The sequence below is a fragment of the Hypanus sabinus genome, chromosome 7 (genome assembly GCF_030144855.1).
Source record: "Hypanus sabinus isolate sHypSab1 chromosome 7, sHypSab1.hap1, whole genome shotgun sequence".
NCBI classification, from domain to species: domain Eukaryota; kingdom Metazoa; phylum Chordata; class Chondrichthyes; order Myliobatiformes; family Dasyatidae; genus Hypanus; species Hypanus sabinus.
In genome coordinates, this window is record NC_082712.1 from 155,412,914 (window position 1) to 155,557,092 (window position 144,179).

Consider the following 144,179-nt stretch of genomic DNA (forward strand, 5'->3'; position numbering starts at 1 on the left):
TTCTTTTCCACTTCCTTCAGTATTTCATGTTGTGCTCTTGGTGTGATCTTTGCAAGATGCCCACTCCTAGGGAGGGTAGCAACAGTACTAAGTTTCCTACATTTGTAGACAATTTCACTTACTGTAGGTTGAGGAACACTTGTGTCTTTAGAAATGGTTTTGTAGTCTTTTCCAGCTTTGTGCATGTCTACAATTCTCCTTCTGAGGTCCTCTGAAAGTTCTTTTGATCAAGGCATGGCACACATAACACACATTCTTGAGAAGAGCAGGCTCTGTCTGTAATCTAACTTTGTGTGTCCTTTTTACAGGGCAGGGCACCTCTATAACCCACACCTCCAATTTCATCTCATTGATTGGAACACCTGATTCCAAATAGCTTTACCAGAAGGTATTACCCCAGAGGTTCACATAGTTTTTCCAACAAATACCATGTAATATTGAATCATTTTTTTCATTAAGTAAATGAATAAGTATAATGTTTTGAGTTATTTATTTAATTGCGTTCTCTTTATTTAGTTTTAGGACTTTCTTGAAGATCTGACCATATTTTAGTTTGTGTATATGCAGAAATAGAGAAATCTCTACATGGTTCATAAATTTCTAGCTCCACTGTAAATAAATAGCAATAAATAACAAGAGCATGAAAGAACAAGATAAATTGTCTTTAAAGTGAGACCACAATCTTAAAGTTGTGGGAACATCAGAAACAGAATGAGTGTAGTTATCTTTCCTTGTTGATGGGTAGTAACTGTTCCTGAACATGGTGATATAGGTCCTGAGGCACTTGTACCTTCTACCTGATGGTAACTGTGCGAAAAGACTATGGCCTGGGTGGTGAGGATCTTTGATGATGGATGCTGCTTTTCTATGACAACATTTCATGTACATGTGCTCAATGGTTGGAAGGGTTTTACCCATGATGTTCTTGACCAAATCCATTACCTTTTGTAGGATTTTCAAAAAAGCAATATTCGTTTTTGCACAAATGGACCCAATCTCTGAACACTGTGCAAAATATCTCAATCCACAGATGGGACAGTCATACTGACTGCAGGACTGTCCAATTCTTGTAGTCTTTTTGGGTTGCATTGGTATATGTATGCAGCAGAGTCTTTGGAGCCATCTGAGATGTTTAAATCCAGTTTTACATCAAACAAGCATGTTGTTAGTAATAAATCTAAAATTCTGGTTGAAGAATAAGACAAGGATGTCAAAATCTTTTTCATATGTCAAATATATAATTCAAATGAGGAAAAAAAAGGATGCCCATAAAAATGTGAGCATTATCCACTTGCATCAAATTATTTTGATCCATTTCATTAGTGTCCTAATGCATTGGAATGATTGGCACCTTTTTAAAAAGCTTTTAACAGCAACAAACAAATGAGTTATATGGATTCTATACTGAGATATTTGAAAACAATATTTATCATGCTTGAAGTGATTTATATAACATGTTACAATTCTATCACCACAGCAATGACCAACTCTTCAGTTTGTCTCAATAGGACTAAGCTATATCTAAAACTGTAGCAGTGCTTTAATAGTGATTGATTAAAAAGTTGAATCCTTTCATTGACTAATAATGTTCACTCATATATTACGCTCTTAATTTTATTATTTAAAAAAAAGACAGTATCCATTTTGCTAGGATTCCTGGCACCCAATGGTGGGTATTATCGCCAAACCTGCAACAAGAACGCATTTGACTCAACTAAACCAACATTAAAGGGATCAGGCTATTGTACCGTGAAAGCTGTTTTGTGGTATCCATACAAAGGAATTGAGAAAGCTTCATATCCCAGCATGCCACGAGGAACAAAGAGACTTTTATTAGCTTTTAAAACAAGCTGTGAGTTGAAGTTTAAGTGTCCTTCCTTCTCTAAACCTCTGTGACTCACTGTCCACAAGACTTCCAAACCTACAGGAAAACAGCAACCATGGTACCAACAAAACTTGACTTATTCCCACAAGACTCTGGGAATGTTAATATTTAAACTGCTACTGGAATGAAATCCATTCAGTGGGCTTTTAAAATGATGACAACGTATGAATCTTTCTCATCCAATCACAGTTATATGATAATAGTCAAAACATAAACAGGATGATCTTTTCTTTGAAGCATAATAGGCAACTTCACGGACAGAAGGGAGAATGGCTATTTCAAAGACTTCCAGCAGGGAAGATGTTACCATTAAACAAAATGTTTACACCTCTTGAATTATCATTGGTGTAATGTTTGTATTATAAAATCTGGAAGATTTGGGGCACATATCCACAACTTGCAACAGGATTGATCAGAGAGAAATACTCTCCTCTAAGTGATTGCAGTGATGAGAAATGAAGGAAATCATCCAGAGTTAAAGAAAACCATGCATGTGCATCTATTTAAACGATGGCTTCCTACACACATGGGTTGCAGCCTTTCAGGCATTTGTAACTTTGAGTCAGTTGGAGAGAAGCATGTGAGCTGAGGTTACAGTTGTGATTCAGAGTACGGTATTTCATCCTTCAGTAATTTCTTGTCATGTTTTAATATTTGTAGTGCTATTTACTCATCCTTGGCTTTTGCATGAACGTAAATGAAAGCCGCCTTAGGTCTACTCCCACATTCACTAAGATCATAGTGGATTTTTTAGTTCAGTGCTGCTCTGACTCCATATTGCAGCCCCCGCCCAATTCTCTTAATATCAGCTGCTTGGTAAGCCATGACTGGTTTTTAACTCAACTGAACAGGTTGAGGCCAATCCAGGATTGGTACAGAAGGCAATTACCTCCAGTGTCCAATATTTATCCCTTCTACATTCATTTAGGTTCCTTTCAGCCTGCATATTTCAGTCATATAGAACTCCAAATTCCAGGTATTACATGATTTAATCTGATATCCCAAATCATTGGATAGTTTTTTACATTTACTGTATAATTTAGACTCAGAGATACACCATGTGCCATACCAGCCCAACAAGCTGGCGTTGTCCAATTACACCCATGTGGCCAATTAATCTACTAACCCATACATCTTTGTGATGCATTTTTGTGAGGTTTGAAATTTGAAAATGTGTTTATAGGCATTTAATTTTAGGTCACTGAACTTTTCTTGTTGGACTGCATTCAGTCCTTGGGTCTTGGCTCCTGGCAGTGATTACCAAAATTATTTCCTCTCTTGTCCTGTGTACCTGGGCAGCCTCCTGGTCACATTCACTCCTAAACCAAGGCCTCCTGTTCAGCGTTAGAAAATTGTATGTCTTATTTTCCTTGATAGCCTGCTAAGAGAATCAGAATTATCTCCACGACAACCCCACAACCCCACAACCCCTAGTTCATATTACTGTTGCACCTCCCTTTTAAGAAGTAAAATCTAGCTTTGACAGATGATAGGTACCCAAGAGAGGCTTTTCTCCAGTTATTTGAAAGGACAGATATGTAACTTGATGGTGCAGAAAATATTCCATGCACCCAAGGTAATTCGGAATTTTCAAAGTTTGGATTTCCAGTTTCTATAGGTTCATGAATGTTCCTATCTCTGCCCAGTATCTAACACAGTACAGGCCCTATGGCCCATGACATTAGGCTCAACTATGTAAACCTACCCCACAATCAATTTAACTCTTCCCTCCTACACAGTGCATAAATCTCCATGTTTATTATATCCATGTGCCCATCTGAGTCTCTTGAGTGTATTAGCATTTACACTAACCTTGACAGTTGTTTCAGGCACCTACCACTGTGTAAAACAAAAATTCCTCTGATATTTCCCCTAAATTTTCCTCCACTTGTCTTTAATGGATATCCTCTGTTATTAGCCATTGCCACACTGAGAAAAAGGTGTTGGCTATCCACTGTAATAATCATAATCTAAGATGCTTTCGTTCTTCTTCGCTGCAAAGAGAGAAGTCCTAGCTTGCTCAATCTTTCCTCAAAGAGCATGCTCTCTAATCCAGACATCTTCCTGGTAAACAACACACACAAAATGCTGGTGGAACACAGTAGGCCAGGCAGCATCTATAAAGAGAAGCACTGTCGACGTCTCGGGCTGGGACCCTTCCTGACGAAGGGTCTTGGCCCGAAACATCGACAGTACTTCTCTTTATAGATGCTGCCTGGCCTGCTGCGTTCCACCAGCATTTTGTGTGTGTTGTTTGAATTTCCAGCATCTGCAGATTTCCTCGTGTTTGATCTTCCTGGTAAATCTTGTCTGCATCTTCTCTGAAGCTTCCACATCCTCCCTCTAATGAGGTGACCAGAAATGTACACAATTCTCTCAGTGAGGTTTAACCAGAGTTTTAAAAAGCTGCAATATTACCCCATGTCTCATGAACAAAATCCCTGACTAATGAAGGGCAGCACACTATATAACACCTTAACCACCCTATCAACCAGCACTTGGAGGGATCTATGGACTTAGATGCAAGATTTGTCTGTTTCTCCACACTGTACTCCACTTTCAAGTTCAATCACTGTCCTCTACACTGGACCTTTGTGGACTGAACTCCTGGTGCTACTGCTCCACCCAGATCTGCATTCTGTCTACATTACAATGTATCATTATGATGATACATCACTATCTACATCACTATGACGACTTTCAACACTATCCACAACACCATCAACCTTCATTTGTTAAATTGGCGATTGAATGACCCAGGGAACATCTAACTCCCTTTCACAGATTAATAATTGTTTTTACATTTCCTCTAAAGTACATGTTATTTAGGTGGGCTAGGCTCAGGGCCCCTCCCTTGATCACATCATAAATGAGGCTATGGTATCAATGTGTGTCCAACCTCCAAATTCAATGACCAGTCATCAGAATCAGATTTAATATCACTGACGTATATCGTGAAATTTGTTTTTTGAAGCAGCATTATGTTACAATACTTAATAATGAAAAATTATATATATATAAAATAAGTAGTGCAAAAACAGAGGGAAAATAATGAGGTAGTCTTCATGGGTTCATTGTCCATTCACTATCCAAGAAAGTATATTATATTTAACTCCAGAGTACAGCACAATTTTTATTTAAACTGGTATAAGACCTAATCAATCACAGATGGGAGAGAAGTGTTAGGTTTTATATCAAAGGATGCATCTTGAGCAATTGTTATTGTCAGAAATGTGAAATGGGAACAGTATCCATATCAGGGACCCCACTACCCAGGCTATGCTCTCTTCTCGCTGCTGCCATCGGGAAGAAGGTACAGGAACTTCAGGACTCACACCACCAAGTTCAGGAACAATTATTTGGCTCTTGAACTAAAGGGGATAATTTAACTTGTCCCATCAATTATTATTTTGTTTTGTATCTGCAGAGTTTGTTGTCTTTTGCACCCTCATTAAATGCCCAAGTGGGTGCTCTCTTTCATTGACCCTATTATTGTTATTATTCCATTACGGATTAATTTAGTATGCCTACAAGATAATGAATCTCACGGTTGTAAATGGTGACAAATGTGCTTTGATGATAAATTTACTTAGAACAGTTTAATTAAATATACGAAATAGATTTTTGTCTTAAGCCAAACTACTTTTAATTTAGTTCACTTGAAGAACTCAACCCTCACTCTCTCAATATCCGAGTTGGTGCCAATACTCAACCGTCTATGAATATAACATTATTTCGCCTCTCCCGCCTACTTGAAGAAGGAACTCGCATTCCGATACGCTGGTAAAAATGTCAATCCAAACAACTACACCGGCGGTTCTCTGTCAGGTTTAAATGTGACCAATTAGGAAGCCGGTTACGAGTCCTGTTAGCGACCAATTGGGTGCAGCCTTGTTTGGAGGGTGCGCGATAGAAATTTCAAATGCGTTTCAGTGCTAACGGTTCAGAAGAACGGTGAAAGGTTTTTCAATCGTCCCGGGGCGCTTGGCAGGTCGGTGGGACCGAGGTGGATGTGATTACGGGACATTCCTGCTAACTAGGTAGGCAGTGCGAGTTACCGGCCCTTGGCTGCGTGCCAGTGCATTATATAAGCCAGGCGGCCGTGGAGAAAGGAGAGCTCCATTTTCCCTCCCGGTGCAGCTGGTCGCCGGCTGTGAACACAATGAAGCCTAGACGGGTGGATCAGCTGCCACGGCTGCTGTTTGCCCGATTCAGCCCCTTCGGTCGGTATAACCCTTATCAAAGGCCTTCTTAAGAACTGGTTTCGTGGATTATGGTATTAATGTGCTATTTGCGCCCGCCGCCTAACGCACCTTTGGGCGGGGGTTGGGGGGGGGGCGAAGAGTAGGAGGAGGGGCTGATAAATGCGAGAAGGGGTTGGGTTTGGGGGTTGTTAAGATTGGAGGAGTGTGTAGGGAACCCATGTGGTGATACTCGCTGTTCATTACCTTCATCTCCAGAAGAAAAAACCTAGATATCATTGGGGGTGGGGTAGGGAGGAGTGCCGGATCCTGGAGGCCGAGGATGATGCTCTTCAATCGCTGAGCGTTGTGTCTTCTTCACTGCTGATGACTGGCACCGGCCCGGTTAGCCTTGGGCAACTCTGCAACGTTGGATCACCAAAGAATGGAAGGGCGGCATTGGTTGGAAAACGAGGCCTGTTGCAAAGCACCGCCGTGATATTTTGTTGGGTGGTATTGATGGTGTTACCCCGATTTTCATCTTCGCTAATGACGGCACTTTCCTTCTGTCAAAACCGAGGGTTCTTTCCCCTTCGCAGGCCGCGACCTGAGTGTGTTATTGTTTAAAAGGCTAAGATGAAATAACGTTGATGAATGCGGTGCTGTTGGCCTGCTCCTTGCTGGTAGTCACGAGTTTTAATTTTTTTGCATTAATTTGAATTCAACCGTCAGCAAAAAAATTGGAACTGGCTATTTCTTGCCACACCTTTCGTGTGAGCAATGAATTTGCACCTTTACACTGCCTATTAATAGTTCATTTGAAGGCTGGAAAGAATTATGATAAATGCAGAGAATTTTTTTTAAATAACCGCCCCCCCCCCACGTGATGATCTGATTTGTGTAATGTCATAAGTGTTTCTTAAATTTTAGATTGGGGGATGCTTTTAAGTGTACAATTAAATCGTGAGACATTAGCACATAGTGTTGGACAACAGGTAGTTTTCCTTTGGATCTTTTTGGGGCGGTTCCTTAATTTGACGAGTAGGGTGGGTGGACAAGGATATGGCAGATGCAAATTCTTTGATCCCAAATCGCAATTTTAAACTTGTGTTTAGGTAATGTTGATGTTTATTCCTATAAAAATAGTTGAAAGCCACTATGCAGGTGCAGTGAGCATTATATTTTGGCTTGCATTTGAGTGATATATTTTACAATTGCATTGGTGATGTCCAAAGTGTTACACTGTTTTTATCTGCTGTGAAATGAAGGGAAATGTAGAATGGATTCATTCACTTGTTTCAGGAATGGTGGATTTTCTGTTTTAGGTGAAATTGAGTAACCAAATACTTTCTGGAGCTTGATAAGAATTGAAGGAGATTTCATTAAAACTTGCAGATTTCAAATGGCTCAACAGGCTCGCTTAAGGAAGGTTTCATGTTTTGCTGCCTCAGAATAAGAGGACTGAGAATGAGAAGAAATTTCTTCCCACTGACCAATTAAGTGGTGTAGGTAATTCTCTGGGATCTGGAAACACATTTGGAACAGCTTAATTAATTTCTAGATTTGAGGGAATTGAAGGCGATGAGAATTGTGCAAAATATGTCATTGAGGTAAAATATAAGCCACAGTTTTGATGAATGTTAGAGCATCAGTGCTAAATGGGCTACTCATGTTTCTCTTAATGATGAATAAATTTATGATTGAAGCTTTCGTCCAACAATGCTTTTCTTTTGTAATGAGGAAATAGTTGTATTATGCACATTTTTGCAAAGAATGATTTTTAAAAAATTCAAGGTGTTGGAAAGTATTTTCATAAACTGCTCTGGACTTTCTTGGAATCTTAGAATTATGTACCATAAATGCAGATTAGAAAGCTGAAGTTGGTGTCAAATTGACTGGAGAAAGAAAGATTACAAAAATAAAATGTTATGTTCAAAAAAATATTCAACTGAATGCTGAATAAGTTAGACTCCCAATCTTCAATCTCTGCAAGATTGTTTGGCAGTAATTAATATGTTTAAAAAAAAAAGAATGAGCAAACCATGATGATTAGGCAGATTTAGCCCATATTCATTCATTTAAACATGGTAGTTTGTCAATCACATTTGGTGCATTGAACTAGTGTACTCAAACCAACCTCATCAATTTCATAAAATTTGCCTCTATCTACCACTCTGCCCTTAAATTCACTTGATCTGTTTCTTACACCTCCCTCTCCCTTCTTGATCTCTGTCTTCATCTCTGGAGGCAAACTTTTATAAAGCTACCAATTCCCCTGGTTATTTTGACTATACTTCCTCCCACCGTGTCTCTTGTAAAATGGCTATTCCCATTTCTTAGTTCCTTGTCTCAACTGCATCTGTTCTCAGGATGTGGCTTTTCTTTCCAGGACGTTAATTACAAATTTCATCCTTCAGAGAATGTTCCCCTTCCTCCACCATTGATGCTGCTCTCACTGCATCTCCTCCACGTCCCAAGCACCCACACTTATCCCATCTTCTCGTTGCCTTAACAGTGATAGAGTTCTTCTTCTCCACACCTACCACCCAATGAACGTCTGCATACAACACACCGTTCTTCGTAATTTCCTCCTCTTCAAAGGGATCCCACCACCGAACATGTCTTTACATTCCTCCCCCACCACTTTCTCCAGGGTTTTCCTCCCTCTGCAATTCCCTTGCCATTTGTCCCTCCACACTGATCTCACTCTGGCACTTGGCCCTGCGAGTGGCCAAAGTGCTACCAAGACCTGCTCATTTAGCTCCTCCCTCCCCTCCATTCAGGGCCCCAAACAGTCCTTCCAGGTGAGGTAGTACTTCACCTGTGAATCTGCTGGTGTTATCTATTATGTCCAGTGCTACACATTGGTGAGACCCATCATAAAATAGGGACAGCTTTGTCGAGCACTTCTCCATCCGCCATAAGCGGAACTTCCCAGTGGCCATTCCTCTTCCAAAATGTTGATTAAATGACCTCTTATGCCACGATGAGGTCACCCTCAGCGCAGAGGAGCAGCACCTTTTATTCAGTCTGGGTAGCTTCCAACCTGATGGTGTGAATATTGATTTCTCCTTCCAGTAAAAGACCACCCCCAACTCTGGCCCCTTACTACTTGCTTATCACCTCCCCTTGGGTCCCCACTCCTCCCCTTTCTTCTATGGACCACTCACCTCTCATGTCAGTTTCCTTCCTCACTAGCCCTTCAGCCCTTATCTTTCCTACCCACCTGGCTTCATTTAACATCTAGCTATCCTTACAACCCCCACCTTTTCATTCATTTGTCTTCCCCTTTCCTTTCCAGTCTCGAAGAAGAGTCTCGGCTTGAAATATCAATTGTTTATTCATTTCCGTGGATGCTGCCTGACCAGCTGAGTTTCTCCAGCACTTTGTGGGTTGTTTTGGTTATTTTTGTTTTCTTTTACATAGCTAACCTTTTTGAGAGCTGCTGTTCTCTCAGATGCTAGAACTAGTTGCAAAACACAAAATGCTGGTGGAACACAGCAGGCCAGGCAGCATCTGTAGGGAGAAGCACTGTTGACGTTTCGGGCTGAGACCCTTCGTCAGGACTAAGTGAAAGGAAAGATACTAAGATTTGAAAGCAGGAGGGGGAAATGCAAAATGATAAGAAGACTGGGAGGGTGGGATGAAGCCAAGAGCTGGAAAAATAATTGGCAAAAGTGATACGGAGAAGGGAAAGGATCATGGGCGGGGAGGCCTAGGGAGAAAGGAGGAGGGGAACACCAGAGGGAGATGGAGAGCAGGCAGTGATGGGCAGAGAGAGAGAAAACAAAACAAACAACTAAATATGTCAGGGAAGGGGTAAGAAGGGGAGGAGGGGCATTAACAGAAGTCAGAAGTCAGTGTTCATGCCATCAGGTTGGAGGCTACCCAGCTGGTATGTAAGATGTTATTTTTGCAAGATGCAGGGTGGGACGAGGAATGGGATAGCATTTTTGCAAGAGACCTCTTCCCACCCTGTCTGTTGCAAAAATGCTATCCCCTTCTCACAATTCCTCTGTCTCCACCGCATCTGCTCTCAGGATGAGGCTTTTCATTCCATGACGAAGGAGATGTCTTTTTTTTTAAAAAAGGGGCTTTCCTTCTTCCACCATCAACTCTGCTCTCAAACGTATCTCTCCCATTTCCCGCACAACTGCCCTCACCCCATCCGCACGCCACCCCACTCGGGATAGGGTTCCTCTTGTCCTCACCTACCACCCAACCAGCCTCCAGGTCCAACGTATAATTCTCCGTAACTTCCGCCACCTCCAACGGGATCCCACTGCCAAGCACATCTTTCCCTCCCCCCTTTCTGCTTTCAGCAGGGATCGCTCCCTACGCGACTCTCTTGTCTACTCATCTCTCCCCCCCCCATATCCCTTCCCACCGATCTCCCTCCTGGCACTTACCCTTGTAAGCGAAACAAATGCTACACCTGCCCTTACACTTCCTCTCTCACCACCATTCAGGACCCCAGACAATCCTTCCAGGTGAGGTGATACTTCACCTGTGAGTCAGCTGGTGTGGTATACTGCGTCCGGTGCTCCCAGTGTGGCCTTTTATATATTGGTGAGACTCGACGCAGACTGGGAGACCGTTTCGCTGAACACCTATGCTCTGTCCGCCAGAGAAAGCAGGATCTCCCAGTGGCCACACATTTTAATTCCACGTCCCATTCCCATTCCCATTCTGATGTGTCTATCCATGGCCTCCTCTACTGTCAAGATGAAGCCACACTCAGGTTGGAGGAACAACACCTTGTATACCGGCTGGGTAGCCTCCAGCCTGATGGCATAAACTTTGACTTCTCTGACTTCTGTTAATGCCCTTTCTCCCCTTCTTACCCCATCCCTGACATATTTAGTTGTTTGTTTTGTTTTCTCTCTCTGCCCATCACTCTGCCTGTTCTCCATCTCCCTCTGGTGTTCCCCTCCCCCTTTCTCCCTAGGCCTCCCCGCCCATGATCCTTTCCCTTCTCCAGCTCTGTGTCACTTTTGCCAATCATCTTTCCAGCTCTTGGCTTCATCCCACCCCCTCCTAGTCTTATCATTTCACATTTCCCCCTCCTGCTTTCAAATATTAGTATCTTTCCTTTCACTTAGTCCTGACGAAGGGTCTTAGCCCAAAACTTTGATAGTGCTTCTCCCTATAGATGCTGCCTGGCCTGCTGTGTTCCACCAGCATTTTATGTGTGTTGTCTGAATTTCCAGCATCTGCAGATTTCCTCATGTTTACTAGTTGCAAAATCTGTGTTGGATTTTGTATGGAAAATTAGGCTTGTTTTTATACTCTGTGAAACCTTTCAGTTTTAAGGTAGATTTTTTTACTTTAAACATCTTAAGCATTTGTTAGTAGGTGAGGTTAATGAACTGTTTATTAGACACTTTGAAATTTCCATCCTATTATGTTAAGCTTAACTTTTATCTTTGATCTAAGTGGGAAGCTATTGTGTATACCAGCTTTACTAAACAACACAAGGGATGTCTGTGTTAAAAATAAAGTTCCCAAGTTCACTACTTGCCATTTTGTTATAAATGGGGTGACTTTATAGTATCATGCCATTTTGTCCTCTTTCATCATTCTGTTAGATAAAAATGTTGCTAGTAGCCTATGAGTCATAAATATTAGCATATACAGTATATATGTAATTATTGAAAACAAAAAGGCAACAGTATGTCAGACAGAAACTGGAAAATATGTTTCGGGTCTGACTCTTTGGAGTGCAGTTGTTACTTACATGAAGGATTGCATAGTTCTTCAGCTTGATTGTTACTCTATTGGAAGTTGAAACAAAGTTATACTGATCCACTTATGAAAAACCATTTGGAAGATTTTGGTTAATGAACTGTCTATGGACAATTTTAAAGCAATTCTGTAGCTCTCTACTGAAACTGCATACCCGTAAAACCAATAACTAATGCAATCAATTTCAAGAAGCCGTTCAGAGAAGGTTCGCCAGGTTAATTCCAGAGATGAGGGGGTTAGACTTTGAAGAGAGACTGAGTAGCCTGTGACTGCGCTCGCTGGAATTCAGAAGGATGAGAGGAAATCCTATAGAAATATATATAAAAAAATAAAGGGATAGATACAATAGAGGCAGAAAAGTTGTTTCCATTAGTAGGTAAGACTAGAACTAGAGGACGCGGCCTCAAGATTCGGAGGAGTAGATTTAGGGTGGAAATGAGGAACTTTTCCCAGAGAGTGAATCTGGAATTCTATGCCCAATGAAGCAGTGGAGGCTACCTCAGTAAATATATTTAAGGTAAGGTTGGATAGATTTTTTTCACAGTATGAGAATTGAGGGTTATAGTGAAAAGGCAGGTAGGTGGAGATGAGTCCATGGTCAGATCAGCCATGATTTATTGAATGATGGAGCGGGCTTGATGAGCCAGGTGGCCTACTTCTGCTCCTATATATGTTCTTGTGAGAGATGTATTTGAGGAAATTACCTTTTTATTGTGGCTTAAATCTGGCTAGTATTTTAAATTTACTTGTAACTAAGCTTCATAAATAACTATCAATATACAGTATATAACAATGGTGGTTCCTTCAGTGGAGAAAGAAGGCAGTGCAACTTTGCTGACTCAAGACTCTTTTAGATGAATCAGCATGGTTGTTAAAATGTTTTGCTGCAGCTCACGCTCTATATAATGTGGATGGACAATCTCTCAAGGGTTCATTTTTTGCAATCTGCTTTTGAATGCAAGAATAATGAGGTTATGTCCTTGGTATCCTCTTACTATAGATATCCCTTGGAAACTTCAATCGCAAGAGCAGTTTCCGTTTGAACGCTGTTAACAAAATCTTAGTTCTATGCCATCAATTTTTGTGACTACTAGATGATGGGCAGTTTTTGTAGTCCTTGTTTAGTATTGAAAGTCGAAAGTGAAAGCTAATTCAGAAACTGCTTTGGCACTTGGTCTTTTGTGCATGGCTGTAGCCTATTCTCACAGATCAGATTGTTCTGCTGTTGAGTGTTTCAGAAACATTGCCAGTTGAAATTCACTGTTCTGGCTAGTGATTTCTTTTTGTTTCACCAGGCTTCTGTTGAGTGAGCACAGTACACAATAGCCATGGGTGATGAATCTGAGTGGATGAAATTGCCAATTGATCAGAAGTGTGAGCATAAGGTATGTGAAAAATTTTTTTTAGAATATATTTGAATAGATAAATTTGGATGTAGAATATCAGCAATTATTGTTTCCCTTGGGTTGGGTAATCATGCACAATTTTATTGAAAATGAATTTGTGTATTCTGGATTATGCATGTCATGCTTCAGGTGCAACAAGCTTTTGTAATTCATGGATCTTTTCATCAATAGGATTTTCAAGTTTCCACATTTGTTACCATTCCAAATATTGTGTACTGATAATAAGCTGACTTATAGAACATTGAAACATAGAACAGTAGAGCACAGGAACAGGCCCTTCTGCCCACAATGTTGTGCTGATCCGGCTAAAAATTATATTGAAATGCCCCCCAAAAAACAAATCCCTCCTATCTACACAATGTCCATATTCTTCCTTCCTTCCTCATTTTCATGTGCCTATCTAAATGTCTCTTAAAAGCCTCTAATGTATTTCCCTCCACCACCATACTAGGCAACACATTCCAGGCATCCACCACTGAGGTTTTTTTTTTAAAATACCCCTCACATCTCCTCTGAACTTACCCACTCTCATCTTTAATGTTTGCCTTCTAGTACTAGGCACTTCTACCCTGGGGAAAAAGATACTTCATCTACTCTGTCTTGCCTCTCATCATCTAATAACCTGTCTCAGATCTCCCCTCAGATTCTGCTGCTGTAGAGGAAAAAATACAGATGTCTATCTTCTAATGACAGCACATGCCCTCTAAACAAAGTAGCATCCTAGTAAACCTTTTATCCAAACTCTCCAAAGCCTCAGCATTTTTCCTATGGCGGAGCAACCACAACTGTATGCAATACTCCAGATGTGGCCAAACCAGAGTTCTATAAAGTTGCAATATAACCTCTTGGCTTTTGAACTCAGTGTGTCAACTAAAAAGCAACCTCAATCACCTTATCAACCTGTGTGGTCACTTTCAAGGAGCTATAAACTTGGACTCCAAAATTTCTCTTCTTAGCAACACTGTTAAGGGTTTTGCCCTTAACAGTGCACTGTCCCTTTGCATTTGACCTACCAAGGTGCAATACGTCACATTTATTTGGGTTAAGCTCCACCTGCCATTTCTCTGCCCATATCTGCAATGGATCTATATCGCGCTATTCTTTGTAGGAGACGCTTCTAATCATTTGGTATACATGGTGGTTAAATGGTCTCCTCGTGCCACGATGAAGTCACCATCAGGTGGAGGATCAGTTGGGTAATTGGAGTGATGAAAGAATGGCAATCGTTTTTGAGTGAAGGTGGCATGATTTGAAGATATTATTTCCTGCACCTTCTATCCTAATGGTTGAGCTTTTTGGCAATATTGAAGAAAATCTTTGAGATGCTGAAATCCATCTTATGGATAGTGTATCCTGCAGTCGTAACTTGCTAGCTGTGGTGGGAGGAACTGTTTAAAGTGGGCAGCTTTCCCCTAAATGATAAAGCTTTGGTGCTAATTTAGTGACTCTAAGTCTTGTAAGTGGCTAGGATTTGGGGATTTGAGAGGTGAGTCATTTCTTGTTAGGTACCTTGTTTTTGACCTGGTCTTGTAGTCAGTATTTATGTTCCTGAAACACTTTTCTGAGCTCTGGCATGGGAAGGGGTTACTTAACAGAGGAAAAGATTCAAAGATATAATCAAATCCTACTTGGGGAAAATGCACATATCCAGGATTCTTTGGGTAGCACCATAGATGGTGTTTGAAAACTTTGGCCATATGTCAGGTGTACCCACAAATCCTGCACAAGTTGTAGAAAGAGCAGCCCACCTCTATAACTATCCACCACTTTTTCCCATTAGTTGCTGAGCTGTGAAATTGTCTGGTTCCCACATTGGTCTTATTAGCCCTATTGCAAGCTGCAAAACTGTAAATGAAATAACTCATCTGAGATCCCAAGGATTGAAATAATGAGACACAGGACAGGTTGTTGGTGCAGCAATGTCTGATCTGTAGCCTCTAATGTTTGGTGGAGGACTTCATTATGGTGGTACCATTAAATATCAATGATGAAGTTTGTGGATATCATTGTTATCAGGCACTTGTGTGGTATAAATGTTGCTTGCAATTATCAGTCGCTATATTAATGTTTTTAGATTCTGAACATGGACATACTGATGTTTTAAGGAATGTCAAATGGAAATAAACATTAGAATGAATGCAAATCATCTGTATCCAGATGTTATTAATGATAGAAGCAGATTATTGGAATAGGGACATTACCCTAGACAGCTTGTATTGGAAAACAGTGTTTCTTGGATATGTTGATTGCTGCTCCCTCTGATGTTAAAATGAAAATGTAACTTTCATAAAGGCTTGCTTGTGTTGATACTGAAGTTTTCTTGTTACTGACTTGCCAACAACTGCAGTAATTTGCATTGCTATTCATCTCCTGTTTTATCTTTTGTGCAAAAGATCAAAGCACAGACATCTAGAGAGTTACAAGGTTGCAAAGAAAGACTGTAAGAATGGACTTGGCTGAGTTAGAAGAGGCAATAAGAAGGCCTAAATGAAAACCCCAAGGCATTCTGTGAATGTGTGAAGAACAGGAGGATGACTAGAATGAGGGTAGGACCTTTTAAAGATGGAAGAGGAAATGTTGCCTAGAGTCAGGAGGTAGGGAAGGTCCTTGTACAAACCCTATTTCCAGAAAGTTGGGATATTTTCCAAAATGCAATAAAAACAAAAATCTGTGATATGTTAATTCACGTGAACCCTAAAAGTACAAAGAAAAGATTTTCAATAGTTTTACTGACCAACTTAATTGTATTTTGTAAATATACACAAATTTAGAATATGTGACAAACAGGTCTCGGTGACTATGCTGCATGATACTGGTGCAAAACAGCCTTTTATCTGCTCTGATGCACTAGATTTTTCTGAGGGCATGTTTTGTGGATCATATGTCTTAGTGCAGGGAATTGAGGTGGGGGGTTTAGAAGTTCTACACACAATCCATTTGCAGTCAGGCCTAGTGGTTTCATCACAGTTGTCAGGACAAGACCTCCTCTACCAGCCAGAGCGGTCACCCTAGCCCTGGGCAATGACCTAATGACCTAGCTGGTGGGAAGGAGCTGCCATGCTAGAGGTGGCAGCTACACTCTTGGATCAACCCTGGAATGAGAAACTTGCTGGTGATTTCCTCTGTTTCCTGCCTGTGTGAAAACTTGTGCTCAGTCCCACAGATCTGAAGTTGCAGTGAATCTTTCCTACACCTTTTTTGTGTCACCTCAACCTGGCTCACTTGCAGTGGCTCTGGTAGTGCTGGACTGTGCTGTGAAGCATCTAAAGGAAATTCTATCTAGTGGGGTGCTTGAGTTGCCATCTACCTTCGGGCAGTTTATTGCAGCTCTGTGGGCAGTTCCTTCCCTTGCTTTGTGTTGGTCAGCGAAGGAAGGTGCTACAGACAGCAGCAAAAAGGGTGCTTGCTTTGAGGAAAATGGTTTGCTTATGTGTAAGTGGATGCCAGTTGTGTCTGATGGCTTCGGCTGCGATACCGTCTTTTAGATTGTGATACCGACAAATAACTGATGGCTTGTGCTGCAGTAAGTGCTTGACCAACCATTCGCAGGACACCTGGGTGTTACTAACACATATAACTGCATTTTAGCCCATTTCTCTTGGCCTGGAATGAAGTCTGCCATGGCTGACTATTGCCAAACCAGTCTGGTATTCCAGCATGTAGGTAAACCTAACCAGGTTATTCCCCCTATGCCTCTTCACTTGTTGGTGCAAGTGCTGGTGAATTGCATAGGGCCCTTGTCTAAAACTAAGTCGGGGGCCAGTTTTTTCTGATAATAATGTGTGTGGCCACCTGTTTTCCCTGCGCAGAATTACTGCCCCTGTTATAATTAAAGCCTTGATGCTGTTCTTCTCCACACTTGGCCTGCCAAGAGTTATACAGACTGACCGGAGTATGATTTTTTTTGTTCTGAGTGTTTGCACCTGTTATAAACACACTTCCAGTGATGTCCAGTGCACATCACCCTGAGTCATGGCACGTTAGTGATTTCATCAAATGCTAAGTGTATGTTGCATGTCTAATGTTTTGTACATGGCAGAGACCAGGACACGGGCATTCCTTTTGAAATATTTGCAGTGCGCAAAACCATACAGGAGTCCCTAGGATTCAGGCCTGCTGTGTTAGTCTTTGGGCATACTGTTCAAGGGCCCCTTTAAACTACTCAGAGCTTCTGCTAGGAGATTCCCTGAAATCCTCATCCAATGTGTTGGATTATGTTAGTGAATTCAGAGACGTGCACACACTAATGAGATGAAGATGCATTATGATAGAAAAGTTGTGCCTTGCTGCTTAAGTCCTGGGGATTTGGTTTTGGCATTTCTTCCCATATCTGGATCAGCACTCCAAACTCGCTTTATAGGACTTTGTGTGATCTGAAACCGACTCAATACCCTTCACTATAGGCAATAAACCCGCATGTACCACATCAATGTACTAAGGATGTTTTATGATTGGGAACAGCGAATAGGAGTTCTGCCTTTGAAAGTAGGTGCCGCTAGCTCCATTGCAGACGGTATCTCCATGCTAGCTGACAGCATGGATGAAGATGGCCTAGTGTTGTGGAATGCCCTGTAGCAGTGCACCAGATTGCAGAATTCTGCGTCATTGGAGCTCCCTGGTTGGTTGTCACATCTGGATCCCCTGCAACAGTCAGATGTGTTACAATTAATTCAGAATTATTCAGTTTTGTTTAACGATGCCCCTACTCAAACAAATATGTTGGAGCATGACATTGTTGTGAAGGTGCTTGGCCTATTAAGTAGTATGCGTACCTTGTAAACCCTACTAAAAGAGCGTTGAGGAGGTAAGCTACCTGTTCAATCATGGGCTAGCCCATCCTAGCTCTACTCCATAGAGATCTTCTGCATCTTGGTGCCAAAGAGTGATGGAGCTGTCCACTTATGCATAGAACATCAGAAAGTAACTGCTGTTTAAGGAGGATTGCATTGATAGTAGATTCATTAAGTTTGTCAATAAGCTTGACCTGTTAAAAGAATCCTGCTCACTCCTCATGCTGCTGAAATCTCTGCCTTAGTTACTCTGGAGCATTTCCTCCAGTACTCTTGATATTGCGTTTGGAATGTGTAACTTACCTGCAACATTCCAATGACTTGTGTCCCTAGTTTTAGGAGAAGTACCTCACTGCAAGGCTTATATAAATGACATGGTGTTCTATTCTGCTGACTAGCTGCCACACATGAGACTTTACAGCATGTATTCATGCGTTTAGGTGAGGCCTCATTGGCCCTTAATTTGGCTAAATGTGACTTTGCGAAAGCTTGGGTCAACTATCTGGGCAAAGTCGTCTGAGGTCAAGTGCGTCCATTTGACGCGAAGGTTGAGACAATGCATTCCTTCCCTGTGCCCGATGTGAAACTGCAGCTCCGGTGTTTCCTTGGTATGGCTGGTTATTATGGATGTTTCTGTCAAAATTTCTCTACAGTCATGTCCCCTCTTGCTAGCCTGCTGAGCTCTTCCCGTGAGTTTGCGTGGACCCCTGAGTGCCAGGTGTTGCTTGAGCTTCTGAAGATGCTGTTGTGTCACCCACCTGTTCTCACTGCACCTGATTGCAGCAATGCTGTTGTAGGAGGATGATTGGCCATCCTGTATGTTACTTTTCTAAGAAGTTTGACAAGCACCAAAGTAACTACTGCACCGTACTACAACCACTTGCATTACAACACTTCGAAGTTTATGTAGGTTCCAGCTCTCTCCCAGTAGTAGTATATACACAGACTACAATCCCATTGTCTTTCTCTCTCGTATGCAGAGCCAACGCCTTGTGCACTGACATAAAATTATAATACTGGTATTCATTATAAGGGAGCAACGCACTATCTCAGTCCAGAGTTAATGTTTTGTTGTAAAACTGAGAAGTTTCTTGTGGGTGGGGGTATTACATGCTTGTGTACTGTGTGCCTGTGTTCCCATTTTCCGCTCTTGCTTCCCAGATGCAGTCGTCTTTAAATTGCGCTCTCCAAATACTGATTGAAGCAGTCCTGACAAGGAGGCAGGTCCAACAGTGCTCTAAATGGAGACCAACAGCGAATTGACACACCTAAAGCAAGGAAAGCTGGGCGGGGGGAATTGTTAAAGAATCGTGCTTGTACCCTTCATGCTCTGACCTGTGTTTTCACATTATGAATTTTTGGCTTTTGGATTACTCTTTAGATTTGGCTGTCCTGGATCACTTCTGTAAGTGTACTGCACTTAGGACTGGTTGTGTCTGTCTTGTCTTTCTCACATTGCAAGCAACACAGCACTGAGGGTGGGCTTGTTTTTATGTTGCTTCCCTGACACCCCTAGACTACGGCCAACAGGGGGAACATAACAACTTAGAGCTCAAAGGCAAGTTTATTGTCATATGTACAAGTATGTGTATGCACAGGTACAGTGAAAAACTTTGTAACAGCAGCATCACAGGCACATAACATTTAAGCAAATGATAGACGTAATTAAGTATAAGTTACATATTCTTACAAGAAACCACAAGCAGAATAGACGAGTCTTTTTGAATGCTAAGTAACCATAGGGTTACTCAATTGTAGTGGTTAGGGGTTTGGTAGTTGATCCAACAGCCCAATGGTTGAAGTTAAGTGGCTGTACTTGAACCTGGTAGTGTAGGACTTCAGGCTGTGTACCTCCTGCCTGAGGGTGGTTGGGTAGCTGCAAGGAGATGGCATGCCCTGGGTGGTGAGGAATTTTGATGATAGATGCTACCTTTGTCAGGCAGCACCTCCTGTAGATACTTCCAGTGGTGAAGAGTGATGTGCTGTGCTATAACAAGTTGAGATGTGATAATAAAGACATGCACGTGCTTAAGATTGCATCTATATGCTAGGGCCAGGACAAATCATTCAATATGTTGAAACCCAGAAATTGAAAGCTTCTGACTTCCCAGCTTGAATTATATTGAGGAAATTTGATGCTATGCAGGACAAAGCATTCTATATCATTACTATCCAACTTTTTGTACTAAACATTTACCATTAATGTCAGTGCAAGACAGTGGCATGCAAAAGTTTGTGCACCCTGTTCAAAATTTCTGTTATTGTGAATAAGCGAGTAAAAAATGACCTGATTTCTAAAAGGCATAAAGTTAAAGAAGACACATTTGTTTAATATTTTAAGCAAGATTACTTTTTTATTTCCATATTTTGAAACTGTAAAAGAACAAAAATAACAAAAAAGCAAAAGTTTGGGCACCCTGCATGGTCAATACTTAGTAACACCCCCTTTGGCAAGTATCACAGCTTGCAAGTGCTTTCTGTAGCCAGCTAAGAGTCTTTCAATTTTTGTTTGGGGTATTTTTGCCCATTCTTCCTTGCAAAAGGCTTCTAGTTTTGTGAGATTCTTGGGTCATCTTGCATGCACTGCTCTTTTGAGGTCTATCCAGATTTTTGATGTTTAGATTGGGGGACTGTGAGGGCCATGGCAAAACCTTCAGCTAGCACCTCTTGAGGTGTGTTTAGGATCACTATCCTGTTGTAGAAGCCATCTTGTTTTCATCTTCAGCTTTTTTTTTTACAGATGATGTGATGTTTACTTTCAGAATTTGCTGGTATTTAATTGAATTCCTCCTTCCCTCTACCAGTGAAATATTTCCCATGCCACTGGCTGCAACACAAGCCCAAAGCATGATCGATCCACCCCCGTGCTTAACAATTGGAGTGGTGTTCTTTTCATGAAATTCTGAACCCGTTTCTCTCCAAACATACCTTTGCTCATTGCAGCCAAAAACTTCTATTTTAACTTCATCAGTCCACAGGTCTTGTTTCCAAAATGCATCAGGCTTATTTAGATGTTCCTTTGCAAACTTCTGATGCTGAATTTTGTGGTGAGGATGCAGGAAAGGTTTTCTTCTGATAATTCGTCCATGAAGGTCATGTTTGTGCAGGTGTCGCTGCACAGTAGAACAGTGTACCAACACTCCAGAGTCTGCTAAATCTTCCTGAAGGTCTTTTGCAGTCAAACAGGGGTTTTGATTTGCCTTTCTAGCAATCCTACGAGCAGTTCTCTTGGAAAGTTTTCTTGGTCTTCCAGATCTCAACTTGACCTCCACCGTTCCTGTTAACTGCCATTTCTTAAATACATTACGAACTGAGGAAACAGATACCTGAAAATGCTGTGTTATCTTCTTAGCCTTCTGCTTTGTGAGCATAATTTGAAGTGCTGGGCAGCTGCTCAGAGGGGCCCATGGTTGCTGATTGTTGGGACAAGGTTTGAGGAGTCAGGATATTTATAAAACTTTGAAATTTGCATCACCTGGCCTTTCCTAACAATGATTGTGAACAAGCCATAGCCCTAACAAGCTAATGAAGGTCTGAGACCTTGGTAAAAGTTATCTGAGAGCTCAAATCTCTTGGGGTGCCCAAACTTTTGCATGGGGCTCTTTTCCCTTTTTCCCCACTCTAAAATTGCACAAAACCAAAATAATTCACTAATCTTGCTTAAAATGTTGAAAAGAATGTGTCATCTTTAACTTTGACTTTTGGAGATCAGTTCATCTTCTCACTTAACTATTCATAGTAACAGAAACTTTGACCAAGGATGCCCAAACATTTGCATGCCACTGTATAGATGGATCTTGGGTTCTGTAGTTAGCCGCACAGCATAGTAATGAAGGTTTGCTGCACTTGTAGTCTTGCATTGAATTCTGGGTGCCCATTGTAGGAAGAATCTGGAGATTTTGGAGGGAATGCAGAATTGCTTCTTGGATTAGAGGGCATGTGCTATAAGGAGAGGTTGGACAAACTTTTTTTCTCTATGGTAGAGGGTGAAGGAAGATGGGGTGGAAGTTGATAGAATTGAGAGACATAGATGGTATAAACAGTTAGTATCTTCTGGAGTTGAAATATCTAATACAAGAATTCATGCATCTAAGGCAAGAGGGGATAAGTTCAAAGGAGATGTGCAAGGTAAGTTCTTCAGTTAAGGGTGGGTGTCTGGAATGTACTGCTTATGGTTGTTGAGGCAAATATGATTGAGCTTCTTGGGCATATTCAGGTGCAGAGGATTGAGGGAGATTCTTACATAAACTAGGATGTTACCTGGGTTTCAGCAATTAAGTTACAGAGAAAGGTTGAACAAGTTAGGTCTCTATTCATTGGAGCGTAGAAGGTTGAGGGGGGATTTGATCGAGGTATTTAAAATTTTGAGAGGGATAGATAGAGTTGACGTGAACAGGATGTTTCCATTGAGAGTAGGGGAGATTCAAACTAGAGGACATGATTTGAGAGTTAGGGGGCAGAAGTTTAAGGGAAACACGAGGGGGTGTTTCTTTACTCAAAGAGTGATATCTGTGTGGAATGAGCTTCCTGTAGAAGTAGTAGAGGCCAGTTCAGTTGTGTCATTTAAGGTAAAATTGGGTAGGTATATGGACAGGAAAGGAGTGAAGGGTTATGGGCTGAGTGCGGGTAGGTGGGACTAGGTGAGATTAAGGGTTCGGCACGGACTAGGAGGGCCAAGATGGCCTATTTCCGTGCTGTGATTGTTATATTGTTATATGGTTATAAGCAGAGGGGATTAGTTTAGTTTTGCATTTAATTACAATATTCAGCACAATATCATGGGCTAAGGGGCCTATTCCTATACTGTTCTGTATTCTTTCACCATTTATGCACGATAGCTGTAGCTGATATAAGGAATGAATGATTTATGATGTATGATTTCTGAAATGTACCTTGGTATTTTACCTAGGTCACTCTGACAGCTTATTCCTAGCTATAAACTTTGCTACAAAGTGGGACAAGGAAAGGGTGGCATATGGTAACACCACACCTAGAGGTTCCCCTTCAAATTTCACATTGTCCTCACATAGCTCCAAAGACAGTGGAGTTGTGGTGTTCTTAAATCCTGAAGTCCTCTTCCCAGTAGCTTTAAGGATAGTAGTTCACCACAATTGGGAATGAGCAATGAATGCCATCCTTATCTGTTATACCCTGATACCAAAAAAAGTTAAATAAAATGGAAATTGGTGCAAATAATTTCAGGAAAAACTTTGATGTTTATGATAACCTATCATTTTGAAGTTTATTGCCGTCTGACTATATATATATATATATATATATATATATATATATATATATATATATATATATATATATAAACATTGCACATAGTATTGTTTACTGTTTATTCAGTGTTCAGACAATGGTGATGCAAGTGCTGGGTTGAATTTCAGACTTAATATTTTCCATATCATTGTTGAAGCCTAGGAAGTTGCCATTCAGGTTTTCCAAGAACAATGTGGTCATGTTATTCAGCTCCTTCTCAAATATTAAATGGATTTCCTTTTTGAAAGTGCAAATTAAATCTGTTTCCACCATTATCTTGGGCAACGAACATAATCTTGCTATATGATACTTTTCCACATTGATCTGATCCTTGTATTTAAATTTAACCTTATATACTTTTCAATCTGTGCATTCAGTTACTCTTCAATCTCTTCTGGATGTGTGAAATCTTCAACACGTCTATCAAATTATCTATATAAACCGACCATCTTGTTGCACAAAAACAGTTAAAACATAACTCCATCCATTTTAATTAATCTCTCAATGCCCTGAATATTCTAAACTTATTCTGCATCATCTGACTTGGTTTTTGTAAGCTTTTTGAGCATTGTAACCAGAATTGGGTGCATGAATTTGGGTGTGGCAAAATTTGGATTTTGAAGAGGTACAACTTAAGTTTCATTTTTTTATTCTCCATCTTTCCTATAGGTAAGTTGTAATCCTTGCACTTTTAATGTTTCTTGACCTCTCTTGCCACATTGAAAGGTTTATGTCCCTGGTTTTCCCTGCAACCACTTTGAATTTCTACTTTTAAAATTGTTTCCTGTAAGAATGAAAGTGATATTTTATTAACTGCAATAACATATCTTCCATGTCTGCACTTGTTACTAGTCTCTTGGTCAGTTACCATTTTCTTCCATTTTTACTACATCTGTTTTGTCGTTTGCACATTTTGAGGATGGGTTTGCTGCATTCATGTTATTAATATTCTTCAAGAAAGATGTCTGCCATCCATTTTTTCCCTTCTGGTCAACTTTGTGAAATGGTGTGGCACCACCATCTCAGAATGAATAAATTTTTAAAAAATCTACTTGCTGATCCTTTATATACAATATGCTTTTCTGCAGCCTAAAGTATCACTATGATTCTTGTCCCTAAGCTAATTTGTACTCATACAACTACTGATTCCATTCCATGGTTTATTTTGTTGACAGACTGGCTTTTTGACTAGTGTCAACAACATTCTTATCTTCAGCCCTCTGTCTCATTACAAAAATCCAACTGTGTTGAGCACTATTTTCCGTACTTATTGTGTGCTTGCTAACTTTTGGATGGATGATTTAATTTTATCTCTGATTAATACTAGCCACTTTCCGAATACTATGTGATCAGTTCGGCATGTGGTAAATTTAGCTTGCGTTTGATGCTGTCCTACTGCTGAACGGGATGCCAGATTTTAATTCCTCAGGTTTCCTGGCACTTGTAACTTATGTTGGGCAAGAATAAAATACTGTAGCAGAGATGATCGTACAAAATTTGTGATGTTGTATATGGAGGCAAATATGGGTGAGTTACTGATCCATTATTAGAAGAATATTAAGCTAATAATGAGATTGTGGCTCTGGATTAGCAGGTACAATTAAATGAAATGCAAGGTGTTGTTAATATTGATGTAACATTATTAATGTTGATGGAAAACAAATCCATTACAGGTGTGGAAGGCTAGACTGAATGGCTATGAAGAGGCTGCAAAACTATTTCAGAAGATATCAGATGAAAAAAGCCCGGAATGGTCAAAATACCTAGGATTAATCAAAAAATTTGTAACTGATTCAAATGCAGTAGCTCAACTGAAAGGACTGGAAGCTGCACTTACTTACATAGCAAATGCTCATGTTGCTGGAAAGTAAGTTGTTTTTCTTTGAAACCAATTCCATTGATGTTCGTTCATTTTAATGTTTTAAATTCTGTTCCAAATGCACGAGCTGCATGTTGTACAAGTGTTGCATGTTTTGGGATCTTTGTAATTTTGTGAAATTGCAAGAATTAACTAATTATCCTGACTACATACTGACTTGTCTAATATGAGATCTCTTTCAGTATAGGTGGGACTAGGTGAGAGTAAGCGTTCGGCACAGACTGGAAGGGCCGAGATGGCCTGTTTTTGTGCTGTAATTGTTATATGGCTATATGGTATATAGAAATGGTTTGGAATAATCCAAGTTACCATGGGTGATAATTTATTGTTTTTTTTAAAATATTCAGGTTTCCCCCGCTATCCGAAGGTAGAACATTCCTATGAAACCGTTTGTAAGCCGAAATGTCGTAAAGCGAAGAAGCGATTACCGTTAATTTATATGGGAAAAATTTTTGAGCGTTCCCAGACCCAAAAAATACCTGCCAAATCATACCAAATAACACAAAACCTAAAGTGACAAGAACATATACTAAAAGCAGGAATGATATGATAAATATACAGCCTATATAAAGTAGAAATATTGTATGTATGGTGTAGTTTCACTCTTCAAAATCAGGAAGACAGCGAGGCAAAATCGATTTGGAGAAAAAAATCGGCGCGTATGCACGTACACGCATACGTACACAACTGCTTGCACAAGGCTTCATGGTCATGGTAGTCTTTCTTGGGGTAAACACACAAATAAAGTGGGCGTCTTTTTCATAAAAGCGAAAATCCTCTTTGGTTAGCGAAAACAAGTACTAATGTAGGTCTTTCGTAACAGCGAGCTGTCTTAAAGTGAACGTTTGAAAAACGGGACACCTGTATGTGCCTGTTCTGTATGTAGAAACTGTTCCATAATAGATCCACGAATTTCTTAATTTCTTTAACAGATGTTGAAGATGTATTTAAGTCCAAATATAGTTAGAATTAGTGATCAGATTCAAAACAACAGGTAAATGAACAGCTCTGATTAATGTCCAGCTCAAAAAAATAACAAAAAACAAAATAAAGTGTTACTTAAAATTTGAAGCAAGTCTTTGTTTTTAAATCATGGTCAGACTTGGTTAAAAAATTAGTTATTTATCTTGTTACTGATAGGTTACATGGATAAATTAACATGTTTTGAGAATCTTTTGAATGTTATCAACTTTTTTTCTTATTCACGTGCAAATGCAGAATAATACTTCTCTCGTGCTGATCTGGAGCAGAACTGTGGTATATTTTGGCCATGAAAGTGTTATATGGGTTGAACATCCCTGATCCAAAATACTTGCAGCTGGAAGTGTTTCAGATCTTGTAATAGTTGTGCTTGTATATTGAGATGCCTTTGGAATGGGACCCAAGTCTAAACACAAAATCCATTTGCATTACACATGCAGCTTATGTGCAGCTGGTGTGAAGCTCAGAGTAAACAGTCCACATTCTGACATAGGTCCTTCATGGACTGTTGGAGTTGAATGACCATCCCAGTCATGTCTGTTACTGGGTTCCAGTGCTGTGATGGGCTTCATATCTGCCATTGATTTCAAACACCAGTCTGTTCCACAACAACTGAGGGAAGGGGTTTAGTTAACAATTTTGTGCATGAAACAGTTGCGTTCAATTTTCAGTTCGTTGTGATAGGTCTTTGCTTATGTCATGATCAGCATACTGTTAAGCCTTATAAGTTAACTCTGCTGACTAATCCACTCTTTCAGTACATGAGCAAGATCTTCATTTTTCACTTAATGCAGTGTTTTTCTGGTCTTTACCCATGTGAGGCTACTTTTCAGAACTGTCTGTGGTGCGTAGAGACCTGTGTATTGCCTCTGAACTTTAACAGAGTCTTGTGGAATTTTCCATTTGTGATGTCATGTCAGTGCTCAAAAAAATTTATATTTCAGAGGTTTTAGTGTTTTGGATAAGAGCTGCTCAAACAGTACTCCTTTTTTGTAATGTATTTTAGTAATAATCACTGGAGTAATTATTACTAATCATTTCAGAACGACTGGAGAGGTAGTATCTGGAGTTGTAAATAAAGTCTTCAACCAACCGAAAGCCAGAGCCAAGGAGTTGGGAATGGAAATATGTCTTATGTATATAGAAATAGAGAAGACTGAACCTGTGCAAGAGGAACTACTGAAAGGGCTGGACAACAAAACCCCTAAGGTTGTTGTGGCTTGCATAGAAACTATAAGGAAGGCACTCAGGTAAATCTAGCATGTTATAATTTCTTGAAATTGTAGAAGTCATTGTCCCTTAGTTTTATAAAAATTAATTTTATAAAAGTAATCAAATGTTCAAGCTTTGTCTTCAGGTGACATCTGCACATTTAACTGTGAATAAAATGATTTGGGTGTGAAATATCTGGGAAAAGTGTAAAATTCCTTGGCAAACTAAGCCACATTTTAAAATGTATAATATTCACTGAAAATTAACATTATTTTTATAGTGAATTTGGTTCAAAAATAATACAACTCAAGCCAATTGTCAAGGTATTGCCAAAGTTGTTTGAATCTCGAGAAAAAGCAGTTCGAGATGAAGCTAAATTATTGGCTGTGGAAGTATACAAATGGATTCGTGATGCCTTACGACCACCGCTGCAAAATATTAATTCTGTGCAGGTATGGTACATTCATACATTAACTTTGTTGCATCACTTTTGCTGTATCAAATGCTAAGATAAATATTTGGATTTCTTCCAAACCATCACACAGTTGAAGGAACTCGAAGAAGAATGGGTTAAGTTGCCAACCACAGCCCCTAGACAATCCAGATTCTTGCGCTCTCAACAAGATCTCAAAACCAAATTTGAGCAGCAACAAGCAGTGGGTGATGATGAAGAAGGTCAGTAAAACACATTGATCACAAAAAGCACATGGAGTAAATTCATGCTATTTGATTTTTACTCGTCTCATTTTACTTGACTTTTCTAGATAGAGCATAGAAATAGAAGAAGGAAGAAGCTGTCTATTCTATATGATGTGTCCTTGTCCATTTATTTATTGCACTTGGAGCCTTAGTAGTCTTCTCATGACCCATACTTTCACCTGGCTTTTATAATTGTCAGACTGGCTTCTTTGTCCCAATTCGCCAATATTATTTTGTACAGCGAAGACTCCCGAAACCCTTTCAGAGCCCTTTCATTGTATACTTAAGTACTGCTTCCCACTTGTCTGGTCTGAGTTAGAACACCGAAAAGGTGCAGAAGTAGGTCCGCTCAAGCCTGTTGTGGTATTTGATATGATTGCAGCTGATCCACACTGGTGTCAACTTCTGTGCCATTGAATTCTTTTAACATTGTTAAATAAATCAGAATCAGATTTGATTTCACTGGTGTATATTGTGAGATTTGTTTTGCAGCATTAGTACAGTACAAAAACTAAATTACAATAAGTATATTTTTAAAAAAAAGTATTGCAAAACGAAAGTGAGATGGTGTAGATGGGGCCACTGTCCATTTAGAAGGGAAGAAGCTGTCCTGAAATGCTGTGTCTTCAGGCTCTTGTAGCACCCCAATAGTAGAAATGAGAAGAGGGTGTATATTGGGTAATGGGGGTACTTATGGATGAATGCTGCCTTTTAGAGGTATGGCCTTTTAAAGGTTCTTGATGCTGGGGAGGCGAGTGCCCATGATAGAGCTGGCTGAGTTTACAACTTTCTGCAGCTTTTTCCAGTACTGTACATAGCCACTCTATACTAGGTGGTGATGCAGCCAGCTCTCCACAGTACATCTGCAGAAATTTGCAAGAGTCTTTGGTGACATGCCAAGTCTCTTCAAGCTCATAATGAAATATAGTCACTATTGTTCCACCTTTGTTATCGTATCAGTACACTTGGCCCAGGATAGATTTTCAGAGATGTTGACACCCAAGAACCTGAAACTGCTTACACTTTCCACTGTTGATCCCTCAATGAGCACTGGTGTGTATTTCCTCGACCCCCCCCCCCCCCCCTTAAAGTCCACAATCATTTCCTTGGTCTTGCTGATGTTGAGTGTAAGTTTGTTGTTGCATCATGACTCAACCAGCTGATCTATCTCACTCCTGTATGCTTCCTCATCACCATCTGAAATTAATAGTTGTGTCATTGATAAATTTATGGACACAGTTTGAATTGTGTCTAGCCATGTAGTCATAGGTATGAGCAGAGAGTTAAGCATGCATTCTTGACGTGCCCCAGCAAAATGATGTAATTTCCAATGTGTTGAATGCTGAGCTGTAATATATAAACAGCAGCTTGTTGTAGGGATTGCTCTTGTTCATGTGATCTGAGTAGAGAGCCAATGAGAGCTTCTCTAGACCTATTGTGATGATAAGCAAATTGCAACAGATGGAGGTCATGGACAGGATTGATTCTGGCCATGACCAAATTAAAGAAACTTAATTAACTATAATACCGCAAGTGATCTAGTGTACATAAACCTCTGAAGAATTGTAGAGGTTCACCCTCTGAAAAGTTAAATTCTATATAGCTCTGTTTTAAATGACTAGTTCTGTATCTTGTAACTGTATTGTCTTGTTTGAGTCTTATTAGTGAAAATTAGGTTCTTGTTAAGACAAAATTTTCCTTATATAAAATCTGATCAATTCTATTATTATCTCCCAGGTGCTTTACTGCCATTTTGTTGTTAGCAAATGCCAATGATTTCTACGGACGGAAATTTTGGAAATAATGTTAGTAGATAAAAATTCATTTGGAAATTTAGTTCGGAAGTGTCTGCATTTGTGAAGAGGGAAATGAAGTTACAAAAGAAATATTAATCCCCAGGAACCTTTGCAGTAATTTGGGAAGAAAACTTGGTGTGATTAAATGAAAATCACTTGTACAATTGGAAGGGAAATAGGACTATGCAGAATTGGTTGATCTTGAATTGCAGCTCTGCTGCCAAATTTGTATATGTTCAAGGCAAAGAAAATTAAAGTTGTCTTTATCTTGCAGATGAGGAGGAAGCTGAAGCCCCTGTTGTGGATGCTTATGAACTTTTAGAACCTGTTGAAATTCTTTTAAAGCTTCCAAAAGATTTCTATGATAAAATTGTAAGTACTTAAACTACTGTGTGGTCTTTTATTAGGAAACGCGTTTTGTTTGAAAATAAGTGAAGGAATTCTGTTCCCTTCTACTTCATTTTCTCTTTTGTGTTAGTCTCATTTATTCAATTCACTGTTTTTAATAACTTGGTTAAGTTGAGTGCACCATCTTTGAAATGCCTTGTATATTGAGATCAATAGTAAACTAATTTGGAAACTGAAATACTCAATTTTTTTTTTATTCCTTTACAAAATGATTTTTTAATGTAGCCATTATTGCCTTTGTGAAATTCAAATGTAATATACTACTGGTTTTATGATTTTTAAATTGGGATGTCAACATCTTTCATTTTCACATTTTGAAAATTTAGTAATTTTCATTGTACTTGAAGTAAGGCAAACTACTTCAAACTAAATCGTGTAGCTTTACAAAGAAGTGAAACATTCAGACTATATTGTGCAGTTGGAATTGGTGGTGCAGCAGAATAAGGGGCTGCATCCTTACATGTGGACATTGTGAACAACTTTGTAATAGATCTGCTGTAATAGATCTTTGTAATAGATCGATGTCTATCATGTTTGGCAATGTATTAGTACTTCTCATTGATGTCTGTTTGAAGATACTTTATCAAAAAGAAATGTTTCTTAACTAAATGACACTTAAGTCCTTGTTACTGTTCAAACAGGAATTTGATTCAACGATATGCTAAAGGGTACTCTAGTTGCCAGTAGATCTAATTTACATACTAAGCAAGCCTTTTTTTTTCCCTTTTTAAAATAGGAGGCCAAAAAGTGGCAGGAGCGAAAAGAAGCTCTGGAAGTTCTTGAGGCACTTGTAAAAAATCCCAAACTGGAATCAGGAGATTATTTAGATGTTGTGAGAGCACTTAAAAAGGTGAAGTCTGACTAGTGTGTACTGCATTTTAAATAGCTTAATTAAAGAATATTGTTCTACTGTTACATGTTGACTTTCTCACTCATGTTAGGTTTTCAGAGGAGGAAATATCTGCCTAGATTTTAGAATTTTGAATTCTGATTTTGAAACAAAATTGCATGATGTACCTCAATATCATAAGATTAAAATCAAATATGGTGTAGAAAGTGGTTGTCATGTGTATTTCTGCTTTCTTAAAACAGTGCTGTCTCTTATTATCATGCAAACATTTCTTTGGCAAATCTTTTGTTTTTGGCCAAGTACTTATTTTTGTTATTGTTAATGTGAATCTTAAAGGTCAATCATTTTTTGTGCTTTATTTCATACCGGGCTTTTGACTTGCTCTTGAAAAATAATTGGAGTTGCAAAATCGGAGACTGATTACCTGGTCCTTAACAAACTTGCACAAACAGTAATATGGTCACCCAATAATCTGTGTAGTAATATGGAATAAATATTGGATGCTGTGCAATAATAATTTTTTTTTTAAAAATAGTGCTGTGGAATCTTTCAAATCATTTTCTGCTTTTGAGTCAGTATGTCTTATTGTTTAATGTTGCATCTGACAAGTGGTATTTTCCCTGAGTCTTGTTGTGTAGCTCTTGGTCACAATTGCATTGAGCCACCAGCCTAGATTTCTAAAACGACACTAGGCAATAAATACGGTAGAATCAAGCTGAATGCTTTTCATATTAAGACAAAGCAAACTTTGAGCAAATTGGCAACACTGCTGGCTGCAGCATTACTGTGTATTTGTTTGGTGTGCAGATTCTAGTTGATTGCTAATGTTAGAATTGTTTGTGATCAGTGAGGGTCTGTATTCGGTATAATCCTTTAAGAATTCCTTGTCCAGTTAACCATTAAAAGGTTGCCTAAGAGGGTCTATAGTTGCTTTTCAATATCTCCTGCATTATTGTTATTTTGTATCTAAATATTGAAATAATCTTTCTGAACTTTCTGCTCTAGGTCATTGGAAAAGATTCCAATGTATTGCTTGTAGCACTGGGTGCAAAGTGTCTTGCTGGTCTAGCTGCTGGTCTCAGAAAAAGGTTCCAAACCTATGCTTCACATGTAAGTTTCATATAACATCTGACTTTTCAATAGTTTTTAGGATTGTTGTGAATAAATGAAGAAAACTGAAGTTCCTTTGGGAATGTTTCCAAAATAAAAGTTACTTTAAGGATGACTGATTTGAAATGTTTTCACTGAATTATTTTAGTATTGATTGGGATCCAAGAAGATTACTCTTCATAATCCATGGATAACTTTAATATTTTTCTGTGTGTGTATTTTTCAATCAGGTTGGGATTAGGACCTTATTTTAATCCACAAAAACAGTTTTTTAATAGTACTTGTTAATGTCATGTCTGATTCTGTTGTGAATTTACTTTTTAATTGTAATGATGCTATGAATCTGTAGTGTCTTTGTTCAAATACTCATCAGAGTTGTAAATTAATGTGTTTATTCAATGTTTTAGGTGGTGCCAACTCTGCTGGAAAAGTTTAAAGAGAAGAAACCTCAAGTAGTTCAGGCTTTGCAAGAAGCCATTGATGCAGTTTTTCTTACAGTAAGTTCAGTATTGATACTGTGAAGCATATGTGCTGAAATGTTAACATTGTTGCATTCAGATATCCTGTACAATGTGGCACATCCCTTTATTGCTGTTTTAGTTCTGCACAGATTGTTGTTTTCTTTTGTTGATTTCTTGTCAGTGTATCTGACAATGATAGCTGATTATGTTGTAATTTTTAATATTTCATGTGTATTCGTCCTTTTGCAACTATGGCAATTTTGAGCTTCTCACTTGCCAGTATTTTTAATATCTTCCCCTCCTTGAGCAAAATATAACAATATTCAGATTTCCGTATTGCATTTCTATTCTGCTTTCAGATGCTGTTCTATATCATCTCAGAAATGTCCATATTGTGGTGTTTTTTTTTACAATCTGGTATTACAAAGCACTCTGACAGTTACTGGAAGTTTGTAATTACAATCAAATGTTTCTAGCTATCTTTAGGTACTGAGCATAGCTATTGACTTGATTGAGTATTTGAGAGAACTCACCTAGTATTTAAAATTTAGCTCCATGGATTTGTCATATTTTTTTCTCTTGGTCTCAAGTATCTTGAGTGGGACTCAAATTTAATGGTCTTTTTACCTTGGCTTCATTTAACTTTACTGGATTTGTTTGAGAAATGTTCCTGTATGAGACTTGAATTCTCATGAAGCCCTCATACTGAAATGACTTCATTTTTTAGGCTCATTATTCCTTAAAAAGACTTAACTGTTGGCTTGTCAGGTGAATCTGCAGTCCTCTCCATAGTCATACAGTTGTCCACATAGTAGCATGTACTATTTACATGTTAATATAGCTTGCATATTACGGTTAAGACACTGAGTTAAAACAGTATCACCAATCAATCAATAATGCCAGAACAATAACAATTTTAAAAGTTTAATAAGTAAGTTATTAATAGGCTCAGTTATTGAGCTTTCACTGATTGATGCTGGGACCTTCTAGGGTCAAATGCATTCTGAAATTCTTTGGAAGTGATAAGCAAATTACAAAATTTGAAAATGTTTTCTCACATGCCTCATAAAGTAAAACATTATAATTGTCCAGGTGGGTATCATTGCAAAATTAATTGGCTAACCAAAATATGCCATTTATGTTCCTTATTGACAATGCCCATATTTTTAAAAAGCAAATCTGTATAGGAAATTGGAGCTGGCCTAAATTAGAAAGAAATGAATTGCAACAGCATGGTATCCAAGGTTCATGTCACAAAAGTGTAAAGGAGAACAAAATAATTGTTACTCTGCTCTGGAGCACAAAAGAGACAAAATAAGATAAAAACACTAATTTAAAAAAAAACCCTCAATAAATATAAATACCCAAGATAACTCAACATGCATTGTATGTCTATAGAGTGATGCAAGGCACAGGTTTGTCTATATAAACTCGCACTAACAATATGGTAGTTGGGGGTGTGAAGGGGTGGATTATTGGGTTGAGATGTTGGTTATCCTTACAGCTTGGGGAAAGTAACTTTTTTGAATCTGGTGATTCATAAGTTCCAGTTTAACGTGAAGAATAACAATGTGGAAAAAGATGACTACAGGGAGGGTGCTTACTTTGAATTGGATCAAGATGCATTTAGATATTTTTTCATGTTCCTGGTGATCTTCAAATGTTTACTGCATGATGGCACATAGTAAATGGGCCCTGCCTCTTCCCACAGATTTAATCTCAACGTCTAATTTTGGCTTTTTGTTTTTTTGGCTTCTTCAGTGACGTTGGTGTTAACCAATTCAAAAATTGCTGAAGTAATTTGATAAGTGTCTGCAGATTATTTGACTTGTCTAGTAAAAGTGCTTGCAGTTCTACCATCATAATTTTCATAGTAATTACCTAATTTTAGAACTTATTGGAGTGGAACATTTAAAACTGAACTTTGTGCTACTGACATGATAGAAACATTAAAGTTTTCCATGAGCAGAGTATGCTGTCAAAATGTTCTTGAGATGCGGCAATATGTGCCAATTTTAATTACCTGTGTCGATTCAGACCACATTACAGAATGTAAGTGAAGATGTTTTGGCTGTAATGGATAACAAAAATCCATCAATCAAGCAGCAAGCATCACTCTTCTTGGCAAGAAGTTTCCGTTACTGCACTCCAACCACGTTGCCAAAAAGCCTTTTAAAACCACTTTGTGCTGCACTGCTTAAGGTATGTAACAGAGTTGTAATGCAAATCTTATGTTTTATTTAAAAATCTTGCTATTTGCTTCATTAATGAAATAACTGTTTTAAGATAATTGATACAATTAGTGACCCTATAAAACTAATATAATCCAATTCTGTACAGCAAATCAATGATTCTGCACTTGAAGTCAGAGATGCTGCTTTTGAAGCGCTAGGTACTGCTCTGAAAGTTGTTGGTGAGAGAGCAATGAATCCTTTTCTTGTTGATGTTGATAAATTGAAGCTCGACAAGGTGAGTCACAACAATGAATTTTTCACTAATTAACATTTTAAAGTTTTAATGTTCCACAATTAAACTTGTAAATTAGGTGTCGTTTATTTTTCTTAGTTTGTTCCTTACTGTGAAATTTAGTGAGCTTTTTGTCATGAGACATTAGACTTAGCACAATGCATTAGGGCTTCTGAGACTGGGACTACCCATTAGAAGGAATCTCAAGACACTGGAATGATACCTTCTCTGCAAGATCCTCCACCTGGACTGGAACAATAAATAAAACATCTGTTTTGTGGTCAGGCCAGCATTGCCCATATCAAGTGATCACAAATGTGGGGAAGTCTACAGATGCTCTGTCCAAATCAACGCGCGCACACACACATGTGCACACCCCCATGTGCACACCCCCCCATTCCAGGTAGAATCTATGGAAAGGAGTAAACAGTCAGGCCGTGTTAGAATGCTCCAAAGCATTTGATAGAAAGATTACCCTTGAAAACTTCAACCCCTTAAAGAAGCATCTATCATTTTATATTTTGCTGACATCTACAGTTGGAGTAAATGACATTTACTCAAAACTTAAATGTGAGGAATGACACATCCATTCCCTTGTCCGTTCATCCTTCCCTGCACTTATCCTTGCAAGTGGCCAAAGTGCTACACCTGCCCACTTAGCTCCTCCCAAGCCTCCCTTGAGAGCTCCAAATTGTCCTTCCAGTTGAGGAAACAATTCACCTGTGAATCTGCTGAGGTTATCTATTGTGTCCAGCGCTCTCAATGCGGCTCTTCTACATTGGTGAGACCAGAAAAAGTTGGGAGACCGCTTTGTTGAGTTCCTCCACTCCATCTGCTTAAAACTGAACTTTCCAGTGGCCAGACATTTTAATTTCCATTCTTGTTCCAACATGTCAGTCCATGGCTGCCTCTTGTACCAAGATGAGGGTACTCTCAGGGTGGAGGAGCAACACCTTGTATTCATCTCGGTAGTCTCTAAACTGATGGCGTGAATATCAATTTCACCTTCTGGTTTAAAAGAAATCCCTCCTCCTTTTCTATTCCCCACTCTAGCCTTTTATCTCATTTCACCTGCTTATTACTTGGGTCCCCTCTTCCTCATGGTTCACTCTACTCTCCTATTAGATTCCTATTTCTCCAGTCCTTTACCTTTCCCACCCATCTGGATTCACTTATCACCTTCTAGTCCTCCCCCTCATTTCTCTTCTTCCCCCCACCTTTTTATTCTGGTGTCTTTCTCCTTCCAGTCTCGATGAAGGATCTCAGCTGAAACATCGACTGTTTACCCTTTTCCATAGATGCTCCCTGGCCTGCTAAATTCCTCCAGCAGAGTGCTATCCAAATGCTAAGTGTAAAGTCTGTTAATTCTGGAAAAGTAATGGCCACTTTGGTTGCAGTTAAAATAGATTAATGTAGAATTCTTGCTACATATGGGACATTTGAAACTGAAGAAAAAGGTATTTGGATATCTCTGCAGAAGTTGATGAAATGCTATTGTTTGAGGGTGAAGTATGGTAGTGGTCGGGGTAAAATTACAATGCTAATCTAATGTTGGCTTTGTTCGTGTAAGTTTAAATTTTTGAAAGCATACTTAATCATAGCACTTTAGTGGGTGTGTTTTGAGTACGAATGTAAGTATGAAACCTAATTAGTTTTGTGGTAATTATGAACTTTATTCTGGGTAAACAGGTTTGAGGTATGTAGATGCCATAAGTCAGAAGCAGAAGAGATGAAAGGTTTAGTGATTTACCTTGTGTTAAGCTGTTTTGAGGTGGTATAAGATCAGGTCTGGTACCACATTGTACCTTTAAATGTTTTTTCTAATTGCAGCATGTTTGTTGCCATTTTAGATTAAAGAATCTTCAGATAAAGTAGAACTTGTTCATGGGAAAAAAGGCAATGCATCGAAAGAAGTAAAGACTGGAGCATCAGGAAAAGTTAGTTCATCTTCAAGCAGCGGAGACAAAGTTGATGCCTCTACAAGCAAAACTGCTGGGCAGTCAAAGAAACCTGCTAGCAAGGTAGATTTAAAGATTGAATCTACTTTTTCCCCTTGTTGTAAGTAATGAATTTGTAAAGTTTTAAATTTATTTTTAACATCCTTAATATGTATTTACTTTCGGTACTATAGATTTGCCATCTGTTGGATATAATGCTAATCTTAGTGTTTATGCTGGAAGTGATATTTTTCAAAAATTGAAAATGCTTCTGTTACAATGATGTTTCCAAGCTGGTGTAATCATTAAGTATTTATACGATAAAGCATCAAAGCAGAATTGGGCCATTTGGCCCATTGAATCTACTCCACCATTCCTTCATGGCCGACTTATCCCTCTCAACTGCATTCTGGTGTCTTCTTCCCGTAACCTTTCATGTCCTGACTAATCAAGAAGCTTTCAATTTCTGCTTTAAATATACTCAATGACTTGGCCTCTGCACCCACTAATGACAATGAATTCCGCAGATTCATGACCCTCTTGCAAAAGAAATTCGTCCTCATCTTTGTTCTAAATTGACGTCACTCTACTCGGAGGCTGTGCCCTCTGATCCTAGATTCTTACACTACAGGAAACCTCTTCCCCACGTCCACTCTTTCCAGATCTTTCAACATTTGATAGGTTTCAATGAGATTCTCCCTCCCCCTCCCCACCCCTTCTAATCTCCAGTGAGTACAGATCCAGAGCCATCAAATGTTCATCATATGTTAATGTTTTCATTCTTGGAATCATTCTCATGAACATCCTCTGGACTGTCTCCATGCCAGCACATCTTGGATAAGGGGCTCCGAACTGCACACAATACAGCCAAGTGTTGTCTGACCAGTGCCTTACAAAGTCTCAGCATTATATTCTTGCACTTGTATTCTAGTGCTCTCAAAATTAACTCTAACGACGCATTTACCTTCCTCACCACAAACTCAACCTGCAGGTTAACCTGTGGGGAATCCTGCACAGGGACTCCCAATTCCCTTTCCACCTCCTGAATTGTGAATTTTCTCCCCGTTGAGAAAATAGCCTGCGCCTTTATTCTTTCTACCAAAGTGCATGATCGTGTATCTACTTGTTGACAGTATTCCATTTGCCTCTTAGTTGCCCATTCTCCCAATCTGTCCAAGTCCTTCTGCAGACTCCCTGATTTCTCAGCACTACCTTTCCCTCCACCTACCTTTGTATTGTCTGCAAACTTGCCCATAAAGCCATCAATTCAGTCAACAAAGTCATTGACATATAATGTGACAAGAAGTCCCAGCTCCAACCTCTGTAGAGCACCACTCACCACCATCAGACAAGCAGAAGGCCCGCTTTATTCCCACACTTTCCCTCATTTGCCAGTTATCCATGCTATTATCTTGCCTGTCATGCCATGGGCTCTTGTTAAGGAGTCCAATGTGCGGCACCTAGTCAAAGGCCACCTGGAAATCCGAGTAGACAATATATGCTGACTTTCCATTGTCTATCCTGCCTGTTAATTTCTCAAAGAATTCCAGTTGATAAAAAGCTTACTGTCTTTGGCCTATTTTACCATGTGCCTTGAAGTACCCCAAAAATTTATCCTTAATAATAGACTCTGTCTTCTCAACTAATGATGTCAGACTAACTGGCCTATAATTTCCTTTCTATTGTCTCCCTTCTTCCTTAAAAGTGGAATGACATTTTCAGTTTTCCATTCCTTTAGAAGCATGCCGCAATCTAGTGATTCTTGAAAGATAAATAGGACCTTATGGAAATTCCTGGCAATTCTGGAAAATATTTCTCGCCCTCTGCGTGCCACCTTGGCTGAACAGAGGAGCACTTTTAGTGGATGAAGACTCCAAAGAGCACTATCCAAGGTCATTCTTGTCCTCAGCCATTAGGCTGTATAGTGATTCAATCTATAGCCAGGAAAGTGATGCCGCCCCCCCCACCCCGATAGACTGTTTGTGTTAATTTAGTTTTTATTCTTTCTACTTCTAATATTTGTATCTTGGCACTTGGGATGCTACTGTGATAGTGTAATTTCCTTTGTGATCAATAAAGTATCTATTTATCTAGTACTTCCACAATCTTTTCAGCTACTTTCAGAACTCTGTGTACTCCATCTGGTCCCAGTGGCTTATCTACCTTCAGTTGCCCAAGTTCTCCCAAATAATAGAAACAACACTTAATCCTGCCCCTGACACTCTAATTTTTGGCATTCAGCTTGTCTTCCATTGTGAAGACTGATGCAAAGTACTTACTCATTTCGCCCACCAGTTCTTTGTGTCCCCCTCCATTACGACCTCTCCAGTATAATTTTCCAGTTGTCTGATAACCACTCTTGACTCTTTTTCTCTTAATGTATCTGAAAAAAGTTTTAGTATCTTTTGTTATTATTGGTTCGTTTACCTTTATTTCATCATTTCTCTGCATCGATTTTTAATTGTTGGGTTTTAAAAGCTTCCCAATCGTAACTTCCCAGGAATTTTTGCTATCTTATATTCCCTCTTTTGCTAAAGACTAATGTTTAAGAATTGTGTTCTTTTGGTATTTTGCAGTCTGTTGGGCCATCCAAAAAAGTGAAAGCAGTCATATCTCCTTCAGGTCCAAGTGGGAAAGGGAAAAAAGGAACAGAGGCTAAAGAGGTGGAACCAGAGCTTGCTGTAAGTGGTAACCTTTAAAAACCAGTGGACCAGTCTGCCTATTGACTTTCTCAAATTTCTTTTAAAATTGTTCAAACAGAAATATCATACTTTGTAATCTGATACTAAACCAATTATTGTCTTGTGCTGATACATTGCTTCCATTGTATTGTTTAGGACTTTAAGTTTTGTTGCAGATACCATGGATTCCTGTTAATTGGGGCAGCTCCTTATTTGAGTCAACTGTACTTGGGTAGCGTGCATTTTTTGTGGTTGTTAGACACCTGCTTAAAGTGAACAGTTTTTAAATAAAGCCATTTGTGTGTTTTCAAAAAGCAGCTTTTTTTTGGTCACTGATAGCTGGTAAGAATTAAGCAGGAAGACAATTCAGAATTGTTCTGTTCACTGCCATTTCAAGTATTTGGGTTTGGAGATGCCAGAAATGGCCAGGAGTGAACATTAAATTATTTCTCTACTTCAAGTTAGGAACTATGAAGAATTTGAAGGTATTACCGATCATTGAATGTTATAATGAAAATTTGGACGCAGTCTGAATAATGCTGTGATGATTTTGTTCATTTACAGTCAATTAAAAGAACATGTCAGCGTAAATTGGATGAATTCCTCTATTAATAGCTAATAGTCTTATAGTACTGTAGTAATATTGATGTTCTAACTTATTGTCTTTCATTTAAATACACAATTCGTTAAATGGTACGAGGTAACACCCCCTAACGTCTTCACCTTCATTTTGGGGGATTTTAACCAGGCCAGTCTGAAACAATCACTAAGCAATTACCATCAACAGATCATTTACAATACTAGTGGAAACAACACACTGGACCAGTGGAGACATCACCATCAAGAATGCCTACTGTGTAATTCCACGCCCTCACTTCAAGAAGTCTGATCACCTGGCTGTAAGTTCTGCTGTGAGTAGAGGCGAAGTCTGAAGGTTTCAGCACCAGTACTGAGGACAAAGAAGGTATGAACAAGGGAAGCACAGGAGTGCTTACAGGCCTGCTTTGAATCTGTAGACTGAACTGTATTCAGGGACTCGTATTTGAAGCTGGATGAGTATGCTGCAGTTGTTAGTCACGTCATTAAGACCTGTGTGGATGAATGTGTGCCCACAGAGTCCCAAATCAAAAGCTGAGGATGAACCAGGAGGTACATTGTCTGCTGAAGGCTAGATCTGTGGCATTCAAGGCTGATGACTCAGGTTTGTACCAGAAAACCAGGTATGACTTGCGGAGGGCTATTTCAAGGGTGATTTTACTTCCTACAAAGCATGAATGGCAGCGATGCTACACTACCAGATGCACTCAATCCCTTCTAAGCCTGCTTTTAGAGGGTGAATATAACTACAGCTGTGAAGAGCCCTGCTGCATCCAGTGACCCTGTGATCTGTCTTGAAGCATGATGTTGGGCTGTCTTTAAAGAGGGTGACCCTTGCAAGGCAGTAGGCCCCGGCAGAGTACTTGATAAGGCTCTGAAGACTTGTGCCACCCAACTGGCAGGGAGTATTCAAGGACATTTTCAGCCTCTCACTGCTGTGGGCAGAAGTTCCCATTTGTTTCAAAAAGGCAACAATTTTACCAATGTCTAAGAACAGTAATGTGAGCTGCCTTATTGACTATCGCCCAGTAGCACTCACATCTACAGTGATGAAATGCTTTGAAAGGTTGGTCATGACTAGACTGAACTCCAGCCTGAGCAAGGACCTGGACCCATTGCGATTTGTCTGTCACCACAATAGGTCAACAGCAGGTGCAATCTCAACGGCTCTTCACATAGGTGATTGTATTGTCCAGGTGATCTAAGGCTATCGACTACAACTCAGCATTTAACACCATCATTCCCACAGTCCTGATTGAGAAATTACAGAACCTGGGCCCCTGTACCTCCCTCTGCAATTGGATCCTCTACTTCCTAACCAGAAGATCATAATCTGTGTGAATTGGTGATAATATCTCTTGCTGACAATTGACATTGGTGCACCTTGGGTGTGCTTAGCCCACTGCTTTACTCTCTCTATTCCCATGACTGTGTGGCTAGGCATAGCTCAGATATCATCTATGAATTTGCTGCTGATACAATCATTGTTGGTAGAAATTTGGATGGAGATGCGAGGGTGTACAGGAGGGAGATATGCCAACTATTGGAATGCTGTCACAGCAACAACCTTGCGCTCAACGTCAGTAAGACAAAAGAGCTGATTATCGACTTCAAGAAGGGTAAGCTGAAGGAACACATATACCAATCCTCATAGAGGGATCAGAAGTGGAGAGAGTGAGCAGCTTCAAGTCAGGAACTCTGAGGATCTAACCTGGTCCCAACATATCGATGTTGTAAAGAAGGCAAGACAGCAGCTTCATTAGAAGTTTGAAGAGATTTGGCATGTCAACAAATACACTCAAAAACATATATAGATGCACCGTGGAGAGCATTCTGACAGGCTGCATTACTGCCTAGTGGTGGGGGAGCTATTGCATAGGTCCGAAAGAAGCTGCAGAAGGTCGTAAATTTAGTCAGCTTCATCTTGGGTACTGGCGTACAAAGTAGCCAGGACATCTTCGAGGAGTGCTGTCTCAGAAAGACTGTGTCCATTATTAAGGACCTCCAGCACCTAGGCATGCCCTTTTCTCAATGTTAGTATCAGGTAGGAGGTACAGAAGCCTGAAGGCACACACTCAGCAATTCAGGAAAAGCTTCTTCCCCTCTGCCGATTCCTATATGGACATTGATTCCATGAACATTACTTCACTTTTTTTAATATATTTCTGTTTTGCATAATTTTTAATCATTATACATATGCTGTTATTTATTTTCATCAATATTATGTATCACATTGAACTGCTTCTGCTAAGTTAACAAATTTAACAGCACATGCCAGTGATAATAAACCTGATTCTGGTAGCTGGTGCTTTTTTAATACCTTTTTAACTATTTCCAGGAAACTTCATCTAATTGGTGCAGCCACTTGTGTAAACAAAAATGTATTGTTCCCCGATGTGTCCCAATTAACTCTAATCCATACTATTTTCATATTTTCTGATGCGCTTAAAGCTCTTTTTTCTTTTTCTTAACAAGATTGAAGTTTGTGAAGAGAAAGCTGCAGCTGTATTACCGGCCTCGTGCTTGCAACAGCTTGATAGTAGCAATTGGAAGGAAAGGTTAGCCAGTATGGAAGAGTTCCAGAAGGTATCACCTGCAGATTTTCTCACGTTTGTGAGGCTTGGATTGTTTTGTGCAAAACAAAGGGGTTAAATGGGGTAGTATTTGGAACAAATGTATCACTTTGAAAATCAAGCTATAATGTTGACTTTCATGTTCTCTGTTTCTGTAGGAATTGTAGTGCATACAGCTATTTGATTCTTTGTTATAAGGCCATTGTCAACTTTAAACATATTTCAAAAGATGCCAGAACTATTTTATTAGAAGCAATAAAATACATACATCAATATTGGTATGGTTATACAGGTGACCACTGGTTTATGAATGTTCGCTTTACGCCACTTTGCTTTTACAAAAGACCTACATTAGTAACCTGCTTTCGCATTACAAAGAGGAATTTTGCTTTTACGAAAATTTTCCCCATATAAATTAATAATTCTTCACTTTACACTATTTCGGCTTAAGAAAGGTTTCATAGGAACACTCTACCTTTGTAAGGGGGGGGGGGGGGAGGAAACACCTGTATTCCTCTTTTAAGCTGCTAAGTATGTAAACAGCTTCCATACTGAAGTCCTTAATATAGCAAAGTCCTCTAGTGTTTTTTTTTATATAGCTGTATCATGAACCAAAACAAAATGATACAGGACCGCATATCAGGGCCCCATTGAAAGCTTGATCAGACATTTCAAAGCATCTTGAGAGTCAGAGGCTTTGGAAGGGAATTGTACATCTAAGCAGCAGTAAATACCATTATTTTTCAATATTTTTTCACTCAACAGTTGAAGGCATTTAAATTTGAGGTGGAGTAATTTGTATTAACCCAAATTATGTTCACATTTTTTTAGTACACTGAAGTGTGGAAAAGTGTTGAAATAGTGGGATAAGATTTTTGAAGGATTTCAATGTGTATTAAAAATAAAAAGTTTAAGGACCAGTTTAAAGACGTCTTCTGCCTGGGAATCAGTTGGAGGGAGCAAGATGGGAATGATACAAATGGAAATTTAGATTCCATTCTATAACTCTTGAGTTTAGAGACTTAAATCCTCATCAAGTGTATGAAGGATTTAAGTAATAACGTCAATTCAATTGTCAATATGAAAGCTACACCTAACTTCAGTAATGTTCATTACTTATGACATTTTCCACCCAGTTTCCATTATGCTTTCAGGAGTTTGATTATTGCAAGCTTAAAGTACATTTAAATACTATAATGTGTTTTTTTTTCCTAGGTTGGCAATTTTTAGGGTTGTTTATAGAAATCTTTACCAGTGTTAACAACCAACAACAATCCACACTCAATCCCTCTTAAGTTTTCAAATTTTTATTTGTATGATCATGTAAAATCAGTGAAGGAATTGATTATTGCATCGCATTACAAACGATACTAAATTTCTGAAATTAAATTTTATCAGCGCAAGTTTCCCAGTTTTGTGCTCTATATACAATTTGTATCTGCCTTTGTTCTAATTAAGATATGAAGGAAATAGCTGTTCTTCCTGAATAACTATGCTTTTCATTAAATTAGTTAAAGTCTGTCCCGAGCCTTCAGGCTCATCAGGCCGGTGCTTATGCCGGTTTCTGTGGCGTGAAGCCCACCCTCAGTATAGGATGCCAGTCTATCGCAAGGTTAACCCCCAGCAGTTTGCTGCTACCCATTTTCAGCTGGCTGGACTGGAGCAATGTGTGGTTAAGTGCCTTGCTCAAGGACACATTCATTAAATTAAGCATGATTAAATTGAAGTAAATATGAGCATATTTAAGTATATACAATTCCTGTTTTTTTTTACCCTGCACCCCTCTCCATCCCAATATGCCTAATTGAAAATTTAGCTTGTAAATGTTCATGTTTTATCGACCATATTTGCCTTGGTATTTTGTTGATGTGGTTAATCTTTCTAAAAGTATCAGATACAGATTGCATCCATACAACAAAACGAACTTGAATAATTTTAGCTTGGATTGGTTCAGAATACTGCAACTGTGTGTCTTAGAAGATGGAGCTTTTGAAGTGGTATCAGCTGGTCAAATTAACTTTTATCCTGGCCCTTTCATCTACTACAGGGAGTAGAAGTCACTGAGAAGAAAGCACTGCCCTGTCAGGCCCTTGTGCGGATGCTTTCTAAAAAGCCAGGCTGGAAGGAAACTAATTTTCAGGTATGATTATTTAAATGGGTAGCTTTTGGGTTCTGGGTCTGTTCCTTCAGAAATATTTCACCAAAATATTTTGATTTGGAGTTTGCTAATTGGCGTAGTTCAGTCATAATCAGGGGATTAAAGTGAGATTTATCACACTTTCCTCTTGACATCTCCCATCACTTGTACATTGGGATAATTTAGATAGTGTGAGAGTACTGATCATTGCTATGAAACTTAATGTGGTTATTAATGTTTATGATTTCAGTTAACAAAATGCAATTTCTTGCCCTGCAGGTGATGCAAATGAAGTTGTACATTGTTGCACTCATTGCCCAAAAAGGGAGCTTTTCTAGAACGTCTGCTGAAGTTGTGTTGGATGGGCTGGTTGATAAAATAGGAGATATAAAATGTGGGCCAAAAGCCAAAGAAGCACTCACTGCAATTGCAGGCGCATGTTCCCTTCCCTGGACTGCTGAACAGGTTCGTAAAGTCTGCCATTCTAATTGGCTCCTGTAACATCTATTTAATTGGAAGCAAGATTTACACAGAGTAGGTGTGAAGTGAGGTAAAGTGACATCAAATTCATGGACCTTCTATAGATTAGAGGAGGGGTTTGCTACCCCAAGGCAAATCAAGGTGAATAAATCCCCAACGCCTGATAAGTTGTTCCCTCGGACCATACAGGAGGCAAGAACAGAAATTGCTGGGGCCTAGCAGAGATACTTAAAACATTCTTAGTGACAGGAGAAGTACCAGAAAATTAGAGGATAGTCAGTGTTGTTCCACTGTTTAAAAAAAGGCTGTAAACAGAAACCAGGAATTTATCGGCCTGAGAGTCTGACATAAGTTGTGGGTTAAGTTGTTGGAAAGTATTCTGAGGGACTGGATGTATAAGTATTTGGATAAGCATAGACTGATTTAAGGATAGTCAGCTTGGTTTTGTGCATAGTAGGTTGTGTGTAATCAATTTTGAAGAAGTTACCAGGAAGGTGGATGTCTATGTGGACTTTAGTAAGGCATTTGACACGAGGTCCTGCATTGGAGGATCATTAAGAAGATTCAGTTGCTCGGCATTTAGGATGAGGTAGTAAATTGGATTAGACGTGAGCTTTGTGGGAGAAGCCAGAGAGTGATCATAGAGGGTTGCCTCTCTAACTGGAGCCCTGTGACTAGTGGTGCGCCACAGTGATTGGTGCTGTTTGTTTTTTTTTGTTCCTCATCTATATCAGTGATCTGGATGATAATGTGGTTAACTGGATCAGCAAGATTGGGGATGTAGTGGGCAGTGAGAAAGGCTATTATGGTTTACTGGGGGATCTGCATCACCTGGAAAATGGCAAATAGAAACTAATGTAGAAAAATGTGAGGTTTTGCACTTCAGTAGGACCAGCCAGGGTAAATCTTACACAGTGAATGGTTGGCAGTAGTAGAACAAAGGGATCTGGAAAACAGGTCCGTAAATCTTTATAAGTGAGGTTGTAAAGAAAGCTTTTGGCACATTGCCCTCATAAATCAATGTATTCAGTACAGAAGATGGGATGTTATATTGACATTGGTGAAACCTAATTTGGAGTATTGTGTACAATTTTGGTCATCTGCCATAGGAAAGATGTAAATAAGGTTGAAAGAGTGCAGATAAAAATTTACAAGGATGTAGCCAGGTATGGAGGATCAGTGTTATAAGGAAAGATTGAATAGGTTAGGACTGTATTCTTTAGAACATAGATGATTGAGAGTAATTTGATTAGAGGTGTACAGAATTATGAGTATAGATGGGGTAAATGCAGGTTTTTTCCACTGAAGTGTGGAATTATAACCAGATGTCATGGGTTAAGAGTGAGAAGTTTAAGGGGCATATGAGAGGAAGCTTCTTCACTCAGAGGGTCATGAAGGTGGAATGAGTTCCCCGCACAGGTGGTGCATGTGAGCATAATTTCAAAGTTCAAAAGAAAATTTCAATAGCTTCTGGTCTGTGGAATTGGCTGGGAATGAGCAATGGCCAAATACACAGCTGGGGAAAAAACTATTTGGAAAAGTGAGGAAAAGCTCGGAGATTAACAAAGCTTTGTTAAAGAGACAATTAATTTATTTTCTTGACACTCACTGGGCATTCCTGAAAAAAATACCACTCCATTTGAACACTAGGACTGAAGTAAAGGTCTGTGGATATTGGAGAATATAACCAATATTGGAATCAATTGCTTGTTCTCTGATCCTAAACATCAAAAAAAAAATTAGGGCCAGGAAACAAGTAATTTGGGTAGTGTTGGGTCAGAATAAATTTGTATAGCACATTTTGCTTCTAATCGCACCAAAATGTCTGCATTTGTTTTCACTTAATCTAACTCAGAGCCAAGTAGCCCTCTTGTGTAGTTAAAATCCTTGTTGCTTTCAATGGTATTATGTTTTAGTCATGCAGTGTTGAAGTCCTTGAGTTTCAAGAGAAGTAATTTGTAACTGTTGAATATTTTCAATAAAACATTATTCCATTTTTTAAAAGATTGAGTAATGAAATCAATGGTGAGCTAAGCCAGAGTTGAAAGATAAGATCCTAATGAATCCTGTCGGGGTGAATGTGGAACAGATATTTAAAATGAGCAAGGGAGAGCAAAATTCTGTGCATTTGCGTCTTTGGAATTCTACCTGAGTGGAGGAAGAATGGTTATTTTTAAGGTTAAGCTGAGTATGAGTGGCTCTGGAGATATTTGAAAACACAGAATTGAGGTTGCATTTGGCTTGACCATAATCTTATCAAGTGATAGAGCAGGTATGGGATGGATAAGTATTTTCCTTCTAATCTCTATGTTCATATGGTATACCAGTGATGCCCATTTTCATTTTAAGATACTTGGGTGATCTCTAATTTCAGTAATTGTTTGGAAATTCTGTTTAAGTTGTACAGCACACAATCGTAGATTGGATGGGGAAATCTTAGCGTTGTAGTTCAGCAAAAGAGATAATGTCCGGCTTTATGAATGAAAATAGTTTGTGGTAGATGACCATTTAAAATCTTGTTATTAATGTAGAAGATTCGTGTTTATTGATTTTTTTTTTCAAGAAATAGACTAAAGATTGGTTAGTCTTCAAACATCTGTAAATGATATAATGTTCAGAACTGAAAGCAAATGTTTTGACAGTTTTATGTAAATTGCAGGTTGTTGCCATGGCTTTTGCACAGAAAAATCCCAAAAACCAGTCTGAAATTCTAAACTGGTTAGCAACTGCCATCAAGGAGTTTGGATTTGCTGGGTATGCTTACTTTAATTTTTCAGCTCTTTAGATTCATAATTTTGTGTTTTATCTGCTTGGATTGTATTTGAGTTCGTTACCAAATTGTAGAATATAGTAAAAAACTATTTTGATCAATAATTTAACAAAACAAAATTGAGCAGAGTTTGAGCATTAAGTATTGTTGGAATTAAAATTCATTAGCAAATACATTACAAATGTTTCAATCTGAAATAAAATAATTGTGAACTTTTGAGTCTAGCTAAATATTGTCTTTTGCAGGCTTAATGTTAAAGCTTTCATCAGTCATGTGAAAACTGCTTTGGCTGCAACAAATCCTGTGAGTAAAACTATGTTCATGATCTGTTTGTGTATGTTGAAGTACTTTCTAAATTTTGTTTTTGATCTATTTCTGCAGGCTGTACGAACATCAGCAATCACTTTGTTGGGTGTAATGTATTTGTATATGGGTGCTCCTTTACGAATGTTTTTTGAAGATGAAAAACCCGCATTGTTATCTCAAATTGATGCAGAGTTTGAGAAGGTAAAATGAAAATCACAGTTCTTAATTCACTGTACTGCTGTGCCTTGTGAACTTCCTAAAGCTAGTCAATAATTGCAGTGTACCAAGTTATCATCACGTTACTAACAGTAAGATTAGGCAGTTTTATTTGGATAATTAAGCTAGCTGTTGTTTAGCAGTAGTATTTTAGCTACAAAAAGGATCATTTTTCAATCAAATCTGAATGAGAATATAAATCCTGTTTTTACAGATGCAAGGACAAACTCCTCCTGCTCCCATTAGAAGAATGGGTAAGGAGGATGATGATGAAGAGGAAGCAACTGAAGAACAAGATGATGAGGAGAATGGAAATGTGCAAGATCTCTTACCAAGAACAGACATAGGGTGAGTTCCCCAATTGTAAATTTAGTCATACTGCATTGTCTTCCCAAGGCAAAATTATCGTATGTCAAGTATATTGAACAATGGGGAGAATTAGTAAGACTACAGATTAATAAATAGGGTTAAATCTTCAATGTATTTTAGTCTAAGTGCACTTGTATATTGTGTAGTAAAAGCCAGAGTGTGTACTTTTATTAAGGTGCCCACAATCTAAAAGGCATTTTTGTTGTGATAATGGATTTTGAGAGGATGATGATATGATGGCATTATAATTGAACTTCTGTAATATATAGGGACAAGATTACTTCAGACCTTGTGTCTAAATTGGGAGATAAAAACTGGAAAGTGAGAAAAGAAGGACTGGATGAATTGAGTACAATTCTAAATGAGGCTAAACTTATACAACCCAACATTGGAGAACTTCCTGGGGTATTGAAAGGACGGCTTAATGACTCAAATAAAATTCTGGTAAGTGGTTCACCAGTGGTGCAAATTTTATCTTGCCTGTTTATATAAGTGTATCTGATTTGAAATCTCAAAATTGCTGCTTTGACTCTTGCATTGAGATTTTTGAATTAATCATATTTTAATTTTCTGAAGGTTCAACAAACACTTACAATCTTACAACAGATGGCTACGGCTATGGGGCCAAATATTAGGCAGCATGTAAAAATACTGGGCATACCGATTATTTCTGTTCTTGGTGATAGCAGGGTAAGAATTTTAAGCATTTTAAGAATATGTACTAGTGATTCCTATTTAAAACTATGATTTTTAGATTTAATTGTTAGATGTTCAAGATGAATTAAGTCCATCATTTCAGATGAGGGTCTTGGCCTGAAACGTCGGCTGTTTACTTTTTTCCGTAGATGCTGCCTGGCCTGCTGAATTATTCCAGCATTTTCTGTGTGTTGCATCATTTCAGAATAGGGTATGCATCATTTTTGGTTCTGACGGGCAAAACTCTCCATTGTTTTATTTTTCTTGTCCTTCAAAGTTCATTCTTTCTTGGACACTTCTATCCCGTTATACAGATATATTTTTAGATTAATTTGAACTTTGTTACAGAAATTTTGGACCAAAGCTTGCTTACAATAAATTTAATGAATGGATATTTGCATTTGTATCCTCACAATCTCAATCCATCTAGCTTTTGAAATGAGTCAATTTACTTGAGTTTAGTGAATGATTTCTCATCTGTACTAAGTATTTGCCTTTCTCCCTTGCAAGTAACGACACCTTGTATTGATACAAAAATAGACAGTTGAGCATCAGTGTACTTTTTCTCAAAATGTAGACAGATTGTTTGAAGTGTATGTTTTGTGGAAGAGAAATTTAGCTATGCAGTTTGGTACTTTAAATTGAAGAGCTGTTTATTTCATCTAGAATAATAATCGAGCAGCAGCTCTTGCAACTTTGAATTTGTGGGTTGAGAAGACTGGTATGAAAGAATGGCTGGATGGTGAAGACCTCTCGGAAGAGTTGAAGAAGGAAAATCCTTATCTTAGACAGGAGGCAAGTCCAGTCCAGCTGCAGCTTTTGAAAATATTTTATTTGATCTGAATGCTGAAGTTTTGTTTACTGTTTAGTTGCTAGGTTGGCTGGCTGAGAAATTGCCCACACTGCGATCTGTACCCTCGGACCTCATGCTTTGTTTACCTCATCTGTACTCTTGCTTAGAAGACAGAAATGGAGATGTACGAAAGAAAGCCCAAGATGCACTGCCAACTTTCATGATGCATCTTGGCTATGAAAAGATGTATAAAGCTGCTGGCAAATTGAAGGTAATGCTCAATATTGTAGAATGTAAATCACCATCAGTGATTGGAAGGTTTACCCAGAAAATTTAATCCAAATACTGAAATACCTGCCAACATTTGTCGAACTGATAATTATCTTTTCTATTGCTCAAAGCAGACAACACATAGATATCATCATCCAGCAGAATGTATATTGATGGTGTCACCACCTGTCAGGTTTCTAAGTGACATTTTCTTAAAGAATAAAAACATTATGCACAAATAAGCTTGTGCTTTATTTCTTTAAATGCAGAAATTATCCACCATTGTGGTATGGAGCCCATAGTCTTTGAAGCAAAATGAGCCATCCCTGTTTCATTAGTTGGTAAAACTAATGCTTTTTTATCCACATCCCTCCCCAAATGCATGAATACAAAGATTGTAGGCATTCATCATTCTGCAGTTGGCACAAGTTTGATGCTATCTTGTTTAAGCATTAAGTAAATCATTAATGATTTAATTTAAAAAATACACCAAATGCTGAACTAGCAAAACACCTTTTGTTGAGATTTGTATACAAGAAGTTAGTGCCTACATTTACTAAGCTCTGATCTAGAAAATCAAGTTATGCTAAAGTGACTAAAAGGCCATAAGCCATAAGAACAGAATTAGGCCATTTGGCCCATTGAATCTGCTCTGCAGGGGAGACAAGAGGATGCAGATCTGGAATCTGCATGAAAAGATTCGTGTTGACTTAAAATGTCAACTGTCCATTTCCCTTTGTAGTTGTTGTCTGACCTGCTGTATTCCTCTAGCAATTTCTTTTGCTTGAAGTAATTTATCATGTATAAATTACTTTTGGAACCATTGAATAGAAGCTTGTAGAAGATTGGTGATATATGCCGACAATATTGCATTGGGTATCATGGCACCAGTTGAGCATTATTTGTGAGATAGTTATTTCATTTTTCTAGTTTGAGAAAGTAGCCTCATAAGAAGCCTGTCACAGCATTTCTCAGCTAAGTACAGGCGTCCCCCACATTCTGGAAGTGGGGGTGGTGGGGTTGGAGAGGGGAGAAATAGGGTGGGGTTGGTTTGCCTTTCCATATCACAATCTCTTGTAATGGAAGCCACTCAACCTTTGCATGTGTCAAGAAATGTGGGTTGTCTTTAAAAAAAAGTTTGCTTTTTCACCAATTCCATGAGAGCATTGTTTATTCTGTAGCTTTTTGGTTTGACTTATTCTCTGAAGGTGAATAGGTTATTACCTCTAATTGCCTAAAATGTGCAGAAATCTCTCTATTGATACAAAAGCTACCAAATGCCAAGAGTTGACAGCAAATAGTAAGCATTGGTGAATGTGGTGTTCTGTTTAATTTCTCCTAATGTTTCACAGATTACTTAAAACTTAATGGTTGTATAGGATTGATTAATTAAACTATGGTGATAGAACTTGAATTGGTCAATTAAGTCATGCAACTGAGATTCTGGGAGTGTGTGCTCTTTGTAATAATTATAGCTATGTATACTTTTTGCTTTTTACATTAGCCTGCCTCAAAAGACCAAGTGGTGACAGCTCTTGAGAAGGCACAAGCCATTGTACCATCTAAGCCAGCAGCACCAGCTAAAATGTCTTCAAAATCAAATGCAGCTGCAGCCAGGCCACCAAGTGCAGGTAACATAATCCTTCCATTAAACATGTGTTCTAAATTTAATCTACATTTCTATTTTTGAAGTTTAAAAGGGTCCTTTGTAGATTTTATGCCCCATTCCACCACCAAACACATCTTTCCCTCCCTCCACTCTCCCCCCCCCCCCCCCCCCACCCCAAAACTTTCTGCAGGGATCCCTTGTCCATTCCCACTGATCTCCCTCCTGGCACTTATAAGCAGAACAAGTAATTCACCTCCCCCACTACCTTTCTGAGCCACAAGTAGTTCTTCCAGGTGAGACGACACTTCACCTTTATGTCTGTTGGGGTCATCTTCTGTATCCAGTGCTTCTAGTGTGGTCTCCTGTATATCGGTGACACCTGACATAGTTTGGGAGACAGTTTCACCAACCACCTACGCTCTATCCGCCAGAAAAACTGGGATCTCGCAGTGGCCATCCATTTTAATTCCAATTCCCATTCTCTTTCCATCGATGCTGCCTGGCCTGCTGAGTTTCTCTAGCATTTTGAGTGTGTTGCTCAGACTTCCAGCTTCTGCAGATTTTCTCTTGTTATTTGTTATGATAACTGGGGTCTATCAGCATTTCAATGTCTTGTGATTTTTATAGCAAGTAAGTGTAATATTCCATTGTTCAGAGTCCACTTACTTTGCAGTGCTTAACTTGTAAGGTGTTTCATTCGTTAAGTGCCATGTTGTATGACATTGGGTGATCATGACTATGATTGTTCTTGGCAAATGAGAGAAGCGGTTTGTTATTGCCTTCTGGACAGTGTTTTTACAAGATGGTTGATTCTAGCCATTATCGATACTTAGAGATTGTCTACTTGCTGTCATTGATCGCATAACTCAGACTTGAGATATGTACCACCTGCTCATATGATAATCTAGCACCTGCTCTAGATCCTGATCTGGGTGGGTGGGGGAGAGTAAGCAGGTGCTACACCTTGCCCAAGGGTGACCTGTAGGTTAGTGAAACGAACAAGCGCCCTGCACCTAGTTAGAGATATATTTTACCCCACCACCCAGGATGGAGATTTCTAATTTTTAATTTTTTTTTTGCTTGTCTCATTTGTATTCGGAAGCACTCATAACTCATCTGACTTTTATAAGTAATTCATCCTGAAGTATTGTGATGTTTAATCTTTAGCTTCATTATCTCCTTGGGTCAGCAGCATGGCTCTTAACTATTTAGCAAACTCATCATCAATATTGTGTTCTTTAAATTATTTCTTTACCTGATTATTTGGCTTAAGTACTAAGCTAGCCTATTAAAATGTTTGTTACAAATTCTATTTTTTTTTTTGTTAGCTTCAGCACGTGTGAACAGCGCCAGTACAAATGATGAGACCGATGCATTCAAATCTGATACTAAGAAAAGCAAAGCAGTTGGAGTTGCTTCCAAAGTCAAGGTATAAATCATTGGTTGGTGAAATTTGTGCATTTATGGTTGCCCACCCATAAAAAGCATGTCATTAAAGTGTAGAGAAGGTTGACAAGGATATTAGTAGATCCAGAGGGTTTGAGTTACTTGGATAGGCCAGCACTTCTTTTCAGGCAGCATATGAACCTGTGGAAGGGATATAGAATCACGAGACCGGTGCTAATGCGGATTTTGATCTTTTCCCAAGCTCAGGATGACTAAAACTAAAGGACATGAATTTAACATGGGAGGGGAAGGATTTAGAAGGGACTGGAGGGTGCAGGTACAGTGCCTATCAAAAGTATTCTTCCCCCTGCCCCCAAGGAAGTTACCATGTTTTATTGTTTTACAACATTAATACGTTGATAACAGAGGGTTTAATTTGTCTTTTTTGATAATGATCAACAGAAAGAGACTCCTGTGTCCAAGTGAAAACAGATCTCTACAAAGTGATCTAAATTAATTACAAATATAAAACACAATTAATTGTATAAGTATTCCCCTTCCTTAATATGGCACACGGAATTATCATTAGTGCAGCCAATAGATTTTAGAAGTCACATAATTAAATGGAGATCTGTTTTTGGAGACTGTGTGCAGTAAAGGTGTTTCAATTGATTGTAGTATAAATACCCCTGTATCTAGAAGGTCCAACTGCTGGTGAGTCTGTCCTGGTGAAAGCTATGCTATGAAGGCAAAGGAACACTCCAAGGAACTCCACAAAAAGGTTATTGAAAAGCACAAGTCAGGAGCTAGGTACAAGTCAATTTCCAAGTCACTGAATATCCCTTGGAGTATAGTTCAGTCAGTCATCAAGAAATGGAAAGAATATGACACACTATAAATCTGCCTAGAGCAGGCTGTCCTCAAGAATTAAGCGACCATGCTAAAAGGGGACTAGCGAGGGAGGCCACCAAGAGACCTATGACAACTCTGGAGGAGTTACAAGCTTCAGTGGCTGAGAAAGGAGAGAGTGCGCATACAACTGTTGCTTGGATGCTTCGCCAGTTGCAGCTTAATGGGAGTGGCAGAGAAAAAGCTACTGTTGGGGGGGAGAGAAAAGCTCACATGAAATCTCCACCAAGACAAATAACCCCAGGCATAAAACCAAAGCTAAACAGAAGTGGCTTAAAAACAACAAAGTTAATATCCTGTGTCCAAGTCAGAGTCCAGATCTCAATCCATTTGAGAATTTGTGGCCCAACTTGAAAAGGGCTATGTGCATACAATGCATTCTGACAGAGCCTCTGAGCAGTTTTGTGAAGAAGAATGAGGAGAAATTGCTGTGCCGAGCTGTGCAAAGCTGATAGACCTGTCTACACAGACTCAAGGCTGTAATTGCTGCCAAAGATGCATTCATTAAATACTGACTTGAAGGGGTGAGTAATTATGCAATAAATTATTTTGTTTTATATTTGTAATTTAATTTAGATCACTTTGTAGAGATCTGTTTTCACTTTGACATGAGTCTTTTATTGTTGATCAGTGTCAAAGAAACCAAATTAAATCCACTGTGATTCAATGTTGTAAAACAAAATATGAGACATCCAAGAGGGGTGAGCACCTTTTTATAGTACTGTAAGTTGATTATATTCCTAGAGAAAGCTGTAGAGTGGGTACAGGTACAGTGCTTCAAAGACGTGGGGTGGGGGAGATTTACTGGTTTAAGGATAGGCAAGATTTTAGACTGAGACCTGGTGTAGTCTTGTTGGTTTCAAAAATCTTTTTACTATTTTGAGAAAGATACGTTTATCCAAAATATTGAAGTTGTTGAGTGGGCTGGTGCACTGCCTAACTCCATAACATTGATAGGTGCTTCTATTTTTGAGTGAGTGGGATATATTTTATTGATTTTTACTTTTTCAGTCTGCACCCAATAAGAAAGTGCCGAGTAAGCCAAACCTTAAAGATGATGATGATAAGTCTGGTCCTATTTTCATAATTGTTCCAAATGCAAAAGAGCAAAGAGTAAAGGATGAAAGGGCTTTAAAGGTAAGAGCTTTGATTTGATTACTGAGTTGAATTGTCTGTTTGAATGCTTAGGAACATCTAACATTTTTCAAACCTATTTCTAGTTTTATTTAAACGCATGTTTTATACTAGGTGTTGAAATGGAATTTTACAACTCCGCGGGATGAATATTCAGAACAATTGAAAACTCAAATGTCTAGCTGTGTGGCTAAGTGGTTACAAGATGAAATGTTTCACGCAGACTTTCATCACCACATTAAAGCTTTAACTGTTTTGCTTGAGGTAAGAAATTTAAAGTTAGTTTTATTTTATCTTGATGTTCTTAATGCGTGTTTATGAACTGTGATTATTTTGATGATGTCAATAGCTGGAGCAAAAAAGCATAGTTTGAAATATTTTGTACCCTCTTGAGTGCCAAATCTGTATGCAGTAAGATTTTAAAGTAGCAAAAGAAAGGCAGCCACGAGGATGTAAAACTCATTTTTATTTTCCTGTTTTTAGAATATTTAATGCATGTAAGTGTACACAATTTTTGACTAACTCTAGAATGTATTAATTTTCTTTTGATTGTACATAGCTGTTGAGTACCAAGATATCATCAGTAGTTTGGAATAGATTATTCCCAAAGCTTAACATCCATTTTTTGGCAATCGTGTGAAGCTGACTCTCCAAGTCACAAATTCATTTTAGTGTTAGCTATGATGTGCTGTATAGTGTATCATGTGCTGATACAGTATATTGAATTTGTATAACACTGGCTACATTTCTTCCATATTCAGAGTAATTTACATAGACTTTGGCCAAAACAATACATGATTTTGTGGCGACCCATTTCCTAGCGTATCCGAACCGACTCACAATTAGATAGCCTACGGGGGTTTGCAAGCACAGAGCTTTGGAGCCTCTGCGCCATGGGGGGCCGGTTGACAGAGGCTTAAAAGTGAGGCTGAAGTTTTCGAATAAAGTTTTTTCCTTCGACTGCAGTTACCGACTCCGTGTCGTAATTTTAGCGCTGCGTGTAGCACACCGCTACAATTTGTTAAAATAAACAGAATCCTTGGATGCGATCGTTTGTTTTAAGTCCAAAGTGTTGCTTGTTAAAGGATTTGTTGAAAATGCTGGAAAACAAGTATTTTGGGAATGCTCAGCAGATTGGATAGCATCTCTGGAAAGAAATATACGATCTTCCTTGTTTATGATTTGATCAGTAATGTTTATCTTGAGAAAGATTATTGACATGAACATTGATTCTTCTCTTTCCCTCTACCTCATCTATTGAATGTTTTCTGAACTTTCTACTTTAACAGAGCCAAGTTATCACTATCTTGAAGCTTGTACGTTTTGATTTTGGTGAAAGGGCTATTTGCACAAGTACTACCTGTTCAGTAACAGTAAAATATAAATTATTCTGTGTAACTATAAATTATTCAAAATTATAATTTAGCAATTACTAAGAAGAACTATTAACTATTCTTGTTGCAAATTGTTTTGACATCACTGTCATCTGTTATATTTGGCAAAATATGATAAATTCTTGATTTAAACTTTATTCCATTCAGTTCAACAAACTGTTATAAAATATTAACAGGAAAACAAAATTGTGTCATGGTCGATTGAAATTATTATTTTCATTATTGCATTAAATAGCAATATTTTCTGTGATCATTAATGAAATTTAAACTTGAATTCATAATATTGAGGCTAGGACAGTTAATATAGTGGTTAAGTAAACAACACCTGCAGTATTTTAGCGGGATAAAAGCTATAGGTAAGTGATTTTAACTGAATTGTCTGAAAACTCAGTAAATCAAGCAATTGGGTGCTGCCCTTGCTAAATTGATTTGAGAATAAATAGTATAGCATATGACCTAAATAAACTGGTACATTTATTGCCGAATTAGCTACAGACAGCAACAATATAGGAGTATAAATTTGAGATGGAGAAGACAAAAGTCAAGTTTATGGTCTCAATTTTCAACTATAATTGTTTAAGGGTTTAAATTCCATAACATGTAAAGCACATCTTCACCAAAGGTTACTTGAAAGTAATTGAGACAACTAAAAACACTTTACTAAAATGGACTGGTCCTTATTTGATATCCATGTTTTAGTTCATTATGAAAATACAGGAATCTCAATGCTGTACTAGGTAAGTTGATAGAGAAACCAAATATTGAGAGTTATCTTCTCCCTTGATAGCAACTTTGGAAGATGCACATTTAATTTAATTTGCACTTAATTGCTGTTCAGTGCACATGAAAGCCAATAAAGTTGACCATTATTAATTTACCAATAGATTTTAGCTCAATGACATGGCTGTCTTTAGACTTCATATGTACCTTGTATTCTTGCAGCATTTGGAAAGTGAAATAGAAGGGACTGTTGCTTGCCTGGATCTCATTCTGAAGTGGGTGACCCTACGATTTTTTGACACCAACACAAGTGTGCTGATGAAAGTTCTTGAATACTTGAAGTTATTATTTACAGTGCTAAGCAAAGAAGATTATCATTTAACTGAAAATGAGGCAACTTCATTCATTCCGTACCTAATTAATAAGGTAAATTACTGGCACTTTTTTAATGCAGTTAATCTATGAAGGGGAGTGACCAAAAATGAGTCATGTATTTTGGAATTTGGAACTAAATTTTTTTGAAGAGGGCAAGTTGCAATACTACAGAGTTGACTATGTTTTAGGAGTGGAAGGATTTGGGAAGTATGCAGCAACAATGTAATAAGTCCAGAAATGTCTTTGTAGTGCAATTACAGCAAAATCTTAATTAGATGGGGTGTATTTGCATAAGTGGCTGTGGCTGGGTTAGAGCTTTGGCAACAAGCTGCCAGCTGAATCTGACCTAGCAAATTGAAGAGAAAGATTTTTTTTTTGTATTGGATAGGATATGGTCAATAACAGTGCAGTAAATAGTTGCGGAATTAAATAAAGGATTTGGAAAATATGTTTGTGTGTGATTCATCAGAACAGCACTTGATTGGATAAAGGGAAGCAAATGTGCAAGTTTAACAAAGTTGTAGAAACTTCAAGATGATCAATAATAGACAACTTCCATTATCCTTTTATAGATTAAGATGGTTTTCATGAAAATCGTAGGATGGAGGAGTTGCAAGTTTTTAATTGGTCTTTATTTAGCCAGTAATGAAAGAGGCCAGTACTGGCTGCATTTCTGTTAAATGAAATGGGCCATACTGTGGTTAGGAAACCTATTGAAAATGGTGGGAAATTATATTGAAGTACTAGATCTAATTGAAGTAATTAGAAATTGTCATTTTGAACTTTAAAGGATCTTTGACAAAGTATGTATCTCATGAACAGATGTCCATGAGAGCATTGCCAGTAGTGGCACAGATAGAAATTTTAAGAGTTAGTTTAGCAAAGAGCAATACTGATACAAAGACATTTGAAGGGTCAGTGTTGTTGAAAAAACTTATGAATCTGAGAATTTGATAACAGCTCTAAAATTAAGCAAAAATACAGTGAGTTAAACAGTCTGAGTGAAAATGTCAACAGAAATATTTGCAAGAAATTATCCATATTTTGCTAAACTTGAAGATTTATAATGCATTATTTCAAAGAAAAGAAATAGTTAAGAGTTTGCCTTATGTGGATGGATTGGGAGTATCTTAAAAAAACACTAACAAATGTAAGCTGTCTTCAACATTTAAAACACAAGTAAGATTAATCCACTTGAGAAGTAACTTATTGAATGAATATTGTTTTGTAGAACATTGTTTCTGTTTATGTATCTTCAGGTCAACCTCTATGTTGGGAAGGGTTGGGGGCAAATAATAGGATTAGGGAGTGATGGGTTTCTGGAAACCTTTCAAAATAAGATCTTAGTTCAGAATTTGGGATTATTCTCAAAGCAAGATGAAAATTAATATTTTTCAAATGTTTTCAAATGACTTGGGGTTCCTTGTAAGTTGAACAGTCTGATGTTTATTGAAACTAAATATTTCATTGGGAATTCACTATCTTTTAACTCTGGACTTCAACATATGGAGTTGTGAATAGTTCATACTCTGATTTTTATAAATCTGTAGAGTGTGGAATTAATCTATAGGTAATTTATGCTTCAGGTTGGAGAACCAAAAGATGTCATTCGGAAAGATGTTCGATCCATCCTGAATATGATGTGCAAAGTTTATCCAGCTAGTAAAATGTTTAGTTTAATTATGGAAGGACTCAAATCCAAAAACTCAAAGCAGAGAGCAGGCAAGTGTACATTAGTGAATACTTTGTTTTGTAGCTTAAAACAGATCCTGGAGCATGTATATACCAGCATCCCTATTTCTTAGTTTTGGTTGTTTGAGCTGCACCTCACCAATCAATTACAGTTCAAGTTCTTGTTGAGATTCATTAAATCATTATGTAATTACTAACACAGACACAGTTATAACCATAAGGGTTGATTGTAAATGTGTAGAGTTCGGTAGTAAATACATGAAAGATAATTTTTTTGTCTTTATTTTCAGAGTGCTTAGAAGAGCTGGGTGCATTAATTGAAGTTCATGATTTGAATGTTTGCCAGCCATCTCCAGCCAAAGCACTCAAAGAAATTGCAAGTCAGATTGGAGACAGAGACACATCAGTCCGTAATGCTGCCTTAAATACAGTGGTTACTGTCTACAACTTTTGTGGAGACCAAGTTTTTAAATTGATTGGGAATGTAAGTGTACTTTTGTCTGACGTTGTTGTGGTTAAATAGCTAGAACTATGACGAGTGTAAATGGAAAAGTGTGAATGGTTGAAGTTTATATATGTATATATACAGTATGTAGTTTTGAATCCTTATCTGGAAGGGTTGAAGGGCTATCTGGAACCTTTTTAAATGCTTCTACCACTTCCTTTCTGTCACTTCTTTCACAGTATATGCTGTAAGTTACCTACTTTGGAACAAAAACAAGAAAGAAAAGACCTATTGACCTCTGAGTTAGCTTGACTTGAATCTAAATAAGCTTTAATGTTGCTGGCATATGTTGTGAAATTTGTTTTGCAGCAGCAATACACTGCAATTTTTAGTCTTTATTATGTATTGCAATATGTACATACAAGAAAGAAAAATAAGCATAAAAAGGGGGGAAATAGAGGTAGTGTTCATGGGTTCTTTGCCCATTTAGAAATCTGATGGTAGAGGGGAAGAAGCTGTGTTCATGAAACATTGTGTGTCTCTCGTCTCCTTCATCACCACCTTGATGGTAGAGGGGAAGAAGCTGTGTTCATGAAACATTGTGTGTCTCTCGTCTCCTTTATCACCACCTTGATGATAGCAAAGAGAAGAGGACATGTCCTGGGTGGGGGTCCTTAATGATGGATACTCTCTTTTTGAGGCATTGCCTTTTGAAGGTATCTTGGTTGCTGGGGAGGCTAGTGCCTGTGATGGAGCTGGATGAGTTTACAACTTTAGTAGCTTTTTCCAATCGTGCAGTGGCACCTTCATACCAGGCAGAGATGCATCCAGATCGGGTGCTGTCTATGGCACATCTGCAGAAATTTGGAAAAGTGGTGACATATTGATTCTCCTCAAACTCCTAATGAAATATAGCTACTGTTGTGCCACCTCTGTAGTTGCACTGATATGTTGGGCCCAGGGTGGACCCTCAGGTGTTGACCTGGAACTTGAAACTGTTCACCTTTTCCACTGCCGATCCTTCGATGAGGACTAGTGCATTTTCCCTTGACTTCACCTTCCTTAGTCCACAAACAATTCTGTGCTTTTGCTGATGTTGAGTGTGTAAGGGTATTGCTGCTACACCACTCAACCAGCTGATCTATCTCACTCCTGTATGCCTTATCAGCATCTGAAATTCTGCCAACAATAGTTGTCATTGCCAAATTTATGAACTGCACCTAGCCAAACAATTGTAGGGCTAGAGGGGCTAGGGTAGTGGGCAAAGCACACATCCTTGAGGTACACCAATGTCACTGAAAAGATTCTGTTGCTGATCCGCACAGACTGGTCTTCCAGAGACGAAGTCAAAGCTGCAGTTGCAGAGGGAATTTTGGAGCTTGTTGATTTAGGACTAGGGGTATCAATATGTTCAATGTTGAGCTGACCAATAAATGCTCTTTTAAATTTATAGGACGTAGATGTTAATTGAGTCGTGAAGTTTTAAAATCAATTATAGTGCTGAGGTCAGATAGGCCTGATTGCAAAAAGATGGCAGACTCCACATTATTTTTCAAAGGTGGCCAAGATGGTGTTTTTTAATAATATGTAGGCTTTGTTTTGATGCCTAATTATTTTTTTAAAAAATTTGGATAACAGACCAATAACTTTCCAGAACAGTTGTCCAGGACTCTAGGAACTGAGTAATTACTCCAGTACTTTGCTGTAGTACCACTCATCCTCCGGTTTCTCTTGCTACATAGCTTTTGTTAAAATTTAGTGAGAGTAGGGATAGAAGGATAGGGCAGATGCATGTATCACTGATCTGTTGCATGAGAGAGGGATTTATTTTTGATCATTGGGATGTCTTTTGAGAAAAATATAGCCTGTGGAAGAGAGATTTGTTTCCCTCACTGTCAGTTGAGACACAACCAATATCTGGCAGGGGTACTTGCTGGAGCTACCTGACCAGAGTAGTAGTCTAACAGAAGATGAGCAAGTTAAAGCAACGAGTAAGGAACTATTTATGGGCTAGCACACACAAAATGCTGAAGGAATTCAGCAAGTTAGGCAGGGCTCAACTACATCTTTATTTTAATACTAGTAACTTGCCAGATCAAACAGATGAGCTTGGGGTATGGAATAGCAATTGTGCTTTTAGAGTTATTACAGAAACATGGTTGAGGGGATAGGCAGGGCTGGCACTACGGTGTTGTCAAGTGTGAGGTATTGATGCTATAAGTGTGATGGAGGTAAGAGAGGAAGGGATTGCATTTTTGATTAGGAAGAACAGTGCTCTGGGCCATTGTCTGTTGAGGCTCTGTGGAATTTTGAAATAAGGAAAGGGTTAAATCATCTTGAGATTGTATTATTGAATATTCAATGGTCAGTGGGAATAACAAGATTAAGTGTATAGGAAGATTTCAAATAACTGTAGGAATAATTGGGTTATGATAGTAGGATCACAAGGTAGAACCTGTGTCTAATAAAGTTTTCCAAATATGTAGACGGCCCTACTAGAGAGGAGTAACATTTGACCAGCTGTTGGGAAGTGAGGCTGGGAAAGTTTTTGGGTAATTTCTAGTGTCAGTTTCATATCTATATCTTTAATGAAACAGTAGCTAGAAGCTTCTTTGTAACAATGTTTGAACCCTGCCACAAAATGTTAAGGAAACATGAGAAAATTCTGTAGTGAATTGTCATCTGTTCATCCCTCCACACTGATTTTCCCCTTTTACCTGGGCACTTGCCCCTTTAACTGCAGTGTTAAACCTTCCCCCTTGAGTACCTCCCTCACCCTAAACAGTCCTTCCAGATGAAGCGGTATTTCATACATGAATCCGTTGGTATTATTTATTGCTGCAAGTGCAAGTCTGTATCAGTGACATTAAGTATAGATTAGAGGACTTCCTTGTCAAACACCTCCGTCCTGTCTACTGGTGGCCAGCCATTTCAATTCCACTTCACATTTTCACACAAACATGTCTGTCCATGGTCTCCTTCACAACCAGATCACAGCCAATGAAAATTGTGGGGAACAGCACCTTGTATCCGATCTGGCAGCTTGAATGTAGAATTCTCAAACTTCCTGTAACTACTCTCCCTGTCCCATTTCTACTGTTTTCTTATTTCTTGGTCTCCTCACCATTACTGTCTTTCCCACTCCCCCACTCTGTCCACCTTTCTCTCACCCACACTCCTTCCACTGATTTTTACCCCCCCCTTCCCACCTCATTCTCTCCATGCTTGACCATCCTTCAGCTCTTTCAGTTCCACCTATTACTTGCTAGCTCTTGCTCAACCCCCTGCCTTCCACCTTTCTTTCAATCTAGATTAAGGGTTTTATCCCAAACTCAACTGTTTCCCTTTACTTGTGCTGCTTGTCCAACTGAGTTCCTCCAGTGCTCTTTGTGGGGCAAAACAAACATTTCTAAGTGTTAGAGGCTTGAACCTCTGGCACTGTTGGGGAACGAGCTAGCTTCCACTTGTACTGGATTGGAGTTATTGTCCTGAAGAATTGAGAATTTGATTGTAATTAATGTATTAAACTTAAGTGGTTACATTTCTGAAAAAAGCAAGAATTCAAGAGGGCAGAATTCAGAATGTTGAATTTTGTTGCAAGTAGAAATTTATGGATATAGACCAGCAGTTTTGAGGGTTGTGGTTGCACTGTAACAGTTTGAGAACTAAATATTCTGTGACATGTCCGTCTCGGAAAATGGAGGAGAAATGGTGATCAATGTGACAAGCTTAAAAAATGGATACTAGTGAAATGAAAAGTACTAGTATCAATTAAGAAAATGGTATCCAGTAATGTAGAAGCTTAAATCTACTTGGCACTTCATCTTTTGACTTTAAAGGGAGACAGGAGCAAAGGCTCTTTAAAATTATCCCTGCAAGAACTTACTATTAGTTTGTGACAGGATTCTGATAGGCTGGCTTGTATTCAACTTGGTACTTGTCTTAAGTTACTGTGTGAATGCATCATTATATAATAAAGTATTTGCGAATTACAAGGTGTTCCAAACTGATGGGTGCTTCGTTTTGAAGTGATCCTTAATCTTGATAAACATTTGATGTCTGATACAATCTCCCTATGCTTGATTAGTCAATACAAGAGATTAGTCAAATTCAAACAACTCTGGAAACTCTTAATTTGAGATTGCCTTATTATCTGTCGGCTGTTGAAACAAGTGGACACATTGCAGTCTTCCTTTCAGGTGCACTATTCATTTGTTTCAACCTCTGCCCCGGTCAATTTTATTTGCTCATCTGTTAAGTGGATTCTGCTTAATTGGACCACTAGTTAATCGCTTATTTGGGCCAACTCTTAAAGAACAAAAGCTAATCAAGAAAACAGCTGGGGTTCCCTTCATTTATTTGGTGAGAACTGTCTTGCTCATTACATTTTCAAGCATTCAGGCTTGGAGATGCCAGAAATGGCTGGGAGTAAAAATGAAATGGATTTGCTCCAAAAGTTAGAAGCTGTGAAGAATTTTAAGGTGTTGGGAATGATGAATGTTGCAATGAAAAGGAAGATTTGGAGGATGAAATCATCATTAACATTGTAATAAGGCAGTCCATTATCTATACTCTGCACTGAATTAATTCTTCAGTCATTAACTGTCAGGGGCTAATACAATTTTATAGAACTGTACTACTGTTGGTAATGTTCTAACTTCTGTGTTAATTTAAATATATTTTTACTCCATTGTCTCTTTTATACATTAACTATTGTATTTCCATGAAACTGGCTAATTGGGACAGCTGCTTAATTGGGGCAAAATGTACTGTTTCTCATGTGTCCCAATTAACTGGAATCAACTGGAATCTGATTATTTTCAAGCACAGTAGTTCTTAGTAGCCATAACAATGTCAATTTTATAATCTTTCCATACAAATATCTGTAATTAACATGAGCTGCCTTTGTAAAGTCTTATTGCTGGAGTACCAAGTTTTTTGTATTAAAACTAAGTTGGGTACGTTTGTTTTAAAAGTTATTTATAATCTATGGATTTTGGTATTGAATTTAAAATATGTACTGACTCTTATGTACTTGGATTTGCATTTTCTGCATTTCTAGCTTTCTGAGAAGGAGATGAGCATGTTGGAGGAAAGAATCAAGCGATCAGCTAAAAAGAGTTCGACTGTATCTATAAAACAACTGGAAGAGAAGGCTCAAAGACCACAGGGAATGAATCAAAATGCAGCCACACCACGAAAAGGCTGTGAGGAAGTGCCATCCAAGCTGAAGTATGTACATGTTGTAATATGTGCATGATCTCAAACAGCAAGGGGAATGGTTAAATATTGAACAGCGTTGTTAACTAAAATCTCTTAATTTTGTAAAGGTCTGGCTCTTTTGAGCGTGTTCATCACATAAATGACAAATAATTTGTTTGCAGGCAGCTGCACATTTCAATGGAAAAGAGTAAACAGTTGATTTTTCTGGCCAGGGCCCTTCCAACAAGTCTGGGGGAGAAAAGTTGAGAAGTTAGAGCAAGAAGGTGGGGTAGAGAGGAAGAAGTACAAGCTGATAGGTGAAACCGGGAGGGTGAAGAAAAGAGCTGGGAAGTTATTGAAAGAGCTAGAGGGCTGGAGATGGGGAATCTGATAGGAAACCATGGAAGAAGGGGGAGGAAATGGGCAGGTAAGGATAATGGTGAGAGGGGGAGATGGGAATAGTGAGGTGGAGGCAATCACTGGAAGTTCGAGAAATCGATGTTTATGCCATCAGGTTGTCCCCAACCTGATGGCATAAACATCAATTTCTCAAACTTCTGTTAATTGTCCCTTCCCTCCACCATTGCCATTCCCGTTTTCACCCCCCCATCCTATCTCCTTACCTCTGGTGCTCCTCCCCCTTCCCTTCCATAGTCTTCTACTCCAGTGTTCCCTCTAATTTGTAATGACCAGAGTGTGCAAAATTCTTGTACTGGCAATTTTTTGCTAATGACAACAGCATGTGTGGAGTGAACTTTATATATAGAGCTAGCAAAACACTGTCAATAAAATCTTAGATCTCCTCTGGGTTTAATTGTTTTCGCTTTCGTTCACCTGTATCCTCTCAAAGCATACATAACTGGCCTGTAGCACGTAATGAAGGTTTTTCTCGCCGAGTTCTTGCACACTGTCCACATGTGATTTGCTTGTTAAATGACACTTTAAAAAGTCAAATTTCCAAATATTACTCCACTACTTCCCACTTATAAATTCTTCAACTATAGTATCGTGACAATACACACAGATGACATCAGTTTCTGTATTGTATGTAAGTATTTCTTGTAGCTACATGTTCCTGATCTCCATAAGCCTTCAGTACAGCAGTTTATACAGTTTCCATTAAGCTTTCCTGCTTAAATGAACTCGCAGTTCTTGTGCACTTAAAGCCCTTTGCTTCTTTAGAATTCACATAGTGAATCAACAATTTCTTCAATAAAAGCAGTTATAAATAAGCCAGTTCTAAAATCTGCAAACAGATCATCAGGAACTTCACGTTGTAAATGCTATCCACGTCAGAAACTGGAAAAGAAAATGTGATTGTGTACAATCGTGAAATATATTTAACATGCAAACAAGGTAGAGGGTTGACAACCTTTTGTGTGCAGGTTAAATTCCTTTTGTGCACCAGTAGCAAAAGATCTGTGTGTGCACCTACCTTAAAGGGAGCATTGTTCTACCCTCTCCTATCAGGTTCCTCCTTCTCTAGCCCTTTTATCTCATCCACCTATCAGCTTCTCAGCTCTTTACTTCACCCCTCACTCTCCTGGTTTCACCTATTACCTGCCACCTTGTACTACTTCCTCCTTTCCCCCCACTTTCTTGCTCTAACTTCTCTTTTTTTTTCGCCAGTCCCGATGAAGGGTCTCAGCATGAATTGTCGACTGTTTACTTTTTTCCATAGATGCTGCCTGACCTCCTAAGTTTCTCCTGCATTTTTTGTGATTGGATTTCCAGCATCTGCAGATTTTCTCATCTTTGTACACATTTCCTTATTGGATCCACCTGATTTCATGATGCCCAGATTAATTGATGCCAAAGCACAACCACCCATCTCTTTCAATGCTGCTTCTTCGACAATTTAACTATGAATTCTTAATGGATTTTTTTGCTTGTTTTTATTTGTCCTTTGTTTTTAAAAACTTGACCCAAACCCTTAGTATTACTGATGTTAGTACTTTTTCTTCGAACTGTAAAAGTTGATTTGTCCCAGGATTCCAGATCAGAAGCAGTGGTCATTTTACTTTGGTGTTGTGGTGATGGTGAACTACATATACCTGTCTGGACATGCCCCCTGCTGACTGCTTCTGTGGCTCCTCCCACAGACCCCTGTATAAAGGCAATTGAGGTCTGAGCCAGGCCTCTCCAGGATGTAGTATGGTGGTCAACCACTGCTTGTTCCTTCTTCCAGTCAATAAAAGCCGATATCTCGCCTTTACGTCAGAGAGAGTTATTGATGGTGCATCAGGTGTACCCTGTTCCTTGGTTTCTCAAGGAGGAATGAACAATCCGAAACAATTTTCACGTTGGCTTTATGATGAGGGTGCCTCTGTTTAATTGTAGTTGTTATATCATACATCCTATAATTTGTGTATTTTCATTTTGGATGTAATATAGTATTCCAAACAGTGGTGAGCATTTAGTGTTGGTGTTCAAATGGCAAAATTTGTATTTTGAACATTGACTTGTTTTTATGATTGGATTATTACAAAATATAGTGTTTCTTTTTCCTCTGAAGAAGCATCCTGTGGTGGTTCCTTGATAGCTCAGTACTGTATTGTAAGTTTAAAGGTCACTGGCTGTAGTTAATTAAGTTTTGGATTGCAACAGAAAATTATTTCACTTTCTCTTCCAGTTAATATTTTAAATAAATTATAAATTTGCAATTGAAATGCATCCCCTTTTGAAAAGTCTCTGTACCCTAAGGATTTTTAAGCAAGTATGAACCCCATCCTGTTGATTGCTTGCCATGTTATGGCTTCATGGAGATGATTTGATGTGCTTGCATTAAAATGAGCATCTTATCAGCCTTGAGTCTGTCTGCAGGCTGTTAACAATGGAACATATCAGCTTTTGTTGTTTAACTTTGTTCTCATGCCTAGACCAGCCTAAGATATTAATACCAGTTATGAAACATTGACTGTAATTCTGCCTGAGGTGAATAGAGCAAACTTGTCTCCATAATGGGAGGTGCATGATTTTGAGAATGAACATTTTTTTCCATCCAATTTTTTTGAAAACCCATAACTTGTAGGTCAAGTAGGCCAAGATCTTTGGAAGTGAAAGTAAAACAAGTTCATTTTTAACTGGCATGACCATTAAGAGGCAAGTGACTCCCTCCCCTGTGTATAGTAAATTTCTTTTTTTTTTAAAAAAGGAGCCTGAACTAAATAATGGGAAGGTTACAGGGTCATCTCAGTTTTCAAATGCCCAACTTGTGTACAGCATCTACATACAAACAAATTTTAGGGAGACTGGTGTGATGGATTTGTGTGCTGTTGAGAATATGTTCTGCCTTGCGGGAACTTCATTCACTGTTGCATTTCGGTTTTGCAAACTAGGCTATGGGCAGTTCACAGGGACAGGGCCTTGTAACTTGAGGCATTCCTGTACAAGTAAAAGGCAACAGAGAGGTGGTTTGGGCCAAGCATACAGAAGGATGAAAGATATATTTGAACACTTCATTAGAGGCAGTGGGAGGTGGTACTAGGATTTTCAGCTTGAGGTTGCCCGTAAAATCCATAAAACAGAAAGAGGAGTAGTTCAGTTTCAGTTAAAAGCGCGAGGAAAAATTAGTTACAGCACATTGGTTGCACCTGAAATTCTTACTGCTTTGATCTGGTGCTGAAATTTTGTTTAAGAACTGGTTTTTGGTGCTACCAGTTGGAATTACTACATTAGAATATTTAGCTTGCTTTGGCTCCCCATAGAATTACGTTTTTTCAGATGTCCGACATTCAGTAAAAAAAAAAATTACCTTTGTGTATATTGCTGTTGTAACTTTTAACAGTGTAACTCGGCCTTAGCTTCAGATGTATTGCCACTGTTTTTTTACCTTCCAAAGTCCGGAGTTATGAAGGACGTAAATTTAATTGAATTGTCTTGTCTGGTTGCAAGCCTGATTTTAGTATTATAAATTGATTAACCAGAATTTGCCAAGGATTATAAAATTCTATTTTCACCTTGGCTTCTGTTCAGATAAAGCCTAGCTGTTTAGGTAGTATTGCTCACGTGGTATTGGTGAGGCATTTTTCCCTGAGGAATGCAACAGTTGCATTCCTTCTATTACCATAAACAAGGAATATATTTTGGTATGAAATTCACAACATGCGTCAGTTGAATTTTTTAACATTTGGATGTTTTCTGTGTACTTTGCTGAAATCCTCTGGAAATTAAGGGTGTATGCTCTATTAATCCATGGCCTATCACTAGTTATTTAGATTGCTGGTGGACCATTATGGGAAAGTCTAATTTTTGCTTATCATTCAAATATGAACTTTAAAGCTAGATATTCATGAAGAGCAGTGATTGCAACCATTTTCATTTTGCTAACTTAATACCAATTACAATAAAGCTACAAAAATACAGTATTTACTTGTTTGGGAATCATTAGTCCAGAATGCAAACCAATTTGCAAGTGGTGTTTTGAAGATAGAAGTATTGTTAGCATTACTTATATTTACTCATCCCTTACTGTGCAATGTAAACAAAGACATTAGGGTATTAACAAAAATAATATCCATCAGTCTGCTAAGATTGCTAGTCTGATACGCGTTTCACAGTGATGCTTCATTCCTCTGTCTGAGCTTGATTTATCACAGGGTAAACCTGAAGTTACCCTAGTTGAATAACTCCCATTTCTTTGCTATAATCTGATGAAAAGTGTAATCAACACTTGGCAAAAGAAGTGAACAGTAGGAAAAGGTTGACTAGTTTTCAGTGAATACTTTCTGGTTTATAACCCAGGCTGGATTTGTTGAATGATTATTACAGGATGTATTTGTTAACTTCATCTCGATTTATCTGAATGACTAAAGATGAGTTTAAGTTTATATTATACATGTTGAATTGACAAGTTTTGAGAGTAGTTGAAGCTTTCTGATAATGTCTTAATCTTGTGTACAAATAGTCTAAGAAAGGCCTACTTTTTAACACCTTTAGTCAATGTGCAGATTTTTTTCCTTTTGTTCAAATCAGTAGTTTTAGGATTGCTGTCAGCCGCAGTCTGAATGTGTAGTGTTTTAATGATTGGGTAGAAATAAGCCACTTTCTAAAATCAATATTGTCTAGTTTAGTTTTATGATCTTGGGTTAAACTTATTAAAACTAATAATTAACCTTTGTCATATTTCTACATCCTCTGCAATTTATATTTTAATTTTGATTCCAAGTCTATTTTAAAATGGTTAAAATGTTATTTTACTTAACTAATTACAAAATAGAATTAACAAAATATAGAAAAAATAATGATCCTCAAAGGTCTAACCTTCCTGAGGGTAACCTGATTCCCATTGTTGGTTCATAACTTTAAAAATCCTTGGTTGAGAATCCTATAGGCATGTAATTTGAATGCAAGAATTTGTTCTGTTTGAATGCTTTGGATAATCTTAAATTAACAGCACAGCAGGAGTATTTAATTTGGTTACTTGTGCCCTTTAATTTTGATATTATGTAGTGCAAATCCTATTTGTCTAGATGCTGCTGCTTAACTTTTTTTTAAAATTTATCTGGGGAATTGTAAATAAAGTTCAAAACATTGGTCAACAACACCCTGCAGTTAAATAGCACCTTTGAATGCAGTAAGTCTTTCCAAGCAGAGCAACAAGGACATTGTGAATCCTTGTCTATATGCCATAAGAGGGTATTTGGCCTGGTGGAATCAAAGCTTTGTCAAGTTCAAGTTTATTGTCATTACATGTATCCCACCAAACCAGTGTTCTGTTGGACCAAGGTGCATATAGCAGTACATATAAAACACACACAAGGCTTAAAGTAATGTTACTACAAATTTTCCAGAAGATTGACATTGAAGATTATAAAGCAGTTTAGGGAGGGAGCCAACTCTACAGTGAAACCAAAAGGAAGTACTGCCACACAAGATAGAGTAAATGTTTGGTCAGCAGTTTCCCTTGAAATAAAGTAAATCTGGCTAATTCAGATTGTTTTTAACATGCCTTCTCAAACAGAAAGCTAGATCTATGGAGGACTTAGGAATCTGATTGTGTGAATGGGATGAGGAGATGTTGTGGGTGATTGTCTGGATGAGTAGGAGTTGAGTAGCTTACACAACTGGACAACAAATGAGAGATTGAAGCCAGTGTTTCATTCAACTATGTTTAGGAGTGCTGGTAAAAAGTAAGAAGTTGCACAGTGTCATTTACGTGATGGTTCTTTCAGAACTAGGACAATAGTAGAAGTTTGATTCAAGCAAATTTCATACAATATTTCTGGATAAATGTTGCAACTTCTGTTTTGAGGATTTGGAGAAAAGGACTGGTAATTTTGGATATTGGTCACTTGTAAACAAACCACCTTTTATGGTGTATTAACAAAAATGCCATGATTAAAGCCCCTGAAAGAAGTTGGGCACTGGTTGCTCCCTTAAAAGTCCCATACAGCAGGACCAATTCAGAGTTGGGGAAAAATTATATTTTCACAAATTCCATAAGAGCAAATTTATAAATTGGGGTAGTGATCTGTGAATTCTGTAAGGGTAAATTTTCATTACCTGAGTGGCTATAATGCAGTGGTTCTCCTCGTGTTATGCTTAGTCCAACCCTACATTGATGCTACTTTGTGCACAAATGCTGAACTTCTCAATTTTATCAACTTTGCCTCTAACTTCCACCCCTGCTCTTAAATTCACTTGGTCCATTTTTGACATGTCCCCCTTTCTCAATCTGTCTCCTCTGGAGTCAAACTGTCAAGCAACATCTTTTTTAAACTTGTGAATGTGTGTCTCCCCACCCTTTCTCCTGTAAAAAATGCTATTCCCTTTTCTTAGTACCTTTGTCTCAGCTGCATCTGTTTCTTGGATGTGGCTTTCCTTTCCAGTGCATCAGAGACGTCCTCCTCCTACAAATGGATTTTCCTTTCCTCTACCACTGATGCTGCCCTCGCCCACATCTCCTCCATTTCCCGAACATCAGTGCTCACCCTATCTTCTGCCTTAACAGTGATAGTTTCTCTTGTCCTTACCTACCACCCAATGGGCCTCTGCAGCTTCCGCCATAACCAAAGGAATCCTGCCACCAATCATAGTTCTACCTCACGCCCTCTCTCTGCTCTGTGATTTCCTTATCCATTTGTCCCTCCCCACTAATCTTCCACAAGACACTTATTCCTGCAAGTGGCCAAAATGCTACACCTGCCCACTCACCTTCATTCAGGGCCCCAAACAGTCCCTCCAGGTGAAATAACACTTCCCTTGTGAATCTGTTGGGGTAGTCTTTTATATCTGATGCTCCTGGTGCAGCTTCCTCTAAATTGGTAAGACCTGTCATAAATTGTGTGACCACTTCGAGTACCTCTACTCCATCTGCCAAAATGGGAATTTCCGGTAGCCAAATATTTTAGTTGCCATTCTCCTTCCGACACGTTAGTCCATGGCCATCTTGTGCTAGGATGAGGTCCACCGTCAGCTCATATTCTGTCTGTATAGCCTCAAACCTAATGAATATCGATTGCTCCTTCCAGTTTAAAAAAAAATATATATTTTTGCCTCCTCCACCCTTCTATTCTCCACTCTGGCCCTTTGCGTTTTCTCACCCGCTTCCCTGGTCCCCTCTTCCTTTTCTACGATGGTCCACTCGCCTCTCCTATTAGATTCTTTCCTGCCCACCAGGCTTAACCTATCACCTTCTAGCTTTCCTCCCCCCCCCCCCCCTTTTTATTGTGATATTTTTTCCCTTCCTCTCCAGTCTTGAAATATTTATTTCCATATCTGGCCTTCGGAGTTCCTCCAGCATTTTGTGTGTGTTGCTTAGTCAAAGTTTGCCTTGAGGTGAAAGGCAGTTAGTCACTAGTTTGGAAATAAGATTTGTTCTTGTTTGAAGCAAGACAATGGTGTGGTTTGGAGTTGACGGGATGCATGCAAAGGTGACCTGCATTTTCAGTGATTTTTTTTTATGATCGCTATGATATATATCAAAGCTTAGCTGTAACAAAACAGAAAATCCTGCAAAACCTCAGGTGAGGCAGCATCTTGGAGGGAAAATGCCAATGTTTTGGCTCTGTGGTCCTTTAATAGAACTGGGAAAGAGATGCAAGTTGGTTTTCAATAGAAGAGTAATGTGTAGAACAAATTCTGTGATGGATGGATGGTATGCATGTTCCATTTTGGAACAGAAGTCAAGTTTATCCATTGAAGTCAAGCTTGCCAATGGTCCATCTCAGAACTTGCTTTCTCAATCTTTTTATTATTATTAATAATATGAAGAAAATACAAATGATATATTGATAAAGGGATTACAAACATACAAAATCCCACTACACATAAAAAAATACATAAGCAATGGTTACATTATAAATGCGTTTACCAAAACATTTCATACAGTATATGTATGAACATGGTAAATCTAGATATTTCATAATATATAATATAAAAAAAAGAAAATATTATGCAAATTAACTAACTTACTAATCTAATAGCTAATAAAGAAGAAAAAAGAAGCAAAAAAAAGAAAGAAAAACTAGAAAAAGAGGGAAAAAAGAGGGCTGTTTATAATATCTCACAAGAATACATAATCATCAATGTTGTCCACTCCGAACCTCTCAACATACATAAGATTAAAGCTGAAAAATCAAATGAACTTGGAACAGGGTCATATTGCATCATATGAAAATATTGAATAAATGGCCTCCATATCTTTTCAAATTTAATAGAAGTATCGAATACACCACTTCTAATTTTTTCTAAGTTTAAACATAACATAGTTTGAGAGAACCAATTAAATTCTGTGGGAGGATTAATTTCCTTCCAATTCAACAATATAGATCTTCTAGCCATCAGAGTTAGAAATGCAATCATTCGGCAGGCGGAAGAAGATAAATGCAGTGAGTCCATCATTGGCAAACCAAAAATTGCGGTAATAGGATGATATTCAAAACCGCAGAGATAATATCAAAAATATCTTTCCAATATTTTTTCAAAAGCGGACATGACCAAAACATATGAGTTAAAGACGCAGTTTCAAATTGACATCTATCACAAATAGGATTTATATAAGAATAAAAATGAGCTAATTTATCCTTGGACATATGGGCCCTATGTACGACCTTAAATTGTATTAATGTATGTTTGGCACATATCGAAGATGTATTAACTAATTGAAGAATTCTATCCCAATTCTCAATAGGAAAAATAAGATTAAGCTCTCTTTCCCAATCATTTTTGGTCTTATAAAGGGGCTGTGAAAGTATCTTCATAATTATATTATAAAGTTTTGATATAAGCCCTTTTTGAAAAGGGTTTAATTCAAACTCTCCAAAATATCTGAAGGCACAAAATTTGGAAACGTAGTAAGTACAGTACTTAAAAAATGCCTAATCTGTAAATATCTAAAAAAAATGAAATCTAGGCAAATTATATTTAATAGATAATTGCTCAAAAGACATAAAACAGTTGTCCAAAAATCAGAAAATCTTAGTAATCGCTTAGTTTTCCAAGCCAAATAAGCTTGATCTATAATGGAAGGGTGGAAAAAGCAATTAGATACAATAGGACTATTTAAAATGAATTTAATCAACCCGAAAAATTTCCGAAATTGAAACCATATACGTAAAGTATGTTTAACTATCGGGTTGTCAGTTCGTTTCGGCAATTTAGAAAGAGCAAAAGGGAGAGAAGTCCCTAAAATAGAACCCAGAGCATAACCTGGTACCGATTTAATTTCTAAACTCGCCCAATGAGGGCCAAAAGATCCACCCCAGTCTTTCAACCAACATAACAAATATCTAATATTAACTGCCCAATAATAAAGTGTGAAATTAGGTAATGCTAACCCACCTTCCTTCTTTGTCTTCTGTGAATATATTTTGCCTATTCTGGGATTTTTATTCTGCCATATATATGAGGAAATTTTTGAATCAACATTAGTAAAAAAAAAAAAAAAGATTTTGGATTAAAAATTGATACTGCTTGAAAAATATATAAAAACTTAGGTAAAATAGCATTAATCCTGCCTATTAGAGATAAAGATAATCGTGACCACTTAGTAAACAAGCCTTTAATCTGATCAATTAAGGGTAAAAAATTAAACCTAAATAAATCTTTATGGTTTTTTGTGATTTTAATCTCTAAGTAAATAAAAGAGTCATTAACTAATTTAAAAGGTAAATTTCCATATATTGGGGCCTGTCTATTCAAAGGAAACAGTTCACTCTTATTAAGATTTAACTTATACCCAGAAAACTCACTAAATTGAGCCAACAATGATAGAACTGCTGGAATAGATTTCTCAGGATTAGAAATGAATAATAATAAATCATCTGCATACAAAGATAACTTATGAATATCTGTCCCACGATTAATACCCAAAATATCCTGTGATTCTCTGATGGCAATTGCCAAAGGTTCTAAAGCAATGTTAAATAGTAATGGGCTAAGAGGACATCCTTGTCTAGTGCCCCGAAATAAATGAAAAAAGGGAGATCTTTGATTATTAGTAAACACTGAGGCTACTGGAGTGTGATAAATCAGTTTAATCCAAGAAATGAATGTCGGACTAAAATTAAACTTTTCCTACACATTAAATAAGTAAGGCCATTCAACTCTATCAAATGCTTTCTCCGCATCTAATGAAATCAGGCATTCTGAAATGTCATGTGAGGAAGTATAAACAATATTCAGTAATCTCCTAACGTTGAAAAAAGAATAGGGATTTTTAATAAAACCGGTTTGATGTTCTGAAATAATTTGGGGTAATACCTTCTCCAACCTGGATGCCAGTAACTTGGAAAAAATCTTGGAGTCTACATTCAATAAAGATATTGGTCTATAGGATGCACAGTCAGTAGGGTCTTTATCTTTCTTCAATATTAGAGATGGAAGCTCTATAAAAAGATTGTGGCAAATTCCCCAATCTAATTGCTTCCTCAAAAACCCTACATAACCAAGGAGAAAGAATAGCGGAAAAACATTTAAAAAATTCTACTGTATACCCATCTGGACCTGGTGCTTTCTCAGAATTCATTGAGGAAATAACCCCTTTGATTTCTGCGTCCGTAATAGGAGGATCTAATATTGAAAGATCATCGGATGATAATCTTGGGAAATTTAATTTCCCAAGAAAATCACACATGGTATTACGATCCTGAGGGAATTCAGATTGATACAGGGAGGTATAAAAGTATTGAAATGACTTATTTATCTCATCATGGTTAACTGTCAAATCCCCATTCTGCTGATGAATCTTAGTGATTTGACGGTTAACCAAAGCATTCTTCAACTGACTAGCTAACAGTTTACCTTATTTATCACTATGTATATAAAAATCAGATCTGGTTTTCATTAATTGATTTTCAATCGGAGATGTAAGTAATAAACTATGTTCCATTTGAAGTTCAACCCTTTGTTTGTGAAGCTCCTTACTAGGAGTGATCGAATATTTCTTGTCAATCTCTTTAATTTTATCGACCAAGTGAAGAGTTTCCTTCTTAATGTGTTTTCTCAAACCAACGGAGTAAGAGATAATCTGGCCACGTATATACACTTGAAAAGTGTCCCAAAGTGTTCCATAAGAAATATCATCCGTGGAATTAGTTGAAAAGAAGAAATTGATCTGTTCCTTCATAAATTTAATAAAATCCGGATCTTGCAGTAAGGTAGAGTCAAATCGCCATTGTCTGGCATTGGAAACTGTATCCGTAAATTTAATAGAAAGTTTTAATTGAGTATGGTCGAGATAGCTATAATATCGTAATTACAACCGATTACTGATGGAATAAAACAAGAGTCAATAAAAAAAAAAATCAATTCTCGAATAAGAATGATAAACATGTGAGAAAAAAGAAAACTCTTTGTCGTTAGGATGCCGAAATCTCCAAACATCAAAAACTCCATTATCAGTCAAAAAGGAGTTAATACAAGTGGCCGACTTATTGGGTAAAGTCTGAATAGATAAAGATTTATCCATCAAAGGATTTAAACAACAATTAAAGTCACCACCCATTATTAACTTTTATTTATTTAGATTGGGTAAAGAAGTAAATAAGGACTTTAAAAAATCAGGACAATCCACATTTGGAGCATAAACATTAACCAAAGCAACCTTTTTATTACAAAGTAAAACCGTAATTAACAAAAATCTACCATTCGGATCCGAAAAGACATCGTGTTGAACAAATGCAATAGAGGAGTCAATAAAAATTGAAACTCCTTTTACTTTGGCATTCGAATTGGAATGATACTGTTGACCCCGCCAAGACCTAAAAAAGCGATATTTGTCCTCCTTCCTCACATGAGTTTCTTGTACAAAAATGATATGAGCATTAAGTCTTTGGAATACCTTGAAAATCTTCTTTCGTTTAATGGGATGGTTTTAAACCATTAGTATTCCAAGACACAAAATTAATGGTCTGAGCCATAATTCTAAAATCAACCCTTTGGTATAAAAAGGGTTAACCAAATTATAAACTCATGCACCCGGAAAAGGAACAAAATTAAAGAGCGGACCCGGAAGTGACGACAACGCAGACATATTTGAAGTTCAAAAACAGCCCAAATGAAAAAGCTAAAACAAACTGGTGAAGGAAAAATAAAATTAGAAAACAAACTAAGCCCCACCCCTGCAAGAAAAAGAAAAGAAAACGCCAAAATATGGCTAGAAAAAGGAAAAAATGAGATTAACTCTATCCCCATGTCAGCGGAAGACCACTCCGTATATAAAGGATATATATTAAAAAAAATCACCCCGACTTTAAAAATTAAAGTCACTATACTAAAAGCAATACTTCTAAATATAGTTAGTTGTAAAAAAAAAAGAATAAAGTCACTAAAAGCTTATAAATCGGGCTATAGCCCAGACAAAACAAAAAATATTTAAGCTATGATAAAGCGATGCATTGCAGGAAGAAGACGAGAGAAAAAAAATAACGCCATCTTAAACAAAACCAAAAATATTTTTCAAAAAACCATCATCTTAATAAAAAAGAATTCACCATCAAAGGGTTAAAAATATACCTTCAAAGGAACAAAAATAATAGTCAAAAATGAGGTATAATTGTTAATGTGTATAAAACAGAGCGATTAATATGACGAAAACACACTAACTTAAATATAAAGTATAGGATAAACCTACACCAATAACCAGAGGCTAAATCTGGTTTAAGAAATCGAGCACCATCTTACACGATCAGAATCATTCAATTATTAGAAACTGGTGTCTGTAGCAGTAGGGAAGTTCTCCTCCAGATAACTTCTCGCTTCGGATGTTGAAAGGAAAAATCTGGCGTGGAGCATTTGGCGGAGAAATTCTAAGCTTCGCAGGGTATAAGAGCGCAGGTTTTAGATTTTTCTCATAACATTCAGACATCAGCGGTTTAAAAAGAAGCCTTTTTTTCATAACTTCAGGACTAAAACCTTCAACCAAACGGAAATCGTGATCTTGAAATTTAACCATTCCTACCCGCGCGAATAAGTTGTTCTTTGTCGTGTACATAATGAAACCGGACAATTACAACCAAAGGTTTAGCTGTAGCACTCGATGATCGACGTCGAATTCTGTGTGTGCGATCCAATAACGGAGGATTATTTGGGAAAATCGACAGAAACGCTTCTTTTAATAGTTGAGCAAAATATTTTGAAGGGTCATCTTTTTCTATGCTGTCTGGGAGACCAAGTATACGTAGGTTCTGTCTTCTGGACCGATTCTCAAAGTCGACACTCTTGGCTTTAAGTCTTTCCACCAGTTTAGTGGTCAAAATTAAATCCTGTTGCAGTTTTTCATTAGTCAAATCTCGTTTCCGAGCGTCTCCTTGCAGAGATGCGATAAGAACTTGCTCCTGCTTAATTACTGAATCCGTCTTAACCATATAATCTTGAAAAGCCTTTATATCTTGTTTAAAAATTTGTTGTAGTTCATCAAGTTTTTTATCCAAAACCTCCATAAACAATTCGCAAGTTAATTGAGTGTGTTGCGGATGAGCTTCTTTCCATTACCGTTCGGATTGCGCCCAGGTTCTCGTCCTTTAGATCTAAGAGACATTTCTGTTTGCATGTCTTCAAAAATTCACAATAAACTCTTAAGTTCAAAAAAATAGCAAAAAACTTTTGGTGTAGGTAAAAATAAGTTGGATAAGGGTGATCAAAGGTTAAAAAAAGTAAAGGTTATGGAGCGAATCTAAAACAGTACTCACTCCATGAGTGTCTCCCACTGACTCCATCTCAGAACTTGAAGGTGCAAGCTTTTAATACACAGTTAAATCTGAAAGAATTGGGGCCACTTTAATAAGATCTCACTAAAGTGGTTTGTGAACTTGGTTAATTGTAGTTGGCATAATGCTTCTAATCTGGTTTTGGCATAATTGTAAGTTTTAAGGTAGATGGTGATTATGTACCAGTGTTATCATCTACTTGTACATCCTGCAAATTTTAGGCTTTTTGTTTAAACTAACTCCATTACTGGCATCTCAAAGCATTTGCCCAAAATATCATACCTTTTTGTTTATTTATCTAGCCTTCAGCTGTTTCATTAGCAGCCTTCTCTCCGAGTAATGATAGGTTTACTAATGGGTGTTAATGTATGATTTGAAGTAATTCTAACCCTCCTGTTACTGCAGCCCTGCAAAGTAATACTTCTGGGGGTGGTGGGAGGGGAGAGAAGGGGTAGTATAGAAGCCTTGTGGGTGAATGAATTGGATTTCTGCTTTCCAAGACTTCAAAAGTAGTTTAAAGTCAAATCATATTGAGTACAACTGCCTATTTTCTTCACTTAACTTTTTTTGTTGTGCTTTGTCTGTTGTTTTTATAATCGTGCTTAAACTCTAAATCTGTGTTCTGGCTTCTTTCACCGCATTTCCCTGGAAAGAATAATGTATCGAACCTATCGAATGTAAGTAAAACTTGTTGTTGTTGGCTGGCAGTGTTCTGCTGTCAAACCAGCATAATGGCTGCCATTCATGATTAATATGGCAGTTTTTGCAGTATTGTGCAGAAGTCTGGCACATAGAGCTAGGGTGTCTAAGACTTTTACACAGTACTGTATTAATTTTATGTATTGCTCTGTACTGTTGTCACAAAAATAGTTCATGGCGTGAATGATGAATCTGATTCTTGATGTGGGTCTGTGTTGTGGACTAATTGGGTAGGGGGCAAGGAGAGGAGAATCATGTTTGGGGATAAGGGGAAGGCAGAGCGCAGAGGAGAGGGAGCGAGAAGCTGCAGAGAGACATTCTGTAATGATCAAAAAAGCTAATTTTTTTGGAATCAAATTATCTTTCCTGGTGTATCAGTGCTGAATGTGTCTGCCCCTGACACCCCTACTCTGCCACCTGTCCCACACCCCTCTTGCAGTGCTCCACACTTGCCATTCTCAACATCCTTTGCTCCCGTCGGATTTACAAACTCGCTCTCCACTTCACATTGACCAACATAGTACTGTGCAAAAGTCTTGGGTCTGTGCTCAAGACATTTGCACAGTACTGTAAACTTTGTATAATGATACACATTGCTTCTCACATTGGTACACAAGACTTACTAAATTAGCTTGACATGCCCAGTTTTAAAAATGTTAAATGCAGCGGAATCTAGTTTAATGCAACGATTTATTCAGCAGCAGATGCATTTGCCCTGTATGGATTTAAATTGTTCTAGGATTTATTGTAAACATTGAAAGCAGTACAGTCTGCCATATGTATAAATTTCTTTGGTGGTTTCTGATGTTAGGATTCCTCATTAAGCTGACTTTAAAGCTCGGACTTGCTAAATACAGTGGATTCTGGTTAATTGAGTCAGATCCAGGAGCATTATGTTTTGGCCAAATTAAGTGGCTGTCCCAATTAGCTGAAATTTCATGGAAGTGGTTAAAAAACTATTTTAAAAACTAGGTTCAATTATGCAGCAAATTATGTATTTGAATAAAATGCAGAACAAATTAAGAACACGGCCTGTATTACAGCTATAAACCAGTGCTGGCATAGTATTTGATTGGTAAACTATCTATTCTTAACCCCTTAAAACATGAGTTTATCATTTTTCCCAACAACCAACAGATTGTTTTTATGTTTGTGACATACTTGGACAACATAAGTTATGCAATCCACTTTCTTTGAACCTGATAATGTAGCAACTGTTGCAAAGAGAACCGTCTGGCATGGCACAATATATTTTTTTTTAAAGAAGCCGGTTTCATCAGCTTTGCAGATATCACCTACACAAAATTCTTGAAGCAAGTTGGGAGGTTTGTAGATTTCCATCTTACTGCACTTGGAGCATCAGCACTACTTTCTTCATTGTGTGCTTTCTTGAATTTAATGTGGTGCTTACATCACCCAACCATTTGTTTCTTTAAATTCTTTGTGACACATCTTTTTAGCTAGCTCTTCTGACTTGTTTCTTTAAAACTTTGGTCTCCTAACATGCACACCTTGTCCATTTACAATGGAAAACCATTTATTGAGATCTTTAGCAAATGAATCTTTACCTTTTGAGATGTTTTCTCTTGTCCCTTGTATAATGCCCATTTTTCTTGCAGTTTATCTTGCTGATGTGTTAGGTGTGCAATTGTAGATTTTGGCACTCCAGTTATCTCTGCCAACTGGCAATGAGTGGTGTTAGGTGGATGGCTTTTAATTTGGTCCAGTAGGGTAATTTTTTTCAGCTAGTGTCAAATCTTTTTGTGGTAGTGATCTTTTTTTTTCAAAAAGAGTAACAAAAATCATTGCTTTTCCATCAGAGTCTGTCAGCACAAATGGGTAACAGAACACAAGCACATGTAACTGATACCACTGTTCATACTGAGCAAGATGTAGTGTCCAGTGGTCACACAAGTGCATTTGACTAACTGCCTCATGCCACAGTTGAGCATCATAGTATCTCAAATAAACAAAGGGAATCCCACCTATTTTCTTGATTTTGTTTTTGTTCTTTCAATTGTCCCATATAACCGTTGAACCGCTGGCTCAATTAGCCAGAATCTGAAGTTTGTATAGTTAAGTTTTGTGCACCAGATGTTGCTAAGTTTGTGTCCTGATTTCAGCTAAAATAGCTGCTCTCTTGATGTAGCTACAATTTGCTTTTAAGTTTGAGTGACAAAAGAAAATTTGCTGCTTGTCCCAATAATTTGTCTATTGCCAATAGTTGGAAGGTATTCACTGAAATTGAGTATGTGCCTGAAAATATCCACACGAAGAAAGTACTGGAAAGTGATTGATGCATTTGAGCTGTAATACCAATCAAATTAAACATGTTTGAGTGCAAGCTGTCAGCAGGGAGGTGGACTGGGGGGGTTGATGCTGATTAATATAAGAAATGATTTGTTAATAAACTTATAGCATTTTGGAGTTTCTTAAAAGTTTAAGAAAAAACATGATCCTAACATTAAATATTTCTTGCAGTCAAGCACGCTCCAATAATGCACACTCCGCTTCAGAGTCTACGCACACGGTTCCAAAAGAATTCCAGCTGGATCTTGATGAAATTGAAAATGACAACAATGCTGGTGGATGTGAATTACCAGATCTGGTACAACACAAGCTTGATGAACTCTATGAACCTGTTTGCATTCCAGAACCAAAGTAAGTCACCACTATAACACAAACAAAATGATGTAGGACCTCAGCAAGTTGAGCAGCGTCAATGGAAATGGTGGGGGGGCGGGGGGAGGTTGACATTTCAGGCAGAGATCCTTCAGGACTGGAAAGAAAGGGAAAAGATGTCAAAATAAGGTGGTAGGGGAAGAGAAGGAGTACATGCTAGAAGATAGGTGAACTCAGGTGGTGAAATAAGCTGGAAGGTGATATGTGGAAAAGGTAAAGAGCTGGAGAAGAGGTGGCGGCTATGGGCCAACATATCAGTCTATGGCTTCCACTTCCACTTGAGTTATCATGTGTTTGGATTTGCTTATCAATGTAAATACCCTTGGAATGTGGGGTATTCTGTGGGGGGAAAGGGAGTAAATGTGAAGTTGTATATTTTGCCACCAATGTTTAAGGTTGAAAAATGGAGTAGTGGAAGAAAATTTAAGATGCAGCATCGCAAAAAAGTAATGTTGGTAATGGAAGTGCAGAAAGCTAAAGTATGCTGGCACTTTAAGCCTCTTTGTAGTGCTAGACTATGGGCAGGGAATGTTGCGGTACCAACTAGTATGCCTATAACATACTAACCCTACCTTGCACATCTTTGGAATGTGGGAGGAACCCCATGCTGTCATGGGGAGAATATACTAATTCCTTACAAGCTTCAGTAGCAGTGAAAGCCCGATCTTACAGCTGGTGTACTGTAAAGTGTTTTGTTAACTGCTAGGCTACTGTACTACCCCTAGGAACAGATGTGTACATGAGTAATAGAAAATTATAGGGCAGGTTGAGGAAGTGTGTGTGTGTGTTTTTTTTTTAAAGCCATAAGTGCCAACAGTGTGATAAAAGTGGTTACAGTTTTAAATACATTACCAGTCAGTGTTGTTGAGGTGATTTCAATTGTATTACTTAAGAGGTAAATTGAAAGAAAAATTAGTGTTCTGGGAGAGGGCAGATAATCCAAATAATTTGGTCTACCAAAGATTTGGCATGACGGGATGTCAGTTGGCATTCCTCGTCACCATATCCAGTGTAATTCTGTACTATTGATTTTTTTTTTTTGGTGTTATCTCGGATTCCCTTTGATATTTCAGAAATCGTTCAGTTTCTCCACACTATGATGAGATGCATGGCAGCACTGATTCTACTATCAATTTTGTTGTGTCACAGGTGGCAAGTAGTGACATTAACACCAGCATCCAGGCTCTTGCCCAGGTAAGATATCAGTGCCACTGTGTGTTTTGGAAATAGAGCCAGGTGAATATTTAACTTTTAAACTTGTTTATTTTAGTTGTTATTTTGGATAATAATATAAAATGCCTGTTGAATAGATGTATTCATATTAGTCTACAACATCTTGGCAACTATGAACATCAGAATTGCATTCACCACACTTTGTCAAGCTAGGAGATATTGCTGGTTAAATGGGCATAGGAGAACATGCAGGAGTGACAAGGGGTGCTCAGATAGGATGATTGTCATACTGCAGTGTAGGAAGACATGTATGCAGAAACTCAAAGTGGCAAATTGGTCCCATAAATCTGATTAAAGTTTAGATAACTTTAGAAAGGATGAGTGAAACAGAATTAATGAGAAGCAGTTTTAAATTCATTCAACTTGTGTTACCTCGAATGAGTGAAAAATCAGAACATCCTCCCGTGTCCTCAATTTGCATGCTAATTTAGCTATGATTCCTGAAGTCCTTATCAATAAGATCAGTCCCTGTGATATCAGGAAATGGCAGACTTCAATGGGTAGAGCTTAAGCCAAGGATTCATACTCCTCCAGAATTAGCATTTCTTTTAACTGAGCTGCCTAGGTATAGCTTCAAAGTTCAAATATGTCAATAAATTGAAAAATTGCCTTCTGTATCCTTCGGGGGGAGGTGGAAACTGGATTTAACTAATTTGATTATTTGGCATACTATAATACCAGTCATCTGCAAAGGGAAGGTGTTATTGATAGCACATGACACATGATAGCATATTCTTAGCATTTAGTTTAGGTTGTGTCACAGCGACAAGCTGAATTCCAGAAATGAAGTGTAATGTCTTTCTACATTTGCCTATGTCATCAAAGAACCCTGGCAAATTTAAAACTAAATTAATTGTGATGGATGAGTATTTGCACACTGGATGTGGTCAGTTACCTCGTACATTAATCATTGCAGTTTTCTTTGCGGTATCCTACAAAACTTCATAGCTTACACAAGATGTTGAGAATTTATTGTATAGAATTCAATACATTAAGGTTTCATGTCTTGTATTTGGATGTTTCTGTGACAAGGCAAATTGAAAAATATTGTTTTGTTTTCAGATTGATGAAGTTTTGCGACAGGAAAGCAAAGTTGATACCATGTCTGGTCACATAGACCAGTTTCTCATTGCAACTTTCATGCAGCTCCGATTAATTTACAATACTCATATGGCTGATGAGAAACTTAACAAGATGGAAATCCTAAAACTTTACAGTTGTATTATTGGGAACATGATTACGGTATGGTTTTGAATTGTTGCAGTATCGCCTTTTTAAATGAAGATCTGAACCTATGCTTACATTGGACAAATTAATCTTTAATGGACGCTATGCCGTGTTCTCACTGCCAAAAATGGACAAAACTGTTAATGATAGAAATGTGAAAACAAAAGTCATTATTGAATTTCTAGGTTATAACAGGCTAGAATGTCACTAAATTATGATGCCTCATAGATGAGGCTGGTTGTATATCTAGATTGGCATTTCCAATATAGGCGAATAGAACTGTGAGAGTGATGAGTTGCACCATTTAAAGGAGTAGTTATACAGTGATGATAGCTACTCCTTTCTGAACCCTGATGACTAAACAATGTGCACAGGGGCCATCTGACTCACAAACAAAGGCTTTTGTATGGAAAGTAGGGTGAAGTAAGTTAGGATTTGTGCAAAAGCAACTCTGGGCTGTAACCCTCCCGAAAGAAAATCATTGGGAGCTGTAAAAGGCAGCAGCATTTCCACTAACTTCACAAGTCTGTGTTCAGCTTTAGTCTGATTTGCAAAAAACTTCTGCAAAATTGAACCAATACATCTTACTTGAATACTCAAATTCTTGCACCTATGGCCAGCATACATTTACCCTTCCTAATTGGTTGATGTACTTGCATGTCAGTTTTATTTATCCTCAAGGGCATCCAGGTCTCTCTATGCTAGGGGCTGCCAACCTGGGGTCCCCTCAGTTAATGGTAAGGCTCCATGGCATAAGAATGTTTAGGAACCCCTGCTCTAAATCTTTAAAGAAAATGGCCTTATAGTTTTTCACACTATAATCCATTTGCCAAGTCTTCGCTCTTTCATTTGGTATTCTTCATAAAACATTCATCCAAATGTCAGGCCAAGCTGCTTCCTAACTACAGGTTGTCAACAAGCTTTGTGTTGTACTGTTGTTTTTGCACAATCACTTAATTACCTGATTACTAATATTTTATTTTGTTATCCTGTTCAGTTATTCCAAATAGAACCATTGGCAAAGGAAGCTTCAATGGGAGTTTTGAAGGACTTGATGCATGGATTAATATTATTAATGTTAGATTCGCGCTTGGAAGATTTGGATGAAGGTCCTCAAGTTATACGATCAGTCAATCTGCTGATGGTAAAAGTATTGGAAAAATCTGATCCAACCAACATTTTAAGGTAAAGGGGAAAAGCTTGGCTATTGTTGTTACAGTAGGATACATATTACCTTGAAGCTGGTCTTCTTTATCTTTCTTGGAATTTTCATAAAGATCAATCATTGTGATATGTAGGCAAGGATGGATTTGTCATTAGTAATGCTGTGAGAAACCTTTGTGGAACTATGGCACCTTTGTTGAAATTATTTCTCTGGCTGGTAGTAATCATGTATGATCATGTCGTGAGAATACTGAGGTAAATTGCATGCTTTAAGGAAAATGGAAATCATTGTCATTTACAAATTAATAACAGTCCTGTCTCCTGAAGACAATTTATCTACAAAAAAAGGAATTAAAAGATTAATGAAGAAAATTTCATTTGAGACCATTTGGTCAAAGATCTGAGTGCAAATACTTTCCACAAATCAAATGACTTAAGTTTGTTGCAGTTTAGAGCATGATCATATAGACTTGTTAAATGACATCTTAAATGAAAAATTTCTTTTGCAGTTCCCTGATTGTACTCTTACAAGATAGTCTTCTCACTACCACAAATAACTCTCCTAAGTTTTCAGAGCTTATAATGAAGGTAATGTATTACTTCAAATACATTGAGTACAATATGAAATGTATCTTTTATTTATCCTTGTAAAATTCCATACATTATTTAAGCTCTTTCTCTTTAACTTTTAGTGTTTGTGGCGAATGATACGTCTTCTCCCAAGCAACGTGAACGTTATCAATGTTGACCGAGTACTTTTGGATGTACACAATTTCATGCGTGTTTTCCCAAGGGAGAGATTAAAACAGATGAAGAGTGATCTTCCCATGAGAACACAGAAAACATTGCTGCATACACTTTGCAAGCTCTTGGGACCAAAGGTTTGTTGACTGATGTAATGATTTTCCTGCTTAATAATGATGCGGTTGTATATCTCTTGCAATATTTAAAATAAAAACTAAATGCCCCAGATGTTTCGGAGAGGTAGGTGTGAGTTGTAAAGCCTACAATAAGAAAGTCAAACAAAAGTAATGCCCAATTTCAGCAGAAGTTGATGTGAACATCCTGTGTTTATATTCAAATTTTAGTGAAGCTAGATAGCTTTTGCAATTTTTGTTTTTCAGTAGACCTCTCTTTAGGTTTCTTCTCGTTTTAAGTAACCTGAAGGCTACTTATTTTGTACCATTTCAAGTATTAAAGTTGTTTAAATTTAAAGGCTGTTTACAACCATCAGATTGCTTATTACTATTTTATCAGTTGAACACATATCTATAAACTTGTGCCTGTGTAAAGGCATGGTTTGGTCAATTTTAAATTGGAACTCTTATCTCTTTGTCAGAATTTTTTACAGATCAAGTCGTCATTTGCAGTTATGGTGAAACTGATTAATGCACCCTTTATGTGGGGAGTCCCATTCTGAAACCTGGGGATGCCCCCATTATATTGACTGGCACCACAATTGTGCTAAATGAGGAGGGAGACCCTTAAAGTGTTAGGCATTTCAACAAGCAGCCAAGTGATGTACATTATATCACTATCTGAAACCTTGTAACCCAGCAAATATGTATTCTACTGTTATAATCGAGTCAGAGGATCAATCTGCTTGCATGAATGCAAAAGAGCATGCTGACACCACAAATGAACCTGAAAAAATACTTAGCAGTTGAACAGAAAGTGACACGTATTAAACAGTAAGAACAGCATTCAGTATACTGCAAAAGAATGCACAACCAGTTGATCACTCTGCCTCAGCCAATCATGAATTGTGGTGGAAACTTAGCTCCAGAAAGTTCCCCCATATCAACGATGGCACAGTTCAACTTGAATATGATGATTTTAATGCGTTTAGAGGATGCCAATGGATGATCAATCTTGCTGTCTATCCAAGGTCCCTAATGTAACAGGCTGTTTTCAACTAGTTCATTTCATTCCGTGTAATATTAAGGAGTTCACTGGTTGCAGCCAAAGCTCTGGGACTGCACAAGATTGCAGGTGATGTACTTCAGAACAAGCTGCACCACTATAAGCTACTTCAGTGCAGTTACTTGTAGAAAATTGTCCGAGTATTCATTTTTCATGAAAGACGTGCTGAATCCAATTTGGCTTTTCTTTCCTGGTTGGCATGAACAAGTTGGGCTGAAGGGACTAAGTAGTGAAGAAAATTATCTGAGATTGCAACAGGATCTTAAGGAGTAGGTTTAGGGGCTGAGGGTGGGACACCAGTGTTTGAGAATAATTGTGGTGGCGGTGTTACTGCTATCTGTAGTGATTGCAGGAAGTCAAGGATCTGGTTGCAAAGGAAATGTATTAAGACCCATGCCTAGAGGTTGGAGATGAGTACTGAATGAATTTATCATTAGCTACATGAGTACCTGCTCAGTTTATTTACATCAGGGTGTCTCAGCTCCACACTGAACCACCAGACAAAACCTGAAGATCTGAATCCAGTGGTTAATTTAGGTTGAGTGCCCCTTGTTGAAATGTGACGGGGGGGTGGGGGGGAGGGAAGAAAACTTGTGGATGAGCATCTTTAGAACACTGTGGTTGGAGTCATATCTTTTACAAAGAAAGTTGATTATGATATCTGGGGTGAATCATTCCAGCCCCACAATGTCTCTGCAGGTTCTCTTCATGGTGCTTTTCAGCCCCCATTACTTCAGTGAACAACCTTCCATCATGAGGCTGGAAAGGGGGTTGATTATTATAGTGCAATTCCACTCCTCTCAAAATTGCCTGTGCTTGCATGCAGTGAGACCCAGACAACATTTGTGTATGGACTATTGTGGCAAATACTATGTTCCATAATTACCAATGCAGCAGGTTAGGGCACTATATCTAGGTGATCTTGCTTCCTTTCTTTAGGTTCAATAAAGGAGACATTTCATTAACCTATTTGTAGGTTTGAGTTCTCTGTGGATAGGGGGAGTTACATTTCGGTGTTGAGTGATGGATAATGGTTAGGGAGTAACCTGTGTTAGCTCCAACACTTGAATGCGATTTGTTTAAATTCAGAAAGGACTTTCTTTATTCCTCTTGTGGTGAAGGATTGAGCTGTCAACTGTCTTTCTGGCATTGCTGTGAATTCAAAGATTGTCACATACTGCATTTCGCTTGTCTGGCCAATATTAAATGAGTAACTGCAGAATTTGAATGATATCTATTATTTTAAAATAAGAAGATTGTCAAAAGAATATCTGAGTAGAATTCAGTGTTGGCGAGTTGAAAAAAATTATGTGCAGTGTTTAACTTTAAATTATTCTTTATGTACCAGATTATGGATCATCTGACGCTGATTGAGAACAAGAATGAATCTGAGCTTGAGGCTCACCTACGACGTGTCACTAAACAGTCAATGGCATTGTCAGGTGGAAAGACTGATTCAGAAACGGAAAAGCGTGGTTCTACAATAGTACGTATTAAACTGAAAAAGGATAATACCTAACCAGTTATAATTACATAATTGTGAATCTTTTTATTAGAATTGAACTTAACTCTGCTTTTGAATATTGCAATGCAGAAACAATGCTATAGCTTTATTGCATTTACTTCATTTATGGTATAGAAAATACTGTCAACAGCTGCTCCATGAAAAGTTGAACCATTAATGTGAATTGAACTTGGAAAGCTGTAAAGTATTTTATTCATGGATTAAATTTCTGGTTGTTGATCTTCAGTAAAGTTTCACTACAGTGCAAATGACTAAGCATGTAGGAGTTGTTGTTGACGAGGAGACAATATGCAGAAGTCAGAAATAAAACGACAAGCTAGCCTGAAGCTTTGTCAGACTTGTGGACTGAATAGTAGTGACATAGTAGCTTAATCTTTGTCATTTAATCATACTTTCTTTGCCAAAGGGAATGAACTTAAAGAGTAGAGAAGTTTTGTCGTCATCTGACAAGAATCCAAAGCTAGGTCTGTCTATTTTTGTCTCTCCTTTTATAGGAAGGAAGATTCTTACTTTGCTAACTACAGCATAAAATCACCAGGTTAATTTCTTGCGATCAGAACTGAGTTAGAATACCTTATAATGGACCTATATTTTCTGCAGTTCCAAAATGCTCTTGAAGTTATATTTGAGACTCAACAAGTCTTAACAAGACTTTAGGAGGATATGACCAATTAGAACCTAAGGCTATTTGTCCTGGCCTGGGATCTTTGGACTTAATAAGAGCAAATTAAATGTGTAGTTTATATCATGAAATTGAAACTCTTTGTAACATTTAATGCTCAGAACTCTATGGTTGGTCAATGGATCCATTTGAAACTGAAATTTTAGGATTTAAAGGAATGAAGCTACTTGAAGAGAAAGCAGAGTTTTAAAGTTTCCATCATAAGTTTACGGCATGCTGAAGCAAGCTTGAACAAGTGTAGGAGTGAAGCAAGCTTGAAGGAACCCTCTTGAATGTGACTGTTTCGGTTTTTTACCATTTGAATTCTAAATCCTGTGGATGTTATTTGATGCTGGGAGGCCAGGAGTTGACATAACAGTTGAAGCTTGCATGAACATAAGCTGTTTGGGGGGGGGGGGGGGCGTCGGGTAATAGAAGTGTGTGAAAGGGAAAGTAGGTAAACGCTTGTGGGATGAAAAATCATGAACCCAGTAAGTGACTGAAATGGCAGTGCTGAGAGCAGAGGTCCCTGACCTTTCTTTGATGTCATGGATCAATATCTTTGGAGCAAAGGATCCATGGGCACCAGGTGGAAACCCCAGGCCTAGAGGCAGGAAGGATCATGTGTGAAAAGGGATAACATTTTGAGGTTCTGGGAAAGGGAGTGTTGGGTTGAAGAAATTTTTAAAAGATGTAGACCACCTGTATTAACTAGAGATGGGAATCCTTGAGCAAGTATCTCAAGTACCTTGGTGCAATGGAGACTATAAACTGAAAACGAAATAACTCTGGTTGTAAGAGAGAACAGGTTAGCGGCTGCATGTTTGTAACAGTTGATTTGTATTGTGACTCCCCAAACCTTTCCCACCATTTTATTATAAGGCGGGGATTAATAACTATTTGGGTATAAATGCAGCAGCACAAGATTGATACAACTGAAGGCAAAGCAGCTTATTGATCCATCCACCATATACTGTTAACATCCATTTCTTGCACCTTGGGTACATTATGGATTCTGTATTTGCAACAACACATTGGAGAAACTTCCACTAGAGTTCTTTGACAGCAGCTTTTGAACAATGATTAAAGGGGCAATAAGTGCATGGCTCACCATTTTTAGATAACTATGTTTCAGATGCTTATTAAGTGGAAATGTAATGCATTATCTTTATCACCTCGTCTTTAGATCTTAATTGCATTAATATCAGGCAGTTCAATGTGGACAAGCACCATAATGTATTTATCTGAACTTTATCATGAGCAATCACAAGCAAGTGATAAATACAAGCCTTCAACACATCACAGGGAATGAATTTAAAATAGTTTTGGCATTCTGCCTGCAAATTCCTGTACTTTTCCCAAATCCAGATTGATTTCTGCACATTTTGTCTGAAGAGTGGAATAGGCTATGCTCTGGCAAACCCAGAGACATTGACCGTGAACTCTGCACCCTTTCAAAAATAGGAAGAATGGATGGGGTGGTGTTGATTGTTACAGCAAACTATAGTTGTATGGTGCTTCTCTTCCACATGTTATACTTTCTGAATTGTAAACCAATTGAATACAGAATGACCATTTTGCTCAGAGAGAAGCTTGACTGATCAAAATAGCATGATACTATATTTTTAAAAAATCTTTAATATGAGAATGTTCCTGTCAGGATAAGGAACTTATTTGTATTATGTATTCCCTGCCCTGGACAATAGTTCTGTACATATTTGACATGCTCTTTTTTTGTACTATTGTGAACTGTTCAGAAATTAACAGTTCCATTTATTTAAAAAAATACTTGATTTAAACAAATACTAAACTACGAATAAAAGAATGTTCTTGGAAGCAGTTGTCTTCACAGCATTGATTTCTTGTGGTTAAAAAGCACAAACACTAAATCCTACATGAGAGTAACTATGTAATTAGAATTAAGTTTTTAAAAATGAAGTATTCTGTGGTCATCGTTACAATTTCATTTATTCTAGGAGGGTAAAGAATCGAAAGCAAAAATAAGTGAAACCTTAGCAGAAATATTCAAGAAGATTGGATCCAAGGAAAACACGAGGGAGGTATGTTATGATTTATTTTTGAATAATTGTAAGTAAATTATTTCTTTAGTTGGTCTTCACTTTTGTGCCCACTAAATTATCGAAAAACCTTTGTTATTAAAATATTTGAATGTAGATCTGAGAAACCTAATATTTTTAGATTTTACTTTTCAAGGAAGTAACTTGAAGGATTATTTACTGTTCCTGGGCATTGCTTTATTCACAGGGATTTCAGAGAGGACTGATGGGCAAAGATGTTCTTACTGAGCCCTTCTGTCAACTTTTGCCATTAGTTCATACTTGGCAAACAGTGAATTTTGGGCAGGTTGGAGAGATCCTTGCACCTTTTTATGTTCGGAGATGTCTGGCCTCATTCAATTGACTGATGTGCTGTTGCACTTACGAGATCATTTATACAAATGTATTAATGTACTTTATGGATTTTCACCCAATTTTTAGAATTGTAATTCTAATTTGAGTCCAGTTTATGTAAATTGTGAACTACTTGAACCATCTCTTGTTCTTGTGGAGCATACCCATTTCGCGTTCATTAATGTGATTTACCAAGTTTTAACTCATTGCTTTCTGCCTCTGAACAGGGTTTAGCAGAACTTTATGAATACAGAAAGAAGTATTCAGATGCCGACATTGAACCATTTTTGAGGAAATCTTCCCAGTTCTTTCAGAATTATGTTGAAAGAGGTTTGCGGCTTGTGGAAAATGAGAGGGAGGGGAAAGGAAGGATATCTTCTTCATCTAGTTCTGGTAAGAATTTTTTAAAGGAAGTAAATTTGATTTAAAACTTAATGGAAAAAGAAATTTATTATCTGAAATTATTTTGCTGCCCAGTGCTTTTTAACTTAAATCAGAGTTGCTCTTCTTGAGTAGCTGATCAAAAGTTCATAGATTACTACTTGAAGTTATTATTTAGATTTTTGTGTACCTTTATTCTTCATAAACTGTAAAACTGTCCACTGACCCCGTAATGCGTTGTATACAAAACTAAGCAGGGAGTTAAACAGCTCAAAAAGCACCCGAGCCAAAGGCTTTCTTCAGGTTTTTATTAAGAAAATTCTAGGAAACTGCAGAAAGTAAAGTAAAACACATATTAACTCAATGCAGAATCATCACACAAATACCTGAATATGCTAATATTGATTATTCTCACTATCAGTATTAAATAAGGTAATACACGTGTGCAGCATTCTGTAGCAGTGCTGTGGGCTAGAGTGAACTGTGGTGCAATGATAGCTTAATGGTTATGAACGATAAATGTATACTTTCTTCAAAGTATACCGACTAAATGTTTACCAGTATTAAGAAAGCTTAAGTCTCACAGTTATTGCTGTTTTGAGATCAAATCAAGAGTGGATGAAAATGGATGTCTTTCTATCAGCTTTGCTCTGTGTTGAAATTCAAATTAATGTGCGCAGGAAATAATGTTTCTTTTAAAAAAAAAGTGCTTATGAGTGGGAAGCGATGTTTGTACAAAACGAACAGCATACAAAATGAACAGTACCTGTAGAGGCAGACACCATATCAATCAAAGACCAGTTTGTTTCCTTGTGCTTAAGTCAGTTATTTGATATTTAAAGGTAATTATCAATCCAGTTGATGGGAGAGGCATAGAAAATCATGCAAGTAGCCAGGAGTAAACAAAAGTCTATTCAATCTGTCATTCATTAATGGGTGGTTGTGACTGATTTTCAGTTTCATTTTCTGACGTCTTGATTCCCTTCAGTGTTCAACTCTGCTCTTCATCTCCTGAGCAAAGAAATTTCTTATAATCTTGATCCTAGACTGCAGGTTGCTGAAAGTTCCATTTTCAGGGTACAGGTTTCCCCCCGCTATCCGAAAGTAGAGCGGATGTGAAAGTGTTTGTAAGCCGAAATGTAAAACAAAGAAGCAATTACCATTAATTTATATGGGAAAAATTTTTGAGCGTTCCCAGACCCAAAAAATAACCTACCAAATCATACCAAATAACACACAAAACCTAAAATAAAAAGAACATGTACTAAAAGCAGGAATGATGTGATAAATATACAGCCTATATAAAGTAGAAATATTGTATGTAAGGTGTAGTTTCATTTAACAGAATCAGGAAGACAGCGAGCCAAAATCGATTCGGAGAAAAAAAATCGGCACGTACGTGCATGTGCACACAACTGCCCACACAAGGCTTCGCGGTCATGGTAGTCTTGGGGTAAACACACGCATAAAGCAGGCGTCTGTTTTTAGTAAAAGTTAAAATCTTCTTTGGTTAGCAAAAACAGGTACGAATGTAGGTCTTCTGTAGCTGTGAGCTGTTGTAAAGCGAACATTTGAAAAACGGGGGCCACCTGTACTCGCTCAATTCTACCCCCAGTTCCTTGCCTCAGTCCTTTCAAGGTCGTGCTGTTTCTAAGACACATGTGAAGTCTAATCCTGGTAGGGCGAAAGAGTAAAATGTTGGGGGGTTAGCAGCAGCATGCAGATAAATCTTGCTGAAAGTGGCAACACTGGTTGACAAATAACTTCAGGTGATCTAAGGAAGTGAAGAATGTCTGGTGTGTTAGCTGCTTAATCTAGAGGAAGACTGCCTTCGGCCTGACCAAACTTAACAGATCTTGTTTGGGTGGGTGCTGAGTGATGGGTCCCCTGTTACAAATCAGTACCACGAAAGAACAAACAGTACACAATATGCAATTAAACAATTGAATTTTATAAATTAATTTGACTATGGTTAGTAAAGAAACAAAATATGAGAAAAGGGCCCATTCTTATGAAACAGTCTAATGCGCAATGTTGGAGCTCATGGTTCTGCTCATTTGTTTCCCATCTACCTCCTCCAAGCATAGCTGACCCTCGCTCTAAATCTCACTCCATCTGGCGGTCTACCAACTCTCTCCATTCACATCTTCTCTCCTCATCTCTCCCCAGCAAAAGACTGCAAAATCCCTGCTCCCAGATCCACAAGAAAGAACAACATCCCACTCATTGGCTAACATGCATTCCAAAGCCCCCATTATCTCTAATCATAACCCAAACATTGCTGCTACAGAGAAACCATTACCTTAGTGAAACATTACAGCATGTTACATGTGTAAGATTTGGGTATTATTTTGCAGCTGTACAAATTATTTAACATTTGGAGTATTGTGTACAGTTCTGGTTACTCTGCTACTAGAGGAAAATGGTAGCAAGAGAGTGGAGTATAAATTCACCAGTATTTTGGCTGATATAGAGGGGTGTATTTATATGGATAGAGTTGGGTAAGGTAGGGTTATTCTCATTGGAACATAGGAGGCTGATAGAAGGCATAAAGAGGATAGAGTCAGAATCTTTTTTTCTCCCTCAGTGCAGGGAGAGTAGAACTATGGTGTTTAGTTTTAAGGCTTGTGGGGCACGATATGTAAAGATCTGAAAGGTGAGCTTTTCCACAGTTGTAATAACCTGAAATGAGCTACTAGAGAAGGTGTTGGAGACAATCACAGTTATAACATTTCGAGGCATTTTAGACAATACTTGAAAAGGAAGGATGCAAAAGGATGCAGGCAGATGGGATTAGCATTGATGGGCATCATGGATGACATAGATGGAAAGGCCCCATTTTTTGTGCTCTACAATTCTGATGTTGCTTTTTTTTATAGCCAATGGTAAATGAAATGTTTCAATTTAATTTATTAATCTTGCACTTGTTTCCTTATCTTCAGTCTGACAGCCCTCTCCCACCCCTCAAACCTCCCATTGGAGTTCTTCGTTCTCTTTCCATGGTTTAGATGTGCTTCATCCCTAATTGAGAATTATATGCTGCCGAATTTCAATCAATGTTTTAAGTTTACTTCTTTGCTTCCTAAACTGCTATTTCAAGGTACTTTAGTCTCAGATGCATTTCAATAGAGGCAGTGTTTTTAAAGTAGGGATGTTCTTAATTAACAGTAGTCTGCCAAATGCATTAATCTTTAGAGTGCAAAGAAAGAGGTTTAAATGCGCCTTCTAACACAAATTTGGAACTGGTGAGGTAGGTTGTTTTTGAGTGTTGATTTGAGTACTTGCTGTTGTGTATTTAGCAGGGGTTTCATCACCTCCCGATGAGTTACCACATGTAGCGAGTTCCACTTCCATCCCTTCTACAGGTAATACTAACGGAGAAGAAGTTGGTCCTGCTGTTTATTTGGAAAGGTTAAAAATTCTACGACAGCGTTGTGGCTTAGAAAATAACTCCAAGGTAACATGCATGTTTTTTGTTTAATTTTTATGTTTTTGTGATGTGGGATTATTTCAAAGGATATAAAAAGAATCTTTTTATGCTTTAATTCAAGTCACATCTACAATAATACATAGAATTTCAAAAAAGTAAGGCAATGCTTGGTAAAATGTTAACTTTTTTCAAATTGTGCAGTTTGTGTTTTGGGTCCAATTCTCTTGGACCCATATTTTTATTCACCCCCTGTATACCCCCTCCCCCAGTAAACTTGTAATATTCAGTTTTGTGATCGCTACAACCCAGGGGTAACTGCAATGAGGTTATTAATGCTGTTTCATTTGAAGTATCAGATTGCATGTACATTGGATGCCTCCAGAATACACTGTTCTTAAAAACAGTCTCAAGTTCTATTTGCTGTCTCCCTCCCCACCCTTCTAGCATTACCCTGCAGAGCTCTGTTGTAGCGATCTTGGTCCACTAGTCAGATATTCTAGGTTCTTTCGCTGCCCTCTTCCACCCATCACACCTTGAAAATAAAAATCTGCTTGTTCTGTGAGCTGCAGTGCTGGAGTGGTATGGTACAAGAATTTATGCAAGATTCCCAGCACACCAGCACTGTCAGTAATATTCTCACGTTCCCTCTTGGCATCGATTCAGTTAGCACACTTGCTACTGAGAAGCGATCTTGAGTATTTAGCAAGATACCCATGTATGTTCTTTTGTAAATTGCTGTGAACTTACTTTCAAAGTATGCCAATAAAAATATTCTCTGTTTCCTTTTTAATGCTTCAATTTTTTTGAGATTATGTCCCTTAAATTTGTACTTCTGACGTTTTTGTTAAGTTAGGGTAAATGCAGCATGTTTTGCAAATGCCATCAAAACAATTCTCTGTACCGGCTGCATCAATATTAAGTTGTTTTAGCAGATATTTTTGGAGTGATTGGGAAAAAAACCTAAATAGTTGGTTACATACCTTTTCAGGTGGGCCATTATTTTGTTTGAGAAATGGAGGTAGTGTACGTACGTAAATTAAAATCCTCCACAAATATCACTACTTTTCTGACAAGCTCCCTTTTATACTCTGCCCTACCTTGTGATTACAGTAATGGTGCCTGTGTACCACTCACGCAAATAAATTCTTGTCTTTATTTCTTCCACTCAGTCCTTAATCTCACTTTGCTGAAATTGGTCAGCCCTGTCCTTTATTGTTGAAACCTTCCTCTCCTTAAATGTCATGTACTGTTCAAAATTTAGGTTGTAACCCTTGGTTCTGCAGCCGTGTTTCTGAAATGGCTATCTGAGCACATTTCATTTTGAGCTCCTGGTTCACCTGCTTTTGTTTCAAATGCATTTAGGAATAGAGATTTGATTGTTACAACCTTTTGTTTGTTCATTGCTAGCTTTGTACACTGTATTTTACTATTATTTTGTACTTTTACACCTTTTTTCTAGTCTTTCCCTACTCCTTGATTTACCACTTCTTTGTCACTTTGATACTTTGTCCCCACTGTTAGTTTAAAATCCTCTTAGTTACGCAGCTTGGTCACAGCGTGATTGGTTTTATTTTTGCTCAGCATAACAAAACTTTCAATTTCCAGGTACACTTACATTTCTTCCCCTCACGGATATCAGCTATTAGAACAGTTCCATCAAAATATAGACATCGCCACAACATCCTATTTATAAAAAAAAAAGCCCTTATTAGTATAGCAGACAGGTTTACATCTACATACTGCAGAAAAAATTGCCATGTTTTATGAAAACTATTTGTTTTTGAGAGTACCATACATGTCAAAAAGTCCAAAGAAATGTATTCCATAATTAATTTATGCCAACCAAAAAGTCCATGGGCCTTATTGGATATCCAACGAAGTAAAATGTTCTTCCTTGCACAAAAAATCAGGATGTTAATAAGTTTTTTTTTCTGATGTGCATTAATAATACGACAGCTGGGTAAGCTTAAGAGAAAAGACACACAGTCCAGTTCAAGCTCCATCTTCAGAATCTCTTCCCTTTCACCCAAAATATCACTCCGGTACGCCTGTAGTTTGGGACAAGTCCAAAAACAGTGTGTGAAAGTTCCAGTATTTACTTTACATTTAGAACACATTGGAGAAACCATTGTCTTAAATTTTGAGAGATGACCTGGAGTCAGATGGGCTCTATGCAGAATTTTGAGTTGCAATGCTTTGGTTCTGTTACAAACTGAAATTTTCTTTGCATTATCACAGATGTCTTCCCATGTTTCATCTGTAATTTCTACTCCCAGACCCTTCCCAGCTGCTCAGCCTCTCCACAAGAACATTCCCTCAGGATGTTGCTTAAAAAAAACCCCTTAGAACAAAATACCATCTTCTATGTCAAAACTATAGAAATCAGTTAACAATGGGTTTTTTTTCTGTATATAATCTCTTATCTGAAAGAAATGAAAAAGATCTTTGTTGGGTATGTTAAATGTCTGTACTACTTGACTAAAAGACATCATCGTTCCTTCATCAAACAAATCTCTTAGATGGAAAATACCCTTAGAAATCCAAATTTTAAATCCAAAATCCATTATGCCAGGCTGAAAATCTGGACTGCCAGTTGTTGGAGTGAAAGGTGATACTTTTCGCTGCGTTGCCCTCAATTTGTTGCACTGCCCTCCAAGCCCTGACTGTATTGTTATTTGATTATGACAATATACCTTAACTAGTTTTATCTTATTGAGGAAAAGCAAATTAATAAGAGGGCATTTTGCTTGTGAAGCTTCAATGTCTAGCCAAATTGAGGAGGGGTCCCTGCAAACCCAGTCAATCACATAAGATAAACAGGAACTTAATTGTTATTTTTTGATGTCTGGAAAATCCAGACCCCGTAGATGACTGGGAAGCTGTAACTTAGACATTTGAATACAGGATCTTTTTTGTTCCAGATGAAAGAAACAAACCAGCCAGTTTTTTAAAGTATTTGTTGGGTAAAATGACTGGAATCATTCGTATTGGGTAGAACAGATGAGGAAGAATATTCATTTTGAGCAAGGATATTCGGCCAAGCCAAGAAATGGGAGGAGTGCTCCAATGCTCCAGATCCTGTTTGAGTTTGTCAAATAAAAGGAATTCCAAAGTATCTTATTTAATAGTTGAGAAGAAATTTATTTCTGACATTATTAAGTTAAGAAAATTAAGATAAAAGTCAGTTTAAGCCAGAGACCATTTTTCATAACCTGACAGTTATTCACAAAAAATCGGACTTTCTTGCCTAAGCTCATTCCAGAGCTGCCAAGCTAATTCTCTTTGCAGCAAACAGAATCAGCTTTAAGAACATAGCTTTAATGGTCTTTGAGAATAATTTGGTGATGGTTTGAAGAATTTGGTTGGGAATAGTTGAAGACAAATGGTTAAGTTTAAATAATTTACATTACTCATCTTCTTATAAGAAAAGGACACTTGTTCATAAAGCTAAATTCTGAAGTAGTCCATGTGTGTAGATTACTTTTACTTCATACTTTAGGACTAGTAATGATCTTTAAGGTACTTTTCCATCAAACATGTCATTTGGTAATTTAATATTTCCATTCTCCTGGATGTATTCTAATCAAAACAAAGTGTGACCATTCTGTCATATTGTCTTGATGCAGCATGAAGAACGACAACCTGCAACCTCGCTTCTATCCAAACCAACATTACCTACAGTTGTATCATCATCTGAGCTTCTGCACAATAAACTCACCCATCTTCGAGATTCACGAGAGTGTAACCAAGAGCAAGAATCTCATCCACCAATACAAACCAGTAGTAGTGCAACCTCAGCAGCTAATCTTGATGATTTGAAGAAAAGACTGGAAAGAATAAAGAGCAGTCGTAAATAGATGGCCTGTGAATAATGGTGCAATGAAGAAGTCTATTGAAATAGAAGGTCTCTTCATAGCTGTTGGCCTCCTATTAACCTAGTGTGTATAATTTCTTTATGTACAATACAGTGAATAACTGTGTATTGTGGCATAATTCATTTCTGTATATAGGCTTCTGGACTGCAATAACAGATATTAAGACCTGTGGTGAACTTGTGAGCACTTTTCACACTAACTCTTGTAAAATCAGTTTGTTATCTTTGATGTTCTCTACTTGCTTTCAAACTGGAGAGACTCCGGGTGGTATCAGAGTAACTCGTTGGCTACTATGTATTGCTCATATCTCCATTTGAGGCTTTAACTTCATCAGGTTAATAAAACTGGGGCTCCAATAGATAATTTCAGACCAAGCTGGCTGTATTTTCATTTTTACTAGTACAGCACTGCCTAATAAATATTGAGGAAGTCTGTTATCTGACTAGATCTATCTGTTTAGTTCTTTTAGAAAGTTCTAATTACTGCTTGTTTTGTGTTTCAACTCTTTGAAATGTGTTGATTCTCTATGGAATCATGAAGCATGGCATGAGGTTATGAATATTTGTGTTTTTTAAATAAAGACAATTAAAAACAAAAGTCTGTGTTACAATATTAACCAAATTAAGCTGTATTATAATTTAAAAGATCTGTTAAAGCAATAATTTTTCATTGTGTATAGTAGTAGCAGTTAATTTGGTAATTTTTATAGCTAGGGCTCTGTGTAAGTCTTAACATTTTATAAATTTCATGGAAAACTCATGACCAGAGTTTTACAATTAGAAAACATTTTTCTCTGAACACTGGGGAAGCATTAATATAAACATAATAAATGATAAATATTTATATCCATTTGGGTTCTACTTATTGTTTTCCCACAAACCTGGTGAGATTTAATTTCAAGGTACTTGGGCTTGTTTTCTCCCAAGTCTAACGTGATAATGGCCAGTGTGTCAGAATCACCACTGATATTGTTTCAAATCAGTTGGGTAGGTTCATTAAGTTGAAAGATAAAGTTTCTATTTGACAAACGTGATTATTGTTTTCTGTATATCTGACTTGCGTAAGAGAATTTTAAATAACATTCAGATACTGATTTATGAAGGATATTGTGTTTTGAACAATGGTCCTTAGAAACCCCAAGAATTACGTGCAAAGTGAAGTCTTTTTGAATGCTGTTGTCGTACATGAAGTATGGTTTGGGCATCAGTGAAATCAAGGAAACCTGGACATTAACTCAAAATGAAAATCTTGATTTAAGTAACTTGTTATTCTGCACTTTTTCAGTGGCACATTAAATTTATTGAACTCCAGTTTAATTGTTCTATGCAATATGACTACCTTCCATTGTAAAATTTTGATTTATGCCCTTTGATTCTAACTATGACTTTACCTCATTGTTGCAGGCTATCAAGTTTTCCACTAATCTTACTACCAGAGTTTTCTCAGCCTTTTCTATCATTTGTTCTTGGGATAACGACAGCAAAAGCATGATAACATAAATAGTAGTTATGGCTGATCTATCTCAACACTGCTTTTTTGTTTACCCCTGTATACATCTATTACTTTAATATCTGGACAAGTTTATATGATTGGATAATACCTATCAAACAAACTTTGTGGAAAAAGACCAAGCTGCCCCCCATCTTCTCCCCCCTTCCCCCCAACAGACCAGGGTACAGAATTCCAGAGATTCAGCACCATTTGGGGGTTGGGGGGGGGGGGGAGAATCCTCATTACAGGCCATTTGGGACCCAAATTAACAGCTACCATCCTGTGCAGCAGTCTAATTAATTTTTTTTTTGCTGTGCTCCTTCAACAGCCGAATCTATTTTCTGTAGGAAAATTAGAAAAGGTCTGATGTCACTAGGCCAAATATATTTGTAGCAGTACATTTGTACTCTTTTATTGGAAGAACTTTAGAGTTGATCTACCATTTTATTTTCTATTTGCCTGCTCTAAATGCATGTTACTTATTGGTGGTTGGTGTTTGAAGATGCCCAATACCCCTTGGACCAGGAAGTTTTGAAATCTTTTGTTTTTTTAAAAAAATGAACATTTCTATTTTACCTGCATACTTCACATTTTTCCACACACCTGCCATGTTGTTATCACTCATAACTTGTCAATTTCCCCAAAGCTTCTGTCCTCAGTACTACACTTCTTTCTACTTTGTTTATAGTCATATGCAGATTTGGAAATGGTGCATTTGTTTCCCTCAACAAGATCACTCGTACAGATTGTGAATGGAGCGCAGGCATAGATTTCTGCAGTAATTCACTGGATACAGCCAGCGGTTCTAAGACCTGTTTATTCCTAAAGCTTTTGTGTTATACAACATGAAATCTATACTTGTAGATTATCTCTAATTCTGTTTGCTAATCTGTTGATTGGCTGTCTTTAGGAAATCAAAAGTGCTCTAAAACTTCAAAAGCATCACATCCTCTAGTTCCCCTTGCATACATCTTCTAAAGAAGTCTCCAAAGTTCAAAGTAAATTTGTTAGCAAAGTACATTTGTCACAAAAGAACCCGGAGATTCATCAATGAAAGACAACACCCAACAGTATAAACAACGTGGAAAAGACAACCTGTGATAATGCTCCTTGTAGGCATGCTCAATGGTGGATAGGGTTTTACCTGTCATAGACTGGGTTGTATCCATGACATCTCAATCTGAGCTCAGCTTTGTCCATCTGTGCTAACTGAGATTGTGGAGATACCAATTCAAACTGGGGCCTGCAGATGAAGTTGATCATGTGCAAGGAGGTATTTGAGGCCTATGTCTTGATGCTTATTGATTAGTTTTGAGAGGGGTATTAAATGCTGAGCTGCAGTCAAGAAGAGAATGCTTATTTATGCATCTTCACTGTCCAGATGTTACAGGGTTGAATGAAGAGCCAATAAAATGCTGTCTGTTGTGATAGGCAGATTGGAGTGGATCCAAGCCACTTCTCAGCTAGAAGTTTCATCACCACCCTCTCAAAACAATTCATTACTGTGGATGAAAGTGCTATTGGATGATGGTCATTGAGGCAAGTTACCACATTCCTAGACATAAGTATAATTGAAACCTGCTTTAAGCAGATGGGTGCCTCAGACTGCTGGAGTGAGAGGTTAAAGATGAACACTAGCCATTTGATCAGCACAGGTCATTAATACTTGGCCAGATACCCCATCTGCACTGGATGCTTTCCATGGGTCTGCCCTTGAATGAAGGTTGCTCGTGTATTGGCCTCTCCCAGAAATCACAGGGTCATTGGGGGCTGTGTGAGTTTGTGAAGGTGCCTCCATGCTTTGAGCATTAAAGGAATTGAGCTCATCTAAGAGCAAACCTTGTCAATTATGTTGCTTGGTTTCACTTTGATTAGATGTGATGGCGTTCAAGCCCTGTAGTGATTCAAATTTAACTGAACTGCCACTTAATGTGTGAAATGGCTTTCCGGAGATTATATCTGGACCTCCTTTACTTTGTCGCCAGACCTGAACACCACTGATTCGGACCTCAGCAGATTACCAGTCTTATGGTTAAACCAGGGTTTCTGGTTGGGGAAGACGGTGAATGATTTTGTGGGGACACACTTGACTATGACTGTTTTATAAAAGTTTGTGCCAATTGTGGTATATTTGTTCAGATCCTCTCTGTCCTTGAACTTGGCTCAGTCCACTAAAGCAATCCCATAGCTGCCCCTCTGACTCCCACAAGCACCATTTCATTGACGTTGCTTTGAGAGTGTTGTTATTTAGCCTCTGACTGTATGCAGATTCTTGATACTTACTTGATTTTGTGCTCGTTAGAGATATTAATAGTACTTCGTGAACCCATTGGAGTAGGTGATGTAGGATCATATGAGGAGCAGCTGATACATATTACAAGTCCTGATTATGCAATTGGTGATGTCAGGCAGACAATCTCTGAAGAGCATTGCTAATGGCTGGAGTCAACAGTCTTGTAAAGACACTGGCCAGAAGAAGGCAATCGCAGACCACTTCTAGAAAAATTTACTAAGAACAATCATGGTCAAAAGACCATCATATGACACAGCACATAATGAGCAACTGAATAGCATTTAATGATACTGATATTTATTCCTCTTTTGCACTGGACACTTGGGCTAATTTTGTTGTACTGGTGCCTGAAATGTAAGGTATTTTAATGCCAACCACCGCCTGTCTAGTTTTAGCCATTAAAGTTGCTCCTAATCTGCCACAGCCTTCCTGTTCCTCGTACCTGTACAGTTTCCTTTGCTTAAATTGAAAACCAGATTTTAGAATGAAATACTGTTGGCATAGCTCATTAGCAGGTCTCCCCACCTTTTTCTATCTGCAATGACAAAACACCCTGAAAGAGTAATTGCAATGCCCCCTAACTCCGCCAGGGAAAACAAAAAATGCTAGTTGTCCTGAATCCATGTCTCTATAATAACAATTGTATTCCATCTGAATAGCCTTCAATCTGATGGCATGAACATTGATTTCATGAACTTCTGATAATGCCCCCCTTCATGATTCCCCAACCTCTTTTCCCTTTCACTTTATCTCCTTGCCCATTTCTGGTGATCCTCCACCCCCCCCCCCAACCCCTTCCAGGACCTTCTGTCCTCTCTTATTAGGTTTCCCCTTCTCCAGCCCTGTATCTCTTTCACCAATCAACTTCCCAGCTCTTTACTTCACCCCTGCCCCTCCAGTTTAACCTATCACCTTGTGTTTCTCCCTCCAATGGAGATTAAAAATTTGAAGAATACTCCTCATTCACTCTACTCCTCATCTTTTTAATCTGCAGTGTGCTGAAGGGTCTCAGCCCGAAACATTGAATGCACTCCTTCCCATCCATGCTGCCTGGCCTGCTGAATTCCTCTGGCGTTTTGTGTGTGTTGCTTGGATTTCCAGCATCTGCAGATTTTCTCTTGTTCGTTAACAATCGTAGAATACTTTAAGCATTTGTAAAAAATTAATTGTTAAAAGTTCAATATAAAAGCACACAATATTTATTTTGTAGCTGTGCCCTGTATACTGTAATTTCTAACATTACTAACTTTCACATCCAACTTTGCTTCTCTGACAGTCCTTTTGGATCTTACCAAGCCAGTTTGCAACTTTCCAAAAGGATACCACTTGGGCATGAATGGGCAGACACTCCTAAATCTATGAAGAAGATGATGCTGAAGATTTCTACAGCTTTCCATGGTAGAAAATTCCAAATTCTAGAAATACAGTCCCACTCTACTCTATCTTTCCTCTTAAGGTAATCTTACTACCACTGGGACCGGTCCATTGAGTCTTTGCTGTACTCCCTGTGTAGTAAATACACCCTTTCATCGACATTTAGAGATCCATGTGCAGTCTTGGCAAGAATCAGTATCATTACAATAAGCCTTGTATATTCAAATCCGTTTTGAGCCAGAGGAGATAAAGAATAGAAACATACACTTTTGTTCATTTAGTCCATGCCAGCCTGGTCTCTGCCTCATCCCACCTACTGGCACCCAAACAATAGCCCTCCATATCTCCTTCATCCTTGTACCTATGCACACTTTTAACTTTTTGTAATTGTTTAACAGCCTTGTGTACCATTTGCTTCCTTGTACCCATAGGGTAGCTTTTGTGTGCAAGCTGTCCATCTTGTTTTCTTTTAATATCAAATTAACACAGTTAAAAAAATTTTAGGTACGAAGTGGATGACCTTTCTATATTCCTTCTGCCACTCAACTCGTGCATGGCCCTTTACAAAATTCATTAACCTATTATGACTTCAGTGTCTAAATGTTTGCAAAGCATAGCCGAAGTACAGAGAGGGAAGGAGAATGGAGAACGTGTGATAAAAACACATCCAGCTACACACTCTTGGATAGAGAGATGCCCTTAGTGGAAAAAGCGATGGAAGGGCAGACATTTAGAAAGCCCATCGCAAGGGAAACTGAGAAAGCAAGGGATGAAGAAAAAAGAGAGAGCACTGGAGATGGAGAGTTTGGGTGTAGGACAAGATTGGTGAATACTTACCAGAGGAGTAGACATGTAGAAAGGAATACGGACCAAAATAAAGGGCAGAAATTAAAGCAGAATGTGAATGGAAGTTAATCCAAAAAAAAAGAGGTTTGCTGGATGGGGGTGAGGAGAATGACATTTTGTAAGCAATGTGTTAATTATGAGTTTATGGCTTTTGCTTTTTGTTTTCCCAGAAGTCCCAACTTTGAAAATAGTGAAAATCACTGGGCTTATTGATAACTGTGCTCTGCTGCACCCCATACACTCTCATGCATTACCTTTTCCAGCTACACTGCCTACCTCTTTAAACCACCTCATCAATCTTTTTATTTGTTTGCCTGCAACTTCAATGTTTTGTGAACATAGAACAGCATAGGATAGGCCTTCTGGCCCATGATGTTGTGCCAACTCTTAACATAAAAATCAATCTAATCCTCCACTCACATAGCTTTTCATTTTTCTTTCATCCATATACCCATTTAAAAGTCTCTTGAAACATGCCTAATGCATCTGCCTTTACCACCACCCTTGGCAGTGTGTTTCATGCAATTACCACTGTGTTTAAAATAATATATACTTGCTCTGACATCCCCATCTATATACTTTCCTCACAGCACCTTAAAGTTATGCTACCTTTTATTAGCCAATTCCACCCTGGGAAATGGTCTCTGGCTGTGCACTCAATTTATTCTTATCATCATGTGCATCTATATCTAGTCATCTCTCATCCCCTTCAAAGAGAAGAGCCCTGCCTCACTCAACCTACTGTATAAGATCTGCTTTCTAAGCCAAGGTCTATAAGATCCCTTGTAAGTCTTTGCACCCTCTCTGAAGCTTCTGTGTCCTTGCTATAATGAAGCAATGAGAGCTGAACAAACCATTCCAAACATGGTCTGACTAGAGTTTCATAAAGCTGCTATATTGCCTCTTAGTTTTTGAACTCAAACTCACTGTATGCCTTCTTAACCACCCTATCAACTGAGGGATCTATGGAGGGAACCTCAAAACCCTTCTGGTCCAACACACTGTTAAGAATCTTGCCATTGACCCTGTATTTGTGCATGAAATTGAACTTACCAAAGTGAATTACTTCTCACTATTAAGGATTGAACTCTTTCTGCTACTTCTCAGCCCAGCTCTACATCCTATCAATGTCCCGTTGTAACCAGGTCCTGATGAAGGGTCTCGGCTGGAAACATTGATTGTTTACTCTCATCCGTAGATGCTGCCTGGCCTTTTGAGTTCCTTCAGCACAAGTTTATGGTTTTATTTACACAAAGTACTCTCACTCTCCTTCCTGGGGTCTTATTGGGAAATAAACTAACTGTTATGAATCATATTGGCTTCACAATTCAACTTTTTAAAAGAAAGTAATAAATAAAAGATGGAAATGAGCTCTAATTGCATGATGATTTACATTTTTAAAAAAAGATCAAATGTGTTAGCATCTTAAATAGTCAAGTGCTCCCTATAGGACTTGAACGCAGTAGATCTCAGCACGCAAGTTACACTGGAAGTTAGGCACAATTGAAGCAGGAATTGCCTGGTCTTTGATAGTGAAAAATAATGATAAAGAATGCATTAGCATACAAAACAGGACAAGGCCTCGAAGTCTAAGATGTATTTTTGGAAGATGTAGGGATAAGATCAGTCTGGAAATTTGCACTTGGAAAGTAACTGGTGAACTTCAAAGGTTTTAGGAACAGACTGTGATTATCATCTTTGTTGAGCATTTGCTTCTTTGTATTCCATAAACCTTAGTCTTAATGTTTATAGCCAAATATATCTTTACCAGTTGTGATTTGTTGTAGTTATGATCAAGTCCTGAGCTAGATGAAATAAGAATTGACAGATCTTATCTGAAGTGGTTTGACACTTTTCTCAATACGCAACATTTTGCAAATCTGTGGTTCTGGCATACCTGATAAGTGAGAGGATATAAATTTTTCAGGTCAGTGACTTGTCATTAACTTTTATTGTTTGCAGAATGCTATTGATTATTCCAGTTAAAAAAACCACTTACTAGTAATGATTTTGTTACAATAGGCATGAGACTAGAAAACAGCTGATTTAAAGAGTCTGTTCTGATGAAAGGGCTTGGCCTGGAATGTCGACTGTTTACACTTTTCCATAGATGCTGCCTGGCCTTTTGAGTTCCTCAAGCATTTTGTGTGTGTTGCTTGGATTTCCAGCATCTGCAGACTTTCTCTTGTTTGTGATTTAAGGAATGTAAGTTTTGAATTTCTGGATCAAGGCTGGAGAAACAGGTGTGGAATGAAATGGAAAATGCTCAAACATTCACAGGTGCTACCTGAGTTGCTGAGTGTTACCAGTAATTTTCTGCATTTATTTCAGATTTACGAGTATTTGAAGACTTTTGATGTCAAATCATCAAAACATGAACATGCTAAATTGACCATACATAGTGACACTGTGATTGATTATATCAGTATCGAAGTAGGGGATTCGTATGTCTTCTGTGAGTTTGTATGAGTTGTGATAGAGTAACAGTTAATTTGAAGTTGATGTAGTATAGTCAATACCTGAGATCATGTGGTTGAATAGGAGTGAAACTTTGAATAAGTATAATAACAAAACATTCCACTATAGGAATATGAATTTTAATTACAAAATCCTATATGATGGAGGTTACAAAATAATAAGTGCAAAAACAAGCCAATTTTCATTTCAAGTATTGGGGCTTGCAGTTATTAATATAAACCTTAACTTAACAGTTCAGCCTAGGAAAGAAGGACCTGATTGTTCAAAAGACCCAAGGTGTGAATTTGTTCCGTCATAGCATAATTATGCACATATTTTGGTGGGGATAAATACAGTGGCATGCAAAAGTTTGGGCACCCCTGGTCAAAATTTCTGTTACTGTGAATAGTTAAGTGAGTAAAAGATGATCTGATTTCCAAAAGGCATAAAGTTAAAGATGACATATTTCTTTCATATTTTAAGCTAGATTACTTTTTTTTTCCCATCTTTTACAGTTTCAAAATAAGAAAAAAGGAAAAGGGCCCAAAGCAAAAGTTTAGGCACCCTACATGGTCAGTACTTAGTAGCACCCCCTTTGGCAAGTATCACAGCTTGTAAATGCTTTTTGTAGCCGGCTAAGAGACTTTCAACTCTTGTTTGGGGGATTTTCGCCCATTCTTACTTGCAAAAGGCTTCTAGTTCTATAAGGTTCTTGGGCTGTCTTGCATTCACTGCTCTGTTGAAGTGTATCCACAGATTTTTGATGATGTTTAGGTCGGGGGACTGTGAGGGCCATGGCAAAACCTTCAGCTTGTGCCTCTTGAGGTAGTCCATTGCGGATTTTGAGATGTGTTTAGGATCATTATCCTGTTGTAGGAGCCATCCTCTTTTCATCTTTTCATCCTACGAGCAGTTCTCTCAGAAAGTTTTCTTGGTTTTCCAGACCTCAGCTTGACCTCCAAGGTTCCTGTTAACTGCCATGTCTTAATTACATTACGAATTGAGGAAATGGCTACCTGAAAACGCTTTGCTATCTTATAGCCTTCTCCTGCTTTGTGGGCATCATTTATTTTAATTTTTAGAGTGCTAGGCAGCTGCTTAGAGGAGCCCAAGGCTGCTGATTGTTGGGACAAAGTTTGAGGAGTCGGTATTTATAAAGCTTTGAAATTTGCATCACCTGGCCTTTCCTAACGATTGTGAACAAGCCATAACCCTAACAAGCCAAAAAAAGATATGAGATCTTGGTAAAAGTTATCTGAGAGCTCAAATCTCCTGGGGTGCCCAAACTTTTGCATGGTGCTCCTTTCCTTTTTTTCACTTTAAAATTGTAGAAAACAAAAATAATACACTAATTTTGCTTAAAATGTGGAAAAAATGTTTCATCTTTAACTTTATGACTTTTGGAGATCAGTTCATCTTGTACTCACTTAACTATTCACAGCAACAGAAATTTTGACCAGGCGCACCCAAACTTCTGCACACCACTGTATGTCAGAAGAAACTAAACAGAAAAGGATTGAATAGAAAAATGGACCAAATTTAGAATGTTGAATAAAAGATAAAATGGAGTTAGAATGAAATTGGAGTTTTTGTTTTGGATATTGAATTGACTTTATTACTTACATCCTTCAGATACATGAGTAAAAATCTTTACATTATGTCTCCGTCTAAATGTGCGATTTATAGTAATTTGTAATAAATAGTATGTACATCAGGACAGTCAATACAGCATAGAAATACAATTGTATCAGTGTGAATTAATCAGTCTGATGGCCTGGTGGAAGAAACTGTCCTGGAGCCTGTTGATCCTGGCTTTAATGTTGCGGTAATGTTTCCCGGATGGCAGCAGCTGGAACAGTTTGTGGTTAGGGTGACATGGGTCCCCAATGATCCTTTGGACCCTCTTTACGCACTTGTCTCTGTAAATGTCCTGGATAGTGAATAGTGTTGAAATTCTGATTACAATGCTCTTATGGTTTTATGGTAGGATTTGGAATCTGAATTTATTTGTTAAATTAAGCTTCTAGAGAAAGAATAGCTAGCTTATCTGTGATACCTTTAACAGATATTCAGCCAGAAGCATTCAATATAGAAAGGCTTGTACATACAATAGATGTCTACTATGAAATGTGCAGAACAAGACGCAAGAGGGAACAGAAAATAAGCCATGAAAGGATAGAATATTTGTATGGAAATGGTGCAGCCTTTGGGTTAACATCACTGGCAAATCTTAAAGTGGGTGTAATTTAATGTCATGAAAAAATTTGGCCCTCTCTTTAATTTGCTGATAGATTCAATTTGTTCTATTTTAATCAATGTTTGATGTTGCTCTTAATTTTACAGATATAAACTGGTATTCTCAAACTTATGATTGATATATTTCCTACGCTAGACAATTACATTTACAAAAGTACTGTACTTGACAATTAAATTTCTTTGAGTATATGATATATGTTTGAATTTTATCTCAGATAAACTGAGAAACTATCGTTTGAAGCCGTCAGATCATTATTTTTTTTTAGATTACAAATAGAATGTGCAAGCAACAACTGGCAGAAAAGTGATAAAATTTGGTGTTATGGACTACATCCAGAAATGACAGAGGATTCTTTGTTTAAAAATATATTTTTAAAGTGACGAACTAAGTGACTAAGAAATCTTTTCACACAGAAGTAATGGAGTGAGATGAATGAAATTGCATCAATGATTTTTCAGGATTTTATAGTCCTTGTATTTTACATTTTAAGCTTAATTAGCATAAAGTGTGTGTATTTTGGCCCTAAATCTGATATTTTAACAAAAGTATGTTATGTTAGACTGATCTCAAGATATTAATTGCAATGTATGCAATTCAAGGATCTAACTTTGTTGTTACGTCATTTATTCTGCAGCCTAGAATGGTATGGCGTGGGGGTCAGGCATATTAATGTGCATTCCTGCTGGTATGTTGACTGACACTGTCTTTGTTCTTTATTAAATTTATGGAGCTAGTGATGAAAAAACTGAATGCTTAAAAATTATGACATCTAGTGTGTTGACCTTTAAAGCATCTTAAAAATCTTGCAGTGGTTGAAGAGCACTATGCAGGTTTTTAAGATACTCTTGGAGTTCTGAGGATTATTGAAGGAGTTCTCAAAGCAGTCTTGAGTCGCAGGGCACGGCTGTTCTGTGAGGGAATCCATAGTGGAGAGTGGATTATCTTGAGAGTTTATTTGTTCTCTGAAGAGATGGTACCTAACACTGTCCTATACAATGGAGATATTAAACATCAAAGGATAAACTCCTTGAGACAGTACATAAAGGGTTAGGTGTGGTGTGGTTAGGCTGTTTCCTTTAGTTGGAGAGAGCACTGGGAGCCATTATCCTAATGAGAGATTTTTTTCCTCAGGGGGCATTATACATTTTTGGAATCCCCCTCAGATGCTCAGACATTGAGTATATTTAAAGGTTTTGAACAGGGAATTGGTAGTTGTGTGAATCAGAATGCAATATTGCACTGGAGCACAACCATGACCTTATTTGATGACTGAGGGACCAAGCCATCATTTAGTTAATTTTGTAAGATGGTGAATGAGGTGTCCATCAAGAGGTTTGCCTTGGCCTAATACAAATTTCTCTAGGTTTCATTGCAGCTCTATTCATCCAGGTATTAGAACTCGGAAATGTTGGTAAAGGTTTGGGTGACTCCAGAATTCCCAGTGTCCTATAGCTCTATACTTGTGTGACTGGTTGCTTTGTGTTCTTGAACCATGTTGACTCCTTGATAATAGATACGTCAGAAGTGGTGATCCCTTTAAGAAACTGTGGTGAACTACATATACCTGTCTGGACACGCCCCCCCCCCCCACCACTGACTGCTCCTGTGGCTCCTCCCACAGACCGTGGCTCCTCCCACGGACCCCGGTATAAAGGCGATTGGGGACACCGCCCCGGCCTCAGTCTCCAGGATGCAGTGTGGTGGTCAATTGCTGCTTGTTCTTTCTTCCAGCCAATAAAAGCCTATATCTTGTCTCATGTCTCCGAGAGTTATTGATGGTGCATCAATTTTATTGGCTGGAAGTTTTAAAACATGGAAAGCATTTTATGTCCGGAAAAAATTAGACCTTGATCCTCAAGACTCAGAAGCAGCTCTTATCTTTGAACTCTGGCTTGCATGCTTCCAATCATACTTGGAACAGATTCCAGTGACTGAGCCATGCACCATCAATAACTCTTGGAGACGTGAGGCGAGATATAGACTTTTATTGGCTGGAAGAAAGAACAAGCAGCAATTGACCACCACACTGCATCCTGGAGACTGAGGCCGGGGCGGTGTCCCCAATCGCCTTTATACCGGGGTCCGTGGGAGAAGCCACGGTCTGTGGGAGGAGCCACAGGAGCAGTCAGTGGGGGGGCGTGTCCAGACAGGTATATGTAGTTCACCACATTCACCCCCCCTTTGTTTTAAAAGAGAGTCCCCATGCGGTGAAGTTTCTTACAAGTATATTTACAGGTTAAGTCTATCTGGTGGTCGAATCTGTTGCTGCGATCTACGTAGCACTGGCTGTGATTGCACAGGTGCCGGTGGTGATTGCACCGGAGACGGTGGTTGTGCTGGTTCTGGCCTAACTGGAGGTGTCAGCCCACTAGGCATCAGTAATCCCTCATGCATGTGCGAGACGCCCAGTATAGGGGTTTCGTGTGGGCTCGGTGTGCGCAGTGTCACCTCAGGTACAGGGTTCATAATTACCGCAGAGTGTTCGGGGTAGTGGTCTGCTGCTCCTGCGGGCGCCAGGTCACGGACGGAGACCGTGTCCTCCCACCCATCAGGTAAGACCACGTAGGCATACTGGGGGTTTGCAAGTAGAAGGTGAACCCTCTCGAACAGCGGGGAGTATTTATTGCACCTCACATGTTTCCGGAGCAGCACTGGCCCTGGGGATGTCAGCCAAGCCGGTAGGGTGGTCCGAGTGGCAGACCTCCTGGGAAAAGAAAATAGCCGCTCGTGAGGGGTGGCATTGTTGGACGTACATAACAGGGAGCGGATAGAGTGGAGTGCCTCGGGGAGGACCTCCTGCCATAGAGAGTCAGGCAACCCTTTTGACTTAAGGGCTAAAAGTGTGGCCTTCCACACTGTGGCATTCTCCCTCTCCACCTGTCCATTTCCCCGGGGATTATAACTCGTGGTCCAACTAGTAGCAATGCCCCTAGCCAGCAGGTACTGGCGCGGCTTGTCACTTATAAAGGAGGACCCTCTATCACTGTGGATATAGCAGGGATATCCGAACAGAGTGAAGAGCTGGCACAGGGCTTTTATGACGGACGTGGCAGTGGTGTTGGGGCAGGGAATGGCAAAGGGGAACCACGAGTACTCATCGATAATGTTGAGAAAGTAGACATTGTGGTCGGTGGAGGGAAGGGGGCCCTTAAAGTCAACACTCAGTCGCTCAAATGGGCAGGTGGCCTTGTCTGCTTGTTCTTTCTTCCAGCCAATAAAAGCCTATATCTCGCCTCACGTCTCCAAGAGTTATCAATGGTGCATCAGAAACAAAAGTTCAAGTTCAAGTTGCTTTTACTGTCATTTCAACCATAAGCTGCTGATTCAGAACACAGTAAAAAGAAAACAATGTTCCTCCAGGACTCTGGTGCTACATGAAACAACAAAAAACTACACTAGACTATGTGAGACAGTACAAGGCTACACTGGACTACGTAAAACAACATAAAAACTGCACAGCACTACATAAAGTGCACAAAACAGTGCAGAGCAGTACAATAATTAATAAACAAGACAATAGGCACAGTAGAGGACAAATTACAATACAATAATAAATGATATAGATGTCAGTCTAGACTGAGTATTGAGGAGTCTGATGGCTCCTCCTTCGCCTGTTGGAGCTTGTCCGAGCGCGGGCGTGGAGGGGTGGTCCCTGGGTTGGGATGTGGTGCTGTACGCCGTGTCGGGGCATGGCTGCTGTGAACTGCAGTGCCAGAACCGATGGGAAATCCGCCAGGACCCTGGTGAAGTCATTGTCGGACAGCATGATGGAGCCGAGGTGAGGGGCTGGCAACTGGGCTGCACCCAGGGAGAACGTCTGAAAGGTCTCGGCGTGTACCAGTCTCTTCCTGGGCAGGTCGACCAGTAGGCTGTGAGCCCGCAAAAAATCCGCACCCAGAAGTGGTTGGGCTACGGCGGCCAGTGTGAAGTCCCACGTGAACTGGCTGGAGCCGAACTGTAGCTGCACCTGACGGGTGCCATAGGTCCTTACTGTGCTGCCGTTCACGGCCCTCACGGGGGGACCCGGTGCCCTGCTGCGGGTGTCATAACTCGTCGGAGGTAAGACGCTGATCTCGGCACCAGTATCGACCGGTGTCCCGACCTTCTATCCCACACATACAGGAGGCTATCCCGATGGCCAGCCACCGTAGCCATCAGCGGCGGCTGGCCCTGGCGTTTCCCGGGAACTTGCAGGGCGGGCAACAACGGCGGGATTCTGCACCCCACCGCTGGTGGTAGAAGCACCAGTGTTCCTTGGGTCGGGGGTTGGCGGGCTCTGCGGCCGGGCCTGGACTGGTTTGCTGCTGGGAGCGTGGCTGGGAGATCTGTGCGATGGACACCCTGCTCACCTTTTTGGCGTTCCACAGCAAGTCCGCCCGGGCTGCCACCTTCCGGGGGTCACTGAAATCCGCGTCGGACAGCAGCAGGCGTATGTCCTCGGGCAGCTGCTCCAGGAATGCCTGCTCAAACATGAGGCATGTGTGTCCGTCGGCCAGAGACAACATCTCATTCATTAAAGCTGAAGGAGGTCTGTCGCCCAAACCATCCAGGTGCAGTAAACGGGCGGCCCGCTCGCGCCGTGAGAGTCCGAAAGTCCTGAGGAGCAGGGCTTTGAATTCCGTGTACTTGCCGTCTGCCGGGGGCAACTGTACGAACTCCGCGACCTGGGCCGCTGTGTCCTGGTCGAGGCAGCTCACCACGTAGTAGTAGCGGGTGTCTTCTGAGGTGATCTGGCGAACGTGGAATTGGGCTTCGGCTTGCTGGAACCATAGGTTCAGTCGCTGTGTCCAGAAACCCGGCAGTTTCAACGAAACCGCATGAACAGAGGTGGTGTCGGTCATTTCTGGTCCAAAAATCGTTTGGACCGTCGGGGTCACCAATTGTAGCGGTGTGCTACACGCAGCGCTAAAATTACGACACGGAGTCGGTAACTTCAGTCGAAGGAAAAAACTTTATTCGAAATCCTCAGCCTCACTTTTAAGCCTCCCTCAACCTGCCCCCCGTGGCGCAGAGGCTCCAAAGCTCTGTGCTCGCAACCCCCCGCAGGCTATCTAATTGTGAGCCGGTTCGGATGTGCCAGGAAATGGGTCACCACAACAATACATTTGTCACTGTACTTAAGATTTTCTAAGAATTATTTCTTTATCAGCTTTTGTTTACCTTCTTTGACTTCAAGACACTTAGGAAGGTAGTGAAAAATCAGCAAGGGTTGTCAAAGAAATAATTAATCATGAAGCTGGGACACTTCATGTGCACTTGCATGGACCCTAGCTATTGCCTGTCTCTGCTGGTGACATAGAACAGTCCATGTTCTGACTTCCCTGATTATACTCCCCAACTCTTTCTCTACAACACTGATGACTGTATTGGTGCTGCTTCATGCATCCATGCTGAGCTCATCAATTTTATCAACATTGCCTCCAACATCCAATCTGCCCTTAAGTTCTCTCAGCCCATTTCAGACAACTCCCTCCCCTTTCTTGATCTCTCTATCTCCAGCTCTGGAGACAAACTGTCAACAAACATCTTTCATAAATCTACCGATCCCCACAGTTATCTTGTCTAAACCTCTTCCCATCCTATCTTCTGTAAAAATACTATTTCCTCTCCTCAGTTCCTTTGTCTTTGGTGCATCTGTGCCAAGGATGCAACCTTCCTTTCCAGACATCAGAAATGTCTTCCTTCTTCAAAGAACAGGGTTCCCCTTCCTCTGCTATTGATGCTGCCCTCACCTGCGTTTCTTTTCTGAATGAATGAAATTGATTTATTTTGGTCAGTACAAACATCACAAAAAGCATCATTTACAACGATGATTTCATAGGACAAAATTACAACAAAAAACATAGATATTATTTAAAACAGACGGAAAGGGTGTAGGCTGAAGCTACAGCTTATTACGCCTACCCCTCTTACTTATACAACAACTTATTTGGTGTCAATCATCACATCAAAAGCAAAAAAAAATCACAATCTTTTAACACAAAATCCAATTACAAATTTCATTTATTTACATTACTCCCATTCATTTTAAATCATGTATTTATATTTGTTCATTAAATAATTTTTAAATAATTGTTAAAACTTGTTAAGTGTAGTGCATGTTTTTAAATTCCTACTACAACTGTTCCATAGATTCACCCCTTGACTGAAATACAATGATTTTTTACATTTGTTCTTATCCTTTGTGTTTGAAACATACATTTTGCTCTCAATTCATGTTGACTTTCTCTCATTTTAAACAACTTTTGGATACTTTATGGTAGCTGTCCATTTTTTACTTTATACATAATTTGTATTATTTTAAAATCTACCAAATCTCTGAATTTTAAAATGGATTGTTTGGCGCATAATAACTTGTCTTATTTACAATTCGTATAACTTTCTTTTGGAGTAGAAAAATTGAATTTGTATTTGTTTTGTAAGTATTTCCCCAAATCTTTACACAAAGTCTTGTATGCTATAAATGAACAGTATAATGTATACAAAGACTCCTGATTTAAGAAATCTTGCGCTTTGTACAGTATTGCAATAGATTTTGACATTTTTGCTTTGACATAATTTATTTGTGGTTTCCAGTTTAATTTACTATCTATTACCACTCCCAGAAATTTTGTTTCAGATACCTTATCAATTCCAACATCATTTATTCTAAGTTTACTATATGAGTTTGGTACACGGTTTCCAAATACTATGAATTTAGCTTTACTTAGATTCAGTTAGTATCAAACCATTTCTTTATAATTTTTAGTTCTTTCTCCACTGTGTCAAAAAGTTGTTTCAGATGTTCCCCACTACAAAATATAGTTGTATCATCAGCAAATAATATACATTCTAATGTCTGAGAGACCATACATATATCATTTATATACAAAATGAACAGCAATGGACCAAGCACTGAACCTTGTGGAACTCCACAAGTTACTCTCAAAAGTTTTGAATTCGAGTTGTTTATATGTACATACTGATAGCTCTCTTCCAAATAACTACTTAACCAGTCATGTGCCACCCTTCTAATACGATATCTTTCTAATTTTGTTCATAGTTTATGGTCAATGGCGTCAAATTCTTTTTTTAGATCAAGGAATATTCCCACTGTGTATTCATTTCTTTCTATAGTGTTTGATATTTCTTCTGCAAAATCTATTAATACTATTGTAGTGGTTCTGTTTTTTCTGAAACCATATTGCTGTTCACAGAGTATATTATGTTTAGTTATAGTGTAAAATCATTTAACCTTCTTACAAATATTTCCCCAATATTTTGGAAAACTGTGAGAGCAAAGAAACTGGTCTATAATTTGAAAATACATGTTTATCTCCAGCTTTGTATATTGGAATGACCTTGGCTATTTTCATTTTATTGGGAAATTTTCCAGCAATCAAAGACTGATTACAGATATGAGTCAGTGGTCTCACAACACAGTCAATGATGTTTTTAATTAAATACATATCATGTCCATTCCATTCTGTTGATTTCTTGCTCTTTGATTTATATGCTATATCAATTATTTATTTTTCCTCAGTTGCTCTAATAAACATAGTGTAAGTGTTTAGATTGATAATATTACTATTTACTCCATCTTTATTGCTGGGTTCAGTAATTTATATAGGTAATTTAGTTCCCACATTAACACAGAAATCATTAACCCTATCTGCAACCAAATTAGTATCCTTTATTACTATATCATTGTTTGAATTAAAGTAATATGGGTAAATTGTTTTTCTTTAAAATTATTAAAATCCTTTTTAATAATTTCATTTAAAATGCTCCAAGTATTTTTAATATTATTTCTATTATTCTCCAATACTGAACTATAATAACTCCTTTTACTAGATCTTATAATACTTGTTAACTTATTTTTATATATCTTGTATTTAATTTCAGCTTCCTTTGTTCTATGTTTTAAGAATTTCTTATGTAATACATTTTTCTTTTTACAAGCATTTTGTATTCCTTTTATTAACCAAAGCTTATCAATATACTTCTCTTTGTCAACTTTTTAACTAGTGGGCAATGTTTATCATACAAATTAGTTATCACAGAAACAAATGCTTCATAGGCTTCATCTGCATCACCTACATAGACAGTATTCCAACCTTGTTTAACTCTTCCTTAAGAGATTTAATGATTGTTATTGTATGCTTAATTTTGCACTGTTTTAATGTTCCTCATTGGGATTTGGGGTTTTTAATTTGTAAAATGTTTTGAAAAACTAATAAAAAAAATTAAAAAAAAGAGATGTAATGGTACCTTCCGTTATATGTCAAATTAACCTACTAGTTTTAATTTTGTTATTAATCATGATGCAGCTGTCAAAAGCTACAAAAATAGGCAGGTGAACACTAACATCATTTATGAGTAAACCTCCTGTTATTTTCCCATCAGTAGCATTTGTAAATATGTTATCAGTAAGTGTAGCACTATTTACAGTTATCCTGCTTGGTTGTGTGATTGAAGGATGTAAACTCATGCAAAACATTGTACTGATAAAATTTGTTATTTGTGTATGTCCATGAGGATTTAACAAGTCATTATTAAAATCCCCACAGACAAAAACCACCTTCTTTTGTTAGTGTTATCATATAACCCAGCCAACTTATCTTTAAATGTATCTATGTTGGATCCTGGGGTTCTATATATACAGCTTATAATTATATTTTTTGATTTCTCAACTTTAATTTCTGCAGTCACACATTCCATAATATTGTCTAAAGCAAAAGACATATTTTCAATGATTTCACCATTGTAAGATGATTTGATAAATATGGCAATCCCCTCCCCTTTTATTAAGCCTATTAATGAAAAATAAATCATATCCTTCAATCTCAGCCACGGCAATTTGCTCTTCATTTAGCCAAGTCTCAGAAACAGCTATTACAGTGAAGTCCTTATGATATAAATTCAAACAATCCTGGACTTTTAAAAGATTAATACAGAGGCTTCTACTATTAAAATAGATTACTGATATAGTTCCATCCATATTCACATTTCTTTTGAACTGCTCTGCAGTGTAGTAATTGCACTGTCGATACATGCTGGGATAAAAATGGTTGCCCTGCATTTCCCAAACATCTGCAGTCATTCCATTTTCCCACCACCTTGACAGTGGTAGAGTTCATCTTGTCCTTGCCTGCCACCCCTTGAGCCTCCACATCCAACACATCCTCTGCAATTTCTGCCATCTCCAAAGGGATCCTACCTCTATGCTTATCTTTACCTCCACTCCCCCCTTTGCTTCCCCGTCTCTGTGATTCCCTTGTCCATTCGTCCCTCCCCACTGATCTCCCTCCTGGCACTTATTCCTGCAAATGGCCCAAGTGTTAGACCTCCCTCATCTCCATTCAGGGCCCCAAACAATCCTTCCAGCTGAAGCAACACTTCACCTGTGAATCTGCTGGGGTCATCTATTGTGACTGGTGCTCATGATATGGCCTCCTCTACGTTGGTGAGACCCGTCGTAAATTGGCGGACACTTCATTAAGCACCTCTGCTTCATCCAACATAAGTGGAACTTCTTGGTGGCCAAACATTTAAATACCCATTCCCATTCTGACATGATGAGGCCATCCTCAGGGTGGAGGAGCAACACTTTATATTCTTCCTGGGTAGCTTCCAACCTGATGGTATGAATATCAATTTCTCCCTCTGGTTCCTCTTCTTACCTGCCTATCCCTTTCCCCAGATCCGATCCTCCTTCCCTTTCTCCCATGGTCCACTCTCCTCACCTATTGTAGTCCTTCTTCTCTAGCCCTTTACCGTTCCTATTCCCTCGGCTTCACCTATCACATTCTACCTAGCCTCCTTCCCCTGCCCCCACCTTTTTATCTTTTCTCTTCCATTTCAGTCGTGGGGAAGGGTCTCAGCCTGAAAGATTGACTGTTTATTCATTTCCGTAGAAGCTGCCTGACTTGTTGAGTTCCTCCAACATTTTGTGTTTTGTTGGATCTCTAGCATCTGCAGGCTTTCTTGTAATTATGAAGGTATCTGTCTTTTTCCTTTGCTGCCTGACCTAGCAAAAGCCTTTTCTATTTTAATTTCAGATTTACAGCAGCTGCAGTTTTTAATTTTCATGCTCAGATATTCAGAGTCTCCTCAACTGCACAGAAGTTGGCAATTATGGTAAATGAAACCATGTAACGACTCCATTCATTTGAAAGTTCTGGCTGGTTTAAATGGCATCGCTAACCTTTCGAAAGTAACCTAAGGTTTTTTTTTAAGCAAATAAGTATCGCTAATTTACAAAATGAAAATTAAAACAACATACAGATGCTGGTTTCACCACCTATTGTCAAGAAGCTCGCACATACTTCAACCTGTATATGGGCTGAAGAGTAGAAGCCTTAGTTGTAATGGATTGTGCCACAAAGCTAGGTTCAGCCATGGGGGATGAGTGGGCAGTAAATCAGATTTAAGAACAGGACGGTCTGCCATTCAATCTCATAAGGATTATTTCTGGGAAAACCCAGCAGGGGGAGCCAACGATAGCAAAAACTGTCCTGTGCCAAAGCTGGGAGTGTCCAGAGAAGTAACATTTTGAAACAGAACAAAAGCCAGGAAAGTTGAGAATCCAATATACATAATGTATATAATGTTAAAATTAACCTGTTGATATGACAGCAAACAGTTACACCTAAACTACAAGAGAAATGCAGGGATCAGCTTCAACTACAATGCAAGGCCCTTAGTGTCTTTATATTGCAACACTGCAGTCTGTAAAGCATTCTTTTCAGAGTCAGCTACCTATGACAATTGATTTCGACGTTCCATGTGTTTCATGAGCATGCAAGCTAATGTTCTAACCAAGGGGCAAACAGCAAAATCAATCTCAGTGAAGACCTTGGCCCTTGCTCAGGCACATTTAGCATTGCAATACTGTAGCTCAGTTCTAATAAGCTTCCTACGCGTGATGAACCACTGGGAAACCGTTCGCCCTGCAGCAACTACACTGCAGAACCAAGCCAACCTCGGTAAGCAAGTGGAATTTGACAGTTTAGCGTGTAAGTTTGCGGAGTTCAAAATTATTGTCATAGATTTACTAGAAGATGGGCCTGACGTTGATCAGCTCTGTGTGTGTGTGTGTGTGTGTGTGTGCGTGCGCGCCCTTAACTCCTGATGGAATCGCTGGGGCGCTGTCATGACAAGCTTTTTGCACCAATCTTGTATGATTGCTCATCATAAGGCGTGTCTTGGGCACCTGAATCCTGGCAGAGACCATCCCTCCCCAGGTTTAATCAACTGCAAGGGTTTAAAACACTGCTTTGACAATAAGTTCCATTTTGGGCAATACCTCCTGATTAAGGCAAACGTTGGCAACAGACTTCAATGTGACATCTCAGACTTTGGATGATTATGGGAAAGGGTGTCTGAAGATGAAGACCGCCATCTTTGCACAAAACCATGGACTCCTCTGGGCTGCAGTGATCTCTGTAGTCTATTGCTGAGAACTATGCTACCTCAGAAAGTAAGCATTTCAAAGCATTGGAAAGATTCCACCAGTGCTGTCTCTGAAATATCCCCTATATTCCCAGGGAGGAGAAGCAAATATTAGCATATTCTGCCAATACTGAAGGCCAAATAATACTCCTCCTCCTTTGGTCAAGCCATATTTTTCACATATCTGACACGAGATTCTAGAAACAAATATTCCATTCTTTGTTGTCAAGGGAAGGGACCATCAGACAAATTAAAAGATGCATGCATATACTCAAAACCTGATTGAGAAAATGCAGCATCCCAACTTACTTTGGAAATCTCTGTCTCAGGATCCACATGGAGGGTGGACATTCAGAATTGTACTGAAAATTTGGTCCATGCATCGAGAACGCACAGAGGCCTTGCTTCAGCAAAAGGAGCAGATTATCCTGCAGACAACCCATTCAGGCATCTGCACTAGAGTCTATCATCCACACGCTGGAATGACACAGGAAACCATGTGATAGTTACAGAGAGGAAAGGGGTTGAGGAGCCAGTGCAGAGTACCCCTGTGGCCATCCCCCTCAGCAACAGGGATATCACTCCAGATACAGTCAGGGTTGGGGGATGACCTAACAGAGGAAGGTCACAGTGGCCAGTTCTCTGGCACTGAGTCTCCCTCTGTGACCCAGAAGGGAGAAGAAGCATGTTGTGGTGATAGGAGATTCATTAGTTAGGGGAATGGACAGGAGGATCTGTTGGCAAGAACACAATTCCTGGATGGTATGTTGCCTCCCAGGTGCCAGGATCCGGGACATCTTGGACTGAATCCTCAGTGGGAGGATGAACAGCGGGATGCTGTGGTCCGCGTAGGTACCAATGATATGGGTAGGACGAGTGACGAGGTTCTGCATTGGGAGCTCAGGGAGTTGGGTGCTAAGTTAAAGAGCAGGACCTCCAGGGTTGTGATCTCAGGATTGCTACCCGTACCACGTACTAGTGAGGTCAGAGCTAGGAAGATTATACAGTTTAATGTGTGGCTAAGGGGTTGGTGTAGGAGGGAAGATGTGGTTTACAAATTACAATGGGAGACACAATATACATGCCCAAAGGGCAACATTAAAATAGTCATGGGGAATTTCAATATGCATGTAGAATAGGAAAATCGGGTTGGTTCTGAATTCCATGAGGGGGAATTTCTAGAGTGCCTACAAAATTGATCTTTAGAGCAGCTCATGGTTGAGCCCACCAAGGGATCAGTTCTTCTGGATTGGTTGTTCTGAAACGAACCAAAATTGCATCGAGTCCATCTGGTCATGGCACAGGAAAGAATAAATCATGGCAGATTCTTTTCTCCCCTTCTAAGCCCCATTTCCTAACCTTCTTCCCATAACCTTTGATACTGTGTCCAATCAAGAACCTATCAAGTTCTGCTTTAAATATACCCAATGACCTGGCCTCCACAGCTGCTTGTGATAACATATTCACAAATTCACCACCCTCTGGCTAAAGAAATTTCTCTGTATCTGTTTTAAATGAATGCCTCTCTATCCTGAGGCTGTGCCCTTTTGTCCTAGACTCCTCCACCATGGGAAACATCCTTTCCACACCTACTGTCTAGTCTTTTCAACATTTGGAAGGTTTCAATGAGATTCTTCCTCATCCTTCTAAATTCCAATGAGTACAGACCCAGAGCCATCAAATGTTCCTTTCATTCCTGGAATCATCCTTGTGAACCTCCTCTGAACCATCTTGAAGGGCCAAATAGCCTTATTCTGCTCTGATATCTTAGGGTCTTTTAGTCTTAACAATCAACAAAACTGGAGTGGAACAAGTTGTCATTAATTTGACGGAATTACCCAAGAAGAATACATTGATTAAAAACAAAGTTTTTTTTTAATCTCATAAAGGTAACTATCAGCAAAGGCACTGAATAACACACCAAGTTTATGTTGTATTGAAAAATACTTCTCATCCAATTGAGTCACTGAACGTTGTGCTGCTTTTACAGGTGGAATGCTGGTGCAATGAGGTCCCACTCTGTTTCTCACTCCACAGATGTTACCAAGCTTTTCATTTTCTGTAAAAATAATAATTGCAATAAGTTTTAAAAGTTAACTTATTTGTCAAGTAACATTCAGGTTCAGCTATTCTAAACAATCCTGGGAAGCAGCTGCAAGATTGTTTAGAGGAACTGAATTGGAATTTTACTTGTGCAATGTTTTTATCAAATAGAGGGGGACATGGCAATTTCTCAGTGAGGTGTAAATTGTCCTGCATTTAAAATTCTAATCAGTTTAAATATGTTTGATATAGGCATTTTTTTCAGGAATGCAGTAACTTGACCAAAATCATCTAAGTGTTTAAATTTGTATTTGCTATTCTATAGATTTCCCAAGTATGCCTACAGGAAAAATGAATCCCAGGGTTGTATGCGGTGAGATACATGTACTCTGATAATAAAATTTACTTTAAACTTTTTTGAACTTTGTGCTTTAGAGTAATTACTTTCAAAGACAATGATGTATTTTCCTTATCAAACTTTCTGCAGTTCCTTCCAATAATAACCTCTGAAGTTATTTTTTATTTAATTCTTTACAAGTGTTGAATGTTGTTTTTATTGCATGTTGCACTAACCTATCACAGCAAATTCCTAATGTATGTAAATGCATGTGGTGAATAAAGCTGATCCTTGATGGAGTGCACAGTTAACCCACAAAATGCCAAAGGAACTCAGCAGCACAGTTGCTTGCTATCATTCTTGATAATTCATTTTCAAATTAACACTATTGAACTTTTTTTGAATTCCACAACCTGAGACAATAGAGCCAATAATATTCAATGAAATGAATTAGCTAAAGAAGAACCATTAGTTTATAGTGAATACTGAAAGACTCCATAATAATTGTTTAAGGTTGTGAGGAGCATTCAAAGGAGGATATCTCTCGACTCCTTATTACAATGACAAATCTATTACAAAAAAAAGTTAAAAAAAAAATGAAAATTTAATGGTTTGATCACATTGTGCAATTGTTCTTTGGCATTAGAACAGCTAACAAGGACTACTGATTTGATTTCAGAATCAGAATGAATTTTAATATCATTGGCACATGTCATGATATTTATTAACATTGCAGCAGCAGTACAATGCAATATGTAATAATAGGAAAAAACCCTGAATTTCAGTGTGTGTATGTATACATGTGTATATATATATATATATAATGTGTGTGTGTAATCACTTAACTCAATGACCATATATAGTCATTGGAGGTGGTAAATAGCAATATATTGCAGTTGATGCTTTGTGATTGCATATCCATAAATGAGATCACTATTTTGCTCAATTAGAATAAACAAATATTTGATGGTATAAATTGTATCTTACAGCATCAGCTTGTCAATCAGATTAAGTCAATAATAAGATCAAAGATCTTCCTGAACATACCACCTGAATCATTTTATTGTATTTTATTTTTAATTCATCTATTTTTCCAGCATGTTAAAAGTTTTTGTAAATTTTAACCACATGCGCTTTGATTATACTGATATTCTAATATCTGGAACTTTGTTCTCCCTTTTTGTCCACAACTTCTTCGTTCATATTAAAGAAACATACTATCAGCTGACTAAATAGACCACATCTGCTTCCCCTTTGCTCCACAAATGTTCTGAAGTAAGATTGCCTCAGATTATTAAGGTTTCATTTGTTATTCAGTGTTTAATTTGTTGTGATGGATTATAAGTACAAATTTCCCAGAGGGTGAAAATACTCCCTACAGTATTACCTTAAATTTGAATTACTCAAGTTCTTCAATTCAATTTCTCAAGTAACCGCTGTACTCCTTGGGCCTGTGTCACATATTGACCTTTTTATGTAGTATTCATAAGTATGAATGAGTGTAACGGTAATAACAGAAAATTAAGAACACAGCATTAGAGCAAGAGTAAATTATTCAGTTTTTCAAACCTGTTCCACCATTCATCAAGATCTTGGCTAACCATGAGTGATTTTAGATAGTGATGGAATTTGCTCCAATTCCTATTTCATAAAATTGCAAATTAACTCCACATGAGTAATGCTATAAAGAAAAACTATTTATTTTTATTTTATAAAAAAAGTCTGAAACTCCACTGGATTGTTAGGCAGGGTAGGTAAAGCAAACTACAGTTGAAAACAGAAGAGCAACATAGGGAAGTCATTCTAAGAAATGATGCCGTTGCAGTTTGTCTCCTTAAGGGTAGACTGGTCTTGAAAGGTGAGGGCCAGCTCAACTTTAGAACAGTGAGAGAAGATTTTATAGATATGTGGAAAACTCTGAAAAGTAAATTGAAGAACTGCGGATCCTGGGAATTAGAGGTAAAAATAGAAAATGTTGGAAACGCTCAGGTGAGTCAGCATGTGTAGAAAAGAGGACAGGAGGTCAGACAGGTGATTCTGTGGACACAAGAAAGAAACACAGATGGTAGCTTGCCTCCCAGGTGATGGTTCTGATCGAGTCCACGATATCCTGAAGTGGGAAGGTGAACAGCCTGAGGTCGTGGTACATATTGATACCAAGAACACAAGTAGGAAAAGGGAAGAGGTCCTGAAAACAGACTACAGGGAGTTAGGAAGTAAGTTGAGAAGCAGGACCTTAAAGGACGCGACAGTGAGTATAAGAATAGAGTGAGGTGGAGGATAAATGCGTGGCTGAGGGATTGGGGCAGGGGGCAGGTATTCAGATTTCTGGATCATTGGCACCTCTTTTGGGGCAGGCGTGACCAGTACAAAAAGGATGGGTTACACTTGATTCGAAGGGGGACCAATATCCTGGCAGGAAGGTTTGTTAAAGCTATTGGGGAGAGTTTAAACTAGAACTGCTGGGGGCTGGGAATCAAACTGAAGAAACGGAGGAAGGGGCAGTTGGCTCACAAATAGAGAAGGCTTGTAGATGGTGTGAGAGAGAGGATAGGCAGGTGATAGAGAAGGGATGCGCTCAGACTGATGGTTTGAGATGAGTCTACTTTAATGCAAGGAGCATCATAAACAAAGCAGATGAGCTCAGAGCGTGGATCAGTACTTGGAGCTATGATGTTGTGGTCATTACAGATACTTGGATAGCTCAAGGGCGGGAACGGTTATTTTGAGTGCCAGGCTTTAGATGTTTCAGAAAGGACAGGGCGGGAGGCAAAGAATGGGGCCGTGGCACTGCTGATCAGAGATAGTGTCACAGCTGCAGAAAGGAGGAAGTCATGGAGGGATTGCCTACGGAGTCTCTGTGGGTGGAGGTTAGGAACAGCAAGGGGTCAATAACTATCGGGTGTTTTTTTTTATAGACCTCCCAAGAGGAACAGTGACATTGAGGAGCAGATAGGGAAGACGGATTCTGGAACGGTGTGATAATAACAGGGCTGTTGTGGTGGGAGATTTTAATTTCCCAAATATCAATGGGCATGTCCCTAGAGTGAGGGGTTTCGATGGAGGGCAGTTTGTTAGGTGTGTTCAGGAAGGTTTCCTGACACAATATGTAGATAAGCCTAGAAGAGGAGAGGCTGTTCTTGATCTGGTATTGGGAAATGAACCTGGTCAGGTCTCAGGTCTCTCAGTGGGAGAGCGTTTTGGAGATAATGATCGTAACTATATCTCCTTTACCATTGCATTGGAGAGGGATAGGTACTGACAAGTCAGGAAGGTATTTAATTGGAGTAAGGGGAAATATGAAACTATCAAGCTGGAACTTGGAAGTGTAAATTGGGAACAGATGTTCTCAGGGAAATGTACAGCAGAAATATGGCAAATGTTCAGTAGATATTTGTGTGATGTTCTGCATAGGTATGTTCCAATGAGATGGAAAGGATGGTAGGGTATAGGAACTGTGATGTACAAAGGCTATTGAAAATTTAGTCAAGACGAAAAGAAAAGTTTACAAAAGGTTCACAAAAACTAAGTAATGATAGTGATCTAGAAGATTATAATGCTAGCAGGAAGGAGTTTAAGAATGAAATTAGAAGAGCCAGAAGGAGCTATGAGAAGGCCTTGGTGAGCAGGATTAAGGAAAACCTCAAGGCATTCTACAAGTATGTGAAGAGCAAGAGGATAAGATGTGAGAGAATAGGACCAATCAAATGTGACAGTGGAAAAGTGTGTATGGAACCGGAGCAGATAGCTTAATGAATACCTTGCTTCAGTATTCACAACAGAAAAGGATCTTGGTGATTGTAGGGATGAGTTACAGTGGACCGAAAAGCTTAAGCATGCAGCTATTAGGAAAGAGGATGTGCTGGAGCTTTTGGAAAGCATCAAATTGGATAAGTCACCAGGACCTGATGAGATTTACCCTAGGCTACTGTGGGAGGTGAGGGAGCAGATTGCTGATCCTCTCCAATGATCTTTACATCATCAACGGGGACAGGAGAGGTTCTGGAGTATTGGATGGGTTGCACATGTTGTTCTCTTATTCAAGAAAGGGAGTAGAGATAGCCCAGGAAATAATAGACCAGTGAGACTTACTTCAGTGGTTGGTAAGTTGATGGAGAAGATCCTGGGAGGCAGGAATTATGAACATTAGCAGAGTTATAATATGATTAGGAATAGCCAGCATGGCTTTGTAAAGGGCAGGTCGTGCCTTACAAGCCTGATTGAATTTTTTGAGGATGTGACTAAACACATTGATGAAGGAAGAGCAGTAGATGTAGTGTATACGGTATGTATTTCAGCAAGGCATTTGATAAGGTACGTCATGCAAGGCTGATTGAAAAAGCAAGGAAGAATGTGATCCAAGGGAACATTGCTTTGTGGATTCAGAATTGGCTTGCCTACAGAAGGCAAACAGTGGTTGTTGATGGGTCATATTCTGCATGGAGGTCGGTAACCAGTGGTGTGCCTCAGGGATCTGTTCTGGGACCCCCCTTCTCTATGTCATTTTTATAAATGACCTGGATGAAGAAGTGGAGGAATAGGTTAGGAAGTTTGTTGATGATACAAAGGTTGGGGGTCTTGTGGACAGTTTGGAGGACTGTCAGAGGTTACAATGGGACATCGATAGGGTGCAAAACTGGGCTGAGAAGTGGCTGATGGAGTCCAACCCAGATAAGTGTGAGGGTTGTTCATTTTGGTTGGTCAAATATGATGGCAGAATATAGTATTAATGGTGAGATTCTGCAATGTGGAGGATCAGAGGGATCTTGGATATATAGGACACTCAAAGCTGCTGTTGACTCTGTGGTTAAGACAGCATACAGTGCATTGGCCTTCATCAATCTTGGGATTGAGTTTAAGAGCTGAGAGGTAATGTCACAGCTTTATATGACCCTGGTCAGACTCAATTGGTACTGTGCTCAATTTTGGTCACCTCACTAAGCAAGGATGGGGAAACTATAGAAAAGGTGGAGAGAAGATTTACAAGGATGTTGCTTGGATTGGGGAGCGTGCCCTATGAGAATAGGTTGAGTGAACTTGGCCTTCTCTCCTTGGAGCATGGAGGTTGAGAGGTGACCCAATAGAGGTGTATAAGAAGATGAGACAAATAGCTTTTTGTTTCCATGTGCAAACACTTTCTATAGATTTCATAAGATATAGAAGCAGAATTTTCCAGTTTTGCCCATTGAGTCCTTCTATCATGCCTGATTTATTTTCCATCTCAACCCCTTCCTCTTGCATTCTCCCCACAGCATTTGATGCCCATATTAATCAAGAACCTATCAAACTCTGCTTGAAGTACTCCCAATGACCTGGCTTGCACAGTTGGCTGTGGCAATGAATTCCACAGGTTCACTGCTGTCTGTTTAAAAAAAAATCATCCAATTGCTCTAAAGAGATGTCCTTCTATTCTGAGGCTGTGCCCTCTGGTCCTGAACTTCCTCACTATAGGAAACATCTTCTCAATGTCCACTCTATATATGTATGTCAATATTTGAAAGGTTTCAATGAGATTCCCCACCCCCCCCCCATTTTTCTAAACTCCCCCAAATAGAGGCCCAGAGCCATCAAATACTCCTCATACATTAACTGTTTCATCCCTGGGATCATTCTCTGATGCCAGCAGATTCTTTCTTAGACAAGGGGTCCAAAACTGCTCACAATACTCCAAGAATGGACTAGGAAAGGAATTGACCATGGAGAGCTGTGGAGAAACTGACTGAGATATAGCTTATATTTTTATAGTTATATGGATATATAGTTATATATAGTTTCATGGCTTTCAAAATAACATATGGAGCTGGAAAACAGATTATAGTTCAAGATTATTTAGTTCAAAAATATGTGTTATTTATCTCAGGATATATCTAGAATCACAAAATGCTTTCAGCTTTTGATCCACTGAATCTATCTACTTACAGCCCAGCAAATTATCTACTTTCAAATCCTTACATGTAACCCAGATGAACACAATATTTGAATCCATGTTCACTATAACTCCTGGCAGTGAAATTTCAGACCCTAATTACTCGCAGTCTGAAATCAGCTTTGCCTTGTCAATTTTGGTGAGGGAAGGGTTGGGCAGGTTCATTTGAATTAGTAGTAATTTGCTGTTTTAATGGCAAGGTATTCTGCATTTTTTTTTGCTTGAATCCGTTAACACAACATTTTAGTTTTTTTAGAAGTTGGCTTTATAATGAGTGAAATGCTACTGAGAGGCGGGTACCTTTGACAGCTTCTACGGACCTAAAATGAAAATCAGAAGCTTTTGGTAAACACATGAACTAATGAGTATGTGTTGAACATTACTTTTCTTCACTTTGTCATATTGTGTTTGATTGGCAACATGCTATCAGGTTATATTACTGAAGGTTACGAAGCTTCTTCAGATTTAGTGAATTGCTACTGTACTGCTCAGTGTCCGGGAGGTATGTAACTCTGACTATTTACCTTCTCTGACAAAAAAGAAAAGTTTAAGACGTACTTAAAATTTTGGGTGGAAAGTAAAATCTATTAGAGTTTATCGACTACGATCTGAAAAACACACCTATCATGATTTCTTGCTGGTGCAATGCTTCTCTTAACTGGGGTAAGCACAAACAGCTACAATCCACCACACCATGAACATGACAGGCAACAGTACATTTTTACACAAGAACCAGAGATAGTCCGCAGCCTCCTTTACTGCGGCAATAAAACAACACTTAGGTTGGAGGACCACCACCTTAGCCTCCAATCTGATGGCACGAACATTAATTTTTCAAATGTCCGGAAATTGCACCCCCCCCCCCCCACTCCCCGGCCTCTCTTTCATTATTTCCTGTTCCTGTTTTCCTCCTCTCGCCTTATCGCTTTTTTGATGCACCATCAATAACTCACACTGAGACGTAAGGCGAGATATCGGCTTTTATTGACTGGAAGAAGGAACCAGGAGTGAGTGTCCATCATACTATGTCCTGGAGACTGAGGCCGAGCGTCAGGCCTCAGATCGCCTTTATACAGGGGCCTGTGGGAGGAGCCACAGGAGCAGTCAGCAGGGGGCGTGTCCAGACAGGCACATAGTTCACCACACTTTTGTGCCCATCTGCTGAAAGAGCTATTTTCAAATGACTCTGGTGCTACTCCTTCCCTTTCTTCCATGGTCTGTGATTCTCTCCTTTCAGATTCCCCCTCCTCCAACCCTTTATTCTCGTTCACCAATCAACTTCCCAGCTCTTTACTTCACCCCTCCCCCTCTTCCTGTTTCACCCATTGCCTATTTCTTCCTCCCCTCCACCCACCTTCTTACTCCAACTTTTCTTCCTTTCTTCCCAGTCCTGACAAAGAGTCTCGGCCTGAAACATCGACTGTTTATTCTTTTCCATAGATGCTGCCCGCCCTGCTGAGTTCCTCTAGCGTTTTGTGTGTGTTGCTTTTGGATTTGCAGCATCTACAGATTTTCATGTGTTTGAGAAACAGAGACATCCCTGGAAGACAGAGTTAATCCTTTACACAAAATCTTCCGGTAAATTACCTCCATAACTTTTCTATTGTTTTTAGCTCCCAAAACTAAAATGGATTACCAGGGTAATTTGAAAATGGCTGTACTCTAGCATGTTTCAGCAGCAAGCACATTAAAAAAAATGTGATAAATAAAATTGCAAGAAACTCCTAGCTGAATAATGCATTGTATCTGAAGACTGTGAAAGAACCATGATGAAAGCACTCCCTCAACCTTGAAATTAATTGTGGGCATCAACCGTCGCAAATTCACCGCACCCTGTTCCAATTCCAACCTCACTCCTTCCGAACGCACTGCTCTCCGCTCCCTCTGCACCAATCCCAACCTCACTATAAAACCTGCTGATAAGGGGGGAGCTGTTGTTGTTTGGTGAACTGACCTCTACCTGGCTGAGGCATAGCGACAACTCTGATACCTCCTCTTATTTACCCCTTGATCATGACCCCACTAAGGAGCACCAGGCCATTGTCTCCCATACCATCACCAACCTTATCAGCTTTGGGGATCTCCCATCCACTGCCACCAACCTCATAGTTCCCACACCCCGCACTTCCCGTTTCTAACTCCTACCCAAGATCCACAAACCTGCCTGTCCAGGTAGACCTACTGTCTCAGCTTGCTCCTGCCCCACCGAGCTCATTTCTGCATACCTTGACACTGTCTTATCCCCCCTTGTTCAATCTCTTCCCACCTATGTTCGTGACACTTCTCATGCTTTGAATTTTTTCAATGATTTTAAGTTCCCTGGCCCCCACCGCCTTATTTTCACCATGGACATCCAGTCCCTATATACCTCCATCCCCCACCCGGACGGTCTCAAAGCTCTTTGCTTCTTTTTGGATTCCAGACCTAACCAATTCCCCTCTACCTCCACTCTCCTCCGTCTAGCAGAATTAGTTCTTACTCTCAGTAATTTCTCCTTTGGCTCCTCCCACTTCCTCCAAACCAAGGGTATAGCCATGGGCACCCGTATTGGTCCCAGTTATGCCTGCCTTTTTGTTAGCTTTGTGGAACAGTCCATGTTCCAAGGCTATACCGGTATCCATCCCCCTCTTTTCCTTCGCTACATCGATGACTGCATTGGCGCTGCCTCCTGCACGCATGCTGAGCTTGTTGACTTCATTAACTTTGCCTCCAACTTTCACCCTGCCCTCAAATTTACCTGGTCCATTTCCGACACCTCCCTCCCCTTTCTTGATCTTTCTGTCTCCATCTCTGGAGATGGCTTATCTACTGATATCTACTATAAGCCTACAGATTCTCACAGCTACCTGGACTATTCCTCTTCCCACCCTGTCTCTTGCAAAAATGCTATCCCCTTTTCACAATTCCTCCATCTCCGCCGCATCTGCTCTCAGGATGAGGCTTTTCGTTCCAGGACGAAGGAGATGTCTTCCTTTTTTAAACAAAGGGGCTTCCCTTCTTCCACCATCAACTCTGCTCTCAAACGCATCTCTCCCATTTCCCGCACATCTGTCCTTACCCCATCCGCCCGCCACCCCACTAGGGATAGGGTTCTCCTTGTCATCACCTACCACCCCACCAGCCTGCAGGTCCAATGTATAATTCTCTGTAACTTCCACCACCTCCAACGGGATCCCACTACCCAGCATGTTTTCCCTCCCCACCTCTTTCTGCTTTTCGCAGGGATCGCTCCCTACATGACTCCCTTGTCCACTCATCCCCCCCATCCCTTCCCACCGATCTCCCTCCTGGTACTTATCCTTGTAAACAGAACAAGTGCTACACCTGCACTTACACTTCCTCCCTCACCACCATTCAGGGCCCCAGACAGTCCTTCCACGTGAGACGACACTTCACCTGTGAGTCGGCTGGTGTGGTATACTGCGTCCGGTGCTCCCGGTGTGGCCTTTTATATATTGGTGAGACCCGACGCAGAGTGGGAGACTGTTTCGCTGAACACGTACGCTCTGTCCGCCAGAGAAAGCAGGATCTCCCAGTGGCCACACATTTTAATTCCACGTCCCATTCCCATTCTGATATGTCTATCCATGGCCTCCTCTACTGTCAAAATGAATCCAAACTCAGATTGGAGGAACAACACCTTATATACCGGCTGTGTAGCCTCTAACCTGATGGCATGAACATTGACTTCTCTAACTTCCATTAATGCCCCTCCTCGCCTTCTTACTCTGTCCCTGACATATTTAGTTGTTTTTTTTTATCTCTCTCTCTGCCCATCACTCTGCCTGTTCTCCATCTCACTCTGGTGCTCCCCTCCCCCTTTTCTTTCTCCCTAGGCCTCCCCGCCCTTGATCCTTTCCCTTCTCCGGCTCTGTATCACTTTTGCCAATCACCTTTCCTTTTCTTAGCTTTATCACACTCCCTCCTACTTTCAAATCTCTTACTATCTTTCTCTTCAGTTAGTCTTGACGAAGGGTCTCGGCCCGAAATGTCGCGAATGCTTCTCCTTATAGATGCTGCCTGGCCTGCTGTGTTCCACCAGCATTTTGTGTGTGTTGTGGCCAATGTAACTATCTTGCCTACCAGGAGCACACCGGAGTTGATGATGCTGTCATCTATCTGCTGAACAGAGACTACTCCCATTTGGATAAGTAGGGCAGCATTGTGAGGATCATGTTTTTTTGATTTCTCAAGTCCCTTTAATACCATACAGCCCTCATTGCTGGGGGAGAAGCTCCGTTCAATGCAGATTGGTACTTCCATTGTATCCTGGATAATGGACTACCTGAATGGCAGACGACAGCATGGGCAGCTTCAGAGCTGTGTGTCAGACATGGTTATAAGCAGCACTGGGGCCCCACAGGGGACGGTGTTGGCGCTCTTCCTGTTGACCCTGTATACCTTGGGCTTTAGATATAACCCTGAGTCATGTCATCTATGGAAATTTGCTGGTGACTCAGCAGCAGTTGGGTGTACAAAGGAGGACAGGTGTATTAATACAGTGCCCTGGTGGTGGACATCATCTGCAGCTCAACATCAGTAAGACAAAGGAGACTGATGGACTTGAGGAAGAGTAAGTCTGCATTGCTTCCTGTTACTATTGATGGTGAGGATGTGGATGAGGTCAGGACCTACAAGCACCTGGGGGGGGGGGGGTGCATCTGGATGACAGACTTGGGTGGAGCAACGACACAGAGGTCGTGTGCAAGAAGGGCCAGAGTCGCCTCTACTTCCTTTGGAGTATGCTGGTCTCTACTTCACAGGTTTTTCCAGTCTGTTGTTGCTAGTACAATCCTCTGTGTGGTGGTGTGCTGGGGCAATGGCATCCGCACAGGTAATGCCAACAAGCTCAATATATTGATTAGAAAGGATGGCTCTGTTATAGGAGTCAAACTGGACACACTGGAGGCTGCGGTAGAACAAAGGACCTTACGGAAAATTCTGGACTATTTTCTCAATTTGTCTGAACAGAAGAGCACTTTTAATGCTATATGACATCCAAAGAGTGCTCTGTGAGGTCATCCTACCCCGCCATTAGGCTCTATAATGAGTCAAACTATAGCTGGGGAAGAGATGACCCCCTCCTGTTAGACTGTTTGTTGGAGTTTATCTTTTTATTCTTTCTACTTCTTTTCTAATATTTATATCTGTACATTTGTAATGCTATGTGACACTGTAATTTCCTTTGGGATCAATAAAGTACACTATCTGTCTATCTATCTATCTATCTATCCAAGTTTGAACAAAATGGCACAATGCTTGAGATTCAAATTGTATGTCTTAGTTATCTTAGATTAAGGCCCTTTCAGCTTCAATATCCTGAAATATTTGTTATATAATGCTTCTGCAAGGTGCTGGCTGAAAACCGTGTGTTACCAACTCCTGGTTTGATTTATGCCATTGCTTTTAATGAAGGCAAATTGAAAATCTATTTTAGTTAGTCATGCAACTTCGAAGTTAAGAAAAATGTCAGCTCAATGAATGGAAGTAATAGAATCAAAATCAGACGAAGTAAATGTATGAACTTGATAGTACTTTTAGCAATGTATCAATGTAATTAAAAGCCATCATCAGGCTATATTTTCACTCTAGCAAATTTTGATAAATAAATAACAGAAATACTTGCACTTTTGTAATGCTTTCATGACATTTGATATCCCAAAATGCCTTGCAGTCAATGAAGTTCATTTGAAATGTAGTCACTGCAGTGCATGGAACATGCTAGGCAATGGGTGTGCAATGAGCTTTCACAAAAATGACCAGATCGTCGGTTTTTTAAATTGATCATTAAGAAACATATTGGCCAAGGCAGCAGGGATAACCTTGCTGCTTTACAAAAAGGCCCATGGGATTGACTTTATGCATCTGATTAAAGACTGGGCCTCAGTCTAATCCACATCCAAGAAAGGGCATCTCTTACAGTGCAGTGCTCTCTTGGGCTGTCCCAGAATGTTAGGCTAACGTTTGATGCAGGAGACCCTCGGGTGGGTTTTGAATCCATGATCTGTTGAACTGAGAGGTGAGTGTTTTAATAATGAAGTCGAGATTAATTATTTGGATATTACTAAAAAAAAAGAAAAGATCAGTTATTTCTTTGTAAAATAAGGAGAACTCTAAAGTCATGCTTTCAAGAAATCTGACAAGGTTTGTGGTAATGAATTATTCAAAGTTGAAATTCAGTTTCTGGCATCAAGAGAGACCATTATGTTTAGCTGAAGTACATACAGTAATCAGTAGTATGTCCCCAAAGGATGATGGAGTTGGTGTTAAATTTTACAACTGTTTACGTTCAGGGTTAAATCAATGCTCCTCTAATCAGCTCCTTAAGTTTGAAAAAGATGGTGGTTTACAGCTGCTGGATTCTGTAATCTCAAAGGACAGGAATGTGGAAGTGGTTATTACACTGATTAATGTGCTGCAAATATAAATATAGTGAAAGAAAGCTTGGCAATTGGAAAAGGGGAAAATCTTCCAGTAACAAAAGGGAACAATTATTTTAACTGATAAAAACAGCAAATATTCAATTTAATTAAATATATTTAACAGATAAGGCGGCAAAAAAATTCCTTGACTTATTTTGGCCATGTGAAAAGCAATTAGTCAAAATTGTCTGCCCACAAAAATTAAGTAGCTTTCTCCCTAGTGTAAACACACAAACTCATTAGCTAGCAGTAAAGCATTCTGCAAGAATATTTTAAGGTGCTCTGATTTAGAATTTCAACTTACTCTCGCAGCTTTGCACCTGTTTACCAATGGTCAGTGGATATCCAACCTCCCAGACAATGCCAGCTAGTTTGGATATTTTTCCTTAAGTCACGTGCATAATGGAAAATATACCAGGAATTAACCTAATCTTTTACACCATCTGTATTTTCAGCCCTTTGATCAGACTGTAAATGGATTGTAAACCTAAAGTTTTTAACAAAATGTTTAATGGTTTTTGAAATCAAAGCTGTTTCAAAGGGTGTTTCATACTTGGAGGACTGCAGCTAAATCGTTACGTATTAAAAATGAAATTCAGAAATGTCTATTTGGTATACTGAATTACAAAATGTTCCCTGGTTGTTAACATCTGCTAAATTCCATATTTCTAGTATTTGGCATTGCAAATGTGCAGATGTTGTATGATGTAGAACATATGTATTTTACTATGTGGTACATTTCTGTGAAGGTTTTAATAATTCTGAGGTAAGGATTATTAATCTTCACTGTTGTTACTTATCAAAGATACCTAGTTCTGTTTTGCAGTGTTTGGAATGTAGTGACAACTGAAGATGGGGTATCAGTTGTATTCTGTAAGTACAGTATACAAAAGTAATATTCCTGTTTTTCTAACATGTGGCATAGTGTTTATCTGAAACCTCATTCTAATACACAACTGGGTTAAAAATTATCTGTGTTAGAATGTTTACATGGTTTGGAGACGTTCTGTATAGAAGTGAAACATCAGATGACAGATTGTTTAACTTTAAAGCTACAATCAAAATTAGTTTTTATCTCAGATTTCAACTAATGTAATATCACTAGTGTTAGTCCTTTAACTTAAAATGAACTACTTCATTGTTGGCCTTTCCATAATCTTTCGATGTCATCAGCAGACCAGTTCTATTGCAGCCATCTTCAGTTTAAAATATAAAAGTTGACTGTTCGTGTTTAACATAGCTTAATTTCCAATGTAGATATAAACAAGGATCCAAAGTAGCACTTCTTCCATGTTTGGTTTTACTTTGAAAACACTTAGTAGAAATAGGTTAAAATTAATTGAGAATAAAGTAAATTTTAAAGACAAAATGGCAAGTAAGAATATCCTTTGTAAAATGTCATGAATATGTTTAAACAGGCCTTATTGAGCCTTACTTTCTGGGATTTCTTTAGTTCAATGGCACTACCACATTTAATTTTGCACTTCAGCACTCTAACAACCATTTTCTCATCATTCTTTGGTTCAATAAGGCTTATTACAAAAGGATTTCATAGTAAGCTAAATAAGGTGAATTTCTTAAAAGCTATTCTACTGGAACTTTGTAAAGCTTGTTAAAACGTGTTATTTTTAATATTGCCTCCCAGTCAGGGGTAGCCCAGTAACATTGATCACATTGTTCTGCCAAACTGCATCATCTGTGTTTTATTTTTGCAACCTCATTACAAATAATTTGAAATTTCAAGTCAAAATCATTGTAAAATACATTTTTATTACTAGTGATTGAAATGGGACTTCAGGAATGTGGAATTTAGTTGGTCCCATTAGCGATGTTAGACTGTGCTTCTCTGCAACTCCAAAAATCTGGTTGCAGGTTCAAGGCATAATCAGATAACTTGGTTGTGCTTCCCATATGTTTTGTACCTTAATGAGAACAAATAATTAACTCTGCATTGAAATGTGCGAGTTTCTTGGAACCAGGATTTGCACTGACACAGAAAAATTCTGCTATGGAAACCAAAATGTTGCTGTTTGTATATAAAAAAAAGAGTTGTCATGGCTTGTATTTCCCACTGTATTCTGTCAGATTCAGATGTTCTATAATACTATGTCCTACTCCAGATGTAGATAATAGGTTTCTCTTACGAATCCAACTGTGTATTTATTTTGAAACTTAGCATGCATACAAATTCCATCCAGTTTTCTGCCTTCCTTAGCTGATGGCAGAAGCATTCACTTAACTTCATTCTTTCCATATTCTGACTTAAACAAAAGCAGAAAATGCGGGAACTGCACAGCAAGCTAGGCATATGCATGGAACGAGTGTGTGTGTGTGTGTGTGTGTGTGTGTGTGTGTGTGTGTGTGTGTGTGTGTGTGTGTGTGTGTGTGTGTGTGTGTGTGTGTGTGTGTGTGTGTGTGTGTGTGTGTGTGTGTGTGTGTGTGTACATACAACAGATTTCACACTAACACACACAAAATGCTAGAGGAACTCAGCAGGCCAGACAGCATCTATGGATGTGAATTAACATTTTAGGTTGAGGCACTCCATCAGGACTGGAAAGTAGGATGATGACACATTAAGAAGGTGGGGGCTGGGGATGGAGGACAAGCTAGAAAGTGACAGGTGAAGCTATGTGGGTAGGGGAGGGAGGATGAAGGAAGAAGTTGGGAGGTGATAGGTGGAAAAGGTAAAGGGCTGGAGAAGAAGTATTCTGATAAGAGAGGAGATTGGACCATGGGAGAAAGGAAAAACGAAGGGTACCAGGGGGTGATAGGCAGGTGAAGAGCAGAGGCAAGAGGCCAGAGTGGAGAATTGAAGAAGAGGGAAGGGGGAGGTGAAACATTACTGGAAGTTGGAGAAATCAATGCTCATGCCACCTGGTTGGAGGCTACCAAGACAGAATATGAGATGTTGCTCCTGCAACCTGAGAGTGGCCTCATGTAGCAGAAGAGGAGACCGTGGCCGATATGTCAGAATGGGAATGAGGATAGGAGTCAAAATGGTTGGCTACCAGGAAATCATGCTTTTTGCAGATGAAGTGTAGGTGTTCTACTATGCAGACTCCCAGTCTATGATGGGTCTCACCAATATAGAGGAGGCTGCACCAGGAGCATCAGATACTGTAAACCAAGGGCCGGCAACCTTTTTGCCTCTGTGGGCCGGATCGCGTACTAATGAGTGGGCCGGATAAATACTACAAAACAATTGAAATATAGGAATTATCCATTTAAATACATCTAGTTATGCTTTGCCTCAAATTAATGAATAATGCATGCTAGAAAACCATTTGTGCTTAACCAAGGATGCCAATTAGTGATCAAAGAGCTCAGTTTAGTTGCAATTTATTTCAATCAAGGCATCTTTTGAATCTATCAAAAGGACACAAAAAATCTTTAAACATAAAACGTATGAACGTGATGCATTGAATGGTGGTAAATTAAATATAATAAAAAGAAAATTTTAATGTAAACAGTCGATAAATCAACGTGAAACTTGATGCTGTTTGTTGCTTGAAAGTTTCTCAAAACTGGGTGTCAGACTTGTTGATGCCAAGAGCAAGACATTATCCAGATGGATATCAGTCAATCTTGTCCTCAAATGGTTCTTGGTGTGCTTCATTTTTGAAAACAATTGCTCACACAGACAAGTGTTGCCGAACAATGATGCCATTTTTTTGCATGGTCCACTAGGTTAGAATACTTCCCACTTGGATGAATATATTTTCCATAGAAGTCAAGCACTGACACATCTTCAGAATGAAATTTCGATCTCAATATGTCGTCACACTGCATCTCAGTCAATTCCATTTGAAAAGTTTCTGATGCAGTGTCCACTTCCACATCAAATGGAGTAGCAAACAGCTTGAACTCATTTGCATGCAAGCGATTATCAGCAAAACGAGATTCTCAATTCCTGGACCATATTCACAAAAATGCCTGGATCTTGTGCTTTACTTTTTTGAAAAGTGGGAAAATGTGCACAATTTCCTTTTTGAAGCTGGTACTCCCACAAATGCAGCTTTCTTTCAAAGGCCACATCTGCTGACATTTCTTCAACTCGCTGTGTGATCATTCTTGCTGACAGACTGATAGGTGCAAATAAAGATTTCTTTTCAGGACAAACAATATCCACCACTGCCAGTAAACATTCTTTGACAAACTCTCCATCTGTAAATGGCTTCATCTTTTCTGTAATACGTTTTGAGACTTTGTAGCTGGCACGGGTATTTCCTTCATTTTCATTGCTTTTCTTGGCAAAAAATAGTGTTTGTTTTCCAAAACGAGCCTTCATTCGCTCAACTTCATCTTTCCTTGCTTGCCCAATGAACTTGTTAAAATTTCCACTATGGTGGGTCTCGTAATGTCGCCTGATATTTGTCATCCTCTTCACAGCAACATTTTCTAGGCAAATGAGACAAACTTGTTTCCCAGCTTGCTCGATGAAGAAGTAATCTGGTGTCCAAATGTCTTGGAAATTTCGGCACTCAGTGTCTACCTTCCTGCATTTTGCATTCATTGCCAATGGAATTTTTTCCTTCAATTTTCAGCAGTGAGAGGTGACCTGATAGAGGTGTATAAGATGTTGAGAGGCTCTGATCATGTGAATAGTCAGATGCTTTTTCCCAGGGCTGAAATGGTTGCCACAAGGGGACACAGTTTTAAGGTGCTGGGGAGTGGGTACAGAGGAGATGTCAGGGGTACGTTTTTTACGCAGAGAGTGGTGAGTGCGTGGAATGGGCTGCCGGCAATGGTGGTGGAGGCGGATACGATAGGGTCTTTTAAGAAACTTTTGGATAGGTACATGGAGCTTAGTAAAATAGAGGGTTATAGGTAGCCTAGTAATTTCTAAGGTAGGGACAGGTTTGGCACAACTTTGTGGGCCGAAGGGCCTGTATTGTGCTGTAGGTTTTCCATGTTTCTATGATTTTATTCTGAAACGCAAGTTGTTCAACAAGTATTGCAGCACATGTGAATATCTGGATATTTAGCGCAGATTTCTTGTTAAAACACAGTGACACTGTTTCTGTTTACAAATTTGAACGATCCCATCTGAAAACCTGCACGTGCATGATCAGTATCTAATACATATTAGTAAGGTAGTCTGCCTTTCCCATCATTCGTATATACCAGTGTTTGGTCTGGAGCAAAATGGAACCTGGGGCCAGTGTAACAAGATGGCATGCATTTCCCTCAGAGTGGTTTCGTGAAACACTCAGAATAAGGAAAAATCGCTTGCGGGCCGGATAAGCACAGTATCCAGATATTTGCTTGCAGGACGGTCAAAATACCTTCGTGAATTGGATTTGGCTGTAGATCGCCTACCCTTGCCGTAAACAATCCCCACAGGTTTGCATGGGAAGTGTCGCCTCACCTGGAAGGTCTGTTTGGGGCCCTGAATGGAGGTGAGAGAGGTGAATGGCAGGTGTAGCATTTCTGTCATTTGCAAGGATAAATGCCAGGAGGGAGATTAGAGGGGAGAGACAAATGGACCTGGGAGTCACAGAGGGAGCAATTCCTGCAGAAGGTGTAGAATTTGGGGAGGTAGAGATGTATTTGGTGGTAGGGCCCCTTTGGAGATGGTGGAAGTTGCAGTGAGTGATGAAGATGCTCATGGGGTTGTCGGCGAGGACAAGAGGAACTCTATCCCTGACAAGGTGGCGTGAAGGTGAAACTGAAGAGGGAACCGAGAAGAATGAATTGCATTTTTACAGGTGGCTGGTTGGGAAGAGGTACAGTCAAGATAACCATGGGAGTCGTAGGTTTCTAAACGCTACTGGTAAACAGTTTGTCTCCAGAGATGGAGGCAGATCACGAAAAGGAAGAACGCTGTCAGAAATGGCCAGGGTGGAAATTGGAAGCAAAGTCAACCACAGATTTCACAACATGATATTAACACGATTCTGATTTATCTGAGCAGTTGAGGTAAAATCAAAATGGCCGTTGCAATCCATAGCACGACACCAGTTGATTCGGGAGACTCTCCATGTGCCAAGTTGAAGTGAAAACCTGTGGAACATGCAGCATTTTTGCTGAACCCCATAGATGCTCATATTTCCAACTGCAGCAAACCTTGATTTATCCTCCCTATGCTTTTTCATCGGTTACTAAGGACTG

General features: G+C 38.8%; 1 protein-coding gene and 1 non-coding gene across 5 annotated transcripts; both read left to right on the forward strand.

The window, feature by feature from the left end:
- Window positions 1-5,768: 5,768 nt before the first annotated feature.
- On the forward strand, window positions 5,769-102,496 carry ckap5 (cytoskeleton associated protein 5). 4 transcript variants are annotated; one of them, XM_059975981.1, is made up of 44 exons: window positions 5,769-5,925; window positions 13,107-13,196; window positions 24,946-25,139; window positions 27,176-27,382; window positions 27,625-27,796; window positions 27,890-28,019; window positions 30,114-30,211; window positions 30,984-31,097; window positions 32,103-32,207; window positions 32,615-32,704; window positions 34,706-34,870; window positions 35,009-35,137; window positions 36,985-37,155; window positions 39,648-39,752; window positions 42,825-42,935; window positions 44,970-45,062; window positions 45,339-45,524; window positions 48,199-48,293; window positions 48,555-48,612; window positions 48,691-48,816; window positions 49,046-49,179; window positions 49,470-49,644; window positions 49,777-49,890; window positions 50,563-50,691; window positions 50,766-50,960; window positions 52,464-52,590; window positions 53,897-53,997; window positions 55,875-56,000; window positions 56,112-56,261; window positions 58,334-58,537; window positions 60,073-60,208; window positions 60,469-60,662; window positions 65,686-65,855; window positions 83,156-83,335; window positions 84,430-84,550; window positions 85,652-85,831; window positions 86,814-87,001; window positions 87,490-87,568; window positions 87,673-87,861; window positions 90,252-90,389; window positions 93,066-93,149; window positions 93,728-93,893; window positions 97,184-97,338; window positions 100,938-102,496. In XM_059975981.1, the coding sequence occupies exons 2-44, from the start codon at window positions 13,140-13,142 to the stop codon at window positions 101,166-101,168; spliced, it is 6,072 nt and encodes a 2,023-aa protein (XP_059831964.1). In that variant the 5' UTR covers window positions 5,769-5,925; window positions 13,107-13,139; the 3' UTR covers window positions 101,169-102,496. The 4 variants fall into 4 exon arrangements, with proteins under 4 accessions (XP_059831964.1, XP_059831965.1, XP_059831962.1 ...); XM_059975982.1 differs by having other exon boundaries at window positions 97,247-97,338; XM_059975979.1 differs by having other exon boundaries at window positions 5,770-5,925; window positions 97,181-97,338.
- LOC132397592 (small nucleolar RNA SNORD67) lies at window positions 86,097-86,207 on the forward strand. The gene has a single exon (XR_009513406.1). It is a non-coding gene; the product is annotated as a small nucleolar RNA SNORD67 (small nucleolar RNA).
- Window positions 102,497-144,179: the final 41,683 nt, after the last annotated feature.

Coding starts and splice junctions, on each gene's coding strand:
- ckap5 (XM_059975979.1), top strand. CDS start 13,140: ATGGGTGATGAATCTGAGTGGATGAAATTGCCAATTGATCAGAAGTGT. Junction 45,063..45,338: donor GGAAGGAAACTAATTTTCAG/GTATGATTATTT, acceptor CTTGCCCTGCAG/GTGATGCAAATGAAGTTGTA. Junction 97,339..100,937: donor GCTTAGAAAATAACTCCAAG/GTAACATGCATG, acceptor GTCTTGATGCAG/CATGAAGAACGACAACCTGC.